Genomic DNA, 144,179 nt, shown 5'->3' with positions numbered 1-144,179 from the left:
GATTAGTTGAGAAATACCTAAACTTATTATTCTTTTGTTGTTGTTCAATGGGAAGACTTCCCTACAACTTTGGTGTCCTCACCCACATCATCCTTTCCTCGTCTCCCACCTTGCCCACAGTCCTGAACAGTACCTCCTCTACTTTCTCATCTGCCTTTTCTCCCCCCACTCCCGCCCCCAGGGGAGACCCGGCCTTCAGTGTAAACTGAAGGTGCGTTCCCTATCACCTGCCCTTTAAACTGTATGCTTCCTTAAGGGATGAAGAAGAGGAATGATATTAGGCAGTACCTCCAACACAATCTTGTTTGAATCTGTACTGCTGGACATATTAAAATTACAGGAACAGAACTGTATGGATTATGTATTTGTCTGACACCAGAAATAGCACTGCTACCCAGTAGACACCTGATAGGTTGAAGTAATCTTTCCACTCACAACAGGAAAGAAATTGGTTACCAGTTCTTGTTAGATGGGGGAATGGGACTGAGAATTAATCTAAGGATACCTGGGGAAATGTACCTGCTGGTTTAGGAGCCCTTGATTTTCACATGTGGATTAAAAAGAAAGACAAATTGTATGAACATCTAGGTACTACTTTATAATTATGTTTTCAGGAATGATGTCACATTATCTTCACTGACAAGTTTTTTGTTTTTTTTTTTTTTTTTTTTTGAGACGGAGTCTCGCTCTGTTGCCCAGGCTGGAGTGCAGTGGCTGGATCTCAGCTCACTGCAAGCTCCGCCTCCCAGGTTCACGCCATTCTCCTGCCTCAGCCTCCCGAGTAGCTGGGACTACAGGCGCCCGCCACCTCGCCCGGCTAGTTTTTTGTATTTTTTAGTAGAGACGGGGTTTCACCGTGTTCGCCAGGATGGTCTCGATCTCCTGACCTCATGATCTGCCCGTCTCGGCCTCCCAAAGTGCTGGGATTACAGGCTTGAGCCACTGTGCTCGGCCCTCACTGACAAGTTTTAGAATATATGATTATACTTTTGCCAGGAAACAGAAATGCATGCCCTAAACAAATTGAGAAATGGGATAAAGGATGAAGAAGAAATTTAAATATTACTGCAGATTTCAAGGGGAAGGCACAACCAATATCCAAAAAATATCCTTTAGATACTTCTGTTCTGCCTCCAGTATATTTTGAGTTGTCAGCCACTGTGGCCCATATAAATCTATTGTCTTGAGAATTCAATTCTGTATACTGAACTCAGCAGAACAAAAGCTCTACAGGTAGACAGGAGTTCACCAGCCTTACAACTATTTCACTGTGTCCTTCAGAGGGTCTCAGTTCCTGTCCCATGGAGTTTGTTTATGGTGTTTCCACCAGAAAATGGGGATCTGCTAGGAAAATATAACTTGTTTTCAGCCAGTATCACTGGCTACTCTTACGATTATACCTTCTAGAACTTATAAAAGGTTTTTGCATTTACTATCTCAATTCTTCTCTACCCTCACCCCATGAGTTATTAATGTATTTAAAGCAGAAAAAACTGGGTCTCAGGATTGTTGTGACTGACTTACTCCCGGGTTCTGCTAATTCTTAAGTTCATATTTGGATCTGAACTATATTTTTATACTGTGTGCATGTGTGTGTGTAACAGTATCAGAAAAGAAAAACATTCCATTTTGTTATACAGATTGTGCTATATCTTGGAAGGTCGTATGTGCTTTAGTGAACCAAGGGCTGGGATTAACCCTGGAGAGGCAGCACCCCTCACGTGTACACCCTGCCACTGTGTGAAGATTCCTGAAATGCCCAGTTTCTCTCACCTCTAGATATTTTCAAGGCCTGTCATAATGCAAAAGAGTTTTCATAATCTCAAGTCTCTTTTGAACACCAAAAGACAGACTATGGAAAATAAAATGTGATTATGTAAAAATAATCCTGAGATTTGCCACCTCCTGTTGCTAGGGAAGGTACTGAATTGATGTGATGATGGAAATTGAGTGCTTACTTGCGCATGGCAGAGCAGTGATGGCACATCTCAGAGGGTTGTGTAAGGATTCAGAGAGAGCATGTGTTTTCTTTTAGAAACTGCCAGAAAGGAGCAGGGCACTTTAGGGATCAGGGTTGTAGTTAAGGTGTCATTGTGAGGTTTCAGTGAGTGTTTTTTAAGTAAAGTTGAACTACTTTCAGCCAGAGCCAAGTGAAAGTCTCCAGCCCTAGTTTAATCCTTTAAAATATTTTTCAGATGAATTTGTAGTCATGTCTTAAAATGGAAAACTTAGCTCCCTTAATAATCAGAGTCCATTTGGGATAGATATTTGTGAAATCCTCTTGAGCTGACCTCCCTCAAGTAATTGATGTAATCCAGGCTCCCAAAAGGTCAGTTCCTTGGGTCTTCTACTTGGTAAAGAATAACTCGCAGTGACCATTTCCAGCCCATCAAATTTAAAAACCATTTTTATTTTGGATATTTTCTTCAAACAAGATGTAGTTGAATTTGAGTATTTTGAATTTTAAGTTTACATTTTAAATCAAAATGCATGTTTTTAAAGAGAGCTAAATATTGTAAATATGACATTTGAAATTTTGAAATGTTTAGCTCAAACATTGTAGAAATAGGAAAATTCTCTCACAATCCCACCACATAAAGGTGCCTCTATTATGGATGAGGCACAGTCCTGAACATTCTGTGCATATTCTCTGCCAGAGTGGGATCACGCAACACAACTATTTTGCTGAGTTTTTTTTGTTTTGTTTTTTTGGGTTTTTTTGGTCATTTAACATACCTAAACATCTTTTCATGCCAGTACACAATATTATTCCTTTTACAGCTGTAAATTTTTATCTTTTTAAAACCCAAAGTTAGAATCATTCAGTCACTTCATGAAAAAAAAGATTATATATGACTATCCCTTTTATTTTTCTGTTTATTTACTATTTTACAAACAAAAATGAACTTTTCTATTTTTGTTTCTAAAGGATGCCTCAGTTTAGAGTAAGTTGAATGAGGGAACTGTAGTATACATTTGCTCTGTGTGCAGAAGAAACGAGTGTAGTTAGGACTGCCTTATCCTGGTTTCGTAATCCCTCAGTCTCTTCTATAGAACTGTATTCTATAGTTGAGTTTAATGCATGGTAAGATTAAGTGCAGAATCACTCATTGCAGTGAAGAAGCGGAAAGCTGGCATATGTGTGTGCTAAGCATCTGTACCCACTGCTTTCACATTTATCTTACTCCTTTACCAAGGAGTATGTAAGCATTATTCCCATTTTACAAATGAAGAAACTAAACAACACTTTGTTTCTATTTTATTTTATTTTATTTTTTGAGACACGGGTTCTAACTCTGCCACCCAGGCCAAAGTATAGTGTAGGATCATAGCTCACTGCAGCCTCTAATTCATGGCTCAAAGGATCCTCCTACCTCAGCCTCCAGAGAAGTTAGGTCTACAGCCATGTACCACCATACCCAGCTATTTTTTAATATATATGTATTTTTTTTATATAGAGATGGAGTCTTACTATGTTGCCAGGCTGGTCTTGAACTCCTTGACTCACATAATCTTCCTGCCTCACACTCCTAAAGTGTTGAGATTACAGGTGTGAGCCACCACACCTGGCCTGTTTCTAATTTCCGTAAATGATTTTTAACCGTTATTCCTGACAGTGGAATATATTTATGCTATGCTTTCTCATATCCTAAATATTCTAACATAAGGTTAAAAAATCGTGATAAGGACCCGGTTTTTAAATCTTATTTGCCTATGAAAATCATACTCTTGTATGATTAAAGAATAAAAGCATACTCATATCTTTGCCTATAAAAATATTTTAATGTCTTTTGTGGCAATATACTATCATTTAGTCTTTCTCCCATTGAACACTAGTTTCCATTTCCTTGCAGTTAGGCCTGATTTTGTCATTGGTGCCTTCAAACATGAATCTTTCATCATCTCTGTTATTTTCTTAGGATAGATTCTTTGAAATGCAATAACCGAACCAAAGGGTTGGATATTTTCTTTTAGGCCCTCAATTGCTTATTTGAAATCTATTTTTTGCCTTTCTTAAAATACATTAGTAGTGTTTCTGAGACTTTTCATTGCCATAACCTTAGTAAGTAAATGTGTAACCCTGGGATGAGGGAAAGGACTGGACAGACAGGTAGAGGGGTGAGAGTTACTTTATGAAAGGTGCTGTGCTTGGCACATAGTAAGTGCTCAGTAAATTGTGGGCGTTATAGTGAGGCTAGTTATTCCTAGCACAGTATTAATAGTCTGCATCCCTAATAGAGTGCATGCCCTGGTGTTGTTTTTCTGGTAATAAAGGGCAGACTTATGTGAATAGTCTGACCTGTGGTTAGGTCCACTCAGTTGCCCATAATTGTAGTCGGGGTACAGAGTGGAAGTGAGACTCGCATTCATAACCACTACCGCATTAGTAGCATACTCCCATCATTGTTTTCCCACTTGGCATGTTGAAATGCTTTGGTGCGTTTACATAGAATTTTCTCTGCCTCCATACCCTTCCTTCCCTTAACAGGATCAACTCTGGCTCACCCTCAGGTCTCAGCTTGGACAGGCAGTGCTCCCGGGTGGCTCCCTCTGAAGCCCCAGCTGTGTTGTGTGCTTTCTGTGGTGCCACTGGGGCTGTGTATGAGCAGCCTTCTCCTTGTTCCCATCAGTCTGTATCACAGAGGGATTGCTGGAAAGTCAGTTTAAGGGAGTACCTTTTTTTAACAGAAAAAAATAATAAGTCATAAAAGTATGGAAGAATTTATGAAACAACAAAGTTTATTTGAGAGAATACTTTTTTAGGGGGGAACAACCCAAGTCATTTAAGTGTGGAATAATTTAGTAAATAACATAGAAGACTTTTTTAACTGGGAGAGAAAATACAGGAAATAGTGTTGTAAGAGCCAGGCATGGAACAGATTCACCGGCAGATTTCTTTCAGAAAACAGCACAAAAACTAGTGCCATTAAACAACAGAAAAATGATGTGTGCCTACATAAAAGTTCAGAAAATTCTGTAGAGCAAAAACATAAGTAACAAGAGAATAGAAAAAATATTTTGTGTGAAAGAAAAATGGCCAATTTCCCTGCTAAATAATCCTCCAAGGAAAAAAAAAAAAACCTATTAAAAAATTGGGTGAAGGACATCGGGAAATAACAAGAAAAATCAGTAGCCAATAAAATATGAAAAGTTGTTCAAACTTTCTAATAATGAAATAAATGCAAATAAACGAATTACGAACCATCTCTCAGAGGGAGGGATGGGAAGCCAATCAGATTAGCAAAGAATAAAAAGAAATGTCCAATGTCTGGGGAGAGTGTGAGAAAACAGGTTCTGTTGGTGGGGTTGTAAATTGTATGAAGTGTTTTGGAGGAAATTTTGAGGATTACCCACAATTTTGCTTGTAAATATCTTTGACTAAGCAGTTTATTTTATTTTATTTATTTATTTATTTAGGGACAGTTTCACTCTGTCACACAGGTTGGAGTGCAATGGTGTGATCTCGGCTCACTGCAACCTCCGCCTCCCGGGTTCAAGCAATTCTCCTGGCGCAGCCTCCCAAGCAGCTGGGATTACAGGCACCTGCCACCACACCCGGCTCATGTTTTGTATTTTTAGTAGAGACAGAGTTTCACCATGTTGGCCAGGCCGGTCTCAAACTCCTGACCTCAGGTGATCCACTCACCTCGGCCTCCCAAAGTGCTGGGATTACAGGCATGAGCCACTGTGCCCAGCCCAGTTTATTTTATTTATAGGAATTTTTCAGAGAGAAACTTAAAAGCCTGTAAAGGTGCACTAGGCTATTCATTTGTATCGTTACTGATCATAGTGAAAATTTGGAAGGAAGACTAGTGTTCACCTGTAGAGGTTTATATAAATAAATTACATGGCATCCATCCAGCGAAATGCTGTGCACCTGTTAGTGAATTAGATCAATATGTTCTGGCATGGTAAAAGAGACCAAGATATTTTATGTGACAGCTGCAATTTGGAAAACAATATGTGAAATATGGATCCCCCTACACACACTTTAAAAAACTATATATATAATATATATCATTAAATTTGGTTTGACTATAGTGATACTCTTATTTTTCACCTCTTGGAAGCTGTATTGAGAAAGCACAGACTTGTGGAATGAATTTTTTCTCCTTCTGTGAGTGGTGGGATGGAGACTGCAGAGCCTGGATGAGTGACCGAGTGAGCAGTTGCAGCCCTGACCCACCCATGTGGCCTGGTAGCATATGCTCTTTAGCTTTGCTGATACCACCTATTTTTGATTTCTTTCATGAAGGAGGACGTGACTCATGAAGTATTAGGTTGGTGCAAAAGTAATTGCTGTCTTTGCTGTTCCTTTCAATATGTGATGCACTAGTACTTATCTTTTGTTCGTTATTCCTGCTGCCATCTGTATATTTGTTTGTTAAGAGTTTGTTTCTTTTGTGTTTTTAACAAAGTCTGAGAAAATCAACCAGCTCATATTAAGCTGGACACAGTTGTCTGTCTTCCCAATTTGTTTTACAGCAAAGTGGCATTTTTACAACAGACCTCAAAGGAGAACTTTTATGGCCTCTAAAGTCAAGATTTTATTTTCCCGTGTCAGTCCTTTGCATGGTTTGAGATTGCTAACTTGTGAGTTTGTTATTTTCTACATTATCAGAACATAAATCACCATGTTGTCTCAGTGATGTAAAAGTAAATACCATATTAGTCTCTCATTTTTGATACAAGGAAATGGAAGCATATAACAAGTGATAGGTCCAAGAATTCAAGTCAACTGCAGGAGAATTTATAATTAGACTTCTTAGTATTGTGGAGGATGCCTTGTTCTGTGTTGCAGGTACATAGTAAATGCCTGATAGACTGATTGATGAATCTGTGGGTTCATCCACATTCCACATTGGTTTCTGAGTTTTCTAATACTGTTTCACGCCGTTGCCACCTTACTGGACACTGCAGTGCTATCCAGTAGAACTTTCTGCAATGATGGGAATGTTCTTGTTATGCACGCCATCCAGTAAATCATATGTAGCTGTTGAAACGTGGATGGTAGTACAACTGAGAAACTGAACTTTTAATATAATTGTAATTAATTTAAATGTAAATAGTCATATTATAAGTATATAGTTCTGTCACATATAATATTGCCTATTTGCTTTTTCTGTTTAATGAATATTGTGCATTTTCAGTGATTATTAAATTTGTTAGAGTCATGATTAGACCATTATATTTCTTCCTCTTAGATATCTTGGGGTAGGTTTCAAACATGGGGTTACGGAAGTAGTATTTTAGAAAGACATCTTTGTCCAGATTATTTTTAGGTCTGTTATGGCCTATTGAATTGTTTTCCTTTATGCTGGGAGATAGCCAAAAGCCTATTCTTGAACACCACATCATGTTACTGCAGCATGAGTCATTATCCCTGTTCCCTTAAAAATGGTCAGTGGGTCACGTTCACTCCATAGTCAGTTGTATGATGTTAGTCATACAATTTTTTTTTTTTTTTTTTGTCCATGCCCTTATTAAGCAGCAAGCCACATTTTAGGCACTCAGTAGCCATATGTGGCTGGTGGCTACCACATTGAACAGCACAGATCTAGCAGACATTTATAGAACACTGCCCAACAGCTGTAGAATACACATTATTTCAAGTACACATTGGAACTTTCTCCACGGCATACCATATGTAAAGCCATAAGATGGTCTCAAGTCACAAGATTGAAATCACACAATGTATTTTGTAGCTATATCAAAATGAATTAAATTAGAAACAGTAACAGTAAGCTACCTAGAAAAGCCTGTATATCTGAAAATTAAACAATATACTTCTAAATAACGGATGGGTCAAAAGGATTCTTATGGAAGATTAAAAGTTTCAAACTAAATGATAATGAAAATACACAATATCAAAATCTTAGGATATAGCTAGAACAGTGCATAGAAGGAAATTTAAAACTTCATGTGATTATATTTAAAAGGAATAGAAGTTTAAAATTGACCTGAGTTATCACCTTAAACTGCAAAATTAAAAAAAAAAAAAAAAAAAAAAAGACCCCCAAGTAAGTTAGCAAGAAGAAAATAAGGATAGAAAACTGGCAAATAGAAAATAGCAACTGCGGCCGGGCACAGTGGCTCTCGCCTATAAGCCCAGCACTTTGGGAGGCCGAGGCAGGCAAATCACCAGGTCAGGAGATTGAAACCATCCTGGCTAACACAGTGAAATCCCATCTCTATTAAAAATACAAAAACAAAATTAGCCAGACTTGGTGGCGGGCGCCTGTAGTCCCAGCTGCTTGGGAGGCTGAGGCGGGAGAATGGCGTGAACCCAGGAGGCGGAGCTTGCAGTGAGCCGAGATTGCACCACTGCACCCCAGCCTGGGCGACAGAGTGAGAAAAAAAAGAAAAAAGAAAATAATAACTGCAATGTGATACCCCTTCTTTTTGATAACTTTTACTAAGTAATTTGTTAGCCTGTAGTAACTAGCAATAAAATTAGTGGAAAAAGTGTACGTACAATTTTTTAAAATTTATTGTAAGGAATCAATTTATAGGAGAGAGCAGGATTGAGTGTAGATTAGTAATTAAAATTTGTTTTCTAGTGAAAGCATTCTATTTCCTTGAATTCAAATTCACTTTAGTGTTCTGATGTTCCTGTTTTGACAAATAATTTAACCTGAGGGGAAGATATCTATAGACATTTTATAAACACAGGAAAGAATTTTAAAGTTGAGGATTTGAGCTTAGTTTTAAAAGAACCAAATGGTTAGCAGTGGTGTGCACCCCATTGAAAAGATGTGTATTTACTGTCAGGACAATGACATTTTCACATGACTCTGCAGAATGATTGGTTCTTGGGAATTTGCATAGTCTCATTGAAATGAAAAAAATGAACATTTAAATAAGACATTGAATTTTTTCTTACAGGTTTATTGACAAGAAGGAAAGGTTAAGCCGACTTAAGAGCAAGCAAGAAGAATTTCAAAAAGAGTGAGTGTTTTGTTTTGCCTTTTAATTTGTGGAGGTGATCTAGTCACCATTTGGTTTAATTCATTGCTGTGGTATGCAGATATATGGATTGCTGACTTACTGAATCTAGGATACAACCTCTTTTTTTTTTTTTTTTTTTGAGACGGAGTCTTGCTCTGTCACCCAGGCTGGAGTGCAGTGGCTGGATCTCGGCTCACTGCAAGCTCCGCCTCCTGGGTTCATGCCATTCTCCTGCCTCAGCCTCCCGAGTAGCTGAGACTACAGGCGCCCGCCACCTCGCCCGGCTAGTTTTTTTGTATTTTTTTAGTAGAGACGGAGTTTCACCGTGTTAGCCAGGATGGTCTCGATCTCCTGACCTCGTGATCCGCCCGTCTCGGCCTCCCAAAGTGCTGGGATTACAGGCTTGAGCCACCGCGCCCGGCCACAACCTCTTAAAGTGTAGGAAAGGAGTACATCTGGGAGAGGTAAAGTGGGAGAAGCTACCAAGTTTCTAGAAAATACTGGCCTCAGACCCCGTACGTGGTACAAAGTAGATACTCAATGAATCAAATCCCTGGCACTGGTAATTGATGTGTGAGTCCAGGACAGTTGGCATGATTAGTAGACTTAAATTAGTGCTGGTGGCTCCCATGGGGCATTACTGCTTCCATTTACCTTTCTTCTTTTGTCCATATCAGTATATTACAGCATATGGTCTGCACATTATCTATATCAGAATTCATTAGCTGAGATAATGGTTAAAAATTCAGATTCTTGGAATCCTATCCTCAGAGATTCTGATTCAGTAGATATGGGGTGAGGCCTAGGAATCTGACGTTTGTTTTTTTTTGGGGGGGGGGGGCTGGGGAATCTGAGTTATTAACAGGTACACCTGATGAATATCTCACCCCCTAGGATTGAGAATTGTCCTATAGAACCTTCTGGTATAGAACCTGCTCCCTAGATGCACCCCAGATGTTTGCATCTCTGTGCCTTCATTCAGTTTCTCTCTACCTCAGTGTTTTTCCTCTTCTCTGAGCGCGCCCTGCCCAACTCAAGGTTCTTAAAGGGTCGTCTCTTTTGTGGCACCTCCCCAAACCATGCCAACATGGATGTCTCACACCCCCGATGAAAACAGTTAATGCTCAGGCCAGTGATTCCCAAAGTGTGACCCGAGCTTCTCTAGAGTCTGCAGTGGTCTGATAAACACATTCATGAGCAGTTTAAATCTAACAGGATATTCTGTATTAGAGAAACCTGCTTGAATTTATTTAACTCTGTAATTTCCCTAACTTCCTCAAACACAAAAAGTTTATTTTTCCCATAGAACATTTTATTCCATAGAACCAATATTTGGAGATACTGGCATGTATCATTTCGTTGGGAACTATTAGATCATTAATTCTCTTGTAACTATTACTGTGAATTATGATGGATGGCAGTTACTGATGATGACTGAGGACAAAGGCTAAGACTGTTAGGCAGATTTATTGTGGACGTTTGTAGAAAGGCTCTTAGCAGTGTTCAGAACTACGAAAGGAAGGAGATGAAAAAAAGTGCAGAGAACAGGGAATTTGGAAAACACTTTAAATGCTAAGTCCCATTTTAACATTTCTAGCCATTTCTGAGAACTTAATTTTAAAAGTGTTTGATTTTACATTTTTGAACTTAGAATTTTATTATTTTCAGGAACTTATTTTCTGTCTCTTTTCCTTACAGAGTGTTAAAAGCTATGGAAGGAAAATGGATAACAGATCAGTTGGTAAGTTGTAATACATGTTCTTTTTCTTGGGGCTACATGTTTTTAAATTGGTAGAGCTTATAAAATCATTTTTTTTTTTTTTTTTGAGTCGGAGTCTCGCTCTGTCGCCCAGGCTGGAGTGCAGTGGCCGGATCTCAGCTCACTGCAAGCTCCGCCTCCCGGGTTTACGCCATTCTCCTGCCTCAGCCTCCCGAGTAGCTGGGACTACAGGCGCCCGCCACCTCGCCCGGCTAGTTTTTTTGTATTTTTAGTAGAGACGGGGTTTCACCATGTTAGCCAGGATGGTCTCGATCTCCTGACCTTGTGATCCGCCCGTCTCGGCCTCCCAAAGTGCTGGGATTACAGGCTTGAGCCAATAAAATCATTTTTAATTAAAATTTTTTAAAAATCAAATTTGGCAGTCCTCTACTTAATCCACTTGTAGCGTGGCCTTCTCAAATATTTTGTCTAGTTACCAAAAATGGGGTATCGGCAATTAATTATGGAGCCATCATAAAGGATAATTTTGAAATCTGGGGTGTCGACATAGAAAAACAAAAACAGCGGGCTATTATCCTTTTTGCAAAAATTATTTATCATACACACTCCAAATGGATTAATGATTAAATGTGTCAAAGAAAATATGGGTGGGTATTTACATAATCTTAGAGTGGGGAGAACCTTTATAAACCATAGAGGAAAGCATTTTGACAGATTACATAACAGTTTAAAACTTCTGGCCAGGTGCAAGGGCTCATGCCTGTAATCCCAGCTACTTGGGAGGCTGAGGCAGGAGAATCACTTGAACCTGGGAGGCAGAGGCTGCAGTGAGCCAAGATTGCCTCACAGCACTCCGGACTGGGCAACAAAGTGAGACTTCCTCAAAAAAAAAAAAAAAAAATTTAACAATTAAAGAGTTTGGGGAAGGCGTGGCAGCAGCCAGGCAGCCCAGCTTTGCTAAGGCTCTAGAGGCGCTGTGCCTCGCAGGCACTCGGCACCTGCCTTCCCTGCAGCCAGCATGCCCAAGAGGAAGGTCAATTCCGCTGAAGGGGCCACAAAGGAAGAGCCCAAGAGGAGATCTGCACGGTTATCAGCTGAACTTGCTCCTGCAGAAGTGGAAATGAAGCTGAGAAAGCCGCAGGAAAGGATAAATCTTCAGACAAAAAAGTGCAAACAAAAGGGAAAAGGGGAGCAAAGGGGGAAAAGTCAGAAGTGGCTAACCAAGAAACTGAAGATTTACCTGCAGAAAACGAGAAACTAAAACTGAGGAGAGCCCCTTTTAAGTGTCGGTGCTTTTTTTAAAAAGGTGGACTCATTCTCTGATTGTTTACTTTTTGGTACAACCAGAAGATAGTGTGGGATATTGAGTTATGGGAGGCTTTGACTGTCTTGGGGGTCAGCTTAACATTCCATAGTTGGGGGGTTAGTTTTTATATCCTGTAATGCCAAGCATACTAAATGGCACTATGGAGTCACAGTCCTGCATTTAATGTATTGAACATCTGTTCCCATGTTGTTTTTTAGTAGAACTGTTTCCTAAAGAAAACCGCTCCTTGATGATGGCTCTCCCTGTCAGAATGTCGTGCACTCTGTGAGCTCTTTGGTCGTGGTAGTCCTGTTTTCCTAATAACTTTGATACTGTGCTATGAAAGATTAAAAATATGAATATGTAGTGTACATGCTATTCGGTTGTGAATTGGTGGGACATACGTAACAGCTTATCAACGTGTGAAGATACTGGTACTTGATGACCTCATAAGGAAAATTTGCTTCCAGATTTTAAGCTGGAAAGTCACTGGAATAACTTTATTTTTATTTTTATTTTTATTTTTATTTTTTTTTGAGACTGAGTCTGGCTCTGTCGCCCAGGCTGGAGTGCAGTGGCCGGATCTCAGCTCACTGCAAGCTCTGCCTCCCGGGTTTACGCCATTCTCCTGCCTCAGCCTCCCGAGTAGCTGGGACCACAGGCGCCCGCCACCTCGCCCGGCTAGTTTTTTGTAATTTTTAGTAGAGATGGGGTTTCACCGTGTTAGCCAGGATGGTCTCGATCTCCTGACCTCGTGATCCGCCCGTCTCAGCCTCCCAAAGTGCTGGGATTACAGGCTTGAGCCACCTCGCCCGGCCTGGAATAACTTTAAAAAAGAATTAAAATACATGGCTTTTAGATTTTTGGTACGTATATTAAGAATTGGGTACAAATTGCAATGTCTGTGTACTGATCTTCGGCACAACCAATGAAATCTCAATTACAAAAGAAAAAAAGGGCCAGGCGCGGTGGCTCACTCCTGTAACCCCAGCACTTTGGGAGGCGGAGGCAGGCAGATCACGAGGTCAGGAGTTCGAGACCAGCCTGACCAATATAGTGAAACCCCGTCTCTACTAAAAATACAAAAATTAGCCGGGCATGGTAGCAGGCGCCTGTAAGCCCAGCTGCTCGGGAGGCTGAGGCAGGAGAATCGCTTGAACCTGAGAGGCAGGTTGTAGTGAGGCGAGATGGTGCCACAGCACTCCGGCCTGGGTGACAGAGTGAGACTCTCAAAAAAAAGAGGAAATACTCATGAATAGAGATTTATGGGTAAAAAAAGCTGATTATAGCATAATGGTGAAGCTAAATATATAAATAAATGTTCATCAATCTGGATGAGATAAAAAATTATACTGAGCTGGGCGTGGTGGCTCACGCCTATAATCCCAGCACTTTGGGAGGCTGAGGCAGGCGGATCACGAGGCCAGGAGTTCGAGACCAGCCTGACCAACATGGTGAAACGCTGTTTCTACTAAAAATACAAAAATTAGCCGGGCATGGTGGCGCACGCCTGTAATCCCAGCTACTCAGGAGGCCGTGGCAGGAGGATCACTTGGACCTGGGAGGCGGAGGTCACAGTGAGCCGACATTGTGCCACTGTACTCCAGCCTGGGCGACAGAGCAAGACATTTCAAAAAAAAAATGATACTATGTAGTTGGTAAAAAGAATGTGGTCAGTCTACATGCTGTGGAATGATGTCCAAGTTGTAAGTTGTATTTATTAATGAAAAAAAAAGTAAACTAGGATGAAGTATGAGTCCATTTATGTGAGTATGTATTTTAAATATAAATAGACTCATAAAATCTGGGCTGGGTGTTGTGGCGCATGCCTGTAATCCCAACACTTTGGGAGGCCGAGATGGACTGCTCGAGCCCAGGAATTCAAAACCACCCTTGGAAACATGGCAAAACCCCACATCTACAAAAACAAACAAACAAACAAAAACCAAAAATTAGCCAGGCATGGAGTCCCAGCTACTCAGGAAGTTGAGGTGGGAGAATCACTTGAGCCAGGGAGGTCAAGACTGAAGTGAGCTGTAATCATGCCACTGTACTCTATCCTGGGCAACAGAGTGAGACCCCGACTCAAAAAAAAAAAAAAAAAAACCCTGAAAAGATACACATTAAACTTTAATTTTAAAGATTACCCCTGAGAAATGGGAAGGAGTCAGGCTAACAGTCACATTTTCTGTTTTTCTTCTGTAATGTGTAATTTTTTTTCACAACAGTAAACATTATTCATACATTTCATTATACTTAAAATTTGTGATAGAAGTGAATTTTGCTTATTTTAACTCTGAATGTTTTAGTAAACAAAATATGTTCTGTGGAAGATTTTTCTGAGTTCTGTCATGTTTCTAGTTTTTCTATCTAAGACCTCAATATTCATTTCTAAAGACTCTTACTACCTTTTAAAATTGAGCATTGGTCATATCTGATATATTTCTGAACCCCTCAGTCCCTGTGGATCTGTTTTTGAATGTCTGACTCTATTCTAGAGGTTAGAGTTTCGTTCACCACAACATCTCTGTAATCTGTTCTGTATCTCTTACCATCAGACTACTTAGATAAGTGTAACACCATAAACATTTGAGCATTGTTTTAAGCTTTTAATTTTCCACGTTTACAGAGGCATTAGAGAATATTCATTCTTTTTAACTAACTAGTAGATCCCCTCTTAACTAACTAGTAGATCCCCTCTTTTTTTTTTTTTTTTGAGATAGAGTCTTGCTCTGTCACCCAGGCTGGAGTGCCGTGGCACAATCTCGGCTCACTGCAACCTCTGCCTCCTGGGCTCAAGCGATTCTCCCACCTCAGCCTCCCTAGTAGCTGGTACTATAGGTGCATGTCACCACACCTGGCTAATTTTTTTTATTTTTGGTAGAGATAGGGTTTCTTTTTTTTTTTTTTTTTTTTTTGAGACGGAGTCTCGCTCTGTAGCCCAGGCTGGAGTGCAGTGGCCGGATCTCAGCTCACTGCAAGCTCCGCCTCCCGGGTTCACGCCATTCTCCGGCCTCAGCCTCCCGAGTAGCTGGGACTACAGGCGCCCGCCACCTCGCCCGGCTAGTTTTTTGTATTTCTTAGTAGAGACGGGGTTTCACCGTGTTATCCAGGATGGTCTCGATCTCCTGACCTCGTGATCCACCCGTCTCGGCCTCCCAAAGTGCTGGGATTACAGGCTTGAGCCACCGCGCCCGGCCGAGATAGGGTTTCACCATGTTGCTCAGGCTGGCCTCAAACTCCTGAGCTCAAGTGATGTGCCTGCCTCAGCTTCCCAAAGTCTAGGATGACAGGTGTGAGTCACTGCACCGGGCCATAGATCCTATTTTTATTGATCCTTTGTTCACTTTAAGGCGGGGTCCCCAACCCCCAGGCAACAAGCTACTGGTTTGTGGCCTGTTAGGAACCAGGCCACAGAGCAGGAGGTGAGTAGGGCGAGTGAGCATTACCGCCTGAGCTCCACCTCCTGTCGGATCAGTGGTGGCATTAGTTTCCCATAGGAATGCAAACTCCATTATGAACTGCATATGGGAGGGATCTAGCTTGTGCACTCCTTATGAGAATCTAAAGCCTGATGATCTGAGGTGGGACAGTTTCATCCCTGTAAACCATCCCCCACCCTGTCTGTGGAAAAATTGTCTTCCACAATTGTCCCTGGTGCCAGAAAGGTTGGGGACTGCTGCTTTAGGGGATGCTGAAGCTAACTTCTGGTAATATAAAGAGGCAATTTCATGTTTCATGTAATTTTCTGAGGCTTTTTAAGGAAATCTTACTTGAGTTATGCACTGAAAAAATAATGTTTTTTGCCATTTTTATTAACTTGCAAGTACTGTTTGCTTATTGGGTGAGATGACTCGGTTATGTTAACCGTCTCCTCAGTTACTAGAACTAGAGGTTTGGAGCCGTGTGTCAGTAGGACCCTATGTGATGATGCTTGACTTCTGTATCTGCACTGTTTGGTCCAGTAGCCACTAGCCATGTGTGATGTCAGACATTTGACATGAGGGCAGTGTGAGTAAGGAACTGAATTTTTGATTTTTGATTTAAATTGAGTTTTAAGTAACCACATGTGGCTAGTAGCTGTATAGTAGAGCGGGTTTAGACAATGTCCTTCAACTTTTTTCTCTTTGCTTACTGATACATACAAAAGAGCTATGTGAATTTTTTTCGTGTAATTTCCCTTTCCTTTTTTTTTTTTTTTTTTTTTTGACGGAGTCTCACTCTTGCCAGGCTGGAGTACAATGGCGCGATCTTGGCTCACTGCAACCTCCGCCTCCCTGGTTCAAGCGATTGTCCTGCCTCAGCCTCCCGAGTAGCTGGGATTACAGGCATGTGCCACCATGCCCAGCTAATTTTTGTATTTTTTTTAGTAGAGACAGGGTTTCACCATGTTGGCCAGGATGATCTTCATCTCCTGACCTCGTGATCTGCCCGCCTCGGCCTCCCAAAGTGTTGGGATTACAGGCATGAGCCACCACACCCGGCCTAATTTCTCTTTTCTCTTCATTGAACTAGAAAAACATTGTTCTGTTTTTCGTAATGTTCCATAGTTACAAAAGCTATAACAAACATAATTATATTTGTCTTTTTCTTCATTATGTTTTCTGACATATCTGAAAACAAGCAGTGATCCCAGGTAGATAATCATATTAATCATAGGAGACCAACGTTTGTGATATTTATTACATGCTTTTTTCAGAGATGGAAAATAATGTCCTGCAAGATGAGGATTGAACAGTTAAAACAAACAATATGTAAAGGAAACGAAGAAATGGAGAAAAGTAAGTATATCGCGTCCTTCCTTCCAGCCCTAGAAAAAAGTGCCCATGTGGAATTTCATGGGATTAATAAACTAGAGGGACACAGAAAGAGAGGGAGGGGTGGGGCAGTGGCAACTTGGAGAATTTTGCTACTCGCCTTCATCTGTCCTTGTAAAACATTTGTATAAGGAATTTTTAAAAATTAAATACACAATTATAGAGGCCTTAAATAACCAGATTCTTTTCTCAATTAAAAAAGTTAGCCAGGCATGGTAGCTTATGCCTGTAATCCCAGCACTTTGGGAGGCTGAAGTGGGTGGATCACCTGAGGTCAGGAGTTTGAGACCAGCCTGGCCAACATGGCAAAACCCTATCTCTACCAAAAATACAAAACTTAGCCAGGCGTGGTGGCAGGCGCCTGTAATCCCAGTCACTTGGGAGGCTCAGGCAGGAGAATCGCTTGAACCCGGGAGGCAGAGGTTGTGGTAAGCCGAGATCGTGCCATTGCACTCCAGCCTGGGCAACAAGAGCGAAACTCAGTCTCAAAAAAAAAAAAAAGTTAAGGAATATATGTTCCTATTTGCCTTGGCTACCAGGAAGCTCAGAGTCTAACTTGGTACTCACTTGTAATAATTATTGGCTCATGCCAGAAGCACAGAATGTTGTTTTTGTTTTTTTTCCCTTAGTGAGTCTCCACATTGTAATCTGTATTAATTTTACCTCATATTTGTACACTTTATACTTTATCATAGGTCGCTGTCAAAATGAATTCTCTTAGAAATCCTACATCCTTAACCCATTTCCCACTTGCCCCAGGAATACTCTTGTTTCTAATCCTAATGTAACATCATATGCATTTCTGTTACATTAGGGTTAGAGACAAGTTCTGTTTAGAAGTAACTCCAAGAACAGGTTTTTTTTGTTTTTTTTTTTTCGCTCTGTTACCCAGGCCGGAGTGCAGTGGCTCAATCTCAGCTCACTGCAAGCTCTGCCTCCCGGGCAAAAACAGTTTTTATATTTTATTTTCACATTGAAAATCAGATTTACTTCAGACTCAAAGAGCGTGTTTATGTAACATTAAATGAGCGCCAGCAGCAAGCTGCAGTCCATGAATTTCTGAAGATCACTGTTTAAAGTTTAGAATGAGTCACCATCAGACCTCGTGAATTCTGTTTCTTGTCTACTCATTGCTTCCAGAAGCAAGTCTTTTATAGTGACATGTAATGGTGTAAAGCCTCCGCTGAAAACATTTGTCCTAATAAAGTGCTCACGTGGAGTTTCACGGGATTACTAAACTAGACAATTAGGGCAGCTCAGTGAACAGTGCACAGAACTACATAGAACCTACTTTCCACCCAGTCTTGTATGCATTCTCCAAAGGCTCTGGTTCAGTAGCAACATAAAAACCCATTCCTTAACATTAGTTCACCCTCTCCTCATCTTCCCGTGATATTCAGGGCTTTGTCACCGGGCATCTGTGAACCTCCTGAAATTGCTGAATTTACTGAGCATGTGTGTTTCTCTGATGAGCAAGTTAAAAGCCCTGATCAGCTCTTTGTAACACATTCCTAACTCCCAAAAACAAAAACAACCACCACAAAGAATTAGACATAGATCTAAAGGAGTGGACCCTATAACAGTGGTTTCCATCCCTAGCAAATCATCAGTTACCTGGTGACCCTTTTAAAATCTAGAGAGAGAACCCTAGGATCTATCCTGGACTTAGGAAAATGATCACATGCTTGAATGTTATGGCAATGTCAGATCGCCATGTTGAAGAAAATAGCTTCCATGTGCTTACTCTGTATTTCTGTCCTCCTCTCCTCATGACCGGTAACAGTTTACAGATGGGCCCAGGTCTAGAAGCCACTCTTTGAGTAGTACTACTCCACGTGGTTCTGATGACCTGCCAGGGTTGGGAACTGTTGCTCTTTTAGAATGTACATGTAGTCTCCTTCCCACCCTCTAGACCAGACTTACAAAATTTGCAAACAATTTTAAAGGTGTTAATGGATTCCAGAAACTATGCTTGGACTCATGCTTAAGAGCTTGTTGTTGAATTACGCCATGTATTCACGAAAGGGCACACATTATAAATTGTAGAGACTGATGAATTATTTCTCTAGAATCTTTTGACTTAAGATTTCGTGATATATGGTATAATACAGATAGGGCATAGATAGGGAAGTTAGGTTATATGCAATTGCAGTGTTGAGTTGATCTGTGCTGTAGTCAGAGTTACTTATCTAAAGAAGCAAGAGTAGATTATACAGCACCAAACATTTTGATGTTTATGGGGAGATGGTGGGGAGAGAGGATGACTGGGTGCTGAGTCTGCACTGAGTGCAGATGGGGTGACTGATGATTTCCTGCCACCTGTGAGTGGTCATGATAATAAATTTGAAATGGATCCTCCCCAAAAATTCTGACCACTGTATGACTCAGGATCATGGCTGGATAGATTCATTTCAGCAATTGTAAAGAGCTCGGTAAAGATAATGAAAATGAGTTAGCACGTGATGGAACCAAGAGACTGAACCTTTAGGACATTCACATTGAGCAGGATGGCAAAGAGATGTTGTTGTTGTTGTTGTTTTGAGATGGAGTCTTGCTCTGTCGCCCAGGCTGGAGTGCAGTGGCACGATCTCGGCTCACTGCAATCTTCACCTCTCAGGTTCAAGCAATTCTCTTGCCTCAGCCTCCCAAGTAGCTGGGATTACAAGCACCCATCACCACACCTGGCTGATAGTTGTTTCAAAACTGTAAGAAATCGGCCAGGTGCAGTGGCTCACGCCTATAATCCCAGCACTTTGGGAGGCCAACGCGGGCAGATCACATTGAGGTCAGGAGTTCGAGATCAGCCATGGTCAAACTCCATCTCTACTAAAAATACAGAAATCAGCTGGGTGTGGTGGCCTGTGCCTGTAATCCTAGCTACTCGGGATGCTGGGTCAGGAGAATCACTTGAACCCGGGAGGTGGAGGTTGCAGGAAGCCGAGATTGTGCCACTGCACTCTAGCCTGGGCAACAAGAGCGAAACTCCATCTCAAATAAAAAACTGTCAGAAATCTCATACATGCAACCAAATACCTAAGTTCAGTGGTGCTCAGTGAAAGAGGGTGGGAGGGTGATTGGGACCCACAGACATTTATCAGGTGCCTTTTATACCCTAGTTAGGAGACAGCAAGGCTTCGGTGGGACCTCATGTGAGGAACCAAGAGCTATGTGCCATCAGAAGAGTCCTAACACATTACCGTAGGGTGCCAAGGAGCAAAAGGTCTAGGGAATGTTTATGGAGGGGGGCCTCCCTGAATGAGTAAAATTCGAACATTTAGAAAACAGGAGCAAATAGATAGCCTGAGAGTTAGGGAGTGATGACTGGTTCAGCATTCATCCATCCATGCATTCAGGTGGTTCCATCTTACAGAAAGGATTTGAAATATGTTGCAGTTGAGTACAGCTAGAGTGAAGGGTATGCAGAGGGGAACTGTGGGATATGTAACAATTTGGAGGAGGCCTTGAGGCTGAGGGGTTTGCTCTGTGTTAGACAGGCAGTGGAGAAACACTGAGCATTGACTATAATTTGTAAAGATTGAGCAAGTGAAAGAGGGCATGAAGGCTTGGAGTTGAGCCATGCTGGAGATAGGCAGAGTGTTGGTGAGCATTAACTAGGATTGTGATAGTAGGAATGAAAAGAAAGGCCTCGATAGAAAGACTTGGACTGGGAATGGAATTGACCATCAAGGGGTTGATTAGGCAGTGGACAAGTCAAACATAATCTTGAAGTAGGGAAACTGGAAAAGATGTTCCTGGAAAAATAATGAACTTGATTTTGAACTTGGGTTTAAGTTGCCTAAGCAGCTCCTAGGTATCTGTCTGAAAGTTGACAGCTTGTTTTTGTCATTCAAGTGAAGTTTAGCTACAGCCCAGCAGCCCTAGCAGGTGTAAGATCCAGAACCCGAAGGAACTCCACAGAAAGAACCTACGTCTGACAGGACGAGTGTATGTCTCCTCATGGTTGTGTGACCAGCGCTTAAAATGCTGGGCATGTGTGTTCTGGATACCTCACCAGATATGTTCCCACCCACCCTGCTGGTGGCTGCCACACTCCACTGTGACTTTGCAGAGCTCTTGGGCTGTTTCTGTTGCCCTTCTCCTCTACTGGATGACCACCTGCTGTGAGATTATACCTGGGTTCTCTGATGATAGCCCAAGGCACACCTAAGAAGTTTGTAAGGAAATCAGATAGCCAGTAAGTTTTTCAAACTTGAATTAGATCTCTTTTCTGCCCAACACGACTATTCTTTGGTGCGCACTGTAGGAAAATTAGGTCCTTCCTGTGCTAAACTTAAACTCAATAGTAGTTGAGTGACTCCTTTTACTAATGGTGATTACAAATAGAGATCCAGAGTCATTTTAATCATGATTCTCTTTGCTTTATGTGTAATATCTACTTGAACTAAACTCTCCGAATTTCCACTTAGTGAACATTAGTTGATTTTATGGAGGTTTTTCTTTCAGTTTAGATTGCAAGGGAAAACACGTGTGCTTGCAGGGCGGAGCTCTGCAGTACACAGGAGCTGTTTGCAAAGATAATTGTTGGGTGTGATTTATTTGTTTTAGATTCTGAAGGCCTTCTCAAAACCAAGGAAAAGAATCAGAAGCTTTACAGTCGAGCACAACGGCACCAAGAGAAAAAGGAGAAGATTCAGAGGCATAATCGCAAACTTGGTGACCTGGTAGAAAAAAAGACCATTGACTTAAGAAGTCATTATGAGCGTCTGGCAAATCTTCGACGATCCCGTATATTAGAGCTCACCTCTGTCATTTTTCCAATCGAGGAAGTAAAGACTGGTGTGAGGTACATTAAGCAAGTCTTTTGACTCCAGGAATAGATCAAGTTCCAAATACTTTTTAAAGTATGTCATTACCTCATTTATTGGGCCTTATTCTAGGGTCATTGGTTTTCCTGGTGATGGAACATAAGTCTTATCTGCTTCAACAAACAGTACACACTGCACAGAGCTGGGGAGGCAGCCAGGCGAGGGGTGGGGCCCAGGCTTGTGTACTCTCCTGGAGCTTCTAGATGAGGTGCTGACTCACTCTTGATTAAGAACCATCTAATGGCTGGTAGTGGTGGCTCATGCCTATAATCCCAGCACTTTGGGAGGCCGAGGCAGGCTGATCACCTCAAGTCAGGAGTTTGAGACCAACCTGGCCAACATGGTGAAACCCTGCCTCTACTAAAAATACAAAAATTAGCCAGGCGTGGTGGCGCATGCCTGTAGTCCCAACCAGTTGGGAGGCTGAGGCAGGAGAATCACCTGAACCCGGAGGCCGAGGTCGCAGTGAGCTAAGATTGTGCCACTGCACTCCAGCCTGGGTGACAGAGCGAGACTCTGTCTCAAATAAACAAACAAAGAACCATCTGATGGGCGATATTGGGCCATTTATTCGTTGTGTGTTGTGGGGCATGTTCTTGGACCTCAAAATCTTGATTACCTTGTCTGATAAATGGAGATTTAAAAATGCCTTTTTCACAGAGAAATCATGACCAAATATATAAGAAAACATCTGGAGCTTGGGGTCTCCGATATGGTGGGCACTACATGTTGACTTAGACTTTTCCTGGTGACTGCTGCTTATTGTGTTAACTGTTATCGAGCACTGAATACTGTGACTTTAGTCTTAGGCGGTAGTGCATGGATAACCTCTGGTGGGATGGACAGGACAGTGATTCCCCCATCTGGCTGTTCATCTGAGAAATAGAGGTTCCAGAGGGCACCCCTCCACCCTCCCAGTCCATCTTGTAATACTTCTGTATCTTTACACTTCCCTGATGCTGCTGCTGGTCAGCAGATTTGGAAACTACCACCGAAGGCTTCCATTTTATTCAACCACAAGCCACCAGACTGCTCTGTTGAGGATTTTCCTGTCTCTTCTGACTGCTCTCACTCTCCAGCACCTTTTCCTGGAAACTGACACTCACTGGACTGTTGCTAGTTTCATAATTATTCTCTCCAGTCCGTCCTTTAGTCTGTTACCAGAGTTGGCTTCCTAAAAACCAAAAAGACTGACGGCTGCTTCCAGCTTGAGAAGCGGCTCTCTGGCTCTAAATATTTTGTCATTAGTAAGAGTTGGCAAATAGAAAAATAAAAAGGTAGATTCAAAATAGAGCAGAATAGAAAGTTTTTAGGAGACTAACAGCTGAGTGCAATGTGTGATCTTGGATCCTGAACCCCAAAAGAGATATTAGCAGGACAGTTGGAGAGAATTGAATAAGGTCTATAAATTAGTTAATAGTGTTGTAGCAGTGCTAATTATCTGGTTGTGATTATTGTGTAATATTTTCCTGAATTGATACTTTGGGGAAGTTGAGCAAAGTGTATACAGGGAAACTTTAAAATTCTTGCAACTTTTCTGTAAGGCTGACATTTTTTCAAAAAGAAAATACACGAAGAGAAAACGTGAAAAAAAAACTATTTCTGTGCTGTTTTAATATTTTATTTAGTGTATATTATTATATGCCATTAATTTTTTTTTTTAAAGAAATTGGTGGTTTTAAAGTTATCCTTCTAATAAGGTTTCTTGTTTTCATTTCTCTCAACTTCTTGTGGGAGAAGGGAGACATAGCAGTACAGCTCATAACTGGCCACAGTCTAATCTGCGACAGGCGGTAGCAGTTATCTTACACGTATGTTGTGGCAGAAGGAAAGATATGAAGAACCCCTGGCCGAGAGGACAGAATCTAAATTTGGTGCAGCACAGAAGGCCCTTCCCAGTCTGCCTGCTTCCTACCTGCTTTCCCACTACCGTCTCCTGGCACTTCCCTTGTGCATCCCACACACCAGCCACACTGAACATCTCTGTTCCCCAAGCACACTATGTTCTTCCCCCTCAGTGCGTTTGTACCTGCTGTGACTTCTTATGGTGGGTTTGGTTTTTTTGCTTTTTTATTTGAGAGGGAGTTTTGAGAGGGAGTCTCATTCTGTTGCCCAGGCTGGAGCACAGTGGTGTGATCATAGCTCATTATAACCTTGAATTCCTGGGCTCAGGCAGTCCACCTGCCTTGACCTTCGAAAGTGCTGGAATTACAGGCATGAGCCATCATAGTGGCTTGTTGTTATTTTTTGTTGTTCTTGGTTTTTTTTTTTTTTTTATTTTTTTTATTTTGAGATGGAGTCTCGCTCTGTCACCCAGGCTGGAGTGTAGTGGCATGATCTTGGCTCACTGCAACCTCTGCCTCCCAGGTTCAAGCAATTCTCCCACCTTAGCCTCCCGAGTAGCTGGGATTACAGGCGCCCACCACCACACCTAGCTGATTTTTGTATTTTTAGTAGCAATGGCGTTTCACTCTGTTGGCCAGGCTGGTCTCGAATTCCTGACCTCAAGTGATCTGCCCACCTCAGCCTCCCAAAGTGCTGGGATTACAGATGTGAGTCTCACCGCACCTAGCCCTATTGTTTATTTTCTTTTTTCCCCCCCGAATATTTTCGGCCCTCGGTTAGTTTGAGACATGGAACCTGTGAATACGGGGCTGGCTGTGGCATGGGAAGCATGCGTAAGGCCCTTGTGCTGCACACTGAAGTACCATTGCTGGCTCGAGGAAAAGCACTTGAGAGACTGAGCTGCATGCTGAACTAGCTGCTGTTTTTGTGGGATGCTATTTTTACTTGAAAGAACAACAGAAAGACTTGAGTATTAAAGGGAGTTTTAAAAATGTAGAACAGTTTCACTCTTTACTAATTTTTTGTTTTGAAAAAGATTTTTTTCATAAAAATGTATAATAGGTTTATTGGTATTTTTGAATGAATTATTTATGTTTTTCTCAGTATTTCTACTTCAGTAAGTATCAGTAATCTAACCCATATAAACAAAAGTTCTTTGGGATTCCAAAGTGTTTTAAGCATGTAGAGAGGTGTTGAGACCAAGTAGTTTGAGAACCTAATATGTTCAGCCCTACCTCATGGTTCCGTCTTCCTCACATACAGCTGGTTTGATCTTCCTCTCTGATGGCAAGCTCTTTTCTACATATATTCCAGTTAAATTCCTGGCCAGGCATGGTGGCTCACAACTGAAATATTTGCACTTTGGCTGGTCACGGTAGCTCATGATTATAATCTCAGCACTTTCAGAGGATTGCTTGAGGCCAGGAGTTCACGACCAGCCTGGGCAACAAAGTGAGACCCCATTTTCTCTACAAAAAAAATTTTTTTAAGTTAGCCAGATGTGGTAGGTACCTGTAGTCCCAGCTCCTTAGGAGGCTGAGGCAGGAGGATCTCTGGAGTCCAGGAGTCAAGGCTGCAGTGAGCTATGATTGCCTCTGTCACTGCGCTCCCTGTTGGGTAACAGAGTGACACCCATCTCTAAACATAAAAAATAAAAATGTAATGTAAAATTCCCGTGCTCATAGGCAGCTTTTCGATGTTCTAGCATGTCTCGCAGGTCTGTTGCATGCCCTTAAAACCCTCTCTCGAAATCCGTATGTGTCTTCCTACTTGTAGAGACCCCGCAGATGTGTCTTCAGAGAGTGACAGTGCCATGACCTCCAGCACTGTGAGCAAGCTCGCCGAAGCCCGGAGGACAACTTACCTCTCAGGACGATGGGTCTGTGACGACCACAACGGAGACACCAGCATCAGCATTACAGGGCCTTGGATTAGCCTCCCTAACAATGGGGACTACTCTGCCTACTACAGCTGGGTGGAGGAGAAGAAAACAACCCAGGGGCCTGGTGAGAAGCAGCATATCCTTTGAAATGTATAGAGAGAGATAGTTATAGGTAAAATTGACATAACAAAATGAATAACTTTCAAGTGAACAATTCAGGGGCATTTAGTACATTCACAGCACTGTGCTCCCATCACCTCTGTGTTGTTTCAAAACATTTTGATCATCCCAGACAGAAACCCCATGGCATGAAAGTGTCACATTCCCCCACTCTCCCTTCCCCTCAGCTCCTGGCAGCCACACATCGCTTTCTGTGTCTGTAGATTTGCCTGTTCTGGGCAACTTATATAAATGGAATCACAGAATATATAGCTTTTTGTGTCAGACTTCTTTCGCTTAGCATAATGTTTTCAAGGTTCATCCGCATGATATGTATAGTGTTTCATTCCTTTTCATGGTTGAATAATATTCCATTGTGTGGATAAGCCACATGTTGTTTATTCATCACTTGATGGACTGAAAACATTTTTTAGATGTCTCATCTTTTGGGGGTTAATATTGCCTTGTTTATGCAAGAAGACATTATTTAAAGAAGTATATTTCACCTGTTGAGACCCGTATTTTTAGAGTATAACTTTGTAACGTGTTTTAGTAGTCCTAAATGGAGATTGAAAGGCCCCGATGGAAAAACCCTTTAAGACCCCTGCAGTTTCTCTTTGGTGGAGAAAGATTGTTCATTTAGTCACTCAGTAAATATTTAGTGAGCTCATGCTTTGTGTTACGCACATTGCCGGGTGCTGGAGATAAAAAGGTGACCGAGACAGATGTGGCCCTTTGCCCTTCTCAGGGGAGAAAGGCAGGAAGCAAGTAAATGATCAAGGTGCTGTCCACTGAGTGGGTGCCGTGGAAGGAACTAGGGGAGCATCCTTGGGTGGGGTGGGGTACAGAGGAAGGGATGACTCTTCCGTAGGGTTGTCAGGAGAGGCCTTTCTGGGGAGGTGCCATTCAAGTTGGGCCTTTATTGTTTTGACATTACATTATCAGGTTCACGCAGGTCAGACTTTAATTTCATTTATGCTGGGTCTATTTAGGCCCATTTGCCCTGTTACATTGCTCTCAGCAAAAAAAAAAAAAAAAATACAAATAAGGGACTATTTATGTCTGGTCATGGAGCATCTATTGAGTAAGCACTAAAACGTAACAGTGCTATCGTGATAAAATCATAAATGATAAACTCTTGGCTCATTAGTAGTTTTGCTGGAATTAAGGTTTTGTACGTGGTGGTTGTTTTCCTACTGCAGACATGGAGCAGAGTAACCCTGCCTACACCATCAGTGCTGCGCTGTGCTATGCAACTCAGCTGGTCAACATTCTGTCTCATATACTTGATGTAAATCTTCCCAAAAAGCTGTGCAACAGGCAAGTAATTGAAGGTGGTAATGTCATCTTTATCATGGCTCTTTTGGGTTTCTATCTTGTCCATATTTATTCCAGTAAACCAAAAATAAGAATGTAAGTATTATCAAGACAAAGAAGGTCAGATTGAAATATTGAGATTAATTTCAAAAGCCTTATGTGCAGATTAGTTTCATTATCTTACAATTGTACATGAAGCCTTCGAGAAGATCACAGAGAATATAAAGGGGAGTACCAGGATGTTCAGAGGGTTTGCTGCAGATCCTCATGTGTTAAATTGTAGCTGTTGAATTCTTTGGTTTGTTGTTGTTGTTGTTGTTGTTGTTGTTGTTGTTGTTTTGAGACAGTCTCACTCTGTCGCCCAGGCCAGAGTGCAGTGGCACAATCTCTGCTCACTGCAACCTCCCCCTCACAGTTTCAGGCAATCCTCCCACCTCAGCCTGTTGCGTAGCTGGGTTACAGGCACCCACCACCACGCCTGGCTAATGTTTGTATTTTTAGGAGTGAGGGGTGTTTTGCCATGTTGGCCAGGCTGCTCTTGAACTCCTGACCTCAAGTGATCCGCCTGCCTTGGTCTCCCAAAGTGCTGGGATTACAGGTGAGCCACTGTGCCCTGCCCTGAATTCTTTTTGTTTGTTGTTGTTTTTTTCTTAATGAAAAACTCCCATGGTTTAAAATTCAAAACATTTATACAAAAACTAGCTGGGCGTGGTGGCCTGTGCCTGTAATCTCAGCAATTTGGAGGCTGAGGCAGGAGAATCCCTTGAACCTGGGAGCTGGAGGTTGCAGTGAGCCGAGATCACACCACTGCACTCCAGCCTGGGTGTCAGAGTGAGACTCTGTCTCAAAAGTAAATAAATAAAATTCAAAAAATTTAAAGATATACAGTCTACCCAGTTTGCACTACAACCTTCCTACTACCCTCCAGCTATCATTGCATTTCAAGCATATATAAACATATTATTACTGTCTTCTCCCACTTAAAAAAAATTCTTTTTAATTTTTTTTAAAAACTAAAAGTTTGCTTTCTTCTTTTTTCTTGAGACAGGGTCTCACTCTGTCGCCCAGGCTGGAGTGCAGTGGCGCTCTCTCAGCTCACTGCAACTTCCATCCCGCCCCAGGCCCAAGCGATCCTCGCACCTCAGCCTCCCGAGTAGCTGGGACTACAGCGCACGCTACCACACCTGGCTAATTTGTTTTGTATTTTTTTGTATGAGACAGGGTCTCCCTATGTTACCCAGGCTGGTCTTGAACTCCTGGGCTCAAGTGATCCGCCCTCCTCTGCCTCCCACAGTGCTGGGATTACAGGCATGAGCCACTGCACCCAGCCATCATCTTTCCCCTTTAAATAAACACAGATGGTAGTATGCTATACTGTGGTGTTATACACTGTGCTTTAAAAATTTTTAGTTATGTAACATTTATGAAGTACCTACTGTGTGCCAGCACTGGAGGATACATTGGTGACAAAAAAAATAATCCCTGCCCTCTTGGAGCTCACATTTTCATGGAGGGCCCAGCATAAATAGTAAACAAATCAACAGCACGTCACATGGCAGTAAGTGCTGTGGAGAACATTAAAACAGGATGAGAGGGCCAGGTATGGTGGCTCATGCCTGCCTGTAATCCCAGCACTTTGGGAAGCTGAGGCAGGAGGATCACTTAAGCTCAGGAGTTCGAGACCAGCCTGGGAAACATAGTGAGACCTTGTTGCTACTAAAAATAAAAAAAAAATTAGCTGGGTGTGGTGACACACACCTGTAGTCCCAGCTACTCGGGAGGCTGAGGTGGGAGGATCACTTGAGCCCAGGAGATTGAGGCTACAGGCTGTAGTGAGCTGTGATCACGCCAGTGCACCCCAGCCTGGGTGACAGAGTGAGACCCTGCCTAAAAAACAAAAAAGGTAAGAGAAAGAGAATGTGGTGAGAGAGGGGCTTGCTGCGTTTGAGTGGGCAGGTGTGTGGTCATAGGGGAACTGAGGGAGGGAGGGAGTAAGCAGGCTGTGTGGACCCCTAAGGAAAGAGGCTGTGGGCAAAAAGAATGGCAGCTGCAAAGTCCTGGATAGAATAATGAGGGCAGAGAAGAAGATGGGGTGCAAATCTTGTGGGCCTCATAGGGCTGTTGTAAGCCTCTGACTGCCATTCTGCATAAAGCAGATGACAGTTGTATAGTTTCCCTTTCTGTACAGGTGTCAAGATCTTACCAGTCTGCTGTTGATGCTTCAAGAAATAATCTTGTACATTTTTCATTTCATTAGTGTGCAGATATTTGTGTAGAATAAATGTCCTGAAGTGGAATTGCTTGGTCAAAGGGTATGTGCCTTCGTAATGTGTATAGGTGCAGTGTAATTGTTCTCTGAGGGGAATGGTGTTTTCTTAAAAAGTCCTTAAGTGCAATTTACTAAGGAGTCAAAGGGCACAGAGTATGTGCTATACCTAATTGTACTGTAAATGGAAATCTTAACATACAATTTTCTCAAAAAAATACAACTTTATAAATTGTATATTTGTTTTACAGTGAATTTTGTGGCGAAAATCTAAGCAAGCAGAAATTTACTCGAGCAGTGAAGAAACTGAATGCAAATATTCTTTACCTTTGTTTTTCTCAGGTATGAAAAATAGGTTGTGAACTAATTTTTACTTCGTTAAATAATTGAAAATATTAACCAATTCTTTTTTTTTTTTTAGCATGTAAATTTAGATCAGTTACAACCACTGCATACCCTCAGGAATCTAATGTACCTGGTCAGCCCGAGCTCTGAACACCTAGGCAGGTAAGAAGGTATTTGTTGCTTTTCTCTAAGTGTTTTTGTGACTCCTGTTAGAGGAGTGGTATATTGGCATAGTAGAGTCGTGTTCCCTAATCCCAAACTCCTCAAACTGGACAAAAATTGCGGAGTCCCATACAGAAAGAAACAAAGGTAATTATATTTGAACTTTTATGAGTTTTTTTCTGTAAACATGTCTTAGAAAAAATTAATATCAATCATTTTTAATACCTGAAGCACAGTCGAAGAACCCAAGTGTTGCTGGAGTGGTGCCTTTTTGTGCTCTCCCTGAAGTCCAAAGGCCATGTCTTTGGATCTGCATCTATTTTTTTTTTTTTTTTTTTTTTTTGAGACGGAGTCTCGCTCTGTCGCCCAGGCTGGAGTGCAGTGGCCGGATCTCAGCTCACTGCAAGCTCCGCCTCCTGGGTTCACGCCATTCTCCTGCCTCAGCCTCCGGAGTAGCTGGGACTACAGGCGCCCGCCACCTCACCCGGCTAGTTTTTTGTATTTTTTAGTAGAGACGGGGTTTCACCGGGTTAGCCAGGATGGTCTTGATCTCCTGACCTCGTGATCCGCCCGTCTCGGCCTCCCAAAGTGCTGGGATTACAGGCTTGAGCCACCGCGCCCGGCCGGATCTGCATCTATTTCTTCTCCAGCCCTTCCTGGGCATAGACCCCTTTATAAAAAAGCTGGGAACTCCCTAGCCCTACCTAGTGTCTGCCCTGTTTCCCGCACATTTTCTTTTGCTCCTGCTCACTCCTTGTCCATCGTAACAATTCACAGTTTTCTTTTTTTTTGAGACGGGGTTTCATCCTGTCACCCAGGCTAGAGTGCAGTGGTGCAATCTCAGCTCACTGCAACCTCCACCTCCCAGGTTCAAGCGATTCTTCTGCCTCAGCCTCCCGAGTAGCTGGGATTACAAGTGCGCACCACCATGCCTGATTAATTTTTGTATTTTTAGTAGAGACAGGGTTTCACCATGTTGGCCAGGCTGGTCTCAAACTCCTGACCTTGGGTGATCCACCCGCTTCGGCCTCCCAAAGTGCTGGGATTACAGGCTTGAGCCGCCGTGCCCAGCTGCACAGTTTTCTTCTTATCACTGAGTCAATCTGATCACCATTTGTTGGCGACAAAAGGTACTAGAGGTGTAGGGGATGAACTGGTTTGAAATCAATTAGCTTAAAAACAGTTAAACAAAAAATACCAGCCAGGGCTGGTCTGTGACATCTTTTTATTCTCTCAGCCCACGAAAGCACGAGCCATACGAGGCTTAGCTTTCGTTCCATCCAGACACCCTCGTGCTGGGTGTTTGCCCTTTTTTCCTTGCTCTTAGCAGTCTGTCCGTACATTTCTGCAGAGATGGGATATGGTTATATATTTACACTTTTGAAAGAGAACTCAAGACAAATGGCGGGAAAGTTCTTTTGGGATTCCCTTCTGCATCATCCATCTACTGAAACCCAAGGCATTAGGGGAGGCCTTGTCCTCTGACGCGTGTGCCTGGCTTCCCCCACGCAGCAGTTAACTTTCGGTGATAATCTGCCTTTAACCATTGTCTTATGCTTCCTTCCCCTCTCCACTTCAGACAGTTAACATTTCTGGGACATAGACTCCTTTGTAAAAAGCTGTGAACTCGCCAGGAAACTGCACATATACTTAGAATGTTGTGCCATTTTACAGGGAGTTCACACCTCTCACCCCTGATCCCGCATTGGTTCATGAGCCATGGAAATGTGAACATTAGAAATCCATCCCAGTTTTGATGGTTGGTTTCTGTGAGTTTACTCACCATCCTCTCTGTACCTTACCTGTAACGGGCTCAAATTAGGAAATTTATCCTTATTAATAAGAGCTAATATTTATTGGTCCACTCTTTATTGACACAGGGCCAACCTCTTTACTTGCCTTGGATATTATTCCTACTTTATAGACAGGAGAAACTGAAGCTTAGTATGGTCAAGTAACTCATGGCCATGGTCACAGAGCCAGTGCAAGTGGTGGAGCCGGGGTCTCAGCACACACCTGGCTGCCTCCACAGTCACAGATACTCATGCAGTTAACCAGTGTTTATTATTTCATCACATTGACAGATTAAAGAAGAAAAACCATAAAATCGAGCTGATAGATGCTGAAGAGAATTAAATAAAATGCAGCTCCCATTAATAATTAGGGGGAAAAATTACTAGCCAAGTTAAAAGTAGATTATTACTAGTGGATATCTATCACAAACCTACAAGGAAAGTTATACTTAATGGCACGTTACTTACATAGATATTGATGTAATTTATGTAATAGATTACATAGGAAAAAATCAAGGATGCCTACTGTCAGTGCTGTATTAACAGCTCTGGAGGCCTTGCCAAGGCAAAGCATTTTTAAAAAGAAGTGAGGTGTATTTATATTGGAAAGAAAGAAACTAAGTTGGGATTATTGTAGATGGTATAATTATTGAACTGGATTCCCAAGAGAACTAAGAAACTATTTGAAGTGATAGTTCAAACCAGGCGGGGTGGCTCACACCTATAATCCTAGCTACTTGGGAGGCTGAAGTGGGAGGATCACTTGAGCCCAGGAGTTCAAGACCAGCCTGGGCAACATAGTGAGACTCCATCTCTACAAAAAGTAAAAAAAAAAAAATTTAGCCAGGCACAGTAATGCATGCCTGTAGTCCCAGCTACTCTGGAGGCTGAGGTGGGAGGATCACCTGAGTTGAGGAGTTCCAGGCTTGTACCACTGCACTCCAACCTGGATGACAGAATGAAACCCTGTCTCTTCAAAAAGAAAAAGATAAACATACAAAAAAACAGTTGCTTTCTTGTGTGCCAACAGCAACCAGTTTGGAAATTTAATGGAAAAAGTATTCCTTTTATTGTAGCAGCAAAAACTGTAAATTCTATAGCAGTGATCTTAATAAAATATATGTAAAATGATTATAAAAATTATGAAGCTTATTTTTATTCCACATGTATTTTTTGAGTGGCTGCTACACACTATATGAGGAGTGGAGCTGAAAGAAAGCCACAGGCAGGGAAAATCCTTACGATTTTCCAGGATGAGAAGGCTCAGTGTTGCAAAAGGGCTACTTCTCAAAAGGAAGACTGATCGTATTTCATGGAGCTTTGACAAGCTGATTCTAAAGTTCAACTAGAAGCATAGTCTGCAAGGAAGTTTTGAAAACTAATGAGGGATGGAGTTGGTCCATTTAAAACGTAGCGTAAAGGTAATTAAAACAGAATGCTGTTAGCATGCAAATAGGTGGAGTGATTAGAGGAAGAGAATAGTCCCGAAACAGACTCTTATATATGTGGAAATATAATCTTATGATAGAGGAGGCGTTGAATCAGATAATGTTTCAATAGTGTTGGGCCAGTTGGGTATTCATATGGGGGGAAAGTTGAGTTCATACCACATTCTATATATAAAAATAAAATCCAGATGATATAAACAACCTTATTTTTAAAAAAATCTATAAAATAAGCCAAAGGACCGTGTTTTATAATGATAGGATGGTGAGAGAATTCCCAAGTAAGCCACAAAACCCAAAAACCATAAAGGAAAGGAGTTAGACATCTTCCTGTGTCAAAACTGAGTGTGTCTAGTGAAAGCTGCCATAAACAAAGTTAAAAGACGTCATAGATAGGTTTCGCAACCTCTATAACAGACAACAGATTAAAATCTAAACAACTTAAGTCTTTCAAATCAGCACAGGAAAGACCAACAACCTATTAGAGAAATAGACAAAAGATTAAAACATGCAGCTCACACAAAAGATGAAGGTAGTCAGTATTCAAAGGAAAAAAATCTTTAGGCTCAATCAAGAAGAACAAAAAAAAAAAAATGCAGCCAGGCACAGTGATACGTGCCTATAGTCCCAGCTACTTGGGAGGCTAAGGCAGGAGGATCACTTGAGCTCAGGAGTTGGAGGCTACAGTGAACTGTGATCACTTTTGTGAACAGCCACTGTACTTCAGCCTGGGCAACACAGTGAGACCCCCATCTCTTAAAAAAAAATTAATAAAAAAATTTTAAATGCAGTTCAAAACAAGTTTCCATTTGCAACCATCAGTTTGACAAAAATAGGAAGGAGCAGTGAATCCAGTGTTGCTGGTCGTTGGGGGGGAAAAGGCACGCATACTGGAGGTGAATTTTTGAAGCGGATCTGAGGTTTTCTGTAGGCCTACTCTTGAGTCAGGTTTTCCATTTAGAATTGCACACACAATTAGGCTGTGAGTCACATCTAAGTTTATGGCCAGAGGACAGGAAGTAGAACTTCAAAAGTCCCCTTTTCCCACCTGCTTCATCAGAATCAAAGTGTAAAGAAGATTGTTCATGGAACCTGGGTGGGATTTCCTGTTTCTACTCAGACTGGCAGAACCGAGGATTCTATTCTGAAAAGATAAATTTTTTTTTTTTTTTTGGAAACAAATTTAAACTTACAGAAAAATTACAAAAAAATAAAAATAGGGCCAGGCATGGTGGCTCATGCCTGTAATCCCAGCACTTTGGGAGGCTGAGGTGGGTGGATCACTTGAGGTCAGGAGTTTGAGACCAGCCTGGCCAACATGGGAAACTGCATCTCTACTAAAAGTACTAAAATTATCCGGGCGTGGTGGCGGGTGCCTGTCATTCCAGTTCCTTGGGAGGCTGAGGCAGGAAAATCGCTTGAACCCAGGAGGCGGAGGTTGCAGTGAGCTGAGATCATGCCACTACACTCTGGCCTGGGAAACAGAGTGAGACTCCATCTCAAAATTTAAAAAAAAATTAATAAAAATAAAAATAGTACAGACACATATACCCTTACCCAGATTCTATTAATATTTTGCCCATTGCTTATCCTTTGTGCAGTCTCTGTATCCATAAATGCACATACTCCCACATATTTGAAATAGGATATATTGTAAAAGTGACTTTTACAAAGCCAGAAAGATCCTTTTGTTGCCTTAATTGGTAGAATACCTCCCTGCAGCACCATGAGAAAATGAGTATTCCTGGTTCAGGGCCTTGAAAAAAAGATATCCATTATTCAGCTAAACTAAAAATTAGGAAACTATTTTATAATCTTTATTCCTTAAAGACATTAAGCAAAATAGGACGAATTATTTTGCTCACTGGTTATGTGGGCTGTGTCTCTAGCTTGGGGTCTGGCGGGCAGGTGATGTGTCTCTAATCTAGAAGTGGTGGGAGAGAGGCATTGGGTGGAGAAACATCGCAGGGGCCTCTGCCACGACCCTCCTCCTGCTCTGGGGGCAGAGATGTAGGTTGATCGTTGGAACCAAAATTGTTCCATACGGGCTCCTTGAGGAGTCTTCCGTTCAGTCGCTTTTCATTGTACTAAGCTGAGCACCTGCTCCATGCCAGGTGAGTTTCTCCACGCAGAGAACTGGAGTCCACCAGGAACTCTGCCTGAAGGAAATGCCATTTCCTCCTCTCTGTCCCTTCCGCCTGCCTCCTGGGAAAACTAAGACCCCAGGATTAGAGAAGGCAGCATCAAAGAAGAAAACAGGCTGAGCCTTGGAGGGAAGAGGGAAGGAAGGAGCTGTGGTAAAAAGGAAGGAAGGAAGGGAGGGAGGGAGGAAGGAGCGAGCTATGGATAAAGCTGACTGGGGAAGAAAGGGAGGGAGAGAGGAAGAAAGGAGGGGAATGAGGAAGGGAGGGAGGGAGAAAGGAGGGAAAGAAGGGAGGGAGAAAGGGAAAGAAGGAAGGGAGGGAGGAAGGGAGGAGCAAGCTGTGGTAAAAAGCTGACTGGGGCCTTTGGGGGATCCTGGGGAAACCAAGAGACTTAGCCTGGCAGTCAGTTTGGAGGCCCCCTGGACTGCACAGCTGAACAGAACAGAATCAGAGCATCTTGGGTTTAGTACAGGAGGGAGCCCAGGCAAAGAATTTAAATGGTGAACATTTTTAGTGGGTGCGTGCCAGAAGGAGAGAGAGGCAGCTCTCCAGCAAGAGGAGGCAGGTGGGAAGTGGTGGTGATAAGGTGAGGACCTGGGCCAGAGTGACAAATTGAGAATGGAAAGGGGGCTTATTTAATAACAGGTAGCCCTGGTGACCTCAGACACAGAGCAGGATGGGGGAGAGGAGGAATCTCAGCCAGCTAAAATTTTGAGACTGGTTCAGATATCTGGGATGAACCTGAGGGTTTAGTAACCAGACGATATTTGGGAGTGGCGCTAGGAGAGGAATCTGAAAAGATGGCTTTAGAGTAGAACTGTTTGCCAAGGAAAAGAAAAAGGGGAGAAAAGAAATGAAGTGCAAGGAGAAATGTGAGGATACAGAAAAGAGTGCTCGGAGCTAAAAACTGTGCAGTGGCCATTAGTTTGCTGGCAGAGAAATTCAAGGGGCAGTAGGAGGTTCTAGTCCCTTCACCCTTGCAAAATACTGACTTCTGGGCAGGGTGGGGCCTAGTAAACTTGGAAGCCCCCTAGTCTGAGGGGCTTTTTGTTTTGTTTGTTTGTTTGTTTGTTTGAGACAGAGTCCCGCTGTGTCGCCCAGGCTGGAGTGCAGTGGCGCAACCTCAGCTCACTGCAAGCTCCGCCTCTGGGGTTCACGCTGTTCTCCTGCCTCAGCCTCCCGAGTAGCTGGGACTACAGGCGCCTGCCACCACGCCCGGCTAACTTTTTGTATTTTTAGTAGAGACGGGGTTTCACCATGTTAGCCAGGATGATCTCGACCTCCTGACCCTGTGATCCACCGGCCTCAGCCTCCCAAAGTGCTGGGATTACAGGCGTGAGCCACCACACCCATGAGCCACCGCGCCTGGCCTGATGGACTCTTTGAACATGTAAATCGCTCACTGGATACCAAGTGGGAAACCCCATGGCATATCTTCCAATGTAATCACTAAAGCCCTAAAAACAGTCCCTGGAGCATAAATGATAGCTATTATTACTACTTTACCCAGCTGGGAAGCACAGGTGTCTGGGAGGAATGAGGGCTGCTTGCTTCTGTAAAAAGTGAGTCAAAGGTGCAGACCTGGTGAGGTGTGTTGGAGGCCAGTACTAGCCGTTCATCATTGTGAAGGCTGTGAAGAATTTGGGACCATAGGCTGAAATGTCAGGCTGTACAACTCTAGACTCTCATTTCTGCCTGCTATTTATTTTGACCTCTCCTTTTGTTCCCCAAAGTTGTTATCAGTGAAACCCTTAAATGAACCAAGGCTTATCTTGGGGGCAGCAGCAGGGAGATAGTGGCACCTTGGTCCCACCCTGTAGCTGGTTGCAGGGCAGTTCCCTGGAAGGCAGTGGGTGGGGGTGGCTGCCTACAGGGAGGACATGCAGCCTGGTTGCCCTGGAGCCGGAGCTGAGGGGCATTTGAAAGGGAGGGAAAAAGAAGCAGAAAGGTGGCCGGGCACGGTGGCTCACGCCTGTTTTAATCCCGGCACTTTGGGAGGTGGAGGTGGGTGGATCACTTGAGATCAGGAGTTCAAGACCAGCCTGGCCAACATGGTGAAACCCCGTCTCTACTAAAACTACAAAAATTAGATGGGCGTGGTGGCTTACACCTGTAATCCCAGCTACTCAGGAGGTTGAGGCAGGAGAATCGCTTAAACCTGGGAGGTGGAGGCTGCAGTGAGTCGAGACTGTGCCACTACACTCCAGCCTGGGCAACAGAACAAGACTCTGTCTCAGTAAAAAAAGAAATGCAGAAAGACTTCTGAGGTTTGCTGACTCAGTTCCCTGTGCTGAGGTGCCAGCAAAGAGGATGAGGCCTAAGAAAGGGTAATAGGACTTGGCAGTGAGGGTGTCATTAGGGACCTTTGAGAAATAGAAATTGTTTTCTCCTGAAATATGGTGCAGAAATATACAACATTGCCTCTGAATGTATTCTAAACAGTTGTGCCTCATTCTGTGCTACAAATGTGTCCTAGAAAATTGTGGTGATATTTTTAAACATGTACAGGAGGCCACTGAGTCGTCTTTGTATACCATTTATTACTTACTACACTAAATAATATCCAGAGTATACATCAAGTGGCTTTTTGTTAGAATTGTCTCATTGGAGTGCCCTGTATTTACTTCATAGACAGTGCAGTTCTTTACAACAGGAAGTCAGACTTAGGACCAACATGGGCCATCTCAGTGAAGAGGTTTTTTTCCTATGCAGGGTCATCACCAATTAAGTAGGTAGACTTGTGGGAAATTGTGGTATCATGATTTTATTTAAAACATGGATGGAGATTATTTGGGTAAAGGAAAACGCAATCATATGTCCACACGGAGCGCTGCACAGACTTGAGGAATGAATGCAGCATGCGGCACGCCTCATCCCCTCAGGTGGGCCTTCGGGAAGACGGCATGTTTTCTGGTGTTGAGAATGGCGGTTATCCTAAAGAGACCCTCATTGTCTGCACACAGGTCAGGGCCCTTTGAAGTACGAGCAGACCTTGAGGAGTCCATGGAATTTGTGGATCCCGGAGTTGCTGGAGAATCAGATGAGAGCGGAGACGAGCGCGTCAGCGATGAAGAAACCGACCTGGGCACAGACTGGGAGAACCTGCCTAGTCCCCGGTTTTGTGATATCCCGTCCCAGTCCGTGGAAGTCTCCCAGAGTCAGAGCACCCAGGCATCCCCACCCATCGCGAGCAGCAGTGCAGGTGGGATGATCTCCTCTGCAGCAGCCTCGGTGACCTCCTGGTTTAAAGCTTACACTGGACACCGTTAATGAGCATGGACCAAAACATGCCAAATCTGCATCAAGAAAGTTCTTCTCCCACTACACTCTAGTAAACATTATCTGTTTAAGTTAAGATAGTGCCTGGAACAAAGGTTAAAGTGTTTCTTTTTTTTTAAGCAGGGAGACAAACATTTCTATTTGTCAAGTAGCCTGTGATGGTGACCAATATGCTTATGATACTTAATAGAACAGGGGTTGAAGGTCTTTCTGCCCAGACCAGTGTTGGTGGAAGGAGGACCTGTGCGTGTGGCCAGTTCTGCCAAGGAAGCAATTGATTTGGGTTTCCTCTGGGCCCAGGCCACCAGGCCCACAGACCTGGGTCAGTGCGCTGGTCCTTGCGGTGCTGAGACTGTTCCTGACACTAAGTTTTAGGGGTTGGTTGAATCACAAGAGGTGATTCTTGATTATTAGGACATGAAAGATAAAAGCTCTTTAATAAAGAGTTTTTCTGCCATTGATTTTTTTGTACGGAGAAGCAGCAGGCAATGTGAAATGATTTCTTTATAATTTGGTCCTTTAATTTTGTTTGGGAGGGGTGAGTTACACGTATTGCATTCATGCTGCTCTGTCGTAGTTTGTCAGACATTTCTGTTTTTCTTTGCCCCACACACCAAAGAAAATTAAAGTCTTTTTCTTTAGGACCCACATCCATAAATGGAAGAAATCCTGGCTGCAATAATGTCCTAGAGAGTTTTTAACTATTTTCTTGTATTCTGAGGGGAATTAAGCCTATTCTTACCTAGTTGATTGAAGTCCTGCCATCTACACTATGAGCATTTTGAAATTGAACTTATCCTCTCTGGGTGAAAATAAGTCATTAAGGTCATTCCCTTATGTAAGCTCAGTGCCTGCCTGGGCACAGGGGAAAAGCCACTTAGTTCAGTGGCCTCTGGTCATTTTTGTGGTGTCCAGTTTCTTTCTGTGGGATTGAGTAGGTGGCAGGTGTTTTCAGGGGAAACCATCCTGCTTGTTTCCCTGAACTCTTTGTTGCTCTGAGAACACAGCTTTGCTCAGAAATGTAGTGCAGATCCTTACGGCTTGATGCTGCTCTGCTCTGTTCTGGGGAAAGCACAATATAAAGAATTTCTCAGCTGGGCACGGTGGCTCACGCCTGTAATCCCAGCACTTTGAGAGGCCGAGGTGGGCAGATCACCTGAGGTCAGGAGTTTGAGACCAGCCTGGCCAACATGGTGAAACCCCGTTTCTACTAAAAATACAAAAAATTACCAGGCGTGGTGGCGCACGCCTGTAATCTCAGCTACTTGGGAGGCTGCGGCAGAATCGCTTGAACCGGAAGGCAGAGGTTGCAGTGAGCCAAGATGGTGCCACTGCACTCCAGCTTGGGCAACGAGAGCGAAACTCCGTCTCAACAGGATTTCCCTCACCAGGAGATCATTTTCAGGTCATGTGTCTTGTCATTCTTTTAGTGACAATCTTATAGGAAAACTATAATGAGAGAGGCATTATGTACAAATACGTAAGTAGTTTTTTATTTTTAATAACTGCAAAAAAAAAATCCTGTGTAACAACTACCCAAAGAAATCCTATGGAAGATTCCTAACAGGCATTAGTACCATGTTGTATGTGATTGGCATGATAGCACCTCATAAATCATTCAGAGGCTTGCCATGCCCCAGCTTCTTTTCTCATCATCACAATTATAGTTGATACTTTGCCTCCAAGTCCGAGGTGCTATGTAGCTTTTGCTAATGGTATATTTGGTGTTTGGTATAGTTTTGGGTAGAGTTGCAAAAGGGAGTTTATTTCTATCTGGTAGTCACAAATTCCTTGGCGCTATGAATTTTCCGTGAAAGGAAGAAGTAGGCTTTTCTTGTTGTGGGTGTTTTTGTTTGTTTGTTTGTTTTGGAGACAGAGTCTCGCTGAGCTGCCCAGGCTGGAGTGAGTGGTGCCATCTCGGCTCACTACAACCACCATTTCCTGGGTTCAAGCAATTCTCCCATCTCAACCTCCCGAGTCACTGGGATTATAGGCACCCGCCATTATGCCCGGCTAATTTTTGTATTTTAGTAGAGACGGGGTTTCACCATGTTGGCCAGGCTGGTCTTGAACTCCTGACTTCAGGTGATCCGCTTGCCTCGGCCTCCCAAAGTGCTAGGATTACAGACGTGAGCCACCATGCCCGGGCCCTTGTGGGTTCTTCGACACTGCTGGGATCTCTGTTTTAAGTGCTCAGCTTCATGATTGCTGGGCTTCCATTTTCCCATCCAGTTCTGGAGTTCATAGAGAGTGAAGATGGTGGATTTGAACAGATACCAAATAAACACGATCTTGTAAGAGTTGTCTAGCTACCTAAAACCCTCAGAAGAGCTTAGTCTCACCAGTTGTAAGAGTGGGATTTGGAGCTTGGTGGTGATTGACTTCAGTTGAGAGACGCAATCGTAGTGGTTTTCTTAAGCCTCTTATGAAACCATGAATGTGAGATGAAGCTAAAGAATAGAATCCAGAGATCACAAACTCATCTAGAGTACTTCAACAAAATTTACAAATGTGGGAACTTTAGGGATAGGATATATTTTGTTGTTGTTAATATCAACTAGAGGCACTTTATGTAGGGTTAAGTGATCAAACCCTTTTGTGGTTTTGAACACCAACATACTGGCTTACACCTGCTGAAATATTTTGGGTTTCATTATTTTGCACTGGATCCACCCTGTAAATACTCTTAAGTATACATTTCAACCACTGTTTTTTTCTACTCTTTTTGCTGCTCATTAAAATCTTTCATGTAGGTGCCAGAACCATATGTAAACAGCTTTTTTAAAAATTGAAGCTGGTATTTTTTTTAAACAAAAAGCCATAGAACTGGGTCATGTTTTCCATTTTAAAATGATTTATTGAAACAAGGTAATACTAATAAAAACCCACAGGCACCAAACAGGCTGCTTAAAATGGTCTGTTAAAGACATTTTTTGATAATGGAATATAACTAAGAAAAGTTTTGCACATCTGTAAGGGGGGAAAACAGTGTATCACCATTGGGTAGAGTGGATGGGACTCATGTAAGGACTCACATCATTTGGGGAAGAGCATTCAGTGGCCTGCTGTTAGAGGACTGGTGTCCGAGGATCTCACAGTATCATACTGCAGGAATTCCCCATTGCTCTGCAACTTCTAAACCAGTTTGAGTCATACAAATGTTTTCTAAACTTTTATTGTATTACTGCAATAAATCTTTTAACTGTACTTTGCTAATGTGTATGTCTTTTTCAAACTCTTTTCATTTCCACTGCTACATTAAGGGTAGCAAGAATGAGATTGAACCCTTTACAAATTATAGAAGAAGTTTGTAGAATTTTTTTGCCAGGTAAGAAAAAACGTTAATATGTTTTTTAAAATTATGGATCATGGTGGTATTAATAATGATCTCTCCCAAGCTGAGAAGCTGGTTGCATACTTTCCCTAAAGACGTGTTTTTCTTTGGTCGCCATCATTTGTTGCATGTGACCTACAATGACCTGGTTTTGTGCAACAGACCCCCGGGAGAGGGGAGAGGGGGCCTCTAGGATGCCCACATGGAACCTGCCCAGACTTTCTTCAGGACAAGAGGAAAAGGGAAATGTTAGAGGGAACCACTCAGAGGCCTGAGTAGCTTTGGAGGATCCCTCCCCGACCCAACACCCCTTCTCTTTTATAACTAATTTCTCCCAGGTGGGTAGTCAGTGGTGCCCTTCAGCTTAGATGATTGGAGAGAAGGACCACCTGCAGGTGGTGGAGAGACACCAAGAGTGACTGCTGTGGAAGAGCCAGGCCAGCCGGGATACCCCCAGGAGCTATTGCCATGGTCACACTGCCCCTTTATCTGGAACAGAAGGCTGGCAGGCAACAGGAGGAAACAGGCAAGGAAACGGAAGGGTTCTCGAACAGCGTGTGTGCTTCGGTGGCACTGTCCTTCAGTCTTTCCAGGCAGCGGTTTAAAGCATGCTCCCATCTGGTGTTTAAAAGGAGATCTCTCCATCCCGAGTTACATCATGATTGATGCAGGAATCAGATTGAAACAGATTGGGAGGAATTAAGGATAACTTTGTCATTGGTAGTGGGGAGATTATTTAAAAGTTGCATCAATAAAATGTACCAGAAAACTTGAAACTGGACTCTTGGGCAAGCCATCCGCACCTCAGCCTTGAAACTCTCAATGAGGAAAACCACCACCAGCCGACCTGGTGAGAAAATACACTGGAACGAGTTCACAGTCTGCTTAGATAGTTGAAGTGAATTTTTTTTAGGGCTGGGCACAGTGGTTCATGCCTGTAATCCCAGGACTTTAGGAGGCCAAAGGCAGGATTGGTTGAGCTCAGGAGTTCAAGGCCAACCTGCGCACCATAGTGGGACCCCCATTTCTTTTTTTTTTTTTTTTCTTTTTGAGATGGAGTCTTGCTCTGTCGCTCACTGCAAGCTCTGCCTCCTGGGTTCATGCCATTCTGTCTCAGCCTTCCAAGTAGCTGGGACTGCAGGCGTCCGCCACCACGCCTGGCTTTTTTTTTTTTTTTTTAGTAGAGGTGGGGGTTTCACCGTGTTAGCCAGGATGGTCTCGATCTCCCGACCTCCTGATCTGCCTGCCTGGGCCTCCCGAAGTGCTGGGATTACAGGCATGAGCCACCGCGCCCAGCTGGTGAGACCCCATTTCTACAAAAATTTAAAAATTAGCCAGGCGTGGTGATGTGCATCAGTGGTCCCAGCTACTCAGGAGGTTGAGCTGGGATGAGTCTGGGATGTTGAGGCTGCAGTGAGCTGTGATTGTACACTCACTGGGTGACAGAGTGAGACCTTGTCTCAAAAAAAAAAAAAAAAAAAAAAACCAGGTGCAGTGGTTCACACCTGTAATCCCAGCACTTTGGGAAGCGGAGACGGGCAGATCACCTGAGGTCAGGAGTTCGAAACCAGCCTGGCCAACGTGGCAAAACCCCATCTCTACTAAAAATACAAAAGAAAATTAGCCAGGTGTGGTGGTGCATGCCTGTAATCTCAACTACTCAAGAGGCTGAGGTGGCAGAATCGCATGAAACTAGGAGGCGGAGGTTGCAGTGAGCTGAGATCGTGCCACTGCATGCCAGCCTGGGCAACAGAGCAAGACTCCATCTCAAAACAACAACAACAACAAAAACCCCCAGAAACCACCAGTGGGAGAATCTTTCCTCCAAGAAAGAGGATAGTAAACTAACAAGAGTTACATCAATGACTTCTTTGTTGTGCCTTTTGTAGGGAGGAGTGAGAGATACTCTGGTGATGGGAGGGATCTAAAAGAGCCTTTGAATGAATGCTCCCCTTTAAAAAGTGAGAAAATTAGCTGGGTGTGGTGGCTCACACCTGTAATCCCAGCACTTTGGGAGGCTGAGGCAGGCAGATCACCTGAGGTCAGGAGTTCGAGACCAGTCTGACCAACATGGAGAAACCTGGTCTCTACTAAAAATACAAAATTAGCCGGGAGTGATGGCGCATGCCTGTAATCCCAGCTACTCAGGAGGCTACGGCAGGAGAATCGCTTGAACCCGGGAGGCAGAGGTTGCAGTGTGCCGAGATCAAGATCACATCATTGCACTCCAGCCTGTGCAACAAGAGTGAAACTCTGTCTCAAAAAAAAAAAAAAATTGCAGAAGGTATTTGATGACACTAGTTAAGTGTTGAAAATGGGCTAGAGCCAGTTGAGTAAAAAAAAAAAAAAACTCAGAGGCATTAAGGAGTGTCCAATCTTTTGGCTTCTGTGGGCCACATTGGAAGAATTGTCTTGGGTCACACATAAAATACACTAATAATAGCTGATGAGCTATTTTAAAAAACTGCAAAAAAATCTCATGATGTTCTAAGGAAGTTTACAAATTTGTGTTGGGCCATATTCAAAGCCATCGTGGGCCGCATGCAGCTCATGGGCCACGAGTTGGACAAGCTTGCATTAAAGAGTCTTGTGGGCTGGGGAGATGAAGGTGGGTGGATCACCTGAGGTCAGGAGTTTGAGACCAGCCTGACCAACATGGTGAAACCGCATCTTTACTAAAAATACAAAAATTAGCTGGGTGTGGTGGTGGGCACCTGTAATCCCAGCTACTCAGGAAGCTGAGATGCGAAGATCATGTAAACCCGCGAGGCTGAGGTTGGAGTGAGCCAAGATCATGCCACTGCACTCTAGCCTGGATGAAAGAGCAGACTCTATCTCAAAAAAAGAAAAGGCCAGGCTTGGTGGCTCATGCCTGTAATCCCAGCACTTTGGGAGGCCAAGGTGGGTGGATCACCTGAGCTCAGGAGTTCAAGACCAGTCTGGCCAACATCATGAAACCCCGTCTCAACTAGAAATACAAAAAAAAAAAAAAAAAATTAGCCAGGAGTGGTGGTGTGTTCCTGTAATCCCAGCTACTCAGGAGTCTGAGGCAGGAGAATCACTTGAAACAAGGAGGCGGAGGTTGCAGTGAGCTGAGATTGTGCCATTACACTCCAGCCTGGGCAACAAGAGCGAAACTGTCTCAAAATAAATAAATAAATAAATAAATAAATAAATAAATAAATAAATAAATAAATAAGTAAGTAAAAAGAGAAAAGAAAGGGTCCTGTGGCTTTGATACCTCCAGATCCATATCAGATTGTTCCTGACCTCGCCCTCCCTTTGGGTGTGACATTTTAGCATTTACTATATGGCTTCAGAAGGCACCTGGATTTTGAGGAAAGAACTTTCCTACGCTTTCCAGCAGCTTACTTCCCTAATTTAAAAAAAAAAAAAAATTGTCAAGACAGCATTTCTGGAGCGTAAGTATGTTGCTCTCAATTTGGAATGAAAGTGCCAAGTGGTTTGATGGTAGATGGAATAGAGAGACCTCCCAACCCAAGGCTGATGAAAGAATGATAGGAGCAGAGAGTAACTTTTGTGGTCAGCAGTTTCACAGTTGCATTCAAAATAAAGAGGACTAAGTCTAGTATCCACAGGAGGAAATAGCTGTTTTCTGGTTCAGGGGCCATTGGTACTGGCTTAAAGGAGTTCTGCTACTCCTTTGAGACATTTTACATTCTTTTTGCCTTAATCCAGGCATACCTTGTTTTATTGCGGTTTGCTTTGTCGCACCTCTCAGTGGGTTTTTCACAAATTGTGGTAACTCTGCGTTGAGCAAGTCATCAGCACCATTTTTCCAACGGCATGTGCCCACTTCATCATGTCTGACATTTCAGTAATTCTCACAATATTTCAAATCTCTTCATTGTATCTGTTACGGTGATCAGTGATCTTTGATGCTACTGTTGTAATTATTTTGGGGGTCCATGGTCTGTCTGTATAAGAGAGCAAACTCAAAAAACGTGTGTATTCTGACTGCTTCACCAACCTCCTGTTCCCTCATTTCCCTTTTTTCAGGCCTCCTTATTCCCTGAGACACAACAATATTGAAATTGGGCCTAATTAATAGCCCTACAGAGGCCTCTAAGTGTTCAAATGAAAGAGTCCCATGTCTCTCACTTTAAATCAGAAGCTAGAAATGATTAAGCTTAGTAAGGAAGGCATGTCAAAAGCCAAGACAGGCTGAAAGCTAGATCTCTTGTGCCAAACAGCTACGTTGTGAATGCAAAGGAAAAGTTCTTGAAAATAATGAAAAATGCTACTCCAGTGAACACATAAATGATTTAAAAAGCACAACAGCCTTATTGCTGATATGGAGAAAGCTTTAGTAGTCTAGATAGATGAAACCAGCCACATTACCTTAAGTCAAAGCCTTACCCAGAACAAGACTCTTATCTCTTTAATTCTATGATGGTTGAGAGAAGTGAGGAAGCTGCAGAAGGAAAGTTGAAAGCTAGCAGAGGTTGGCTCATGAGGTGTAAAAAGCTGTCTCTGTAACATAAAAGTGTAGAGAAAGCAACAAGTTATCCAGAAGATCTAGCTAAGGTAATCTGTGAAGATGGCTACACTAAACAGATTTCCAATAGAGATGAAACAGAATCCTGTTGGAAGAAGATGCCATCTAGGATTTTCACAACTAGAGAGAAGCCAGTGCCTGGCTTCAAAGCTTGGGAAGGACAGGCTGACTCTCTCATTAGGGGCTAATGCAGCTGGGGACTTTCAGTTGAAGCCAGTGTTAATTTACCATTCCAAAAATCCTAGGCCTCTTTAGAATTATGCTAAATCTACTCTTCCTGTGCTCTGTAAATGAACAACAAAGCCTGCACAGCACCACATCTGTTTACAGCATGGTTTACAGATTGTTTTAAGCCCACTATTGAGACCTACTGCGCAGAAAAACAGATTGCTTTCAAATTATTACTGCCCATTGACATTGTACCTGGTCATCCAAGAGCTCTGATGGAGATATACAAGGAGATTAACGTTTTCATGCACAGTAACACAACATCCATTCTGCAGCCAATAGCTCAAGGAGTAATTTTGACTTTCAAGTCTTATTTAAGAAATACATTTTGGGCCGGGCGCGGTGGCTCAAGCCTGTAATCCCAGCACTTTGGGAGGCCGAGATGGGCGGATCACGAGGTCAGGAGATCGAGAGACGATCCCGGCTAACACGGTGAAACCCCGTCTCTACTAAAAAAATACAAAAAAATAGCCGGGTGAGGTGGCGGGCGCCTGTAGTCCCAGCTACTCGGGAGGCTGAGGCAGGAGAATGGCGTAAACCCGGGAGGCGGAGCTTGCAGTGAGCTGAGATCTGGCCACTGCACTCCAGCCTGGGCGACCGAGCTAGACTCCGTCTCAAAAAAAAAAAAAAAAAAAAAAAAAAAGAAATACATTTTGTAAGGCTGCTATGGATAGTGATTCCTCTGATGGATTTGGGCCAAGTCAACTGAAAACTGGGATGGATTCACTATTCTAGATGCCATTAAAAACACTTGTGATTCATGGGAAGAAGAAAAATATCAATATTTTTTTTTTTCTTTTTGAGACGGGATCTCATTCTGTCACCCAGGCTGGAGTACAGTGGCATGATCTCGGCTCACTGCAACCTCCACCTCACGGGTTCAAGCAATTCTCCTGCCTCAGCCTCCCAAATAGCTGGGATTACAGGCACACACCACCATGCCCAACTAAATTTTGTATTTTTATTAGAAACAGAATTTCACCATGTTGGCCAGGCTGGTCTCAAACTCCTGACCTCAGGTGATCCACCCACCTAGGCCTCCCAAAGTGCTGGGATTACAGATGTGAGCCGCCACGCCCAGCCAAAATATCAACATTAACAGGAGTTTGGCTTAGAATCCTTTCTACTTTCACCTTTAAGTCTAATTTCTACTTTCACCTTCAAGTCTAGCCTCTGGTTGTTTAAAATAAACATCTTGTGTGAAATAGGCCAGGCGCGGTGGCTCAGGCCTGTAATCCCAGCACTTTGGGAGGCCAAGGCAGGCGGATCATGAGGTCAGGAGATTGAGACCATCCTGGCTAACACAGTGAAACCTCGTCTCTACTAAAAATACAAAAAAATTAGCCGGGCGTGGTGGCGGGCACCTGTAGTCCCAGCTACTCGGGAGGCTGAGGTAGGAGAATGGCGTGAGCCTGGGAGGTGGAGCTTACAGTGAGCTGAGATTGCACCACTGCACTCCAGCCTGGGTGACAGAGCAAGATTCTGTCTCCAAAAAAAAAAAAAAAAAAAAAAAAAGAAAAGACAAAAAATAGAGTGAAAAAAAAAAAAAAAAACCCAGGGTTTTTAAGTTGATTCCAATCCTCATGGATGACTTTGAGGGGTTCGAGACCCATGGAGGAAGTAGCTGGAGATGTCGTGAAAACTAGCAAAAGAACTAAAAAGTGGAGCCTGAAGATGTGACTGAAATGCTGCAATCTCATAATAAAACTTGAATGGATAAGGAGTTGCTTCTTATGGATGAGCAAAAGAAAGTATTTCTTTTGGCCAGGCGTGGTGGCTCACGCCTGTAATCCCAGCACTTTGGGAGGCCAAGGCAGGTGGATCACCTGAGGTCAGGAGTTTGAGACTACCCTGGCCAACATGGTGAAACCCCATCTCTACTAAAAATACAAACATTAGTCAGGTGTGGTGGTGTGCACCTGTAGTCCCAGCTACTTGGGAGGCTGAGGTAAGAGAATCTCTTGAACCTGGAGGTAGAGGTTACAGTGAGCCGAGATCGCACCACTGCATTCCAGCCTGGGTGACAGAGCAAGACTCCGTCTCAAAAAAAAAAAAAAAAATTGTTTTCCTCACTCTCATCCAGGCTGGATCACAGCAGCTGGATCACAGCAGCTGTGATCACGGCTCACTGCAGCCTCGACTTCCTGGGCTCAAGTGATCCTCTCACCTCAGCACCTCAAGTAGCTGGGACTATTGGCATACACTACCATGCTTTTTTTTTTTTTTTTTTTTTTTTTTTGTAGGGACAAGGTCTCCCTATGTTGCCCAGCCTGGTCTTGGACTCCTGGGCTCAAGCAGCCCTCCAGCCTTGGCCTCCCAAAGTGCTGGGATTACTGGCAGAAACAGATGAAATCTACTCCAGATAAAGATGCTACAAACATTGTTGAAATAACAGAGAGGTTTGAGATTTTGAAGTAAGTTATACTGCGGATAAAATACTGTCAAACAGCATCACATGCTACAGAGAACTCTTTCGTGAAAGGAAGAGTCAATCGATACAGCAACTTCATTGTTGTCTTAAGAAATTGCCATAGCTACCCCAACCTTCTGCAGCCACCAACCCTGATCAGTTGTCAGCTATCGATGTTGAAGCAAACCATCCACTAGCAAAAAGATTATGACTCAGAGCTGATAGTTGGCATGCTTTAAGCAATAAAGCATTCCTTAAAGCATGTACATTGTGTTTTAGACATAATGCTATTGCACACTTAGTACAGTATCACATAAACACAACTTGTATATGCACAAAAAATTCATGACTTGCTTTATTGCAGTGGTCTGGAACTGTTGGATGGAAGGAATTTTATCTAGAGCCTGGTGAACAGCTTCCCAGGTGTGCATCTAGGGCCTCCTAGGGATCATCAAGTTTTAGGAAATAGATTTCCTTCTTCCACAGGCACGGAGAAGGAAATTTTGCACTGGCCTTTGGGGAGCTGAAGAAGAGCTGCGGGGAGGCTTGTTCTGACATAAAATAGTGACTCTCTCCCTGCTTGAGATGTTCCACAGAAGGCTGTTTCTGGTTCACTTGCCCCTCCAGGTCCATTCCCTCCCCTTCATTCTGCTCACTGCCAGACAGACTGTGCTGGGAGTGCTGCATCGGCAGGCTCCAGGCCCTCTGAGGCTCAAGGTGTTCATTCCCTGGCTCCTTCCCTGCCATGTCTGTTTTCCTTCTTCCCTCCTTCCCATCCCAGCAACCACCCTCCTCCTTCCACCAGACCTGGGAACCATCATCCCAACCACACTCACCCTGTGGTTCTATTACACGTATCAGTAGTTCTCAACCCCACCTGCACCTGGAATCACCCGGAAGCTCCCACCCCCATTGGTTGATTTAATAGGTCTAGGGTGTGCCCTAAGCATTGAGAATTTTAAAAGCCCCACAGTTGATTCTAATGTGCAGCCACTACCCTGCCCAATACGATCCCCAACCAGGCAGCTGGGGCCTCTGCACTGGCTCCTGCACATTAGAAGGGCCAATCCTTTGGCATTCCTGCCCTGCGCCTCTTCATGGGGAAGGAGTTTGAAGGATCAAGGGGGCAGACACTGTCCCAGAACCTTTGTTCCCCTTATAAACCATTACCTAGGCTCCCAGAACCTCAGGACCTCCAGCCCTTCCACAGCTTTGTCCTCCAGACAGATCCCTTCAGCCTGAGAAGTGACTGAGGCGTGGCTCAGTAAGAGGGTGAGAGGATGCTGGAGGGGATGTGCTGCAGGAGGGCTCTCTGTGTTCTTGCCATGGGCCCTGCAAATACTGGGGAGGGCTTGTCCCTGTATCTACACCCTTATAATAAATCCTTGAATTTACTCATTTCAAGTGTGCAGCAGTTTCCTTTCAAGACCCTGCACAGAGCAGACTTAGAAATCTGAGGGGCCTAAAGCCAAGACTACTGGCCATGGAAAAGCAAAAGTTCACATGAGAGGTCCCAGCTTAGGCACTGGGGCAGCCAAGTCATCTCTGCTTAGGAGAGAAAATAAGGGCTGGTATAGAAAGGGAATTGCTCAAGACAGGCCACACACCCTGCAGCAGAATCATGCTGGGTTGTCTGTATAGGGGAGGATTGGTGAGGAAGGGCAGAGTGAAGGCCAACAGTTTGGTCCCAGAACAGGGAAGGCTGGGTGGGCCAGGCCTGGCTCCAACCCTACCCTTGAACCAGACTGCAAACACTCAAGTTATGCAAACAGATTAACCTCACAATGGAGAGGGAACAGATACAATTAAATACAACCTTGCTTTCCATTTTACTCATGTTTAGCAATTAATTTATTTTTTATTTAACTAATTGATTTTTAGTTTTTTAAGAACTTTATCAACATCTTCATATTTTTTGAGACAGGGTCACCCAAGCTGCAATGCACTGATGCAATCATGGCTCACTGCAGCCTCGACTTCCTAGGCTCAAGCTGTCCTCCTGTGTCAGCCTCCTGAATAGCAAGGGCTACAGGTGTGTGCCACCCACCACGCCCTGCTAATTTATTTTTTGTACAACGACAGGGTCTCACTTTGCTACCCAGCCTGGTCTGAGCTTAATTATTTTTCCACCTCAGCCTCCCAAAGTGCTGGGATTACAGGCATGAGCCACCATGCCGAGCCCTTCATACTTCTTAATAAACAGACCTGTGACTTCAGTACCAGTATGTGAAGGAAAAGTCCACCTTAATTCAAAAAGAACGAGAGGGGGGTCCCAAAAGGAGTTTGTTCTGAGGCCTGTTCTCTGCTCACTGAAGGACACTTGGATGACGGGGCCTCTGGGAGAAAGGGTGAAATGTTTTGTTCTGCCTTTCAGATAGAGGAACATCACCTCTTACATGGGCTGCTGCCGCATAGGGACTGCCATCTCTGCTTCCATTGCAGTTCTTCCCCGACACTGGCTCTGCTCCCCTAAAACTGTAAGGTCAAAGCAACCACCTAGAATGGTGAAGCTACTTACTGTGCTTTTCCTTACATCAGTTTGGTATAAATGCACTGGATGTTACCCAAGGGTTTATAACCACCAAAGTTTGCTCTTCCCATGAGGTTGTGCAAACATCAGCTATGGCCACAAATGATAGGCAGGAATGACATGTATGTCAGTTGAGACTGCACATCTCCCACACAGGTACCTTGATCAGCTCACAAAGATTAAAATACTAGCTTATTTGAGGAAAAATGAGAAAAAAAAAAGCCATCTGATTCCCAGCCTGGGCAACATGGCAAAACTCCGTCTCCACAAAAAAAAAAAAAAAAAAAATTAGCCAGGCATAGTGACATGCAGCTGTAGTTGCAGCTGCTTGGAAGACTGAGGCAGGAAGATCACTTGAGGCCAAGAGGTAGAGGCTGCAATGAGTCGAGATCATGCCACTGCACTCCAGTCTGAGCGAGACAAACCCTGTCTCAAAAAACCAGAAACAGCTGGGCGCAGTGGCTCATGCCTGTAATCCCAGCACTTTGGGAGGCAAAGTGGCCGAGGTGGGTGGATCACAAGGTCAGGAGTTCAAGACCAGCCTGGCCAATATGGTGAAACCCCATCTCTACTAAAAATACAAAAAAAATTTAGCTGCGCGTGGTGGCGCATGCCTGTAGTCCCAGCTACTCAGGAGGCTGAGGCAGAAGAATCGCTTGAACCCGGGAGGCTGAAGTTGCAGCAAGCTGAGATCATGCCACCACACTCCAGTCTGTGAGACAGAGCAAGACTCCATCTCAAAACAAACCAACCCCACAATCAGATTCCCCAAGTGCCAGACACTGCACAGTAGAGAATGCATTTAAACGAAGCATACCCGACATACAGCTAGATAACATCAGCTCTCATTGGTTTAGTCGGTGGTGTACAGAAAAGAAGAGCTCGCAGTGCAGGCTAATGTCATGTTTTTGAATCAGGCTGTAGACAGAGGAGGACAAACAGCCAGTCTGCTGAGTGAAGAAAGAATGGAGCTATGGAAAACACCTGGGAACACTCACATAAAAATAGTGTCCCAAGCTGGTCCAAAAAGGTCGGCACGGAGGTACTGACGAGTCCAAGATAGAAGCGGTGACTGGACAAAGCCCAGGAAGGGAACCTCTAGGTCATAACATAACCACTGGCTCAGAGCCTGCTGCTACGGGAGCTACTGGTGCTAAGAGCTGAGGTTACACCAGATGCACAATGAGAAGTACTGAGCAAACCCCACATAGCTGCAGTGGGAGTTTCCGCCAAGGAAGCTCCCATGAGACCAGCTGTGGCCAGAGGACAAGGTCCTCCAAGACTCCTTTTACCTACCTGTCAGGTTTCTCATACTAAACAGAAAATTATGGTATGGCCCAGAGCAGTCAGGTCCTGGAAGCACCCCTCATATTAAAATGGTCACTTGAGAGGAATGCATGCATTTTACAGGGTGTGTTGTGTGAGGCACTGTGGGCAAGGCCCTCTGAGTGCAGTGGGTGGGCAAGCTCCACAGTGGTCCCTCGGTATATCTGCAGATGCTAGTCCCTCATGGAAAATCGCTTAGTATTTGCATATAACCCACGCATAGCTTCCCATTTACTTTAAATCACCTCTAGATTGCTTATAATACCTAATGCAAACAGTTGTTATGCTTGTATTGTTTAGGGAATAATGACAAGAAAAAGTGTATGTTCACTACAGACACAATATTTTTTTCTGAGCATTTTAAATCTGAGGTTGGTTGAACCTGCGATGCAGAACCTACAGATGGGGAGGGCCAAAGATACAGTGACAGAAAAGAAGGGCATATGGCGGCAGATGTGCAGAGGGCGCTGAAAGGCACCCAGCCAAGCAGGGGCATAGGGTTGGGTTCCAAAAGAGGTATCTCCCAAGCACAGAGCCACCAATGTGCTTTAGGGTTTGAACAGTCCTCTCGTATGGCTGTTTTAACCTGGAGTCATTTGAGAGAGCCTAAAAAAGCAAATGTTAATCTTACTTTGGCCCTTCCTTAGCTTTCAATTTACTCCTTCTTTGGGTCTGGACCATCCACTGGGCAGGGGAGAGGTGAACCACTCCAGGGACAAGAGGGAGCAACTCCCTGACTCCTCTAGTTTCCATGGTTCTGGTTTTTGCTTCAAATGATCAAGTGAGGGCTTCAAGTATGAAGTAGGAGAGAAAAAAACTAAGCCAGGTGTATTGAGTCCCTGAAGAAAAGCTGAGGGGGGAGGTTTTCCCTTTTTTGGTGGGGTCAGGGTGCAGTGGGGACAGGCTAAGGTGCTGGTGCCCACACTGACACGTCTTTTCCTTTCTTGAATTCTGTGATCCTACAGCAATGCAGGAAAGCAGGTAGTGCGGCACTGCCAGAGACATTTTAAAAGTGGGCTGTTTTCACCAGCTTGGCACTAGAGGGCCCTGAAGAACAGCGTCTTTCACCTAAGGAGAAAGCTACACTTGTCTAGAAATGAAGCCCTGGGAGGGGGTATCCTCTGATGCCACCTGCTAATCCTCCACCTTTCATGCAGACAGCACTGGGAACCAGGTCCTGCCACACAGTTCAAAACAGATGATTGGCGATTTCTGAGGGACCCAAGTACTGCATGCCAACTGGGGCTGGGACATACTTACTGTGCCCTCTGCTCTTGATCACTTTAACCCCTCACGCAGTCACAGCTTTGTATCCCACAAGAAAACCAGATCAAGAGTGACCGACTTGTGAAAACCAACCAAGAGAGTTGTTTATCCAGTGTCCACGTTGGGCCAATGTAGAGCCATAGTCAATGTCAGCCATAGCTGACACTTACAGGCAAGTTGTATTCTAGGTCCTTTATGTTCATCTCCTTTAATCCTAATTACGAATCATAACAAACCAATTAAGAAGGTGCTACTGAGATGGCCAGTTTAGAGCAAATATAAGGGCAGTAGGACAAACACTGGAAACCTCAGTCAAGGCGACAACTAGGATTTAAAAGCATTTTCCAATATGCCTCACCTGGGTGAGTCACGAGGAAAAACACTCTTGAAGGAAAAGCTATTCTCAGCCTCCTCTTGATCCCATGTCACAGACAAATCTGATGAGCCTGAAGGCTGCAGCCTACCATGTCACCAAGCACATCAGCCCAGCACAGAGCCTACCCTACAGCCACATACCATCCTTCTCCACAGCCTGCAGCCGACACCGGTCACAAGGCTTTTTGGCGGGTACTCGATTTCAAGCCAGCCTAGTTTTTAGATCTTCCACCCACAGCAGCTTTCTGGGGCCCAACACCTCCCAACCCCACCAGGCACTACAAAGCTACAGGCCTGAATAGATCCTTAATGACTCCCAAATGACAATGCCTAGATAAGCTGGAAGAATCTCCTAGATAATACGTCACCCGAACAGGAAATACAGTGGTTGTGAACAGACAACAACGGAAGAACTGAAGGGTTGCAAAAATTTAAACTTCAATGTTAAGTGAAGATGGCCTCTTCTCTGACAGAAAAAAACACCTTATCTCCAACAATTCAAAATAATTAAAAAGAATTCTTATGATTCAATTTACAAGAACCTTCTTCAACATTGCATCAAAACAGAAAAAATCTTCGCAAAGCTTGGGTTCCATTTAAGATGCATGTTTTTATTGAAGTTTTAAAAAATTTTGTAACCAGACAGGATAAAGTAGACAAGAATGTTATGAGCTAACTATATAATATTCTCTCAATGTTGTGGATCACTAAAATATAATGAAGGATTGTTTTCTATGCTAATTTTCAGGTTGTCCAGTTAAACCATTATTTGGTATCCTTTGAGCAGGTTAGCCTTTCAACTATTTAGAGTTTCTTCTCAGAAACATTCATATATTATACAGGAAACATTCATAGTTTATTTGGGAAACATTCATATTTTATACAGGATGTACAAATTTAAGACTAGACAATTAAAAAAAACACACACAATTATAGCCGCAACACTATCCTAGCTGCATTGTGATTATGTTGTTCAGTTAGCTGTCCATTATATACAACTGGATTTTAATCGTGCTATTTACAGAGGGGCCAAAGCACTCATCTAAAGGTAAAGGCGCTCAGGTTTAATGTGCACTTTCATAGCCCTATGAAAACACAACCATTATATACACTGTAAACACCACAGGGCATGAAATCCATCTCCAGCCACAAACATCAATCTCACAGGATCAAGCATACGAGGTCTAAGGTGGGGTGCCTGACTTTTCTTTTTAAGAATACTTTTCATCTAAAAGTCCTGCTATTCTTTTCACAGGACACTATTCACTTATTTCAAAGATGGTGCCAGTGCTCAAAACATTTCTCAAACCCCTTTTTGAAGACTACCTGAGAGTGTCTGCAGTGAACTCTTCTGAATGTCCTGGATGGTGGTGAGTCTTCATCCTTGGAGGATGGGTTTGATTTAGGAAAACAGGCAGAGTTATTCACAGGCAACTGAAACAAACTGTGGGATACCACCAGGTTCAAATGTGAGATGCCACTATAAACAACAAGACCAATTTTTTTGTACGGCTCGTAAATTTAGAGTTTATGCCTGAGCAATGCAGTCCTGATGAAGTACAGATTCTTCTAAAGTGATGACTCAGGGGGCTACGCTCATTTGAATGGTGTATCTAGGTGTTTTGCAGTTTTAAAAATCGGTCCTTTCGTTGCCTCTCACATGGACTTTAGTATTCCTCTTCAGCTTCAGTCCCTTTTGCCTTCTTATGGATTGCCCGATTAAAGCTGTGGCAGGCAGGAACCCAGTGATTGTCATGAAGCCCCAGCTTACAGCCAGGGAATCCTTTCTGAGACCGGTGGCAGCACATCCAATACCCTGGCCCATAGGGCAATGCCTGGCAATAGGGCTTGGGGTGCCATCGGCACAGGGACACATCCCCTTTCACATACTTTTTCTTGCACTGTTTGCAAGGATCTTCTCTGTAGCGTGGATCTCGAACCCAGCGAGAATCTGCTGGCCTGATATTGTAGTACTCAATGATAAACTTGAAATAGCAGCAGGTACATTTAAGGGCCACTAAACTCTTGGTGGGAAGTAACCTGAAGATTTTTACCATAATGTGGTGGGGCAGAAAAGCCATGTACTGCTGAGGCTCCAAAAGCTGCTGGATTTTAAACCTGGTCTCCAGGAAGTCATGCGACACCTGCTTCTTCCAACTGGATGCCTCAAGCACTGGTAATGTACTTTCCACAGAAGAGACTGGCGGCACAAATGGCTCAGCAGACCCACTTTTTTCCTCAGATGCACTGTCACCCCCAGCAGCATCTTCAAGCTGGCTGGCCTCTGAAGCCTCTCTTGTTGTGCTTTCATTCAACTGGGAACAGTCTGACAAGTGCTGACCAGGTGGCAAAAAAAACAACATCCCTGGAAGTGGGTCTTCACAGGAGTTTAAACTGGAAGGCTGGTCTTTCTCTACCTTGGACACAGTGATACTAATGCACAAAGATTCTTTTCTTCTTTGATCAGGATTGTGGCTAGTAAGCGACACAAGCTCTCTGCTCATACAATCAACAGCATCTGTGGGCAATTCAGAGGCTTGGGAATAGGTATGAGAAGAAAAAGGTAACCCAACGAGTTCATCTGTCATTTCCACATCATACCTGTTGCTGTTTTTTATGGCAGTTTGTGAACCCGGCTCTAACTCTGCACTGTCTATGTGGAAACTCACTCCTGCTGGCAATGGGGGGCAGTCCTGAGAAGCACTGTCCCAGGCCTGGTCCTCTTTAGGAGAACAATGATCAGCTCTTGAGGGGCCACAATCCACAGATACAGACCCCACAGGATTCACCTGAGTGTCGGGTGCCTCCAAGGCGCCTTTCTTTGTTTTGCCTTCATCAGCCTGAGTGCTATTTGCAAGCAAAACTCTGCCCACATTTCGACGAAAGCTGTTATTCCTTGAGAGGCTCCCAGGCTCACGCTGGCCCTGCCGCTTCAGGCACTCAGACTCCAACTTGGCTACCATGTCGAGGACACGGACTGGTTCGCTCTGTGGTTCACCAACCTCAAGATTTCCCCTTTCTTCACAAGCTCCTGGGGCAGAACAGGACTCGGTGGCTGCGGGCACACCTCTGGATTGGCCAGAAAACCTCACAATGGCAGGTGAGTTTGTACAGTTTTTTGAACAGCTAGCTAGCAGAGCACTGGCTCTTTGCTCCAAGAAGGCAACCATCTGTATAACTGACAGAGGCCTCCCGGCATAGACTCCATCCCCACTGTCACTCACATAATGCACAGAACAGTGCTCAATGCCACATGCAAAAGGCTCAGGTTGGTAGCACCTGCTGTTAACTTCCTTCATCCTTTCAACCTGTACCTTGGCTTTTCTAAGATCCCCTGATTTTTTCCTTCTCTTAGTAGCTCTCCCATCAATATCCCAGGAACTTTTTATTTTCATAGATCCTATCCTGTTACTACACTGGTGGGCTGCAAAGAATGCAATTTTTTCCTTGGTATTTCCAGGTTTCACAACAGCCCAGATATCAAGTGGTCCTTCTTCTTCGCCCTGGTGGATCGTTGCAGATGGTGCATTCTTTTTGGTTTTAACATTCAAGCTGCTCTCTACAGGACTCTTCCCACTCATACTGCACAGAACATTTGGAGAAAGGATCCCAAACGGCTTTCGAGATGATGCTTTACCAAGAGAGGCTGAAGGAAAGACACTTGGTGTTACGTGGCTAGCTTTGCATGTTTCATCATTTACAGCCTTTTGGTGGTTCATAGGAGTTCTCTGCGTTTCCCTGCTGACTTCCGGGGGGTGCTCTTTCTTCTGGAGCTTCCAATATGGCTTTAGGTGCATAACAAAGCCCCTATAGGAAAGAAATACACATTTGATTCAGAAACCAATTTTGTTTTTAGAAAAAATGTTTTTAAATTTAAGCTCAGATGGTTCTAGCAACTAAGAAGAACATTTTCTACCAGTTCACTAAATCTTTACCAACTCTCTCATGATAGCTAGTTTTTACTGCACGTATCAAGAATAACAAAAAGCAAAATATAACCAGTTTATATGGTGTGTAGTACTTTTTTTTTTTTTACCGAAAATAAATCGGTTTTGACTGAAGAACTTCAGAAACTGACATCAGTTAACATTTGGTAAACTTAACCTTTTAAATTAAAAAAAAAATCTGAACTTCCTGAAGACACCTAAGTTTTAGGCATAGAAGAAAGGAAAGTATAAAAAGAACTCCTCCATGATCCCTGTTAGGTTTTTAAACACTCTTTCTAGATCATCACAATTAGCATTTTATTAGTTGCAAATAGCCCATCAAAATTATTGCTTCCTGGCCAGGCATGGTGGCTCACGCCTGTAATCCCAGCACTCTGGGAGGACAAGCAGGCGTATCACCTGGGTCCAGGAGTTCAAGACCAGCCTGGCCAACATGGTAAAACCCTGTCTTTACTAGAAGTACAAAAATTAGCCGGGCGTGGTGGGGCGCCTGTAATCCCAAATACTCGAGAAGCTGAGGCACAAGAACTGCTTTAACCCGGGGGCGGGGGCTGCAGCCAAGATCACACGCACCACTGCACTCCAACCTGGGCAACAGAGTGAGACTTTGTCTCAAAAAAAAAAAGAAAAAAAAAAAGAAAATTATTGCTTCCTAAACTATTCCCATACCACTGAATACTGAATATTTAGATGTTTATAATTTTTCACTTGTTTCCTTGTGTACTTTGCCCATCTATTAGTCTTGATTTTCTAAATAATTTATGTGTAGAAACATTTAACTGTCAAATTTCCTGTAACCATCTTAAATATAGACCCTACAGTACTTATTAATTCTAAAACCATTTTGAACTAGTTCAGAAAGATGGTGCCTTATTTTGGTCCTTGGCCAGGGCTAGAGATGGGAGCTATTTCAGAAATAAGACAAAAAGATGATTACTGCAGAGACTAGTGTTCTAGTCCCTGCCACATCACTGATTATCTAGACAGGGTGATTTTACCTTGGGCAAGTCACTTCCTCTCTCGGCCTCAGTTGAAACGTTAACTGAGGGGTTGAAATACTAGATAACCTAATGAACTGGTCAAATGTACGATTTACATAAAATAGCACACAGATACACAAAACACCCTGGACGGAAGAAAGAGTATTTTCTAGGGATGCCTGGACTCCTGCAAAATAAACTTAGAAACTAAAATAAAGATCTGCAGTCCCAGTTTGGTGGGAGTGAGGCAACAGCACCTACAGGTCTAAGCACGTGAAGTTTCACCTGCTCTTGCTCACTGGGACAGCAGCTGAACACATACATCTCAGAGAGCTCAGTTTATTCATCCTCTGCTCCACATTTACCGGGTGCCAGCCATATGGCAGCCTCTGTGGTAACTGATTTCAGGTTATCAGTTTTAATCACCAAGAATGAAAGTGATCGTCTAGAACAAGTTTACCTTTCACTTCAACTTTTAAATCCTACGTTCTAGTCTCAGATAAAAGAATAATTATGGATACTGTTATCTTCTAGCCAGATAAAGAGAAATTTTGCATTTAAAGCATACAAAAGTGTTTTTTAAAAGATACTCCTGAAACAGGAGCCAGGCATGGTGGCTCACACCTATAGTCCCAGTGCTTTGGGAGGCATAGGTAGGAGGACCCTTTGAGGCCAGGAGTTTGGGACCAAGTTTATTCCTGGTGATTAAAACTGATATGTGAAAACAGTTACCATAGAGGCAGCCATATGGCAGGCACTCAGTAAATGCGGAGCAAACAAGGATGAATATACTGAGCTGTCCAAGATGTACGCTTCAACTAGGAAAGCCTGGACAACATGGCAAGACCTCATATCTAAAGAAAAAAATGTTTTTAATTAGCCAGGTGTGATGGCACGTGCCTGTAGTCTTAGCGAATAGGGTGGCTGAGGCAGAAGGATCGCTTGAGCCCAGGAGTTTAAGGTTACAGTAAGCTATGATCACGCCACTATACTCTAGCCTGGGCAATACAGCAAGACCCTGTCTCCAAAAACAACAAAAAAACAAACCCAACTAAACAACCAAACAAAACCTTTGAAATAGATATTATCAAGGTCTTTCTGATCTTTGGCAATTTATAGTCTAATCATCTGTAGAGATCTTCCCCCTTTCTGCACTGTGACAGTTTTAATAGCTTTCTATTATTATACTGTATAGTCTTACAAATACAGCCACCCAGAATTCAAGAACAGATGACATATAAATGAATAAAAGAGGCACACCTAGTGCTATCTCTCTGTGCCAACTATTTTCTGGGTTTTCATATCCGTTCAACCCCATTCCTAAATGAAATGAAATGGAAGTGTCAAAAAACCCAATAAATTCTCACATAATGATCTCATTACACAGTATCTATGAACAAATTTAATTTAAACTTTAGCAGTATGTGTGCCATTTTGGATTGCACAATATGTTCTCTTCGACTTCTTCCCCCATGTATTATTTTAGGTGCTATTATTGACAGACAGGGACATTAAAAAGAAACTAATGTAATTACAGAAGGCTTTTATTTGCATTCGAGCTTTAAAGTCAGCTCAACTAACACTATGTGTACAAGATTTCAGCGAGATTAAAATAGGAGATGATCCCAGGGAACAGATGTGAGGGAAGGAAAATAGCCAATAAGGACACACAAGGTGACTGCTGGGAAGTGCGGTGATCCTGTGAGACCCCTGAAAGAAGCAGGACATTTAGGCACCAGCTCCAATCCCTCACTGGTTGAAGGTTGCCTGAGGTTAGCCTTTCCCCCTTATGTGCTGGGTTTGAAAGCCCTGAGGCAGAAAATAGAAAGCTGTTGGCAAGATGTAGAGAAACTACAAAAATCTAAGTTTTGTTTGAAACCAGTGATGGCCTGAGAGGATATAATGCAGGAAGCAAAGGGCATCTGCTGCAAAAATCCATAAAGCAAAAACTTTAAATCTCTAACACATTACAACAGATGGTGGCACTTTCCCACCCCCAAGTCACCCCCACACACAAAGACAGGCATGGGTGGGGTAAAGCTCCAGCTACGTTTCCATGGTTGCCTACCTCTTCATCACAATTGTATTTTAAACTATTGCTATAATAAAGTCCTGCTCTCTTGCAATAAAATAAAATGCAGGTTTATAGCACCTACACATCAATGTTCCCTAGATTCTCAGAAAGGCCCTTAAAAGAAATTAAGATCCCCTAGGCCCATTAAATCACAATTTCTCAGACTGGGCCCAGAATCTGTTTTTAATGTTAGGTTGAAATTGAAAGGGACTTTAGAGGTCACGTGTTAGATCTAATGTAAAAGTGGGATTCTAGATGTGAACTTAGGTGCTGGGCTACTAACAGGGGTTAAGGTGGAACTGCCCAACAAAAAATCAAGCAGACAGTCCATACTGAAGCATCTTATCGAAGGGCTGGGTAAAAACAAGGGGAGGGAGAGCATTAGGACAAATACCTAATGCATGCGGGGCTTAAAACCTAAATGACAGGTTGACAGATGCAGCAAACCACCACGGCACATGTATACCTATGTAACAAACCTGCACATTCTGCACAGGTAACCCAGAACTTTAAGTTAAAAAAAAAAAAAAGAAAGAAAAAAAAAAACCACAAGAAGTCAAAAGTTCATGGTGGAGGGGTGACTAGAAGCTGAGAGGGTGAGCACCAACGACAGCGACTCTCTCACTAAGCTTGGTTATGAAGGACAGTCTCAACATACCTGTCACCTTAAATCCTTTCCAGGTCTACAGGGAGATATAACAGTGAACCAGGTATAATTTGAGCAACTTTATTCCAGTAAAGGCCCAAATCCTGTATTCAATAATTCCACTATTCCTTTTAGACTCTAAGTTCAGCTTAAAAAAGAAAACTCTCACCTAAATAGAGTATACACTCCCCAAAATGAAGCCATAAAAGACAACTAAACTTTCCTTTTAAAAAAATGTAGTTGGATAAATCCCAACACTTCAAGAGTCATACTAACTCTTGTCCACAGAGGGGTAAACCTGATGACAAATCGAATGACAATATGTGGTCAGAATAGGGGAAAGGACGAGATTTCTCTTACTGCTAATAGGAAGCCATAATATCAAAGGCAGATGCCGGTTTTCTAACTTGTTAGTCTTCAGCCTTGCTTATCAAAACAAGTTAGAAGATAAGGCAGTTCATGTGTCTTTCTGGTTCAGTAAAGGCACAGGAATGCTAATTCCAAAAAGGAGTCACTTATTAGCATAACAGCCACTCTTTATTTATAAAAATCGGAGGAATAATGGCTGGGGGCAGTGGCTCATGCTAGTAATACCAGCACTTTGGGAGGTGGAGGCGGGCGGATCACGAGGTCAGGAGTTCGAGACCAGCCTGGCCAACATGATGAAACCCCATCTCTACTAAAAATACAAAAATTAGCCGGGTGTGGTGGTGGGCGCCTGTAATTCCAGCTACTCAGGAGGCTAAGGCAGGAGAATTGCCTGAATGCGGGAGGCGGAGGTTGCAGTGAGCTGAGACCACATCACTGTACACTGGCTCTGGGTGACAGAGCAAGATTCCGTCTCGTGGGACCAAAAAAAAAAAAAATTGGAGGAATAAAAATAGAGTAGTATACAAAGGCCCCTTCTCATTATCTAATACCTTTAGAGAGGAAAAAAGTATACAGTAAGGAAATTCATCATTTGTTTCTTAAAAACTGTAGAAGCTTCCAGAGACCATCTTATGACAGCCTTCTTCACTGGACCATTGTACAAATAATTAGCAACTCGGCAAAGTGCTGCAGATATATATAATGAAATCCTTGTTTTCAAAAATGAGGAAGCACAAATAAAGTGACTTCTGAAGTCCCACAGCTAGGCAGTGGTAAAATTAAGATTAGAATTAGATAGGAAATACAGTCTCCTGGATCTATATTTTCCCCACTATGAAGGACGATACATCAAAAACCTATGATAAATTATGACACAAATAAAATTAAATAATTCTGACAGCATCTATTCCAAGAACTTTTATCTTTCAAATTAGGTCAGTTTTTCATAAGTGCCACATAAAACTACTACACAGAGCTGTGATGCATTAAGGCAGACAGATCACATAAACCATACTAATATAAAAGCATACAAAGGCTGTTTTGATGGCTATTAAATTGGAAAAAATGCCAAGAGCAGGAGGGTGTGAATATAGGCAGAGGCACAAGAAAAGACGTCCCCCTCCATATGTCTCTAAGCACTGACAGAAAGAATGCATCCAACTCCCACAGCATGCCTGTTTTAAAAAAGAAAAAAAGGGGGAAAAAAACCCTGTAAGTCAGAAAATGCAGTATTTCTCAAATTAACTTTCAAAATATTGGGGGATGGCTTTTTTGGGGAGGCAATCCACTCCTTTTCTTTTTAGGGAATATTCTCTAAAACCAACTCAAGGAACTTCTAAATTTGCCTTACGAGGATTGGGTGGTTAGGGTTAGTGGTGCACGACAGAAAAATCCTTTATTGTCTGTTAATGGATACTAAGTAATAAAGAGAATGGCCTTTGGAAACACATGTATGGTTTTCAAAAGCTCATCGCTCACGGTTTCCATCTTAGAATTCACAATGGTATTTAAATACAGCACCTACCTGCTTCAAAGTTATCTATAATATTGACCAAATGAAGCTAACTTCCAGAAAGTAGAGTAGATAAGCTTAATGGGACAACCAAGTATCCAAAACATATTAAAAAGGAATATTGACAAGTTGGGAACAACAGCCACTATCCTTTGCTTTTCTATTGTGTTCACAATCAACGCAACACCTAATACTGTTGGACAGTATTACAAAATAGTGAATTAGTAATATTATGCAAATTAACACAGGTCCCCAGCCTGCTTTTGTTGGAGCAGGGAGGGAAGAGAAGGGCCTGGAGGAAAAGAACTTCTGCTTAGGCTGTTGTGAATTATTAAATAACAGTTCAGGATAGAGACAAAATGAAGTATTCATTTTGTTAAACTTAACCATGTCTAAGTTAATCTGTAGTCATTTCCTATTGCTCCTGTGACATAATGCCAAACACCCACAAAACTCCAGCATATCACATTTACTGCTACACAGGCAAATGAAAAGCCTACCACTGGTAAATGCCACTAGAATGAACACCAAAATGCAGATGAAACCTAGTAAAAAGTTAAAGTCCAAAAAATTAATACATTTTGAAAAGTACATTGAGCATTACCAGGAAAATTTAATTTCCAAGGATTTTTCAGATATTCAGAGTTCCTGTTAACAACTCTCTTGCATATTTTACCTATTCTAATTTTTTTTTTACAGAAAATGAAGGAAAATAAAACTCCTATCCCTTTGCATAGCAAACCACTACTTCCTTGAGTGGGCTGACGCTTGCTTTTACTTTGAAACCAATCATTCTTCCATATGACAAAGATACTTTGCTTGGCCAACTTTAGTAAGGATTCCGAACTTTCTTCTAGGCCCATCTGTGCAGTTCCTTACAAAATCCAGTTTTAGCAAAAGACCCCCTCCCATCTTCAATATCTGATCAAGTTCTTCATTTTCTACCATCTCCCAGGTGATGTCTGATCACCCTGGCTTGTCTTCAGCAAGAATCCTGTTAGATGGGTTTAGCCAGAATCCCCCTTACTCCAAATGCTTCCTCTTAGTAGTTTACCTTCGACTGACCCCTACCCTGTTCATTGCCCATGATGTATTTGGAGTTGAGCCCAAACTCTTTCCTTTGCTGCAAGATCCCGTTGCAGTGGTCCCTATATACTTATCGCCACGGTCCTGAATAGTCTTCTTTGCCCACCTTTAACAAGTATCATTAGTTTTTTTCTTTAACATACATTTTTATGTAAACATAAATTTTTAAAAAATATTTTTAAGGCAATAGCAATTTCTGACATCACTTGCATACGCAGTACTTTCAAAGAGTTGATGAGAGCTTTAACATATGCCCTATTTGACCAAAATGTAACTCAAACAAAAGGCTCTCTCTCTTAAGGGATAATATTCAAGATTCCAAGGCTAACCTGGAATCCAGTTCAAAAATCCATTATGTGTCAAATAACATTTGATATGAAAAATAAGAGTACAGCTACTAATTCTAGAGTATAAATGCAACCTGACACTGCACATGTCTGCCACCATACACACAAATCCCTGGCTGGACAATGATCTTAGGCCAAGTACCTAACACATGCCACCTGGGCACAGGCTGGCCCATTAACACAGTTATATGTAACTGAATTTTAAAATGGCTTAACCCCGGGGAAAGAAAAAAAATAGGCTAAAATAAAAGTTCAGAGCCAGCCAGGCATGGTAGCTCACATGTGTAATCCCAGCACTTTGGGATACCAAGGCAGGAGGATCACTTGAGCACAAAAGTTCAAGACCAGACTGAGCAATATAGGGAAGTTCCCTATTTATCACCTCCCCCACCCCGACCCTGCCAAAAAAAAAAAAAAAAAAAAAAAAGCTGAGCATGGTGGAATGTATTTGTAGTCATATTTGGGAGGTGACCATGGGATTGCTTGAGCCCAGGAGTTAAGAGTTTGCAGTGAGCTACGATCATGCCACTACATTCCAGCTAGGGCTAAATAGAGGGACTTGGTCTCAAAAACAAGCAAACGTTGGTAAAAATTCAGGGTAATAAGTATTAGTGCACCAAGCAAAAGGGTTTGCTTGCAAGCCAGGCACAGTGGCACACCCCTGTACTCCCAGCAACCCGGGAGGCTGAGGTGGAAGGATAACTACAGCCCAGTTGTTTGTGTCCAGCCTGAGTAACACAGCAAGACCCGGTCTCTAAAAATAATAGTTTATAGCATCAATGTAGACAAAAGAGTTGGCAAGTTAAGACTTCTGTCAGCAATACTGAGTGGGAGTGAAGGGGGTGGGGAATTACTTCAGAAATAGGCCCCATGCTGTTTACCAAAGAAAGCCAAAGTCACTGTCCTGCCTGCCCACCTGCTGAGTAACTGTTCTTCCTTCTACCACATGCCTCTAGGATCTGCTGAACCAAGACTGAAGTAGCAATTTGTGCACTGGCTGGTTAAGGCATACTCTGTTTAGAATTACTACTTGTAAAGAAATGAGATTTATGTTCAACAGAAAACTAAAAAAAATGAGCTTTGGTGCCTGTTTTTGTAGCTTACCAAGGCAAATTTAACTATTGGGGTTAAAAATCAGCATTCCAAGGGGTACTGTGAGAAATAAATCTATACTATAGATCATTGGGCAACAAGAGCCCAAATTGTAATGTTATCTGGTGTATTTGTCTTATCCTTCAAACAAAACTATTCCTTAAGTACACAGAGGGAATCTTCATCTTTTTATATTATTCTGCAGAATCCGACAATACTTGGAATTCCTAAAGCCTTACATCGAGGATAATGGCTTATACAAAGGATACAGAGCACCTAGTTTCAAGGTAAAATTTGGGCCTTTGGAACCAGGTTAGCATAGATCCAGGACTGGGGGAGAGGGGACAGGTGATTAAAGGAGCAGTTACAAGTCCTACAAATTCCTGAATATCAGTATATATTACTTAATATGGTTATGATCATATTGTACATACAATGTACTTTTTTATCACAAGGAGATATTTTCCATGTTATTACATGGTCTTCAAAACCAATATTGTAAATGTGTAAGTACCAGAGTATATTTAACCATTCTCTCTAAACCTGGACATTATAACATTTTCATGAGTACAGTCTCTTATGCATTTAAGGGTATGTCCTTAGGAAATATTTCCAAAAGTGAAATTCTTGAGTCAGAGTGTATTTTCACAACTGGCTATATCTTGCCCAACCACTCTCCAAAGGGATAATGCTAATTTTCACTGCTACCAGCAAGACAAGCGTGCAAGTTTTATGGCAAGGGTTTTGTATCTTAGAGAATTGTTTTTAGGCCTAAGAAAAGAAATCAAGGTAGAGCTAGAGATAAAAAGTACAAATGAGACGAGAATAACTTGTTTTTATTCTAGAATAGTAATAGCTCTAATACCTCTACAATGTTTACTATGTGCCAGGTACTGTTTTAAGCTCAAAATATCCATAAAATCCCAAGAAGTACATACTCTTATCTACAACTGTAGATGAAGAAACTGAATCAGAGATGGGTTAAGGAACTTACAAAGATCAAGGTCACAATACCCATAAAAGAAGTACATACTCACTGGCCGCAGTGGCTCACGCCTGTAATCTTAACACTTTGGAAGGCCGATCATGAGGTGAGGAGATGGAGATCATCCTGGCTAACACAGTGAAACCTCATCTCTACTGAAAATACAAAAAATTAGCCAGGTGTGGTGGCACATGCCTGTAGTCCCAGCTATCTGGGAAACTGAGGCAGAAGAATCGCTTGAATCCAGGAGGTGGAGGTTGCAGTGAGCCCAGACTGTGCCACTGCACTCCAGCCTGGACGACAGAGAGAGACTCCATCTCAAAAAAAAAGTACATACTCTTATCTTCAATTGTAGATGAACAAACTGAATCAGAGGCAAGTTAAGAAACTTGCTAAGATCACACAGCAAGCATATCATGGAGTTGGATATGTGTGCAGTCAGGAGCCAAAACCTATGCTCTTACTACTACACTATGCAATGAGGAAAGGAAATTCTGAAGGGCCCATGGCGGGGTACTCCTCAGCAAGCTTATTCTCAAGTGGCAAGTGGAGTATAAGATGTGTGACTGTGAAAGGAAGCAGAACTGGGGCTTCAGGTTCAATTCTGGATGCCTCAAGTTTGATACCTTACTTAAAATTAATTCATTTGTTTATCAAATATTTAACTTCCCTCTAAGCGTCAGACATTGTGCTAGCCTGTGGCTTCAGCATGAACAAAACTGAGCAATTTCTGCCCTCAAGGCACATTTGAGACAGATGCATTAATTCCTTAGCCTTTCATTCATTTCCAAATCTGTAATTTTCTAATGTATTGAAATCAACTTAGGAATAAAAGCAACCATCATTAGAAACATTCAAGTTTTATTTTTGGCAAAAAGAGACCTCAAAAATTGAATATGATAGTCTTGAACAGAGGCCTGAGGACAGATGACATCATCAAAGAGTAAGGCTGGTACAACTATACAGAACACCTGGAAGAGAATCTGCACAGATATACTGTTGTGGTGTCAATTTATAATGGATTTACTTACAAAACATTGTTCCATAGAATGAGAAATGCTAGAGAACAGAAGAAAATGACATTAAAATATAACCATAGGCATGAGCCGGGTACAGTGGCTCATGCCTGCAATCCCAGCACTTTGGGAGGCTAAGGTGAGTGAATCCATTGAGTTCAGGAGTTAAGAGACCAGCCTGGGCAACATGGTGAGACCCCATCTCTACTAAAAACACAAAAATTAGCCAGGCATGGTGGTAGACATCTGTGGTCCCAGCTACTCAGGAGGCTAAGGCAAGAGGATCTCGAGTCCAGGAGGTAGAGGTTGCAGTGAGCCAAGATCGTGTCATTGCACTCTAGCCTGGGCGACAGAGTGAGACTGTCTCAAAAAAAGACTGAAGAGACCTATCAACCAAACACACCATATAGGATTCTGAGTCAGACCATAAAATAGTATGTGTGTGTGTGCGCACGTGTGCGTGTACGTATTCTGTATGTGTGGATGCATTTTTTTTTTACACATTTCTGGAAAGTTCTCAAAATGTGTGTATGCATTTTTAAGTCCTCATCTCTTACAGATAACATCCTGAAATATTTTTGGATTAAATGATACAGTATCTGGGATTTCCTGCAAAATAATATGGGAGAAAAGAAATGGATGGGAGTCCTGAGCAAACAAGACTGGCTATGAGATGATCAACTGCTGAAGCTGCATGATGGCTAAGTGGGGGGGTTTCTCACTACTATTTCTGTACATAGCTAAATTTTTCCATAATTGTTGTTTTTAAAAAGGAGAACTAAACAAATGGGAGCATTTGGAAAACACTGTATGAATGAGCCTTAAAATGTTCATTATGCACATACAGTGTAGAGCCACAAACTGTCCGATTTGGAGTTAGGAAACTGGAATTCAGTGGTTCCCTAAGCCAGGCAGCTCTGCCGGGACTGATCTGAAGTCCCTCCCAACTGAGCTCCAGGCTGTCTGATGCAGTCGCTCCTTCCTGGTTCAAACAACGAGCACCAACACAAGTTCTTGCCCTACTCCACACCCATTACTGAAAACCGAACAGGAAATAAATCAGAAAGCAATTTTTAAAAGATAAAAAGAAAAGGAGACAAACACATGGGAAGTCTAACAATAAAAAAGAACTGAAAGACAAGAGCAGTCAAGACCAATCAATCCAATTCCTAATTAAATACATATAATTTTCAGTTCCTCATTCTGTAATCTAAATGAGCAGTTTAATTAGTACCTGAATCTGCCTTGTATAAGTGCACTTAACTTTCACACGTTAAAGACATACATATATGAACATTTAAATAAACGCATAGGAAATTTTACCATTCCAAGGTATCTCATTCTAAATCCTTTCGTAACAAAAATAGTCACCTCCCACATTCAGTCATGTAGGAAGGGAAAATGACAGTACTAATTTTAAAATATTAATGATGTAGCCATTAATATTTTTTGAACAGTTGGCATGTAGTTATACATTACTCTAAAGAGCTTCAAATTTCATCTTCGAGACAACTCTATGAGCTAGATATAACTATTATTCCCATTTCATAAACACAGAAACTGATTGATTAAAAGTGTAATAAGAATTTTAGGCCAGGCGCGGTGGCTCACGCCTGTAATCCCAGCACTTTGGGAGGCCGAGGTGGGCGGATCACAAGGTTAGGAGATCCATTCATCCACGGTGAAACCCCGTTTCTACTAAAAATACAAAAAAATTAGCTGGGCGTGGTGGTGGGCACCTGTAGTCCCAGCTACTCAGGAGGCTGAGGCAGGAGAATGGCATGAATCCGGGAGGCAGAGCTTGCAGTAAGCTGCGATCACACCACTGCACTCTAGCCTGGGCGACAGAGCGAGACTCTGTCTCCAAAAAAAAAAAAAAAAAAAAAAAGTGTAATAAGCATTTTCAAATGATCAATTATACAAATGGCAGTTCATCGTAGAATACTAAGTACTGGGTCATTTTTTAAAACATGCTTTATAGTATTTTAAACAAAGCTATATGCACACACATCTAACAGTCAAATAGTCAAATTAGTTGCCTAAAAGTCACCAAATTGGTTGTACAGAAGTTCCTACATACAGTATATTTATTATTGTATTTTATACACCCTCTAATCCCAGTTCTTCATTATCTAAAAGGAAATATAAGTCACAGATCAAAGTCAGAAGTTTGTTTTAACAGAAATGTTTCCCATTGCCCAGGAAATGGCTGAAGATAACTGAACATACACAGACCCAAGATGAACAAAAAGCCAAAGGAAAGTGTTATCTACCATCAACTCCTCAAGGGCAGGATCCCAAGTGTGACATTTTTATAACCCCCTACACCCCTAGGATCAAGCACAGAACACTTTTCACATACGAGGCACTTTTCCATAAAAAGTAAACACCAGAAACTACAACTGCATTCTAATCCCCTACGTCTTCAATCTGATCTCCAAATAAAGGAGGAAATAATGCTAAGGAACTCCTTTGACTAAAAGCACCTGCCCTTCACCTGCACTCCTTTGACTTGAAAACACAAGCCCTTCACCTGCCCTCCACTCAATCCACTGCAATGGGTCAACCTAACTTGCCGGGTGGGGAAACCCCGTTTGAAAAGGCAAGCCATCCCCCTCTGGGGACCATTTCATAAACCCTATTCCCCAAATCCCACTATACCTCCCACAAGGAAGAGTGTGTTCTACCACAAAACTACCTTATTTCCCCACAAGTCTCACCATCTTGTCACCAATGGATGAAAACTCAGTGCAGCAGTGTCAATCTTTTTTGGATGCTGGACCCTTCCTAACATCTGAGAAAAGGTCTAAGTTCTCTGCTGCCCAAAAACATCAAAGCACACACATAAGTGATTTTGGTAGGATTTGGGGAAAAGCTCAGGGCTCCTGATTAAGAGCTCCTGCCTGAGTTCCTCTAACTTTGCCCTCCATGTTCACAGTGGCCTGATCCTGTCAATTTTACCTTTCCTCTCTGCTTTGTGAGCATCTTTATCACATTTTACCCATGGCAACTACTGAAACCACTTCTCCAACTAGCCACTCGTTGCCCAGATCACATCTACTGCCCCACCCCAACCCCATCAATATTACACAATGGCTACTAACTATATGCCTTGTTGAATTCCCAGAACTGTGCCTTCCCTGGGACACTTCCCAGGTTCCACCCTGTCTTCAAGATAGAAGTAATCTTATTCTTTTCTGTGTCCATCATAGGGCACACAGCACAGTCCCCTGTACATGGTAAGTACTAATTAGAGTGAATATGCATCAAACTTAAGGACTTAAACCAGCCAGTCAGCAAGAATCTCGTTAAGTGGAAGTTTGTGAGAGTCTGACTAATCAATCCTTGAGCAGCCCACGAACTTAATGCAATTAAGCAACTCCACCTGATCAGTGCCCTGCTTTCTCTAAGATGAGCGGCGGAGAAGGTGGAGAAAAAGAGGACACTTCATCTTGGTTACTGTTCTGCAAAGCACAACAGACTTTGGCTAGTGTAGCAGCTTTTTTCCAGCGCTCTAGTTACTAAAACATTCCTATGTAATCAGATTTTAAGGAAAATTCTACTCAGCAGCCATGTGTAAACAAACACTTCCACAATAAAGTTATTTAACTTAATACTATCAGTTTAACTAGAATAAAAACAACTTTCATGTTGTTAATAACCTCCAGGATGGAACAATCTAGACATGCAGGCATTTAGCTATGAGTCAGGTGACCTCCCTCTCATTTTCAAAGCACCAAACCACATCCTTTAAATACTAAAATATACAGACACTAAGTCCCAACAAGAAACACTGTAAAGTCTCCCCATGATTCTTCACTACATTAAACACAGCTGTCTAACAGGGTCATGTTTACGTAGATTTAAAAAAAAAAAAAAAAAACAGCCACCCCAGCATTAGCACTAACAAAAATTCCTGATAAACAGACTCCTACACACCCAAACCAGAAAGGAACAGGACACCAACAAGCTTAAAAATACTTCTATCTTTAAGGTTTATGTTATAAAAACATAATTAATTAAACTATATCCTGTTACATTTTGGTTATTTCTGTATAACAGTTTTTATATATTTTTAAGAGCCACAAGGTTTTATTATTACTTCAATAGGAATCTCACTTCCCTGGTTCTAGATTAATTGTAAAGTATGCACAGTTCACACCCAGAACCATTAGGTATTTCAATTATTAACAAACCAAACCACAAAGGAGAATCTGATACCCAAGATCAGATTTTTTTTTGGAGACGGAGTCTCGCTCTGTCGCCCAGGCTGGAGTGCAGTGGCCGGATCTCAACTCACTGCAAGCTCCGCCTCTCGGGTTTACGCCATTCTCCTGCCTCAGCCTCCCGAGTAGCTCCACCGCCTCGCCCGGCTAGTTTTTTGTATTTTTTAGTAGAGACGGGGTTTCACCGTGTTAGCCAGGATGGTCTCGATCTCCTGACCTCGTGATCCGCCCGTCTCGGCCTCCCAAAGTGCTGGGATTACAGGCTTGAGCCACCGCGCCCGGCCCCAAGATCAGATTTTAATGCTGGGTTATTAGATGGTAAAACTAGAGCACAGCAAACAGCAAAACCAAGAGGGATGAAGTCAAGGGCAATGTGGTAAGAGTCAGAAATTATACAAAACTCCCTCAACAACGATTTCTTTTTTTTTTTTTTTTTTTTTTTTTTTTTTTTTTTTTTTTTGAGGCGGAGTCTCGCTCTGTCGCCCAGGCTGGAGTGCAGTGGCGCGATCTTGGCTCACTGCAAGCTCCGCCTCCCGGGTTCCCGCCATTCTCCTGCCTCAGCCTCCCGAGTAGCTGGGACTACAGGCGCCGCCACCACGCCCGGCTAATTTTTTTGTATTTTTAGTGGAGACGGGGTTTCATTGTGTTAGCCAGGATGGTCTCGATCTCCTGACCTCGTGATCCGCCCATCTCGGCCTCCCAAAGTGCTGGGATTACAGGCTTGAGCCACCGCGCCCGGCCAATTTCTGAGAGTAAACTTATTTTCACTCTCCTGTTACCAATCTTAAAGACAACGACTATTAGTACAAATAAAAACAGTAATCATTCCAGCAGTAACCACAAACTGCTGGGATTTGTGTCTTATGGATCCAACTTTTTCCTTTTCCCTCAAAGCAGGATCCTACGCCCTAGGCAAGGTCACCTTGTAGCTAACAGCACACTAGAAAAGAGAAAACACGCACATCTGCCTTAAACACAACAGCACCTGAGCTGGAAGGAATGTTTTAAATCTACAAACTATTTTCACAAACATCTCATCTGGCCCTCTTTCTGTTCCCAAACTCATATGCATCTTGCAGCTAATGCGCCAGCTGATCAATCCTTCTCCCCAGTCTCTGTCCACTAGTGGCTCTCATGTCACCACAAACAGTGCCTCATACCCCTCAGTATCTCCATACCTCACAACCTGCAACCACTGCACAGAAAAGATAAAAAGTTCAGAAAGTGAAACTTGCTGAAGATCACAGTAGCTACAGAAGTAGCCATTACATCAAAAGTCAACATTTTCTGATACACTAAAAGCTCAAAACATACCACATTTAAAGTTATATTTTAAAAATCTAGATAATGAGGTACACCAAGTTCTCCCTATGAAAACATTTGACAGTATGTCCATACTAACACTCAGTTCCATCATGTATTATACTTCCCTCCTAGTTTTAGAAGCAAAGTAAAACACAATCTGAGAAAGAGCTTTTTATCCAAAAAGACTTCTACAATAATCAACAAATAACTAAACATTACCCAGATGGAAAACAGAAGTTAATCTGCATTACCTGGGATCTTATGAAGAGGTGATAGCACGAGACCTCGGTTCACACTTAGGCAGACCTTTTAAAAATCAGTTGATTTTTACATAACAACACTTTTAAGGAGAGTAACATTTGCCATAATTATTGCTACTACGTATGGAATGTATAGGTGGGAAAAATGACCAAGGATAATCAAAAAAGATGTACTTTAGAGCTTGTGAATTTACTAACAATTTAACACCTACAGATATGCTCCAATGTGCTAGAAACCCTGATTTAATGAATGAAAATGAAAACCAATGTGTGATCAAAGGTTCCAGCAGCAGTTCAAGTGGAGAAAAGTAGTGAGAATGAGTTACTACAGTATCTTTAAAAAATGACAAACACAAAAGAATCAGCAAAGTGGGTGTTGGGGGGTGTGTGTGTGTGTGTCTGTGTGTGTCTGTGTGTGTGTGTGTGTGTATATATATATATATATATATATACACACAATGCATCAATTTAGTTTTCCAAACTCTAACCAAATTAATATCAAAATAATATTGAGGTGTTATGTATTTATCTGCTCTTTATAGCTGCATATATATTTGTAACACAGAAATTAGAAAATTACATCTACATTTAAGAACCTCAATACATGTCTTCTTTTGTATAGAATTCATACTCAAATTTACAAACTACTACTCTAGAACAGAAACTATTCAGTGCAGGAGAGAATGAGAGCAGCATAGGAAAAGCCATTAATATATTTTTACCAGAAAAATTTAATGAAAACCACAAAGAGGGAGAAATTTCTAGCCAGTCTCCTCCAGATACACAACACTGGAATTGTGCTCAAATTGAAACTACCTAGTGGGGCCTAAAGAGATCAGGGTTATTATAATAGAAGCCCAAACTGTAACCTTGGTGAATTTTCTTCTGTTTCACGTAACAAGTCTAAAAAAATTTCCTGTCTCTAATTTCAGTGTTCAAATCATTTCTCCTATTCAAATCCCACAGTTTGGGAGCTAAATTATCAAAAAGATCTTTTATTCACTCAATATATACTGAGCATCTGCTATGTACCAAGCACTCTTTCAGAGACTGGGGATACAGAAGTGAATAAAGCACAAAATCTCCATCCTCAACAAAGTTATGTTCTAGCTGAGAGACAGATTAATAAGGTACACAGTATATAAAAGGCTATGGAGAAAAAAGGCAGCAAGGTATGTGTGTGCCATACACAAATTATTGACTGATTGAACCAGGGTCTCTCTCACTCTGTTGTCCAGGCCAGAGTGCAGTGGCGTGATCACTGCTCACTGCAGCCTCAAACTCCCAGCCTCAAGCCATCCTCCCACCGCAGCCTCCCAAGTAGCTGGGACCACAAGCATACACCACCACTCCCAACTAATTTTTTTTTAACTTTAATTTTTTGTAGAGACAAGGTCTCGCTACGTTACCCAGGCTGGTCTTGAACTCCTGGTCTCAATCCTCCCACCTTGGCCTCCCAGAGTGCTGGGATTACAGGTGTGAGCCACCACAAATAACTTATTTAGTCACAAGATTTTGGAAAGCTGTTTCACAGTCATGCAGATCACAGAACAAAAAGTTTTGAAAAATAAAACCCACAAAAAGAATATAGTATGAGTGCCCATTTATATGACAAATCCAGAATGGGATGAGAACATCAGGGTAACCGAAACAAAATGGCACTAAAAGCAAGGTCTTTTTGAAACTGAATCTGATCCTGGTGTGTGCTCAAACCATTCCTAAAACAGATTTGAAACAAATTTTAGAAGAACATTTATGGAGGCAAAAAAACTTAAAAGGGAAAGAATGTGTGGAAAGAACACCCACCAATCAGGTTAAAATGTCAGATTTTAAAGTCACTCTTTGTTAGCAAGTAAGTGTAGTATTTCCCAAGTTTACAATACTAAAACTAAATTTGGATGGAAGAGAAAAGTGACATCATGGCTATCTGATGCCACTGAACTCTAAATTCCTTGCACAATTACAGAAACGCACAAATCTAAAACTACAGATAAATGCCCTCCACAGGTCCTCATGTGGGAAGACAGAAAAGGAGGAACAGGAACACCAGTAGCAGAGAAACAAAAAACAGGCCAGTCAAGCAGTTAAAAAAAAAAAAAAAAAATCGGCCGGGCGCGGTGGCTCAAGCCTGTAATCCCAGCACTTTGGTAGGCCGAGGTGGGTGGATCACGAGGTCAGGAGATCGAGACCATCCTGGCTAACACGTGAAACCCCGTCTCTACTAAAAAAATACAAAAATTAGCCGGGAGCGGTGGCGGGCGCCTGTAGTCCCAGCTACTCGGGAGGCTGAGGCAGGAGAATGGCGTGAACCCGGGAGGTGGAGCTTGCAGTGAGCTGAGATCCGGCCACTGCACTCCAGCCTGGGGGACAGAGCGAGACTCCGTCTCAAAAAAAAAAAAAAAAATCTATCTTATTGTAAAAATGCTAGCCAGCAGGTAAAGAAAACACCACTGAAAGCTGATAGTTTTCTTGGCATGGAATTAGGAAAAGAGGAATAGTAAGGCTTAAAGAGGCTAAGAGAAAATACTCAATATGCTAGTCAAATTTAATCAGATAAATCAAATTACTGTGAAATTTTCTTTCTGGTCTTAAAAAAAGGACTTCAAGCCAAAATGACATTTTTAAAAAACAGGTCCACAGATATTTTAATCCTATTCCACCATTTCTACCCAATTCCTGCAAATCTCAGAAACAAAGAAAACTCAAGTGACTCCTCAAAAATACTATTGAATAGAAAGTTAAACCTTTAGAAAAGGAGTGATTCAAGTGTCAAGAAACATAAAACCTGGTGAAACATCCTTTAAGATCACCAAATCGGTTTATTATACACTTTCTTCAGGTGAAACAATTGAATGGATTTTTAACTTCATAAGTGTTCATATTCTAAGTCTGAACTAGTTTCCTTGACTGTTCTAAAGCTTTCTAGATGCTGATTTACTGCATTATGTTCCTTCTAAAGATATCTGATCTCATCCTTTACCACCTAATTCTCCCTACTTTTCTAAGAGTCATCTCAAAGTTAACTAGTACATGTCTTAAGAAGAGGAGTCTACCGACACGTTCATTCCTGCAACAAACATTCTATAAAATTAAATTGAAACAATTTTAAGATTGGGACAATACAGGAGAAAAGAACTCAGCTGCATCAATTTTAGAAATAAACCACATTTAAAAGACATTTTTCACAAATCTCCCTCAGCCCTTTCCTGGGCCTCTAGGCTACTCCATTCTCTACAATCAGTTCTGCTATAACAGGATTGATACATTGGGGGAACAATTTGAGTAAAATGGGAACTATTTGCTAATGTACTATACCTTCAGTGAAGAAGAATACTAGGTGTACACACACAAAGGCATACAACTGGACCCAGCCCCATGGGAATACAAAATGCACACATGCTTACATCCTAAACATCATTTTGAAAACACAGGCATCAAATACACATCCTATCATACTGTTTTCCTGGAAATTTTAAAATATCCTGTGAGTTCACTGCAATGCTCCAGGGCACCTCAAACAGTTTGGGAATGAATACACCAACTGAATCTCACAGCTCTAAGTGTTACCTACGTGTTTCTCCAAGTGGCTAACCCAAACTTCTCTCCAGGGGTACAAGTTTGTATACAGTAGTCTCTCCTTATCCGTGGTTTTGGTTACCCAAGGTCAACCGTGGTCCAAAAATAGTAAATGGAAAATTCCAGAAACAATTACGTTCTAAATTACACCCCATTTGTAGAAGTGTGATGAAATCTCTGCTCCATCCCATGCAGGATGAGAATCATCCCTTTGTCCAGGGCATCCACCTGTCTAGGCTTCCCAATGTATTAGTCACTCAGTAGCCATCTCTACGGACCAGCTCTATTGTTTCCGTGCTTGTGTTCAGGTAACCTTGTGTTCAGGTAACCCTTGTTTTACTTAATAATGGCCCTAAAGTGCAAGAGTAGCGATGCTGGCCAATTCACACATGCCAAAGAGAAGCCTTAATAGTGTTTCCTTCAAGTGAAAAGATGAAAGTTCTCGACTTAATAAACAAAATAACATCGGCAAGGTTTGGTGGCGCATGCCTTAATCCCAGCACTCTGGAAGGCCAAGGCAGGTGGATCACTTGAGGTCAGGAGTTCGAGACCAGCCTGGCCAACATGGCAAAACCCCGTCTCTACTAAAAATACAAAAAAATTAGCCAAGCATGGTGGGACATACCTATAATCCCAGCTACTCTACTCAGGAGGCTGAGGCAGGATGTGAAACTCAGGAGGCAGAGGCAGGAGAATTGCTTGAACCCGGGAAGTGGAGGCTCCAGTAAGCTGAGACCACCACCACACTCCAGCCTGGGTGATGGAGTGGGACTCTGTCTCAAAAAAAAAAACCAACAACAAAGAAAATCATATGATGAGGTCGCTAAGATTTGTGGTAAGGATGAATCTTCTGTCCATAAAATTGTGAATAAAAAAAGAATTCGTGCATAATATATATAGGGTTTGGTACTATCCATGGGAGGCCATGGAACATATCCTCCAAGGATAAGAGGGACTGTTGTCTATTCAAAATCTCCACTTGGATGTCAAGCACCTTAAACTCAACACGTCCAAAGTAAAAACCCTGGGATTCCCTGTGCACTTTCCGCCACTACTCTCCAAAATCTTCCCTATTTTAGTAAACAGCAACATTTTTTTCCCAATAGCTAATGCTATTGGCAAATGACTCCATTTTTCTCTCACAAACCACATATGCAAATCCTGTTGGCTCTACCTTCAAAATATATTCAGAATACAACTACTACTCACCACCTCCACTACTACTACCCTGTTCTAAGCCACTACCATTTCTCACCTGCATTTTGCTTCTACTGTCAAACTCAGCAGCCAGAGTGATCTTATAAAAGGGGAAGTTCCATCATCTCATTTTCTGTACCACACCCTTCAATGGTTTCTAAGATGCCCCCTCTCTTTTTCATGTTCAACTCAAATCTCTCTCCCCTTTGCTTACTCTGCTCCAATGAGATATCTTGCTGCTTCTGGAACACACAAAGCACAATCCCACCTCAGAGCCTTTACGTGTTGTCGTTCCCTCTGCTCCTTCCCCCAGATATTTACCCATGTCACTCTTTTGCATCCTGCAGGTTTTTGCTCAATGTCATCTTAGAGAGGCACTCCCTACTCTGTCCTCATATAGTACTATTCCCCACACTCCCTATTCCCCTTTTCTCTTGCTATACATTGTCTGCAGCACTTTTTTTCCCCTTTCCAACATGTGTCCATGGTACATCTCTCTCCACTAGATCATCTGTTCTAAGAGGACAGACTTAGTTTTGTTCACTGCCATATTTAACGGGCCCAAAATAATAACGTTATAGACACTCAAATGCAGAATAAAAATTATGCCAGCTGTTTTAGGAGGTAAAATTATACTAACTGTTTTGTCTGCATTAACATCAAAACATCCCTAAAAGGTCATATTATTGGGAGTTTTCTATCCTGCATTTGAAATTCTCTCCTTCTCCTAAAAATAAAATAAAATGCTCTTTTTCATCATCATATCCATAAACAAGAGATCTGACTAATCCAAAACGAATTATACTTTGCTTTTCCTGGACTCTTAAATTCTATTCATAAGCTAAGAAACTAGATTGTCCTCTATTACGAGCTACTGGGAAATTTACTTTTATTTCTTACACTCTCTAAAAATCATTTTTGGACAGAAAGTCTCACATCTTGATCTATTATTTTTTTTCTCCTCACCAAACCTGCTCCTCCAGATTTTAGCTTCAAACACAACTGCTAAGGAAAATCTCTAAGATGTAGGCCCAAACAACGTTGTCCCACAGCAAGACCTAAGAAAAGGCACTTGAAAATCTAACACAACATATTTAGACTAAAGATTACCTGTAGCCCTCACCTAGGCAACCTGGCCCAAGTCTAAAAAAATCACATTTTACTTCTGCCTCATTTAATTATCTAGTCCCCCAGATCTTCCCTACTAGTTGTCTTCAATGTGAATGTGGAGAAGGGGGAGGAGACAGAGGGAGAGGAATGGACCTTAACAGGAAGCTGTGTGATTATCTTCAGAAATAAAGACTGGATTTGTTTTAGAGCTTTGTAATATGACCGAGAACCTCAACTTGGGGGACTTTACTTCCTCTACAAACTGTCTCAGCTGTGCTTTGTGTATGCTAAGAATGTTTAGAAACACCTTGAATAGGCCATGCTGTCAAGTGTACAAAAAAAGGTATTTGGATTGTTTCAGATCCTGAAACCAATGGACCAGAATCCTGCCCCACTTCAAGAATGAGTTGACTCCTTGTTACCATGGTAATAAGTGCCCCATGAATGGGGATAATTTGCCACTTTGCTGAAAATTCAAGCATTCTATAGTTTTGGTTTTGTAACATCAGAAATGATGTGGGAGGAGCAGCAGAACCAATTATAGAGTATATTTAAGTAACATGTAAAGGAGTGTGTTTCTTGATTCTGAATAACAAGATTTTAAATTGTTTAGTTTACGGCTGGGCATGGGGGCTCATGCCTGTAATCCCAGCACTCTAGGAGGCCGAGGTGGGTGGATCACCTTAGGCTGGGAGTTCGAGACCAGCCTGACCAACATGGAGAAAACCCATCTCTACTAAAACTGTAAAATTAGCTGGGCGTGGTGGCGCATGCCTGTAATCCCAGCTACTCAGGAGGCTGAGGCAAGAGAAACGCTTGAAGCCGGGAGGCGGAGGTTGCAATGAACTGAGATCACGCCATTGCACTCCAGCCTGGGCAACAAGAGTGAAACTCCATCTCAAAAAAATAATAATTTAGTTTACGAGAAAAAAGAAGGAAGAAGACCAAAGAAAATAAACATGTTAGACTGTATTCTAACATGTACAGCTCTACACTATCACAACTCAGCACTGCAGATCTTTCAGAACAAACAGAGGTTTTCAGATTGCCCATAAATACACGAAACACATTAAAATATTCATAAGTCTAGAACGTTCCTACGCAACAGTCTGGTTGGGAAGAAAAACCCACTAAAGTAAGAACCAACTAAGGCAAATAGTACTGTACAAGCCCAATGCTGCTAAAATGTAACAGATTAAAGAAGCCATATCTCAACAAATTCTTATAGGGAAATAATAATATTCAGCACTATTAATAGACTGAATGTTCATTCCCCGACACCCTGGCCAAAATTCACATGTTAAAACTTAATTCGCAATGTGAAGGTATTTGGAGGTAGGGCCTGTGGGAGACGACTGGGTCATAAGGATGGAGGCTTTGTGAATAGCATTAGTGCCCTTATGAGACCCAAAGAGTTCACCTGTCCTTTCTGAGATGATCATCTAAGTGCCAGGATACAGGCCCTCACCAGACTCCGAATCTGCTGCTGCCTTGATCTGAGACTTCTCAGCCTCCAGAACTGTTCTAATAAATTTCTGTTGTATATAAGCCACCCAGTGTATGGTGTTCTATAATAGCAGCCTAAACAGACTAAGACAAGCACTTATTCCTGATAAAAATTCTTAGCAAACTAGGGATAGAGGAAAACTTCTTTTTCTTTAATAAAAGGCACTCATCAGAAACTTACAGAAAATAGCATATACACAATGGCAAAATATTTAAAAAAACAGTCCCATATAGAGCCAGAAATAATATTACTGAGAAAAAATATTATGCCAGCTATCATATTACTGAGAAAAAAAACTATCATTACTTGCAAACTACATGTTATGTAGGGCTTTCAAGTTAAACCAACAAATTAAAAATTATTTAGACTAGTCTAATAGTAACCTCAATAAACTTAACAAATAAAAGATCAACATTAAAAAAAAAAACTTAAAGAATTACCACATGACCCGGCAATTCCACTGCTAGGTATATACCCCAAAGATCTCAAACCAATAATTATACACAAATATTTATAGCAGCACTACTCAGAATAGCTAAAAGGTGGTAATAACCCTTCTGTCTACCAAGAGATAAATGGGTAAACAAACTGTGGTACAAGCATACAATGGAATATTAATTTAGCCATCAAAAGGAATTAAGTACTGATATCCACTACAACATGGATAAACCTTGAAGAAATCATGCTAAGTGAAAGAAGCCAGACACAAAAGGCATATACTATACGATTCTATTTATATGAAATGTCCCGAAGAAGCAATTCTATAGACAGAAAGACCAGGGGTAGTCTAGGGCAACCACTGGGGAGAGGAGAGAATGGAGGGTAACTGCTAATGGGTATGGAGTTTTTCTGGGGGTGACAAAAATGTTCTATGATTGAACAGTGGTGATAACTGCACAACTTTGTGAATACACCAAACACCAGTGAACTGTACACTTTCAAAGGGTGAATTTTGTGGTATGCGATTAATACCTAAATTTTTAAATAAGTCAATAAGATCAGCAGTGGGAAAAATGTAACAACTCCCAAAATGGCTATAGTAATCAAGACAGTATGGCAGCAGTACAGAAATAAGTGGTTCAATAAACTGCACCCCAAATGATTAAGAAGACATCAAGTAAATGGGAAATGCAAGACGTCTGAATAAATTGAGAAAACTGGATCTCTGAGTGAAAAGATACAGGCCTACAACATAAACAAAAATTTTTGGCCAGGCACAGTGGCTCACGCATTTAATCCCAGCACTTTGGGAGGCTGAGGCAGGTGGATCATGAGGTCAAGAGATCGAGACCATCCTGGCCAACATGGTGAAACTGCGTCTCTACTAAAAATGCAAAAATTAGCTGGGCGTGGTGGCACATGCCTGTAATCCCAGCTACTCGGGAGACTGAAGCAGGAGAATCACTTGAACCAGAGAGTCGAAGACTGCAGCGAGCCAAGATCACGCTATAGCACTCAAGCCTGGCGAAAGAGCGAGATTCCATCTCAAAAAAATAAAAAATAAAAAATAAAAAATTTTAAAATGGCCCAGGTTGAGGGGTGGCTTATGCCTGTAATCCCAGTACTTTGGGAGGCCAAAAAGGGAAGATCAATTGAGGCCAGGAGCTTGAGACTAGCTTGTGCAACGTAAGTGAGACCCTGTATCTAAAACAAAATAATTTTTTTTTTTAAGATGGAGTCTCGCTCTGTCACCCAGGCTGGCATGCAGTGGCGCAATCTCGGCTCACTGCAAGCTCTGCCTCCTGGGTTCACGCCATTCTCCTGCCTCAGCCTCCCGAGTAGCTGGGACTACAGGCGCCCACCACTATGCCTGGTTAATTTTTTTGGTTTTTTTTTTTTTTTTTTTTGTATTTTTAGCTGGGATGGTCTTGATCTCCTGACCTCGTGATCCGCCCGCCTCGGCCTCCCAAAGTGCTGGCATTACAGGCGTGAGCTATCGTGCTCAGCCAAAAAAATAATTTTAATAAGAAAAATTTTAATGGAAGATTGAGTAAAATGTAAAATCCAATACTGTCATATATGGGAGAATGCTTTATAATCTTAGTTGGGTAACTTCCTCCTTCTAAAGACATAAATTACTGACATATCTAAATATAAACGTTAAACTTTTATTTGGAAAAAAGACACCATAAAGTTAAAACACAAGCAAAAGAATGGGACAATAATATTTGCAATATGCACAAAAGATTAATTTCCATGACACTGGCCAGGCATGGTGGCTCATGCCTATAGTCCCAGCACTATGGGAGGCCCAGGTGAGAGGATCACTTGAGCCCAGGAATTCCAGACTAGCCTAGGGAACAGAGCGAGACCCCAACTCATTAAAAATATATAAATTGTTTCTTAAATTGTCCACCACATTAAATCATTTACTGAAGCCAATGGTGGGGGAGGACAGAGACAATATTTTAGCATAATACTATCGGTGTAAAAACTGAAAAGACTGTATATAGTTTGTAAATAACACAGAGAGATGTCTTATATAATAACTGGCAAACTGAATATTTGGGGAGGCAAGTTAGAGATTTTTTTGCATCTATTTCAACGTGGTTTGAATTTCTGATCACAAATACATGTTAAATTACATAATTTCAAAAACAATTTTGGATGCAAAAAGTCTGAAAGGCAAAACTGTAGGCATCTGACGGCCACTAAAGATGAGTATTTTTGACAGATCCCTCCAGCAGCTTTACAGATAATGGACATAAGAGGCATATAGGTATTGATTCGCTTTCTCCATTCAACAGATGATGAAAACCTACTGTGCCCTGGTACTGAGCTAAGCACTGGGACCAGTCAGAGACACTGCAAGCTGGCTGGGTGCAGTGGCTCACGCCTGTAATCCCAACACTTCGGGAGGCTGAGGCGGGCAGATCATTTCATGTCAGCAGTTTGAAACCAGTCTGGCCAACATGGTGAAATCCCCTCTATACAAAAAATACAAAACTTAGCCGGGGTGGTGGCATTCACCTGTAATCCCAACTACTCAGGAGGCTGAGGTGGGAGGATCACTGGAACCCAGGAGGTAGAGGTTGCAGGGAGCTGAAATCACTCCAGCCTGAGCAACAGAGTGAGACCCTGCCTCAAAAAAACAAACAAACAAACGAACAAACAAACAAAAAAACACACACTGCAAGTTGTCTCAGTAAAAGGTCATATGTAACTACTTTGGGCAACCATGCAAGGAAGCCAGGGAATAGAAGGCATGTGTTCTTTGCAGGTAGCGGGTGTGGAATGTGTAAAGCACTTGCCATTTTAAGGCATTTGTGGACAATATCCTTCTGATATTCCTTATATTACAAGATGGCCAAGTATTCCTGATAACATAATCTATTTTTTGATAACTCATTGAATACAAAAAAGAGCCCATATCAGCCTTGCTTTTACAAGTAACTCTCTTATTTTTAAGATTCTTTGACTTTGGAAAGTCCATGTCCTAAAAAATCTCCAAATGAAGGAATTTCAAAGCTACCCTTGGTCATTTTCTTTGTGTCCACTGTTTATTTTTTGGTTTTCTCAAAAGATGAATAAAAAGAAAACTATAACAACATTAATATTTAACCCAAAGGAAAAATATTTTAGTGAATCAGAGATATTTTAAATTATGATTTAATCCACACTGGTTTCCTTTTACAGCTGACATGTTCCCATTTTATAACAGCCATCTGCTATCTCAACAGTATCCCAGATTTAACAAAAGTTTTAACAAAGACTGACTATACATTAAAAGTATTCAACTTTCTCACCTTAAAACTTATTTTTTTAAAAGCACCCAGTATTAGCAAAGAGACAAGAAAAAAGAATCTGCTGATAAGTTTGGCAAAAAATTCACCCCACCATTTAGCTTTGGGCAGTGGATAACCACTATCCCATCTAGGCTGAGAAAAGGAGCTTGTCTGAGGCTGCTGGTCAAGCACACAATCATCACCACCTTGACAAAGACAACTGCCTGAGCAAGTTTATCGTAAACCTGTCATAACTCTCCCCAAACCACGCCAACGAGGTCCCTCCTTGGTAGATTTCCTCTTTCAAATGCATGCTTCAGGCAACGCCAAGGTAGGTGCAGGTCTGTTTTGAGCAAAGATTGTGGCAAGCATGGCAGTTAAAGGACCTAGATAACTGGAGACGGTCCAATTGCATACATTTTTTTTTCACTTAAAGTGATTTGTTAAATATGCCTTTCAAGGTGATATAACAGTTGTACTCTTAAAATAGTTTCCTATGAAAGTTCAGGAAAAACTGGCCAGGCACAGTGGCTCACACACACTTTGGGAGGCTGAGGTGGGTGGATCACAAGTCAGGAGATAGAGACCATCCTGGCTAACATGGTGAAACCCTGTCTCTACTAAAAATACAAAAAATTAGCTGGGGGTGGTGGTGGGCGCCTGTAGTCCCAGCTACTTGGGAGGCTGCAGCAGGAGAATGGCATAAACCCGGGAGGCGGAGCTTGCAGTGAGCCAAGATTGCGCTACTGCACTCCAGCCTGGCAACAGAGCCAGACTCCATCTAAAAAAAGAAAGTTCAGGAAAAATAAATCCTTTCACACACTAAAATGAATGTTGGTCCTGTGCATATAATCACATGAAAAAACCTGGACGAATTCTCCTGCCACCCATCCAGGAAAAGAAAAGCATTTCTTCCCAGGGTTATCACCAAAAATTACAAAGGATTAAAAACAAAACAGCCATTAACCCATACAGAGTAATCGTATAAACTGAAAAAAACTCGAACACAAATCATAGTGAGAGAAGAAGAAAAGAATGGAAAGAACAACAACAAAAAGTTGTTGCTAGAAGTCCTTTCTATATAAATGCTTAATAAAATTTGGCAACTGGATATTTCTGTACACTGGATTTTTAAAAATAATTACCACCTTCACAACTTTGAAAGAGAAGGTTCACCTAAAAATCGATCACATGTACACTGTATCACAGGTACAGTGTCAAAAGAAACTTGACCAGGTATTTATTTCTTTTAGATATAGCTGTCATTGTCCTGAACCACAAAAATCTTTTTTTAAAAGAAGTGTAAGTATGTGCATCCCTCAATAAAGGAATCCAGGAGTTTCTTAAGTGCCTAACAGACCTACATTCCCCCTTCTTAATCCCTAGGAATAATAGGGAAATTTTTCTACTTAAATTGCCACTTTCATATCCTACGACCCTTCTACACTGGCCATCAACAACAAAATCATCAACAAATAGACAAAGGAGAACTTAGTGGACTATGAGATGACCTAGTGTGAAAGTAAGCACAATGAGAGTCTAACCAACTCAATAACATCAAATCCCACGGAGACAGTCACAAGACTGGAAGACTCAATCTTCCAGTCTTGGATAACAGAGCAATAAATGCCTACTTAAGAGCAAGTGAGATGACCAGGTCACCATATCCAGCTACTGATGGGTAACTGGAATTGCTGAAGAATTAGAGACAATAGAATACCAATTGTTCCAATTCTCAAGACCAAACAATATGACCTGAAACTATTTTGTGTGTTTTCTTATCTCCTCATACATCCATATAAAAAACTGATAAAGCCCAGTACAGTAGTTCACCCTTATAATCCCAAAACTTTGTGAGGACAAGGCAAGAGGATCACTTGAGGCCAGGAGTTTGAGACCAGCCCTGGGTAACATAGCAAGACCCTGTCTCTAAAAATAAAAACAAAAAAACAAATACAAGTCATGTGGTTGAACAACTACATATAGATGGTTACTTCTTTAAGGAAATGAAAAATACCCCGGAATCAGTAAAAAAAAAAAAAAAAAAAAAAAAACTTACTGACTGCATATATATATATATATATGACTAGCAAACCAATGGGGGATTGGCTATGCCTATTTAGAACTTAAACTGTTTAAGTTATTTACCTATTTTCATAAAGAATTATGTCCCAGACTTATGGTTAAGGATGGTAGACTAAACACACAGCTCTTTGTTGATTCTTCCCCAAAGACATAGGGAAATTTAAAGACATAAACTCACAGGTCAAAGGGAACTGGAGACTATAGCCACAAACTTTAAAAGCTAAAAAATAAATGAGTAAGAGTTAAAGGACTCAGATAACCTCCAATAAAACCAAACCCTAAGGTAAGCATCAGGGAACATTCTCCTACAAAAGGTTCCGAAATTAGAAGTAGAAGATAAAACAGGAAGGATTAACAGAAAATTTTTCTGAAATGCAAACCAATTCCCATATCCCCTTTCTTACTCTTAGGCAGGAGGGCAAATGCCCACCCCTGCAAAAGGCTGAAGATGATCTTTGCAGAGGGTTAAAACAAAGGATTATCTGGACTAGGGATCACCATGTAAGATGGGGCAGCTTAAGTGAATATGTGCAAGCCAGATCCCACTCTATGGTGGGTGGGTAAATGTTTATCAGCTGGCTAAAGGAAGGGGGAATGGGGAGAATGAGGGCAGTTGTTTGTAGTATTTGCTGATTCTGGGGTATAAATATCTTACCATGGCAGCTTCAAGCTACTAAATGATGTCACTGAACCCAGTTCAGAAGAGATGCACAGTATATATTACTATACGGTATTTCACCATATAAACAGAATAGGAGAGCATCCATAATAACAAAATGTAATAAAAACAATTAGAAAGTGATGAGTTTTTAGTATTTATTACCTTGCTTTTTTGAGACAGGGTCTCACTCTGTCACCCAGGCTGGAGTGCGGTGGCACAATCTCGGGTCACTGCAACCTCTGCCTTCCCAGGCTCAAGGGCTTCTCCCACCTCAGCCTCTCAAGTAGCTGGGACTACAGGCATGCACGACCTCACCCAGCTAATTTTTTATATTTGCCTTGGTTTTTTATATAACTTACTTAACTACAAATTTGTATAATTTTAAATAATTGTTATATTTAGCAACTGGCTTGCAAAATTTCTGAAAATTTAACAATTGGCTCTGATAAGCTAGTATGAACCAGCTCTAACACACCACTGACCAGAGCCCCCTCTGCCCCTTTCCAAAAGGCTGACACAGTAAGGCCTTGATTTCCAGGGAGGGGAAACTGGAAGAGACTTCTGTGGGAAATCTGATCAGCCATTATTCTAAAAGGAGAAACACACAGATACTGAAAAATTCCACAGTCTAAATTTGCCAGCCAGATCATCCCCCAGTGAAGCTTCGTTGATAAGCCGTACTTGCATATTCAGAGCTTCTAATCAATTTTTTAAGAATCTCACTATTGAATATGAGCAAACAGCTAGACATCTCTAGCATAAAAGAGATAAAAACAAGAAAAACAAGTTGGAAAAAAGAGAGAGCAGGATCAACTTTATAGGCGTGTGACTTGGGCAGTCGTGCAGAGCCATGGACTTTGAGTCTGATCATTGGTTTAATGCTCTGCTGTTGCCGTCTTGAAATTCTTCTACGATTTTTTTTTTTTTTTGGAGATGGTCCTGCTCTGTTGCCCAGGCTGTAGGGCAGTGGCATGATCTCAGCTCAATGCGCCTCAACCACCCAGCTTCAAGTGATCCTCCCACCTCAGCCACCTGAGTAGCTAGGACTATAGGCATGTGCCACTGTGCTCGGCTTTTTTGTTTTGTTTTGTTTTGTAGAAACAGGGTTTTGCCATGTTGCCCAGGCTGGTCTCGAACTCCTGAGCTCAAGGGATTCACCCACCTCTACCTCCCAAAGTGCTGGGATTACAGGTGTGAATCACTGCCCTAGCTAACATTTTTTTTTTATTTTTGTAGAGACGGGGTTTCACCATTTTGCCCAGTCTGGTTTCGAACTCCTAAGCTCAAGCAATCGACCCGCCTTGGCCTCCCAAAGTGCTGGGATTACAGGCGTGAGCCATTGTACCCAGCCTGTAGTGGAATTGTTTGATAAATGCTGAACAAGGGACTCCACATTTTCATCCTGTACTCAGCCCTGCAAATTATGTAGTCAATTCCTGATAGAGACCATGCAGCCAGAAGAAACTTCTGGAGAAAAACAAATCATTATTTTCAGAAATATAAGAGAAAATATTCAAATAAGAAGAGCAGTATGCTACCAAAAAAAAAAAAAAAAAAAAAAAAAAAGAAGACTAAAAGAAGATACAGGGCAAGCACAAGCATGCTTTCTCAGTAGAAATGAAAAACTCAATAGAAAAGGAGGAAAACATTGGAAAACCAGTCCAAAATGTTCAATATCTGAGTAACAAGGTTCAAGAGAAAACTAAGGAAGAAAAAGGAGGAGAGAAAGTCATCAACAAAATAATGCAAAAGTAGTTCCCAGACTGCAAGGGTTCATAATTACTCACAATGATGGAAAGGATTCATTAAGTACTCAGCATCAAGTACAGCATTAAGTACAAGCATTAAGGCACATTATTGTGAAATTTCTAATGCTGACGGACAAAGAAAAGAACTGATAACATGAAAAATCAGGAATCAGAATGGCTTAGGTCTTCAGGAGCAATGCAGAAAGCATAGAAGAAACTAGAAAACAATGGAGCTTCCCTTTAATATTCCAAAGGAAAAATTTCAAGCTAAAATTCTATGCCCAGCCATACAATTGATTAAGAGTAAGAACAGAGTAAGACATTTTCAGCCTATTAGGATCTCAAAGTTTAACTTACATAAACCCTTTCACAGGCAGCTACTTGGAGAACCTGTTCTACCAAGATGAAAGACTAAACCAAGAAAGAAGACATGAAATCTAAAAAACAGGTAATGCAATGCAAAGAGGTAATGAGTATCTCTAAGGTGCTGGTAAAAGGAAGTCCCAGGATAACAGGTATGCATAAACCCAGTAGGCAACCAGTCCAGATGGGAACACATCTTCAGGAATATGAAGCTAATAGAATACCTGAAGTGTCTGACCTTCCTGAAAGTAAATAAGGCCAAGTTACAATTTAAAATAAATTAGTGAGAAGTTAACAGAAAAGTAAACAATAAAGAAAAATACAAATTTCATGGAAAACCAAAAGTAATAAAGTAAAAGTAGTCATGATTACTATATGGCCTACCTGTGAATAGCACTTTCAGTCTTAATGTGTCAACACTGAATACTAGTCTAAGCAATGTTATAAATACCTATATATCAGGGAAATGGGTGGACAAAAATATTCCTGGGGCTGAGAAAAAAGAACTAAATCCTCATGTGCCACAATGGAAAATCAAAAGACAATATCTGAAGCTGAGAAATCAAGAAATCAGAATACAAGAATGCTGTTAAGAACATGGAGGTAAATGCAAAAATAGTAAGCTAAAAGAAAGCCTCCAGGAGGGAGAAGTGCGGGGGATGAAGTGGGAGAAAGACTGATGCTTTTCAAAACAAGTCTTAAACAGCTATCAACCAAACTATTTACATTTAATATTTCAATCAAAAACACAATGTAAAAGCATAAGAATAGTGATAAAGTTCAAAACGTTTTAGTTCTTTTTTTTTTTTCAGATTAAATTTTTCCAACAAGGTTTTCTTTCATTTGTTGTATTCTCCAATTTTTCTACAACAAAAATTTAACGCTTATATAATCAAAACTTATTATCATCTTACTATCATTTTATACATACCTGTTACTACTGTCTGATATTCGCAATCATCTGTAACTCCATTTTCAGCTGTTCCTATGTCATATGATACCCAATCCATTCCCAGCGAATAGACTCAAGGGAAGACAAACATTTATGTGATACCCAATCTGGCACACCTCAGGAAGACAGCAGCTTCCCTTCCAGGAGGTAGCTTGGTAGTTTATACCAAGGTGTGTACTTAGGTAACTCTTTATTTCACATTAGGTTTCCCTCCACAAGGCTACAGTCTGTCAAAGCACTGTAAGATCATCTGTTTCCACTTAAGTTGTGAGAAACTGATAAACACGATAAACTCTAGAATGTGCCCTAAGGTGGCAACAAAATCCTTTTTTTTTTTTTTTTTTCATATCTTTATTATTCCCAACACTAAATTACAGGTTTTCAGGGCTGGGCATGGTGGCTCATGACTGTAATCCCAACACTTTGGGAGGCCTAACTGGAAGGATCACTTGAGCCTAGAAGTTCCAGACCAGCCTGAGCAAAAAAGGGAGACCTCAGCTCTCAAAAAAAATTAAAATAAAAAAAATTGCCAGGGATGGTGGCATGCCTGTGGTCTTAGCTGCCTGTGAGGCTGAGTTGGGAGGATCACTTTGAGCCTGGAAGGTCAAGCCTGCAGTAAGTTGTGATCATGCCATTGCACTCCAGCCTGCGTGGCAGAGCAAGACCCTGTCTCATACACACACAGTTTCCAGTATATGTGATATGGTTAGGCTTTGTGTCCCCACCCAAATCTCATCTTGAATTATAACCCCCATAATCCCTGCATGTCAAGGGAGAGAGCAGATGGAGGTAAATGAATCATGATGGGGGTGGTTTCCCCCATGCTGTTCTCAAGACAGTGAGGTCAGTTCTCACGAGATCTGATGGTTTTACAAGTGTTTGGTAGTTCCTCCTGCATTCATTCTCCCTCCTGCCACATTGTGAAGAAGGTGTCTGCTTCTTCACCTTGTGCCATGACTGTAAGTTTCCTGTGGTCTCCCAGCCAAGTGGAACTGTGAGTCAACTAAACCTCTTTCCTTTATAAATTACCCAGTCTCAGGGAGTTTTTTTATAGCAGTGTGAGAACAGACTAATATAGCACATTGATATCAAGAGTGGGGCACCGCTACAAAAATACCTGACAATGTGGAAGCAACTTTGGAACTGGGTAATAGGCAAAGGTTGGAACAGTTTGGAGGACTCAGAAGAAGACAGGAAGATGTGGGAAAGTTTGGAACTTCCTAGAAACTTGCTCTGACCAAAATGCTGATAGTGATATGGACAATGAAGTCCAGGATGAGGTGGTCTCAGATGAAGAGGAGGACTTATTAGGAACTGGAATAAAGGTGACTCTTGCTATATTTTAGCAAAGAAATTGGTAACATTTTGCCCCTACCTTAGAGATCTGTGGAACTCTGAACTTGAGACAGATGATTTAGGGTATCTCGTGGAAAAAATGTTTAAGCAGCAAAGCTTAAGAGGTGACTTGGATGCTCTTAAAAGCATTCAGTTCTATGCATTCACAAAGAGATGGTTTGGAATTGAAACTTATGGTTAAAAAGGAAGTAGAGCATAAAAGTTTGGAAAATTTGCAGCCTGGTGATGTGACAGAAAAGAAAAATCCATTTTCTGAGGAGAAATTCAAGCCAGCTACAAAAATTTGCATAAGTAACAAGAAGCCAAATGTTAATTGTCAAGATGATGGGGAAAATGTTTCCAGGGCATGCCAGAGGTCTTCACAGCAGCCCCATCCCATCACAGGCCTGGAGGCCCAGGAGAAAAAATGGTTTCCTGGGCCAGGCCCACAGCCTTGTTGCTTTGTGCAGTCTCAAGACTTGGTGCCCTGCATCCCCACTGGGGTGAAAATGGGGCAACGTACAGCTCAGGCCATTGCTTCAGAGGGTGCAAGCCCCAAGCCTTGGCAGCTTACACATGGTATTGGGCCTGTGGGTGCATAAAAGTCAAAAACTGAGGTTTGAGAACCTCTGTCTAGATTTCAGAGGATGTATGGAAACATCTGGAAGATCATGCAGAAGTCTGCTGCAGGGTAGAGCCCTCATGGAGAACCTCTGCTAGGGCAGTGTGGAAGGGAAATGTGGGGTCAAAGCCCCCACACAGAGTCCCCACTGGAGTACTGCCTAGTGGAGTTGTGAGAAGAGGGCCACCATCCTCCAGACCCCAGAATGGTAGGGCCACTGACAGCTTGCAGCGTGCTTCTAGAAAAGCCACAGATACTCAACGCCAGCCCGTGAAAGCCTCTGGGAAGGGGGCTGTACCCAGCAGAGCCACAGGGGTGGAGCTGCCCAAGGCCATGGGAGCCTAAATCTTGCAACAGTGTGACATAGAGGTGAGACATGGAGATCATTTTGGAACTTTAAGTTTTTGGGTTTTTTTTTCTTTTTTTGAGACAAAAGTCAAGAGTCTCACTCTATCTCCCAGGCTGGAGTGCAGAGATGTGATCTCAGCTCACTGCAACCTCCGCCTCCCAGGTTCAAGTGATTCTCCTGACTCAGTCTCCCGAGTAGCTGGGATTACAAGCACATGCCACCACGCCCAGCTAATTTTTGTATTTTTAGTAGAGACGGAGTTTCACCATGTTGGTCAGGCTGGTCTCGAACTCCTGACCTCGTGATCTGCCTGCCTCAGCCTCCCAAAGTGCTGGGATTACAGGCGTTAGCCACCATACCTGGCCAAAACTTTAAGATTTAATGAACAATTAGCTGGGTGTGGTGGTGGGCACCTGTAATCTCAGCTACTTGGGAGGCTAAGGCAGGAGAATCACTTGAACTCAGGAGGCGGAGGTTGCAGTGAGCTGAGATTACGCCACTGCACTCCAGCCTGGACAATAAGACCAAAAATCCCTCTAAAAAAAAACAAACAACAAAATAAAAAAAAGATCTAATGACTGCCCAGCCAAATTTTGGACTTACATGGGACCTGCAGGCCCTTTGTTTTGGCTAATTTCTCTCATTTGGAACAGGAACATTTACCCAATGCCTGTATCTGATCCACTGTATCTTGGAAGTAACTAACTTGCTTTTGATTTTACAGGCTGCTAGGCAGAAGGGACTTGCTTCGTCTCACATGACACTTTGGAGTTGGACTTCAGAGTTAATGCTGGAATGAATTAAGATTTTGGGGGGGCTGCTGGGAAGGCATGATTGGCTTTGAAATGTGAAAGGGACATGAGATTAGGAGGGGCCAGAACACAATGATATGGCTGGGCTTTGTGTTCCCACCCAACTCTCATCTTGAATTATAATCCACATAATCCCCACATGTCAAGGGAGAGAGCAGGTGCAGGTAACAAACATGGGGCAGTTTCCCCCATGCTGTTCTCGTGATAGTGAATGAATTCTCACAAGATCTGATGGTTTTGCAAGTGTCTGCTAGTTCCTCCTGTGTTCCCTCTCCCTCCTGCCACATTGTGAAGAAGGTACTGCTTCACCCTCCATCATTAAGTTTTCTGAGTCCTTCCAAGTCATGTGGAACTGTGAGTCAATTAAACCTCTTTCCTTTATAAATTACAGTCTCGGGCAGTTTTTTACAGCAGTGTGAGAATGGACTAATACAATATGTAAATTGCAACATGCAGTATATTGTTTTAATGCAATCAAACTGCATTTGTTCTTATTTTGTCTTTATATATGTCAGGTTGGATTTTTTTTTTTTCTTGCAGTGATAGGTTGACTCTTATCTAGCTAGAAAAGTTAGTGTAGTCAGAGTTTATAAAACAGTTCAGATAAGAAAACACTAACACCTCTTGTATTTACCTCCAAACTTGATGATGGTTATCACAGGATGTTTAAGAAATTTGCTTAGCAAAGAGAATAGAAGCAATCTGCAGATAGATATAGTCCAGCCAAGGCAGATAAACATGTTTTCACTTATTCCCTTAAGAGTGATTTGGTTTGTATGGATTTGGTATAAAATCATTTCTGGATTTAAAGAAAACTAAACAAGGTTTTACAGCTTGTTATGTTGGCAGGCAGGCAGCCATGAAGAAACCCTAATCTAAAAGATTCCTTTTACACTTTTTTTTTTTTTTTTTTTTTTTTTTTTGAGACGGAGTCTCGCTCTGTCGCCCAGGCTGGAGTGCAGTGGCCTGATCTCAGCTCACTGCAAGCTCCGCCTCCCGGGTTCACGCCATTCTCCTGCCTCAGCCTCCCGAGTAGCTGGGACTACAGGCGCCCGCCACCTCGCCCGGCTAGTTTTTTGTAGTTTTAGTAGAGATGGGGTTTCACTGTGTTCACCAGGATGGTCTCGATCTCCTGACCTCGTGATCCACCCGTCTCGGCCTCCCAAAGTGCTGGGATTACAGGCTTGAGCCACCGCGCCCGGCCAAGATTCCTTTTACACTTAAAATTGAGGTAGGATAGACATACCTGAAGGCATAGTCTATATTTCTTATCTTCATTCTTCCTAATGAGGCCAAAAATTATCCTGTCTCCATTATTAATCGTAAACCCTGGTTTGGTGGTGTGACCTGCAGGTCCATGAGCACTCCCCACTTCCACTCTAACAACAGTAAAATACTCTATTGGCATGAAATGCTACTTGAATTTTTCTCTCAACTGGCAACAAAAGTAACCTATTACTAGCATTTCTCTTTTTCTCAAAGCCAAATTAGATTTTGCCAATTTATACAGAGAACAAACATACTTCCACATTAATAGCTATTACCAACTTGGTCTTATTCAAACCTTTATGTTCACACTCCAGTACTTTAGGTAAACAGTACTAATCTCTTGTCCATTCCAGATAGCTCACAGGCTTCAAGGAAGTTCATCTGGTTTCTTGCTACCTCCATCCATCCCCATCTCAACCTTCCCAAAAAAGCAACTCAAGTTTTTTGTTCTGTTTTTGAAACAGCTTACTTTTTCCATCCTGAGTTTTCCCAAACTATTTGAGGGTTCTGACAATTCTACCAGTGACTAAGTCTTCTCCCGGGAATAGCTGCCTCATTATCACTATTAAAAACAGTCACTCCTAATACTGACTGATAAGGATCAGAAAACTCATTGCAACTCAATGCAAATCTCACCCTACCCAATCTAAAGATAAATGCATTACGAATGGAATAACAGGCTCAACAAAGGACAGAACTCCAGCAGTCTTTGTGTCACAATGAAGCTACTGAGTTTTGTATGGATTTCTAATTATTACAAATATGAAGAATTTGTTACCATTTCCTCCCTCATAACCAGTTAGTATGTAAATTACTAACAGCCAAGCAAGCAAAAAAATAAAAAACAGAAACACAAAAACTCAGCAGTGAATGTGCTAATATTTTTAAAGTAATGCAGCCTTCCAACTGATTTGCTGTTTCAGAAATAATTTTATGCGGTACATGTGTTGTGTGGGTAACTTTTGTTCTTGGCAAGCTAGTCCTCCTGCTTAAAAAATCAGATCTAAGTTTAAATAAGAGGTCTTCTCCTAACCCCTCAAATGGAACAACTGTTTAGAAGCTTAATTCTTGCAAAAAGGATATCCAAATAATCATAAATTTATTTTTATCATCATTTTGCTCTATCTAGCTTGCTCTGTACTAGAGGAATGTGACACAATCATAGTCCATCGTTCTGGAAACCATGATACTGCTGTAGAGGCATCTCCCCCACCCACACACCGCCACACTCCTGCAAAAAAAACAGCAGTGTCCAGAAAGTTTTTTTCACATCAACCTTGGCCATTTTGTATTCACAGGAATATTTAACTTTGTTCCATAAACTCCTCTGGAAGTGTGTAAAGACTATAAACTCTCATAATACTTTTTTGAAGCAAAAAGTGTGTATACCCACACACACACACACACAGAACACCAATTATATTAAAATACAGTTAAAATAGTTTCAAAAACTAATGATATTAAGTAAATACATGTTTGTTTTTTTAACATATTAAATAACAAGCTCTAATAACAGGTCTACTAGTTACCATAATTTCCAAATGGTAATCAACACAAATGGTATTTTCATGATGTCTGCAAGAACTACAATGTAGTAAGAAAATAGCTGTGATTTCTGTTGATGACAAAATCACAGGTATGGTAGTACTGCAGTGGTTAGAAATGCTACATTTCAGTCAGAGACTAGCAAAAATAAGTAACTTTTTTCTCAAATTCACAGACCTCTGAAGCTTTTAAACCATAATCATTCTCAAGCATTTAAAGAGGTACTGAGATCTCTTGGTTCAAACTCTTCATTTTAAAGATGAGGGAATTAAGGAGGAATTTGATGATATTGCTTGCCTAGAGTATCTTGATTCCAAATCAGGAATCACTGGGTATTGTTTACAGTAAACCAGTGTTTTCTTCTGAAAACCTGAACCTCAAATCTAGCAATACTTGGCAGTTACAATAGAGAGTAAAGAACAATATACTTCAAGGTAAGAAAATCTATTATAGTTTCTATGTGCAACTCAGTTTCATCATCTGTAAAATAAAGATAACTGACTATGGAAGAACCTTAACATGAAAACCAAATTTTAAAATCCATGTTAAGTACTACAGCGAGGCAATGAATTACATGAGAAATTGGATAAGTTATTCTTTTTCCTTAGTGTACTTTAAGTATCATCAAATACTATTTCATACATTAAATATCTTTAAAACTATCCAGTAGATCTCCTGAAAAACAAACTGACTTTAGTAATAAGCTTCTTCAAATGAAAAATATGTTTAGAACAAAAAACTAGCTTTGGAGTCAGATATGTGCCTGTAATAAGATATATGCCTGCTATTCTAAGCAAAATGCTTGTTTTCTCTGACCCTCTATATTAGCCTGTTCTCGCACTACTAATCACAATCATAGCAGAAGGTGAATGAGGTGCAAAGTCACATCTTACATGGCAGCAGGCAAGAGAGCTTGTGCAGGGGAATCCCATTTATAAAACCATGAGATCTCGTGAGACTTACTCACTACCACGAGGAGAACAGTATGGGAGAAACCTGCCCTCATGATTCAATTATCTCCACCTGGCCCTACCCTTGACACATGGGGATTATTACAATTCAAGGTGAGATTTGGGTGGGGGCACAGCCAAACCATCTCATCCTCCATTTCTGAATCAGTAAAATGGGAATAAATGCTAACAGTCATATGAGATTGCCATGAAGGTCATTAAATGCCAGTCCCCTTCTCTTAAAGGTATCCATGAGAAATAATATAATTTAGAGGTAACCTCCTAAAGCAACAAGGAAACTTTTCTAATTTCTGCATTATATTTACTTTTTCCTCCATCACTTGATAAAGTTATTTTAAATCAGAATAAAGTAGGACACAAAAAAACCTTTGCTCATGTCAGTACGTTATCTCTCAGCAACTTAAACACTCAAACCGCCGGTCATTCTTTCTACCTGGTTTATAAAGAAATTACACAGTAAAGATGTGCAGTGAAGGAAAGGGATAATAACCAAATTTCTAAACCACACAGAAGTAAATAAACATTTGGAGGACAAGAGTCACACAAAATAATTTAACAGCTTATGTGTTTAATCACAGAAGTGGGGGGAAAAAATGCCAACAGCAGCAAGGCCACTCACCTTCTTCCCACACATCGTTTTGCCTGCCTCCAAGAAAAGAATTCAAAGAGGTCCACTCTAGGCAAGTTACAGTGACAAATATGCAAACACATTTTAGTTGACCAGAAAAAACATACAGAAAATATAGTAGGTAGTCCAGATAACACAAAAGGCTAGTAGTACAAAGCAGATCTGCTAAACAGAGGGACGGAAAAAAGAACCATTATCTGTCATGCCCTCCTGTCACACCCTTTTATTTGTAGCCATAACTGCAAGCTGTTTTAAAGACAATGGCAATGGATGAAGGGTACCTTCATGCTGTGCCAAAGTACACATACACAGCAATTCAGAACAATCAGTCTTGCTTTCATGAGAGCAAAGGGTGCAGCCAAATGAAATGGGTGGATACCATATTAAACAATCTCAGAATTAACTAATAGGATATAGGAAAAAATTATTCCAATGCAGATGCTAAGTTCTCTTCCTCCTTTACACAATAAAATTTTTTACTATTTGAAAAGCACTACTTGAGAAAGGTTTCCATTTACTAAGACCTAAATATGGCCTGTTTTTGTTTTTGTTTTTGAGATGGAGTCTCACTTTGTCACCCAGGCTGAACTGCAGTGGTGCAATCTCAGCTCACTGCAACCTCCACCTCCCAGGTTCAACTAATTCTCCTGCCTCAGCCTCCCAAGCAGCTGGGATTACAGACATGTGCCACCATATCTGGCTAATTTTTGTATTTTTAGTAGAGATGGGGTTTCACCATGTTGGCCAGGCTGGTCTCATCTCCTGACCTCAAGTGATCTGCCCCCTCAGCCTCCCAAAGTGTTGGGATTACACGAGTGAGCCACCACACCCAGCCAGCCTGTTTTTAAACAAAGGTTTGAAAGACCACGTACCATTTCCTTGTATAATCTGTTAAAATATATGCACTGGATGCTGGATTTGACATCATGTAATTTCAAAATGATGCTGTGTAGAAATGACTTTAGTGGAAACCTTTAAAAACATGTAATCATTGTGACTCTAAAGAAAACCACTTGTTTCACAAAGTGCAAACTGAATGAAGCCAACAAGTAACAACATAAAGTCTAATGTGTGGTTTGTTGTGGGTTTCTACTGCTTTTATTCCTTAGGAAACAAATTATTCTCCCATATGGTTTCCCTGACTCCATTTTCCCTAATCATAATGAAGTCCAAAACATTAAGCAATTAAGCAACTTTTTGGAAGTTTAGTGTTCACATAACTCAACTCCATGGCTTACTACGAGCTGAGCATAAACTCAAATTGTTTTTTTTTTTTTAATGATTGGGAAAAGAGGAGGACTATGTATTACATACATGCACACATACTTAAGTAGGCCTTTAAGCTAGAATGTAAAGTTCAGTTGATCAAACATTGAACTAACTACTTTACTACTAGACCACACAGGTTTAAAATGTGATACTTTGTCATTGTGGCTCTGCTGACAGGCTTCAGGGCAAAAATCAGAAAGGAGATGAAAAACCAGCCTCAAAATTGATAAATTACGACTTTACAGCCAAATCAATGTAGCCTTATACATAGATACAGTACTTGCAGTAATGGGGATAAATATAGGAGATAAAATTCAGATCAGGAAAAATCCTGCTATTGAAGCTGATTCAGTAAAAATTTTTGTAATGTAATTTTATTGCTGACTTTCCCCCTCCCCTGTACGACTCCTATTGTAGAGGCTTCTTTTAAGGCTTTTTTTTTTTTTTTTTTTTTAAGGAATGCAGTGGCACTATCTTGGCTCACAACCTCTGCCTCCTGGGTTCAAGCTATTCTGCCTCAGCCTCCCAAGTAGCTGGGGACTACAGACATGCACTATCACACCTGGCTAATTGGTGTGTTTTTTGGTGGAAATGGAGTTTCACTATATAGCCCAGGCTGGTCTCTAACTCCTGACCTCAAGTGATCCACTCACCTCAGCCACACCACTCACCGTGCCCGAACTAAGACTCCTTCTTTTTTTTTTTTTTTTTTTTTTTTGAGATGGAGTCATGCTCTGTCATCAGGCTGGAGTGTAGTGGGGCGATCTCGGCTCACTGCAACCTCCACCTCCTGGGTTCAAGCCATTACTTCCCCCTGCCTCAGCCTCCTGAGTAGCTGGGACTACAGGCGCGCACCACCATGCCAGGTTAATTTTTTGTATTTTAGTAGAGACAGGGTTTCACCATGTTGGCCAGGATGGTCTCGATCTCCTGACCTCGTGATCCACCCCCCTTGACCTCCCAAAGCGTTGGGATTATAGGCATGAGCCACAAGGCCCAGCCAACACTCGTTTTTGAAATAGTCTTTTTCAGTTGCAATTCTAATGCACTAATTAGGATGTTTATTTGAGGTTAAATGCTGGTGTGAGAGAAATCTATTGCTCAAACTAAACTGAAAGGGAAGTTGATTGAAAGCGGAGTTCGGCAACTCCTGCCCTAATGTACTCAAGAATAGGAACAGACTATGATAATTTTCACCAAAAAGTACAAAAACAAAATAGGTTAAAAACACATTTTAAATAAATCTTTTTTAAAAAGATTTTGAAAAACCAAACCTGTCTTATAGAGCTCCAAACCTAGAAAGATTATTACAATAAAAATGGGCTAGGTTGGGTTGGGCACAATGGCTCAAGCCTATAATCAACACTTTGGGAGACAGGCGGGAGGATCACTTGAGGCCAGGAGTTCAAAACCAGCCTGGAAAACACAGCAAGACCTCGTCTCTACTAAAAATGTAAAAATTAGCAGGACACGGTGGTATGCACTTGCGGTCCCAGTTACTCCAGAGGCTGAGGCAGAGGATCACCTAAGCCCCGGAGTTTGACCTTGCAATGAGCCAAGATCATGCCACTGCACTCCATCCAGCCTGAGTGACAGAGCAAGACCTTGTCTCAAAAAAGGAAAAGCGGGGTGGGGGACTGGCTGGGTGCTACAGCTAGCTCATGCCTATAATCCCAGCATTCTGAGGCTGAAGAGGACTGTTTGAGGCCAGGAGTTTGATACCAGCCTGAGCCACACAGTGAGATCCTGTCTCTACAAAAAATTTTAAAAATTAAAAAAGAAGTAAAAGAGAAAGATTTTCAAGGATGAGAATAACCATGATGATGTTAATGAGTTGAAGAGCTGATGTTTCAAGTACTGAAAATAATCTACTATTCCTAACATAAAAAGTACAGCACTCAATACATGGTAGAGTTTTTACTGTTTTTAATGATAGAAATCAGGTTACCATAGTAAAAGCTAAAATCACAAGCATAAACATAGACTTAGAGCTAGTTTCACTAGAATTAAGATATATGCTAACTCACACTAAACAATTTCATCACTTTAACAGCATACATGTCACTGTAACTAAGCAATAAATCCAAACGCTATTCTTTCCCCGTATCAGATGGCTTATTTCTGATTTAAAATCACTATCACAAGGGACACAAAACAGAGGGCTTCCCAGTAAGTCTGGTGAAACAACTCTTCTTTACATCAGTCCCAGAAGATCCATATAAATCACAGTAACCAACGGGAACTGAAACTGACTCTCTATTCACCTCCCTTGCATCTGAACTCTCTCATTTCTTCTTAGGCAGTAACATGGTCCTGGTACACATGGCTTCCTGGCCTCCACACTCACAACACTTGTCTGAACCCGCTGAATTCACAACATCATTCTCCCTTTCACAAAAGTTATTCTTTTTATTAAGAGGGAGTGGGAAGCAAAATGAGGACGAAAATTAAGGGTTTTTTTAAAGAAAGAATATAAAGAAAGAAAAGCATGTTCCCATAAATTCCCAGAAACTTTACAACTATTTAAAAAAAAAAAAAAAAAAGATAAGAATGGGAGGGGGGAGTTGTCCTAGCTACCAAATTCTACTTTGTGATACCTGATAAAAGCTGGTCTACTTAGTAAATTATGATATCATGACCTTAGATATACCCATTTACACATATAAGACTCTCTCCCCTCCCCAAATTTTTAAGGCAAAATAGCATCTTAATTCCTCCTATAAAGCCTGGATTCTGCCCTAAGAGAAGCTACATCTTAGTTCTATGGCCTTGGGCATGTCACTATTTCTGAGTCTGACATTTCATAGAGCTGTGATGAGGGTTAGATTACTTAGCACAGTATCCAGCTGATACTATAATTACGCAGGTTCACCCTGTGTACTTTGTTCAAAGCAAATCAAAATTAATGCTCACTCTTGCATCATCTTTTTTCACAGCTGACAGTTCTTATAATGGTGCTAACACAGTGAAGTACTCAAAATTTAAATAGCCCATGCTTAAAAACAAAGCCTGTAAAGAGAAATTAATGCACATTAAAACATACTATTCTGTTTTCAGAATTTATTCCAGAAGAGAAACTATCTTTGCCTAAATTAAAGATCTTTAGGGCGCAAAACACTGGTGGCAAGAGTTGCTCACCTTAGCAGTATTCAATCCCGTATCGGCTGACAAGCCCTGACAACTATTAGCCTCTTTACTACTTCCACTATTCACCAAAAAAAGGAAACACATCTAGTGCAAACCAAAAGCAAGTCCCTAATTCTTTCCTGCATTTGCCCCAAAACTACTTACATTAGATTTTAAAAGATTTTCCAAAGAAAACAAAATTTCTTAGTCTTTAACCAATTCTTCTCTAAACCCAGGAAACATCATAAAACCTGTTTCTGTATCTAGTAAAGAAGCACTTAGCACTACTTTCTAATTATAAAGCCTACTCTAGCCACAGAGTCTATGAGTAAAATAGCTACTAAAGGAGTTTAAAAGACTTGAAAAGACTCCTATATCTCCATACTTCCCTGCCCCCAAACAAGATAATACAGGCCAAGTTTAGTGGCTCACACCAGTAATCCTAGCACTTTGGGAGACCAAGGCAGGAGGACTGCTTGAGGCCAGGCATTCCAGACCAACCTGGGCAACATGGTGAGACCTTGCCTCAATTTAAAAAAAAAAAAAAAAAAGACTACACAGTCACTTGATGAGAGCAAAGCTATTTAAAAATTTCTATCCTGTTAACTGCCTAACATCATACAAACTTTCTACACAACCAGGCGAGGCAAACTAACAGATGACAATTATCCCAGGTCCAAATCTACCTATCTGCTTATCTCTATACAGCTGAAGAGAAATATATTCCAAAAAATTACCTCCATGTAATGTCCTGCTATTCAAACCTAGAAGTTTAGTTGGAATACTCCTATCAGTAAACTGTCTTGAGGTCTCATGAAAGAAACTATCACTTAAGGAGCCAGGACTGCTGCTTTATTTTTGTTCTCAATCGACTTTACACATGTAATTTTGCAACCAGTTTGTGTTTCCTTGCTGCTAGGGCTGTATCTGCATCTTTTGGAGAGTCTCCTTATTTGGTCCGTTCCCTATGGCCTCTGATCTGCTGCTCTGCCTTGCTGGTAATCCAATTATCATTCTTCCTATATGCTTAAAACTGATCTAATGCCTATCTTCTGAACTGTACTATTTGCCAGACAGGGACCAGAGTAGGCATGGGGAGGGGAGCCAAGGAAAAGCAGACTGTGGTATGGTACACGTGACATGACTCACCTGTTCTAACTGTTCCATAACCTGTCCTGACCAAGTGACTCAGATAATACTGCCTGGCTCACTTTGAAAGACTTGTTCTTGATCCCAACCTAACCCATTACACTGGGCATGACATTCCTGGCCATGTGCCTTGTCCCTAAAACTTCCTACTGAAAATAGCAGAGTTTCACAATTAATTATGGCCATACTTACAGAAAAGGAAATTAACATTCAAGTCTCCTCCCTAGATACTTTCTCACTCAAGACCTACCAAAGGCCACCGATGTAAACACAGCAATGCCCTTATTTTACAGACGAGAAAACTATGGTACTTCACTATCTTCACATTTAAGAAAGTAAAACTAGGCCGGGCGCGGTGGCTCAAGCCTGTAATCCCAGCACTTTGGGAGGCCGAGGCGGGCGGATCACAAGGTCAGGAGATCGAGACCACAGTGAAACCCCGTCTCTACTAAAAATACAAAAAATTAGCCGGGCGCGGTGGCGGGCGCCTGTAGTCTCAGCTACTCAGGAGGCTGAGGCAGGAGAATGGCGTGAACCCAGGAGGCGGAGCTTGCAGTGAGCCGAGATCGCGCCACTGCACTCCAGCCTGGGCAACAGCGTGAGACTCCGTCTCAAAAAAAAAAAAAAAAAAAAAAAAAAAAGAAAGTAAAACTAACAATACTAGATACTGTATAATGTTAACAAAGAAGTTTCTCTTGTTTTTTTTTTTTTTTTTTTTTTTTGAGACAGTGTCTCACTCTGTCACCTAGGCTAGAGTGCAGTGGCACAATCACAGTTCATGGGAGCCTGCACCTCCTGGGCTCATGTGATCCTCCCACCTCAGCCTCCCGAGTAGCTAGGACTACGGGCACATGCCACCACATCTGGCTAATTTCTGAATTTCTGTTGAGATGGGGGTCTCACTATACTGCCCAGGCTGGTCTCAAACTTCTGGAGACAACCAATCCTCTCATCTCGGCCTCCCAAAGTACAGGCATGAGCCACCATGCCCAGCCAAGACGACTCTTTTTAACATTGCCCTACAGAGCTGATTTTCCTTGTTCATTATATGAAAAGCAGTCCAGCGTAGTAACAAGGAATCTGGTTTACAACTTCTAATTCACTATCATTTCACCTTATAAATTCTCCTTTACCAAAAATAAAAAGGCTACACCTTAGTGACTGGCACCATGTGCTTTTGTAGCATTTAAATCAAATCCTAAAATTTACAAAATAACTTTAGTATATTCAAAATTACAAGAATATTTAGTGTGCTCAATGGGATATAAAGCTTAATAAAAACACATCATTCATCCTAGACAAAATAATTCCTTCTGGAGAAGATACCTAAAATACTGCGTGGGAAAATGACCGACATTTCATTACAAAGACTTTTGAACTGTTTTAAATTTTACTATGTGCATATATTATATATTCTAAAACTAAGTATACCTGTAGATTCAATTACCAATTTACAGGAAATACAGGACATACGAAAAAAAGTGTTGAACTGAGCCACAGATGTAATCATTAAAATCCAGACTCTGAGAAACACTAGAACAACATAGTTTCTTCTTTTTTGAGATGGAGTCTTGCTCTGTCACCCAGGCTGGAGTGCAGTGGCACAATCTCAGCTCACTGCAACCTCCGCCTCCCAGATTCAAGTGATTCTTCCACCTCAGCCTCCTGAGCAGCTGGGACTACAGACACGTGCCACCATGGTCCCGCTAATTTTTGTATTTTTTTTTTCAGTAGAGATGGGGTTTCACCATATTGGCCAGGCTAGTCTCAAATTCCTGACCTCGTGATCCACCCACCTCGGCCTCCCAAAGTGCTGGGATTACAGGCATGAGCCACTGCGCCCGGCCACAACATGGTTTCTTGAACAAAAAAAAAAAATTACCAAAGAGAGGTAGTAAAATGGACTATAGACTAAAAGGTTAGACTTAAAGGTCATTATCAACCAACTGCAAGGTAGAGACTTTATATGGATCCTGATTCAAACCATTACCAAAATAACTATGACATCTGAGACAAATGGATATTTGAATACTAGATACTTGAAGATATTAAAGAATGTAGGGGTGATAATGGTATTGTGGATATATACATATGCAGATATAGTCTGTATCTTTAAAAGACAAGGATTCTTTAACATCAGTTATATATGTTATATATGTATATGTAACTCATGTTAAAGAATCCTTATCCATATATAAATATACACACACACTCATTTTAAATAATCCTTTCCCTCTTTCAAAGATACAGACTAGACTGCCAATAAAATAATATCCACTCTGGAATTTGCCTGAGAATAATTCAGGAGGAGGAAGTTGGAGGGAAATAGATCAAACAAACTTGGGCATTTGATAATTTCCCCTCCTACATGAGTAGAGTGGTTGATAACTGTTGAAGCTGAGTGATAAGTACATGAGGGTTTCTTATATGGATTCCACCTACTTTTGTTTGAAAATTTCCCTAGCAAGTTAGAAAGTCAAACATTTACAAAATATACGTAAATGAAAAATGGGTCATTTAAAAGTGATAACCACAAACTTGAATATATTTTAATATTTTCAATATTTAATATATCCATTTTAATATTTTCAATATCTAATATATTTTAATATTTTAGATAACAAAAAGGAATCTGAGGACACTAAGACTCAGATCAATCTAAGGCAACAGATCGGTTTTGTTAGGTGGGGATAATGGCACTGTGGTTATGGGGGGAAAATATCTTTTTAAAAGACACATACCAACGTAATTAGAGCCAACATGACATCTCTAGAATTTGCTTTTTTTGGATTTGCAAACAGTTTATTTTACAGAAATTCAACATTATAAACAGCAGGCACTTCCCCCCACTGCCCCTCTCCTCCATCCGCCCCCGCCCGTCCCACCAGGTGCAGATCATGCTATGCAGAGAGTGAGCAGCAATGCAGTCCCACTGCTTTGGAGTGAGAGTCGAGAGCGATGGAACCTGCCTGCACCACATCCATCCTGCCTGCCGCGCACATGCACACGCCAGCTCGCTGCGCAGGCCACCAGAAACCTGGCCCAGCCCGCGCTGGACCCAGCCCACTTCTCCAAATCCTTCATGTCGTTGTCTTCCTCTTCTTTCTTCTTGGCGGGTTTTGATGGTAGGGCTATAGAGGGAACACTTGGTAGAGGGACTGTTTTGGGTCCACTGATTTCCAGCAAATTTTTGTCTAGTTCCTCCTGTTCTAGTTCTTAATTCCACCATGAGCTCATCCTCGTCAAACTTCTCTCCAAACCCTACAGGTTTCCAAATTGCTGTTGAAATCTCCTCCGCAAGTTCTTGCTGGTCAGCAATGTCCTGCGTTAACTCATCAACTTTATCGATGTCCATGTCGTCATGTGCCGCCTTCATGGCCTTGGCGGCACAGCCCACGTTCTTGAGCACCTCGTTGTTGGTGTTGGCATTCTCCAGGGCCTGCCGCTGGAACTCGATGGTTGATAATGTGCCGTCGATCTGCGCCAGCCGCTTCTCATACCTCTTCTTACGCTTCAGTGCCTGGAGGGCCGCGCGCTTGTTTTTGGTGCCCTGCTTCTTGGCGGCAGTCAGATCCTGCTCGATTTTCTTCTCCAGGAACTCCTGTTTCTTGCTTAACATCTCCTCCGTGTCCTGCAGCCGCTGGATGGCCTCCTGGGGGATCGGGCCGCCCTTGCCGGCCTTACCCGCCTCCAGTCCCGAACAGTGTCCGAAACACCTACACGGTTGCTGCTCGCCGCGCCAGCCTTCGCCACCCCCTCCAGCTCAGCTCGCTCCCAGTCCCGTCGCTCCCTGCTGCCGCAGGCCTCTCCTCCGCCTCTGCCCTTCCCAATTTGCTTTTTTTAAAAGCTGAGGACAAGAACAAGTAGGTCAAATGTAGGGGTGGGATAAAACTAACTGCTACAAACATAAGGGCTCACTGACTCTACTTCTGTGTATGTTTCCATTTTTAAAAGTAGTAATAACAGTAGCAGTAAAATAGATTTCAAGGACTTCCTCCACTCATCCAGGAGGGTAAAAAAAGAGAAATAATCCTAGTTCAAATAAGGGTCAAGTATGGGAGAAGGGGGAGGAACCACTACACCAGGGGTGTCCAATCTTTTGGCTTCCCTGGGCCACAATGGCAGAACTGTGTTGGGCCACACGGAAAATACACTAACGATATTTGGTGAGCTTAAAAAAAAATCTCAAAAAAAAAAAAAAACTCATAGTGTTTTAAGAAAGTTTACAAATTTGTGTTGGGCCGCATTCAAAGCCACCACAAGCTGCGGGTTGGACAAGCTTGCACTACACATTTAACTCACCTGAGTTTCACAAATAATCAGCAGAGGGTGTGGTGAGGGAAGTTTCAACAATGTTCCTTCACTTACTGGAAGCAAAAAAAATGTTTTGGGAAAAGAATTATTTCCTCCTGCCAGTCCTGCCCTAGACATCTATTTACAAAGAAACTTTCAACATTTCTCAAGTCCAAGAAGTGGACGGCCAGTGTTTGTTTTCTATGGAACAAAGAAAGCTTCCCTAACATCCTAAGACGTACAATTCTGATTATACATACACAGTTTCTGGGCGTGAAAACAGTTATTTTTTCATTCCCGGTTTTTTGGCTGTGCTCCAAGGTGTTGTTGTTTTTTTTTTTTTTTTTTTTAATCAAGTAATCTTCAGTGAGATCCTTTCTTGGGAAGAAGTAGAGGGTTTTTCAAAGACTTTTATGAAAATATTTGCACATATACATTTTAGCATTTCATGTAATGATACCAAGTGTTCTTTGAGGTTCTAAAAAGAAAAACAATCTAAAATTACCTAATCCTGTCAAAATTTCCAACAGAGGCTATCACTACCATATGTAAATCACATAATCGTTTTTGCTAGTAAAGAGAAAGGAAAATTAACATGCTCTCAGCACTTACTATATGTTAGGCATTTAATATGTATTTTAAACCAAATCTTCCTAACAACCCTAATAGGTGGGTACTATTATTGTCCAAATATTACAGATGAGAAAACTGGGGCACCAAGAGGCTAGTAAGGTGTTAAGTAACTTAGGGCACCAAACAGTAAATAGCAGAACCAGGACTGAACCCTAGCAGTCTGACTGCAACATTTGAACTACTCTATGTTAATATTGACATAGGAGTTAAAAAGAAATTACTGGCCGGGCACGGTGGCTCATGCCTGTAATCCCAGCACTTTGGGAGGCCGAGGCAGGCAGATCACGAGGTCAAGAGATGAGACCATCCTGGCTAACACGGTGAAACCCCGTCTCTACTAAAAATACAAAAAATTAGCCGGGCGTGGTGGTGGGTGCCTGTAGGCCCAGCTACTCAGGGGGCTGAGGCAGGAGAATGGCGTGAACCTGAGAGGCGGAGCTTACAGTGAGCCGAGATCGCGCCACTGCACTCCAGCCTGGGCGACAGAGCGAGACTCCATCTCAAAAACAAAAACAAAACAAAAGAAAAAAAAAACAGGGCCGGGCGCGGTGGCTCAAGCCTGTAATCCCAGCACTTTGGGAGGCCGAGACGGGTGGATCACGAGGTCAAGAGATCGAGACCATCCTGGCTAACACGGTGAAACCCCATCTCTCTTTTTTTTTTTTTTTTTTTTTTTGAGACGGAGTCTCGCTGTGTCGCCCAGGCTGGAGTGCAGTGGCCGGATCTCAGCTCACTGGAAGCTCCACCTCCCGGGTTCACGCCATTCTCCTGCCTCAGCCTCCCGAGTAGCTGGGACTACAGGCGCCCGCCACCTCGCCCGGCTAGTTTTTTGTATTTTTTTGGTAGAGACGGGGTTTCACCGTGTTAGCCAGGCTGGTCTCGATCTCCTGACCTCGTGATCCGCCCGTCTCGGCCTCCCAAAGTGCTGGGATTACAGGCGTGAGCCACCGCGCCTGGCCAAAACCCCATCTCTACTAAAAAATACAAAAAACTAGCCGGGCGAGGTGGCGGGCGCCTGTAGTCCCAGCTACTTGGGAGGCTGAGGCAGGAGAATGGCGTAAACCCGGGAGGTGGCGCTTGCAGTGAGCTGAGATCCGGCCACTGCACCCCAGCCTGGGCGACAGAGCAAGACTCCGTGTCAAAAAAAAAAAAAAAAGAAAAAGAAAAAAGAAAAAAGAACAGAAATTACTTAGGCAGATAGGGTACGCGAGTCCTCGGTAAGGTTTTCCTTTTAATGAAAAGCAGCCCCAAATCATTTTCCTAACAAAGAGCAGCCTGTAAAATAGAGCTGCAGATATGGAAGCTGGCAGTTGTGCCAATCAGGTTCAAAATGGCGGCTCCATCTTCCCTTCTCTCTGCCAGCCACATGTACTGTAAAGAGCAGCCAAAATGGCACCGGTCAAGGGGAAAGAACATTTGCATAATAAGATTAGGGTGGGTCTCCCTACAACTGTAGATTCTAATTTACTCCCCTAAACTACTGTTTTAAAACAAATTAAAACTGATTTATGTACTGGAGATAACCAGGTATAGTCTGAAGCTCCTTAGAACAGAACAGAAATATATGTATGGTGGGGAATAAAATACATATTTTGTAGAAGACAAATGGCTAATTAAGGTTCAAAAGTAATTCACATTGAAGAATCAGAATATTCTAGTCAAAATTTTAAATTAAAAATTGTTTTCTATGGTAGGCAGAGGAAGACTGTTTCCATTACTATAATTTTGTATAAATTATGGGCATGTTTTTCTTTTAAAAATCAAGAACAGTGGCTGGACACCGTGGCTCATGCCTGTAATCCCAGCACTTTGGGAGCCCCAGGCAGGCAGATCACAAGGTCAGGAAAGGTCAGGAGTTCAAGATCAGCCTGGGCAATATGGTGAAACTCCATCTCCCCTAAAACTACAAAAAAAAAAAAAAAAAATTAGCCAGGTGTGGTAGTGGGCGCCTGTAATTCCAGCTACTCGGGAGGCTAAGGCAGGATAATTGCTTGAACCTGGGAGGCAGAGGTTGCAGTAAACCGAGATCGAGCCACTGTACTCCAGCCTGGGTGACACAGCTAGACTCCGTCTCAAAAAAAAAAAAGAATAGCAAAACCTACCCACTGTCTACCCCTCTACTCCTTCACTAAATTATACTTCCTGTCCAGCTATACAGTTAAAACTTTTGCCTTGCTGAATCTAATTTTAGGGATAAAGGCAGAACATACAAATTCTGCTCCAAAAAGAAGCTAAACTCTTCCTGAACTAAGTCTAAGTAGTAGAAGAGATAATTAGGAGCCAACTATGGCTTTATTTAAAATATACTTACTTTATTAAAATTAGCATTGGTTAACTTTAAAAAAAAAAAAAAAGGAGGGGGGACTTGCTAAGGCTGATCTTAAACTACTGGCATTAAAAGATCCTCCCACCTCAGCCTCACAAGTAGCTGGGATTACAGGTGCAAGCCACTGTGCCTGGCAGCATTAGTTAACTTTAATGTAACATTACTGCTTCAGTCACAGCAGTCTCAATCAACCTAGTAAATCATTGGAAGGTAGAGCAAATAAAAGATAATGGTCTCTTTGTGACATTAGTATTCCACTAAGCTGTTCCTAATTTCTTTTTTACTTCAAAAAAAAAATTTTTTTTTTTTTGAGACGGAGTCTCGCTGTGTCGCCCAGGCTGGAGTGCAGTGGCTGGATCTCAGCTCACTGCAAGCTCCGCCTCCCGGGTTCACGCCATTCTCCTGCCTCAGCAAAATATTCTTTACTATAATAGGAAAGTGTTTTGTGCAGTGAAGTTCCTCTGTAAGACTGGCTGGATTTGAATTCCAGTTTCAACACTTACTAGCTAGACAAGGTGTTTAACGAAGAATCAATTTTCTGCAAGAAAAAATGGCCAAGAATATTTACCTCAGCCGGGCGCAGTGGCACTTTGGGAGGCCGAGGTAGGCAGATCACTCGAGGCCAGGAATTCGAGACCAGCCTGGCCAACATTGCAAAACCCCATCTCTACTAAAACTACAAAAAACTAGCTGGGCATGGTGGCGCATGCCTGTAATCCCAGCTACTCGGGGGGCTGAGGCTGGAGAATCGCTTGAGCCCAGAAGGTAGAAGATGCAGTGAATCAAGATCAGGCCACTACACTCCAGCCTGGGCAACAGAGAAGAGACACTGTCTCAAAAAAAAAAGAATATTTACCTCATAGATCTATTATATAGAATAGATAATATTCATAAAATGCTTAGCATAAGGCCTAGTCCACATTAAGAAATAAGGCTAACTATTAATATTAACATTGTCATACCTCACTGTGCAGAAAGCTACCTCCAGTAGGAAAGGGATGTTCCATCTGGACACTAGGGAACACATTCAAACCTAGAGGTTTTTTCTATTACAGAAGGTTCCCAATTTAGGATGGTTCAACTTATGACTTTTTGACTTTATGATGGTGCAAAAGTGATATACATTCAGTAGAAACTGCACTTCAAATTTTGATCTGTTTTTCACTTTCAGTATTCAATAAAGTAAATGAGATATTCAGCACTTTATTACAAGGTAGGCTCTGTGTTAGATGATTTTATCCAACTGTTGACTAATGTACATATTCTAAGAATGTTTAAGGTAGGCTAGGCTAAGCTATGATATTTGGGAGGTTAAATATATTAAATGCGTTTGTTTTCAACTGATTTATCGGGACATAAGTCAAAGAGCATTAACTAAACCACCACTGAAAGCAACTTTACCACAAAACCACTAGAAGACTGAGGCAGGTGATGTACTGAGCAAACCAATACTCAGTCCTTTTCCACCAACAGAATACACAGGCCTTAAACTTAGCACAGCTGTGTTTGCCCTGGTATAATTATGGAACACAGTAGTCTCCAAAAGCAAAATTTTAAAATTCCTTTTTAAATAATGGAAATAATACTTTTAAATATAAGTATTTAAAATGTAAACTATTTTACAGCTAACTTTCTTACGTTATACCCTTTCCTCTCTTCACACATATAGCAAATGTTTTTTTAAGGCCAGGCATGGTGGCTCATGTCCATAATCCCAACACTCTGGGAGGCCGAGGCAGGTGGCTCACTTGAGCCCAGGAGTTCAAGACCAGCCTGGGCAATGTGGCAAAACCCTGTGGTGTGTGTGTGTACTCCCAGCTACTTGGGAGGTTGAGGTCAGAGGATCACTTGAACCTGGGAGGTCAAGACTGCAGTGTTCACACCACTGCACTCCAGCCTGGGAGACAGAGTCAGATCCTGTCTCAAAAAATAATAATTTTTTTTAGCATCTATTAGGCACCTGGAATACAATGAACTAATAGACAAAGCCCTCAAGGAACTAACATTCTGATAGTAAGAGAGACAACAGTCATAATAAGTAAATTCTACAGAGCTCTGTAGAAATAAGTAAATTCTACAGTTACCTCCTTTCAAGGATAGGTATTCTATCCTAAACAGACTAGGATAAGGAAGCTTAGAAGTGCAATCAAAGAGGGGCAGTTATAATTTTAAGTAGGGTGATCAGTACAGACTTCCTTAAGAAGGTGATAGATGAGAAAACATTTTAAGGAGGTAAGGAATGAAGATTTAGCTCAGGAATAGCATTCTAGACACAGGGAACAGCAAATGCAAATCCTAAGGAAAGCATATGCGTACCTGATTACCACCACCACCAAGACCTAACAAATAAGCAAAAATATCAGTCATTGCTGTTAAGTTTCTATATCCCTCCCTCCATACACACACAAACCTGTGCTAGGAAAAAACAAACAAACAAAAAATATCTCAGGCCGGGCGCGGTGGCTCACGCCTGTAATCCCAGCACTTTGGGACGCGGAGGCGGGCGGATCACAAGGTCAGGAGATCGAGACCACGGTGAAACCCCGTCTCTACTAAAAATACAAAAAATTAGCCGGGCACGGTTGTGGGCGCCTGTAGTCCCAGCTACTCGGGAGGCTGAGGCAGGAGAATGGCGTGAACCCGGGAGGCGGAGCTTGCAGTGAGCCGAGATCGCGCCACTGCACTCCAGCCTGGGCGACAGAGCGAGACTCCGTCTCAAAAAAAAAAAAAAAAAAAAATCTCAATTCATAAAAATTCATTCATTCAACAAATGTTTACTGAATAACACCCACGTGCTAGGTCCCACTTTCCGTGCTAAGGATACAGAAAAGAACATGACAGGCAATACTTTCTATTCGGTCACAGGAACCTTAGCAAAGGGTCATTTACTAAGGAATACTTTTTTCTTACTCCTTATTAAGCCTTCATTGATTTTAAAAAAAAAAAAAAGGCGGAGATTTACAGAAATCTGATCTCCAGATAAGTGAGATGATACTGTACTCAAAGTATCTCAAAGTCTCTATCTTCAGATTATAGATATTGGGCCCTTATAAAGTTTCTTTACCTAGTGCCACGCACAGTGGCTCACGCCTGTAATCCCAGTGCTTTGGAAGTCCAAGGTGGGAAGATCCCTTGAGGTCAAAGTTCAAGACCAGCCTGGCCAACATGGCAAGGGTTAACCCCATCTCTACTAAAAACACAAAAATTAGCTGGGTGTGGTGGCGCACGCCTGTAATCCCAACTACTAGAGTGGCTGAGGCACAACAATCATCTGAACCCAGGAGCAGAGGTTTCAGTAAGCTGAGATCATGCCAATGCACCCCAGCCTGGGTGGCAGAATGAGACCCTGTCTCAAAAAAAAAAAAAAAAAAAAAAAAAAAAAAAAAGGCTGGTGCAGGGTGGCTCACATCTGTAATCCCAGCACTTTGGGAGGTCAAGGGGGGTGGATCACCTGAAGTCAGAAGTTCAATACCAGGCTGGCCAACATGGTGAAACCCCATCTCTACTACCAATACAAAAATCAGCCAGGTGTGGTGGCACACGCCTGTAATCCCAGCTACTTGGGAGGCTGAGGCAGGAGAATTGCTTGAACCTGGGAGACAGAGGCTGCAGTAAGGTAAGATTGTGCCACTGCACTTCAGCCTCGGTGACAGAGTGAGACTCCATTTCAAAAAAAAAAAGAAAAGTTTCTTTACCTAAAGAACTGACATTTTAGCCCGGCGTGGTGGCTCACGCCTGTAATCCCAGCACTTTGGGAGGCCGAGGTGGGTGGATCACGAAGTCAGGAGATCGAGACCATCCTGGCTAACACGGTGAAACCCTGTCTCTACTAAAAATACAAAAAATTAGCTGGGGGTGGTGGCGGGCGCCTGTAGTCCCAGCTACTCGGGAGGCTGAGGCAGGAGAATGGCGTAAACCCGGGAGGTGGAGCTTGCAGTGAGCCGAGATCGCGCCACTGCACTCCAGTCTGGGAGACACAGCAAGACTCCGTCTCAGAAAAAAAAAAAAAAAAAAAGAACTGACATTTTAAAAGTACTAACATCTACCCTCCCTCTCACCCAGAAGAGCAGAAGAGCCAAAACATTGCTATTGGGAGTCCAATCTACTATGCCACAGTACCTATGGTAGCTAACTAAGAGGTCTCTGCTATCTAAGACTTCATCAGGTGGTATGGGGAAAACATGCATATATATCCTTTCTTTTAATGTTCCCATTTCCTACTTTAAAAGTAAGTACAGGCCAAGCACAGTGGCTCACGCCTGTAACACCAACACTTTGGGAGGCAGAAGGGTCTTGAATCCCAACAGTTCAAGACCAGCCTGTGCAAAATGGCAAACCCGTATCTCTACCAAGAAAAATACAAAAATTAGCCAGGCATGGTGGCGTACGCCTGTAGTCCCAGATACTCTGGAGGCTGAGGTGTAAGGATCACTTGAGCCTAGGAGATGGAGGCTGCAGTGAGCCGTGTTGGTACCACCACACTCCAGCCTGAATGACAGAGCGAGACGCTGTCTCAAAAAAAAAAAAAAAAAAAAGGTAAATACAGCTTATAATACTACCCAGTGGCATAGAAAATTACTATGAAGTTTTTCCTTAAGTCCCAACCAAAAGCTCACAGAGTTGAAAATATAATTAAGGACACCTAACATTCTAGTTTTAAAAATTACAGTTTAAGCAGAATACATATTATGCAATGTATCTGAACCCATTTAGCAATCGGAGAATAAAAAGAAAATAAAAAGAATAAAAACAAAAAATATTACATGAAAAGAACCAAAAATATATATTACTTTCTTTTTCCCCATTAGGTTAAAGGGTACTTTAAGATCAGTTAAAAATATGTTTCTGAATGTTAAGAAATGTATGTGATAGAAAACAGGACCAAAGAAAATTAATGCTAAATTAACCTTATACATGAATTGATTTTTTTTTCTTTTTTAAAGAAATGAGGTATTACTTTGTTACGCAGGCTGGAGAGCGGTGGTGCAATGACAGCACACTGTAACCTTCAACTCCTGGGCTCAAGCGATCCTCCCATCTCAGCCACCCCCATACAGCTGGGAATACAGGTGCACACCACTATGCCCAGCTAATATTTTTTCTAAAGATGGGGTCTCCCTATGTTGCCTAGGGTGATCTCAAACTTCTGGGCTCAAGCAATTCTCCTGCCTTGGCCTCCCAAAGCACTGTGATTACAGGTGCATGTCACAACACCTAATTTTTGGGGTTTTTATTAGAGATGGGTTCTTGCTATGTTGTCCAGGCTGATATCCAATTCTTGGCCTCAAGCAATCCTCCCCACCTCACCTCCTGAAGTGAGGAGGCACGAGCCACTATGCTCAGCCCTAATTTACTTTTTAATTAAAAAACTCCTAAAAAATACATTATTCCCGTTTTCCTGTCAGTTTACTGTGACATGTTTATGAGTAGAAGGGTTTCTCATCGACCTTTAACCATCAGTCTTCTGTTACAACTGGCCTACATAAAATGAAAACATGCTGCATATGCTTCACCCAACTAGCATTACATTAACTAGCTGTGCAATCCATGCTTTCTAGGTATCATCAGTATGTAAGGGTAGAAGTATTTTCTCTACCTACATGTCCTATCAGGCAAATTAGAGCTACCCTCTGTCACATTTTTACCTGTGAAATTAGCAAATACAAAAATTGTGTCAGCAAGGATATGAGAAAATAAGTGTATTGTCCAACTGCAAATACTCTTTGATCCAGTAGTTCCCCTTCTAAAAATTTATCCCACAAAACACCATCTGAGGCCAGGTATGGTGGCTCATGCCTATAATCATAGCACTTTGGGAGGCCAAGGGAGGAGGATCACTTAAGGTCAGGAGTTCAAGACCAGCATGGCCAACATGGTGAAACCTCCTGTCTCTACTAAAAATACAAAAAAAACTAGCCGGGCATGGTGGCAGGTACCTGTAATCACAGCTACTCAGGAGGCAGAAGCAGGAGAATCATGAACTCGGGAGGTGGAGGTTGCAGTGAGCTGAGATAGTGCCACTGCACTCCAGCCTGGGCAACAGAGATTCTGTCTCAAAATAAATAAATAAATAAAAATAAATCTGAACAAGGTTATTCACTGCAGCATTGTTTATAATGGGAAAAAAAGATAATAAAGACTGCATTTCTCAACCTCCTTTGCATTCAGATGTGGCTATGACACTACGTTCTAACTAATGAAACATAATTCAAACTGCTATGAAGTGACAACTTCTACAAACCTTCCTTTAAAAGGGTAACATAGAACCTCTGCCCTTTCATGCATCCTGCTGCTCAGAATGGGCTGCAATAGCTGGAGATCTTGCTAAGTCAATGAGGACACAGGCAGCATACACAGAGCAGTATTAGTATAGAAAAAGGCCAATCAGAAAAGTGATAGTAGGGGGTGATGACCTCACTGAACCATGCACTTAGTATCTGTGCATGTTACTGTATCCATTATGCCTCCATTTATTTTATTTATTTATTTATTTTTTGTTTTGTTTTATTTTTTTTGAAAGAAGTCTCACTCTTGTCCCCCAGGCTTGAGTGCAATGGCTCAATCTCGGCTCACTGCAACCTCCGCCTCCCAGGTTCAAACGATTCTCCTGCCTCTGCCTCCCAAGTAGCTGGGATTAAGGTGCCTGCTACCACACCCAGTTAATTTTGTATTTTTTAGTAGACAGGGGGTTTCACCATGTTGGCCAGGCTGGTCTCAAACTCCTGACCTCAGGTGATCTGCCTGCCTCCACCTCCCAAAGTGCTGGGACTACAGGCATGAGCCACCGTGTCTGGCCAAATTATGCCTCAATTTAAAAAAAGCAGAGTAAGAGAAAAACAGCACACCATGAGTGCCAGATGAGCCCTAAATCACCTACCTGAACCTTCAAGAGAAAAACACTTTGTTGTTGTTTGAGTCGCTGTTAAGTTTTCTATCACAAATACACTCTTCATATACCAATATGTAAAGAATTTTAAAACTACTGTTAGTAAAAAAAACCAAGCTAAGAGTATATAGAGTATGCTACCAAACTTGTTTCTTTTAAAAAGGTAGACAGTGGCTGGGCCTGGGGACTCACTCCTGTAATCCCAGCACTTTGGGAGTCCAAGGCAGAATAATCCTTGAGTCCAGGAGTTCGAGACCAACCTGGGAAACAAAGTGAAATTCTGTCTCTACAAAAAAAAAACTAGCTGGACATAGTGGTGTATGCCTGTATTCCCAACTACTTGAGAGGCTGAGGTGGGAGGATTTCTTGAGCCCAGGATGTTGTGGCTACACTGAGCGGTGATCATGCCACTACACTCTAGCCTGGGGCACAGAGTGAGACCTCTTTCTTTCTGTCATATATACATACATACGTACATATGTCGAAAGAAAGAATCTTATACTGGAAGAACAGATAAGAAACTGGTAACATTGGTTGCTTCCAGAGAGGGGTAAAGTGTGCCCAACAGACAGGGGAAGGAAGAAAACTCGTCATTTTTGGCACTTTTTGTGTTTGAATCACGAGAACATATTATTCAAAAAGTAAATGTTCTTCCATCCTACTAAAATATAAACTTTCTTGAAATTTTGATATATGGAGATTTCAACGATTTGAAGGTCTGTATTAGATTTTGGTTTTGAAATACTTCCACACTAAAGTAATTACCCAAGAACTACTAGATACAAAAATAACAAAATTTAAAAATGTTGGAAGGGGGGGAAAAAAGAGAGGGCAAGAACTCTGAATCGTTTGAGAGAAAAGGGCAAGAAAACATTTTAACCAAAAAGAGAAGCTTTGAGGTCATTTTGCTGCTTGAAATATGTATTATATATCCTTTTTCTGTTTTGTTTTTTGAGACAGAGTCTCGCTCTGTCGCCCAGGCTGGAGTGCAGTGGCTCGATCTCAGTTCACTGCAACCTTCACCTCCCAGGTTCAAGCGATTCTCCTGCCTCAGCCTCTCGAGTAGCTGGGATTACAGGCATGCGCCACCATGCCTGGCTAATTTTTGTATTTTTAGTAGAGATGGAGTTTCACCACGTTGGCCAAGCTGGTCTCAAACTCCTGACCTCAAGTGATACACCCACCTCAGCCTCCCAAAGTGCTGGGATTACAGGCGTGAGCCACCATGCCCAGCCCTATATTTTTTTTTTTTTAATTTCTCATCATTTGCTCTTAGGGTAAAACAAACAAAGCAGCTAGCTAAATCAAATCGTCCAACAAGCCTTTTCTCTGATTAACTGAAGAAATCATTACAAAAGGTTCTTTCTTGCTAGAGGAATACAGTTTCTCAACCGTTACAAGTAGGATCATTTGAAAGTCTATGAATCAGATTGAAATAAAATGAGGATTTCTGAAAAATGTATCAAACAGGCCGTACATGGTTTTCTTTTCAACACTATTTTAAAATATGTGAATATAAATTCGTGCCTTTTTCATGGCATAAATAACATAACAAGAGTTATTCAAAATCTAACTACTCTTAATTAAACCATTTAATTTTGCAGTAGCCCAAGTCTTGGACTATTTTTTTTCCCAGCTATGATTAGTGTATGTAATTTTATTTTCCATTTTTTTGTACTTATTTCTATGTAATGATTATAATTTAAATACACAAAATAAAAAAAAAATCCTTTTAGAAATTTCCACAAAAAAAATTTTGATTTTCCTTTTGGAAAACCTTGTTTCTCACACCAATGCCAAAAGATGACTAACCACATCATAAGGTAGAAGTCATGAAGCATAAATTATTGATCCATTCACGAGGTCAGGAGATCGAGACTATCCTGGCTAACATGGTGAAACCCCGTCTCTACTAAAAATACAAAAAAAAAACTAGCCGGGCGTGGTGGCGGGTGCCTGTAGTCTCAGCTACTTGGGAGGCTGAGGCGGGAGAATGGCGTGAACCCGGGAGGCGGAGCTTGCAGTGAGCCGAGATCACGCCACTGCACTCCAGCCTGGGAGACACAGCGAGACTCCGTCTCAAAAAAAAAAAAAAAAAAAAAAAAAATTATTGATCCATACCAATTACAAGTAACTTCTTAAGCAATAAATTATATTTAAACCCACAAAGGAAACATCATTTATACCTCCTGGCTGATAGTACAGGTTGAGAATCCCTAATCCAAAAATCTGAAATCCAAACTGGTTCAAAATCCAAACTTTTTGAGCTCCAACATGATGCCACAAGTGGAAAATTCCACACCCAACCTCATGTGACAGGTCACAGTCAAAACACAGGCACACAACAATGAAGATGACAATGTTAACACAGCAAAAAAAGTGCTTATTGCCGACATGATGCAAAAGCATGATGGGCTTATTAGAGAACTAGAGCAGCATGCATTCATAACAAAACAAATCATGCTGGTTTATAAAATCAAAGAGAGACTTGTAAGACAAAAACTGTTGTTAATGAGACAAGTGACTCCGGAGGAAATATTTTTAAAAGCCATGTAGCAGAATGCCTTGTGTTCCCTAGAGGCCCCATTTCCTGGTCCCTCAATTGATTCTGATGTTTCTTCCGGCCTTAATAAAACAAACAAACAAACAAAAAATGTCCAGAAACCTTTTAATCAAAAAATAACATCATAGGTGGAGACTGAAAGCCTAACCTTATTTGCTGATGCTGTTGCTTAACAGCAGTTACAGATATTCTGGTGATGCTATTGTGCTTAGTTACCCTGAACACATTATTATTCCACTATATTAATGGTATGTCATTCTTTTTACTGTTATTTTTTACTTTTTTCTTATACTTACGTGTGAATAAGTAAAAGAAAATGACCGCTTATCAGTAGCATATAAATTCAGTTGACTGTGATGGTGATGCCAAATAACTACAGACTATGCACGTAAGTGACTAAGATTGTGACACCTTTGCTAACAGTTCAATGTACACAAACTTTGTTTCCTGAACAAAATTATTTAAAATGTTGTATAAAACTACCTTCAGGCTATGTGTATAAGATGTAAATGATGCTGGGTACAGTGGCTCATGCCTGTAATCCCAGGACTTTGGGAAAGAGGTGGATCACCTGAGGTCAGGAGTTCAAGACCAGCCTGGCCAACACGGTGAAACCCCATCTCTACTAAAATACAAAAACTAGCCAGGTGTGATGGCACACCTGTAATCTCAGCTACTTGGGAGGCTGAGACAGGAGAATCGCTTGAACCCTGGAGGCGGAGGTTGCAGTGAGCCAAGATCAAGCCACTGCACTTCAGCCTGGGCGACAGAGCGAGACACTGTCTCGAAAAAAAAAAAAAGGGTAAATGAAACATAAATGAATTGTTTCAACATGGGTCCTATCTCCAAGATATCTCATTGTGTATATGTGAATATTCCAAATTCCAAAAAAAATCCAAAATCCAAACCACTTCTGGTCCCAAGCATGTAAGATAAGAGATATTCAACATGTAGTACAAACATCAAATTGTTTTGAACAGGGTTGGAACAAACAAAATCACTTATCCTTTAAAAATCCTTAGTAACTAGTGTGGAAAATTCGTGAGGGGCTTACAATCATTAACCCTATCAGAGTAAATGCTCCTGACGGCAAAGACTACACTTTCCAATACAGTTATGTGTATTATTCTATAAAGCAGAATTTCAGCAACATAGACTAAAGGAATATTCAAATGTAGAAGACTCAAAGTAGGCACACTATTAGTATTTGGTAAGTAAACTGAACAGGAGTTTAAAAACAAATACAATGCACAAGGAAATAAAATTAAGCATTATTTCAAGATATCTACACTACAGCCGTACAATGCAAATGACAAATGTCTTGAAGAAGGCCAAAAATTACACCGAGGTTCATTAATGAAGGCTTGATATGGTTTTCTTCTAAAGGGAAAAAAACTAAGTTTGTGTCTGCCAAGAACACTAAATTGAATTCACGTTGAATCTTCAAGAATATCACTGCTACTTTAACAAAACAAGAAGTCTAACATCCTTTAAAAGTAGAAACATGGGAAATTACACTCATTTTTTACAAATTGGGAAGGGAAAGAGGTAGAGATTAATTTTCTCTTCTAAGTTATCAATTTGGAAGGGAAAAAAATGAACTAATCAAATTTTCATACAGTATTATCCATGAATACTAAATAAGCAGTATAAATACAAGCACAGGCGTTACTCAAATTCAATTCTAACCAATTTTGACTGAATATCTGACTTATGCAAGACTGAACTTATGCAAGAGTCCAAAATCTTAACACTTTAAACAGGAATTCTCACTGGATTATGACTTCAGTAACACCAACATGTATTTAAATCATAGCCATTAAACATGAGAAACATGAACAAGTGTTCAGTTCAACAAGTGTTCACTTAAAGGAAAACTTGAAACACCTGAAAAGACCTTTAATGAAATAAAACTGGAATGTTTAAGTAGACCAACAAATGAGCTGGCAGGAAGATTTTAATTGCTAAAACTGTTATCTTTTAAAGAGGCATGTTCTCCTTCTTGTTATGTCCCTTAAAAGGGGATGGCAGAAATCCCATGAAATGTTCATAAAGGAATTTTTTTTTTTTTTTTAAGAGATAGGGTCTCACTATGTTGCCAATGCTGGACAGCAGTGGTTATTCACAGGCACAATCCCACTACTGATCAGCATGGGAGTTTTGACCTGCTCCGTTTCCGACCTGGAGACCTCCCTTCACCCATCCTTAGGTAACCTGCTGTTCCTAAACTCCCGGGAGAAGGAACAATTTTTTTTTTCTTTTGAGATGGAGTTTCGCTCTTGTTGCCCAGGGTGGCGTGCAATGGCACAATCTCAGCTCACCGCAACCTCTGCCTCCTGGGTTCAAGCAATTCTCCTGAATCAGCCCAAGTAGCTGGGATTCCAGGCACGCGCCACCATGCCTGGCTAATTTTGTATTTTTATTAGAGTCGGGGTTTCTCCATGTTGGTCAGGCTGGTCTCAAACTCCCAAACTCACATGATCCGCCCACCTTGACCTCCCAAAGTGCTGGGATTACAGGTGTGAGCCACTGCACCCAGCCGGAACAATTCTTAAAAGAAGCTTTACAACCCCTCATCTTTGCAATTTTTTTTCTTTTAACCTCATTTGGCCAGAAAGAATGTTCTCTGCATTTTAAAATAGGACCATTAAAAGCAAGATAAACATGGTAAAGATTCACAAAATAAAACAAGACAACTGCAATAAGAACCAAGGTGAGGCCAGATATGGTGCTCAAGCCTGTAATCTCAGCACTTTGGGAGGCTGAGGCGGGAGGATCACTTGAGCCCAGGAGTTCAAGACCAGCCTGAGCAACGGCGTGAAACCCTATCTCTACAAAAGATACAAAAATTAGCTGGACATGGTGGCACATGCCTGTAGTGCCAGCTACTCAGGAGGATGAGGTGGAAAGACTGCTTAAGCCTGGGTGGTTGAGGTGCAGTGAGCTGAGAATGCACCACTACACTCTAGCCTGGGTGACAGAGAACCTGTCTCAAACAAACAAACAAAAAGTAACATAAACAACATTTTAGGTAACCACAAACACTCGAAATCCAGAGGCTACGTCCCTGAATCAAATAAAAAGAGAAGAAAATAAATCATTTGCTTTTTTTTTTTTTTTTTTGAGATGGAGTTTCACTCTTGTTGCCCAGGCTGGAGTGCAATGGCACAATCTCAGCTCACTGCAACCTCCAACCCCTGAGTTCAAGAGATTCTCCTGCCTTAGCATCCCGAGTAGCTGGGATTACAGGCATGCACCACCACACCCGGCTAATTTTGTATTTTTAGTAGAGACGGGGTTTCACCATGTTGGTCAGGCTGGTCTCAAACTCCTGACCTCAGGTGATCTACCCCTGTCGACCTCCCAAAGTGCTGGGATTGCAAGCGTGAGCCACCACGCCCAACCCATATACTGTAATTTTTAAGTGTAAAAAAATTGTATACCCTACAGTCTTAAAAATATATGCAATTAGCACTAGGCATGGTGGTGCACGCTTGTAAGTCCTAGCTACTCGAGAGGCTAAAGCAAGAGGACTGCTTGAGCCCAGGAGTCTGAGGCTGCAGTAAGCTATGACTGTGCCACTGCACTCCAGTCTGGGCAAAAGAATGAGACCCTATCTCTAAAAAAAAAAACCACACACACTTAGAATGTAAAGTTACATTTTAATTTTAGGAAAAGTTGTAACTTCCTACCAGCTAATAAAACAAAAATGTGAACTCTCCAGTAAAGTTAATTTTTTTGGACTTTAATAACCAATTTTATTATATTTACCTAAAGGGGGGAAAACACAAAGTGTTAAATAAAAAGAATAAATTCTTGGCCGGGCGCAGTGGCTCATGCACCTATAATCCCAGCACTTTGGGAGGCCAAGGCAGGCAGATCACGAGGTTAGGAGTTCAGACCAGCCTAACCAACATGGTGAAACCCCATCTCTACTAAAAATACATTAGTCAGGCGTGGTGGCAGGCGCCTGTAATCCCAGCTACTCAGGAGACCGAGGCAGGAGAATCGCTTGAACCCAGGGGGTGGAGGTTACAGTGAGCCAAGATCGCACCACTGCACTCCAGCCTAGGTGACAGAGCGAGACTCTGTCTCAAAAATAAATGAATGAATGAATAAATAAATAAATAAATAAATAAATTCTTAAAGACTGCTATTTGCCAAAGAATATAAATAATATATCTGTAAAATTATGCTAAAAGAAAAAGTGACAGAAATTAACTAATGCGCTTAATACCTGGCATATAAAATACGCTGTAATAAATCGGCTGTGAAATTCCACAAGTTAAAAATGTTGGTGTATTTTTTTAGCTTTTTATCAATCTAATCATAGCCTATGTTAAGCAAAATACAGCAAAGAAAATGTTAAATGAAAGACGATTCCTTAAAGCATAAAGCTCTACGGCCCTCTCTGGACTTTTTTTCAGGAAATATTTTGATAGTCCTTTGTTCCACAAATGAGCTAAAATATAGTGATGATGGTAGAGTTCTTCATCCAAGAAAGAAGACAGTCTGAACAAGAGAAACCTATTCCCTAGGGTTAAAGTGACTGGAGTTTGTAAAAAGTACTGACAACCTCCAGAGAATAATCCTGATGACTGAACTTGAAATAAAACCTCTTGCCCTACTTTGGAAACAAGTTTGCCTCTCCTGGTTTCTGGACAATAAAGAAAAAGTGTCCTCTGAGACTACCTTATGAAACTCAAATTTCATCTTCAGAAACTCCAGCTAATCAATAATTCCCTATTCTGTAGTTCCAAGAATGATTCTACAGTTTCAAATAAACTATTCTATAAACAAAATCTTTTTAATTGTCATAAAGCAAATGAACACCAACTCCTACAAATGAATCTGCTAAAAAGCGTCTAAGTAAACAAGCAGAGTACAAAACACAGCAACTGCTTTTTTTTCCAGAGACATTGTCTAGAGTCACTCATTGTCTAGAGACATGGTCCAGTGTATGACATACAATCATCAGTTTTCCTACAATACAGCCTTCAACAGAAATAGGGCGACCCAAGGCCCTGGCAATAGAACTGTCTACCCACCAAGAAGGTTGAGAAAGACACAAAATCGGCATGTGGCATGTGCCCAGCCAGACTTCGAAGCGCTTGTGCTCTGAGATTTAAAGTTCTTATAAGGTTGTCTACAAGGAAAAAAACATGTCAGCAGGGCCTATCGTGGTCCGATGTGTGCTAAATGAGTCCATGACAGGATCAAGGGTGTCTTCCTTATCAAGAAGCAGAAAATCATTGTGAAACTGTTGAAAGTACACAGTCAAAAAGCTAAATTTGGCCGGGTGCAGTGGCTCACGCCTGTAATCCCAGCACTTTGGGAGGCCGAGGAGATCAAGACCATCCTGGCCAACATGGAGAAACCCTCTCTCTACTAAAATACAAAAAATTAGCCGGGCATGGTGGCACACGCCTGTAGTCCCAGCTACTCGGGAGGCTGAGCCAGTGGAATCTCTTGAACCCAGGAGGCAGAGATTGCAGTGAGCCGAGATCGAACCACTGCACTCTGGCCTGGTAACAGAATAAGACTCTGTTTCAAAAACCTAAACTAAACTAAACTAAACTAAACTAAACTAAAATAAATAAAATAAAATAAAAATTTAAATTTAAAAAAAGCTAAATTTAAAAATGAAACTTTTTGGAGTAAACAATTAATTTCAAAAAAACATAAAGCTACAAATTTACATAGCCCAGCTATGTCCTTTCTAAAGATAAGGAGAAGCCAAGTCTTCAATATGTGCCTATAATTCAGGGATAATATATGAAGCTTAGAATTTATTAGGGGAGATAAGGCTCATTGTGTGTGAAACAAGGAGCAACAAGCAACAGCATACAATGAAATGCCAACGTGCTGAGTGGCTAAGTACTCAATACACACACCATAGGAATGTGGGAAATGGTAAGGATGTTACAGAGGGATTGGTGAGTCCAACAAGGTTTTATGGGAACAGACTTCCCAAAACAGATGTCATATTTGGAGAAATGAAAGGAGAAAGCAAGGCTGAGGAAACTGCCTGAATACCAGGTTTACGGCAGGGAGTCCCAGAAAAGGGAGAGGAAGGGTGGGCCTATCTTATGACGTCTAAACCTAGGCAGGTTTTCATTTGGAGAGTAATATCATCATCCCACTGGAATTTTTGTCCAACTAACCTGCCAACTGTGTATAAGACTGAAGGGGGCAAATATAGAACTATAAAAAACCATCACAGACACAATTACAGAAATCTAAATTCACAATGATCATTGGTCTAGATCTGTGCTATCCAATACAGCAGCCACTAGCCACATGTTGCATTTGGCAGCTGAAATATTAGTAGTCTGAACTGAGATGTGTGTGTGTGTTTTTTTTTTTAAGGAGGTGGGTCTCGTTCTGTCATCCAGGCTGCAGTTCAGTGGCACAATCATTGCTCACCATAACCTCAAACTCCTGTGTTCAAGAGATTCTCCTGGCTCAGCCTCCCAAGCAGCTAGGACTATAGGCATGGGCTATCATGCCCAGAGGGATATGCTTTAAGTGTAAAATGCACACCAGATTTCAAAGATGTTATATGAAAAAAAAGACTAAACTATTTCAGTAATTTTTATATTGATTACAATGTGAAATCATGTTTTGCATATATTGTGTTAACATATTTTTAAAATATTTTTCATCTGTTTCTTTTTTTCTTTTTTAATGTGGCTAACTAGAAAATGTTAAATTACATACATACAAGGTTCATATTATAGTCATCCCTCAGTATCCATGGGGGATTGGTTCCAGGACCTCCCATGGACACCAAACTCCGTGGATGCTCAAGTTCCTGATATAAAATAGTGTAGTATTTGCATATAACCTATGCACATTCTACCGCATACTTTAAATAAACTCTAGATTACTTAAAATACCTAATACGGCCGGGCGCGGTGGCTCAAGCCTGTAATCCCAGCACTTTGGGAGGCTGAGACGGGCGGATCACGAGGTCAGGAGTTCGAGACCATCCTGGCTAACACGGTGAAACCCCGTCTCTACTAAAAAATACAAAAAACTAGCCGGGCGAGGTGGCGGGCGCCTGTAGTCCCGGCTACTCGGGAGGCTGAGGCAGGAGAATGGCGTAAAAACCCGGGAGGCAGAGCTTGCAGTGAGCTAAGATCCGGCCACTGCACTCCAGCCTGGGCGACACAGCGAGACTCCGTCTCAAAAAAAAAAAAAAAAAAAAAAAAAAAAAAAAAATACCTAATACAATGTAAATGCTATGTAAAGAGTTACGCTGTACTGCCATGACAAGAAAAAATATCTGTACATGTTCAATACAGATGTAATTTCTTTTCCTCAAGTATTTTCCATCTGAGGTTGGTTGTATCCATGGATGCTAAACCCACAGATAGAGGGCTATTTCTACACAACAGCACTGCTCTACATAGTTATCTCAACTTTTCTGATTCTCCCATCTCCATTTTTTAAAACATTTTTAACATGTACCCACAAATATGAAATATGATATACATGTACCACTGTACATGATATATATATATATATACACATGATATATACACATGTACCACTGTGTGTGTGTATATATCTACATACCACTTTTTACATGATATATATACAGTAGTACATGTATATATATCATGTACTAATATATTTTACATACATATAAAATGCACATAAATACTAGTAGAATGAGAAGAACAAACAGAAGTTTCAATATTTTTCTTTCCACAATCCAATGGACTAATCCACACACTACCACACTGGAGGTTTAAGATATTATCAAAGAGACTAAACAAAAAAAGGCAAATGCAAATGAAAGTTTCACTAAAACTTAATGACTGGTTGACCATGGAAGTAAAGGGAGAGGATGGACATAATGCTATTTGCTACTCAGTATCTACTGGCTCTTTTTTTTTTTTTTTGAAGGGGAGGGGCACTTAGCAAATCTTCCAGATCCTGCCATCCGCTGCTTCTCAATTTTCCCTTGGAAATCCACTTCCTCTCCCATGATGCTACTTAGGAGGGAATGACCCCCAGCTCCAGAGGTAGGCCCAGGCTCGCTCAACTAATTAGCAAATCCTATTTCTCTTGCTTTAATCATTGATTCAGAAATGACAACATAACCCAAAGTCAATGAGACACAAGAATACATTTCTTGAGCTTCCAGAAAGAGAAACTCTCTTCTAGCAGTGGTTCTTAAGCTGAGGCTCACAGACACTCCAAGGGTTTATATACAGAATTCAGGGTGTCTTTAAACTCAGATGAGAAAAACAAGTTACATCTTTAACCTCCAACTGAAATTTAGCATTTCCTTTTACTGTGAATTCAGCCAACACACCACAATAGTATCATATTAGCAATATCTGTTCATTTTGTCACCAGTAGAAATCACAGATATTTATTTTCCTATCACATGATCTTTGGTTGCAGATACCTCCAAATAGTGATAATACTCATCACCACTTGGAAATTATTAGACCCCACTAAATATATACATATTATGTATATATGTATATACAAATATACATATATTTATATATATTTTTATATATATACACACACATATATATATATATTTTTTTTTTTTTTTGACGGTCACCCAGGCTGGAGTGCAATGGCACAACCTCGGCTCACTGCAACCTCCATCTCCCGGGTTCAAGCAATTCTCTGCCTCAGCCTCCCAAGTAGCTGGGATCACAGGCACTCACCACCATGCCCAGCTAATTTTTGTATTTTTAGTAGATGAGGTTTCACCACCTTGGCCACGCTGGTCTCCTGACCTCATGATCCACCTGCCTCAGCCTCCTAAAGTGCTGGGATTACAGGCGTGAGCCACCACGCCTGGCCTTCACTGAATCTTTTTATAAAGAAACAGTGTGAACATGGTGGCTCATGCCTATAATCCTGGCATTTTGGGAGGCCAAGGCAGGAGGATGGCTTGAGCCCAAGAACTTGAGACCAGCCTGGGCAACATGGCGAGACCTCATCTCTACAAAAAAACTTAAAAGTTAGCTGGGTGTTGTGGTGTGCACCTGTGGTCCCAGCTACTTAGAAGGCTGAGAAGATTACTTGAGCCTACAAGGTTGAGGCTGCAGTGAGCCGTGTTAGCACCACTGTACTCCAGCTTAGGCAACAGATCAAGAACCTGTCTCAAAAAAAAGAAACAGATATTACCAACAATTTTTAAAAATACTTTTATAACTATATTTTAATGTAACTAGTTTTCTTTGTACAGTAGTCCTATATATTTTCCTCTGGACTTGACAGCATGAGGATGTAGCGCTTGAGCTGCAACAAACGTGAATACAAAGGGACAAAACCACGGAAGCTGAGCTCATTAAATAAAGGAAGAGAAAGATGAAGTCTGATCACATAAGTGTAACCGAATCAAGCTTCACCTTTGGAATTTTTAATATTGTGAGCCAGTGAGTTTGAGTTGGTTTTCTGTTATATCAGCATTAAAAAATCTAAATGATACAGTTTTCAATAGTTTCTACCTCCAAAAACTAGAACAATACCCATGCCTTTGGACTGAAAAAGAAAACTTAGAAAAGCCTTAACTTTGTCACAATGAGGCAATTGGGGAAAATGAGTTCAGTTCCTCACAAACTGAATGTACTTCAGACTCAACACTCCAATCAAGCTCTCACATGCACTTCCTGTTTTATATATAGGCAATGCTAAGGTTTCACATATGACCTAAGTATGGGCAAGCAGACATACCGCATAAGACACAGAGAACAGAAAGTACAGTCCTACCCAAGGAAGTTAAAGTTCTGATGGCAGCTTTCTGATTCAACAACATGGTTCTCAGTCGTGTGGTGGCAGTAGCCCCCTTGGCAGGCAAGCTCTGCAGTGTCATTCAGGGGTTTGTTTCTAGAAGTTCAGACTAATCTGTTCAAGCAGCCCACTCAAAGTTTACAATCTCTTTCTCTCAATAAATCCTGTTTGCTGTAACTGCTTAAAGCAAACGCTCTTGCTACATGATCCTGAATAAGTCAAAGTAAAAAGGGATATACAAAAGAAGCATCTTCTTAGTAGTCAAAAACCCAACAAGAGTTAACAGTTTATGAATAAAAATGTAGGCATGACTTGGATAGAATTATAACTGAGAAGTTATAATTACCCAAAAGGTAAGGGCTGGATTATAAGAAGGAATAAAGGTTCAAGAACAGAGCGTTAGAGAGTCTGGATCTGGAAGAGAAAGAATCGTCAGAAAAGCTGAGAAATTAGAGATAAGCAAAGAACTAAGAGAAGAGAGAACTCAAAACACGAAGTCTTCTATACAACTAAGTACCAAAGATGACAAACAGGATAAAGATTTAACAGAAAGATCTGTGAAAAACATTACTTCCTTCCTCAAAAACTATCACTGGGTACAAAATAATACTCAAACTCCTTCCAAAGCCTGGACCCAACCACCTTGCCTGCTACTGTTCCTTTATGCAAAAGCTTCTAGTCAGTCTTTAAAAAAATAAAAATAAAAAATTCTTCTCTGGATCCTTAAATAAAGGCCTGTCCTTGTTCAGTCAGGCTGCTATAAAATACCTTACGTTGTGTAACTTTTATACAACAGAAATTTACTGCTGACAGTTCTGGAGACTGAGAAGTCCAAGATGAGTGCACTGGCAGATTCAGTGTCTGGTGAGGCCCTGTTACTCAGAGATGGCACCTTACAGGATGGAAGGGACAAAGAGCTCCTCAAGCCTCTTTTACAAGGGCATTAATCCCACTCATGACTTAATCACCTCCTAAAGGCCCCAGCTCTTAACACTATCACACTGGAGATTAAGTTCCAACATTTAAATTTTGGAGGGACACCAACACTCAGACCTTAGCAAGACCCACTCCGAAGAAACTTTCCTCCTCTGAATTCATGTAACATTTACTTACCTCTCTTCAGATACCTAATTAAAACCCAAACTAAGCCCATGGTACATGCCAGTTACTCAGAAGGCTGAGGATCGCTTGAGTCCAAAAGTTCAAGGCTGCAGTACACTATAATCAGGCCTCTGAACAGCCACTGCACTCCAGACTGGGCAATATCTAGTCTCTTTAAAAAAAAAAAAAAAAAAGCAGTCAGGCATGGTGGCACACACCTGTAGACCCAACTACTCAAGAGACTGAGGAAGGAGGATGGCTTGAGCTCAGGAGCTCAATGTTACAGTAAGCTACAACTGCACCACTGTACTTCAGCCTGGGCAACAAAGCGAGACTGTCTCAAAAAAACAAAACAAAACAAAAAATTGAATCACAGAGAGAGCAAGGGCTATATTCTTCATTTCTTTATACTCTGAACACCAATCACAATGCTACCCTAATGTACTTCTAACAAAGCAGATCATTTGAACAAGTAGTTTCAGAAGAAAGTAGTAGAAATAAGACTGCAGGAGATTAAACAGCTAATGAAATTAACCTACAAGGTGCCGGAAGGAACTTTTTGTGGTGATAGAATGTTCTATATTTTGACAGGGATATATGGGTTACACAGATGTATGAACTTGTTCAAACTAACAGAATGGTATAAGATTTGTACATTTTACTATATACAAGTTTTGCCTAAAAACAAGTAAACAAATTTAATAATAGGCATCGGGAAATGTCTAGGTGTAAAGTATACTTTGAAATACAACAAAAACAAAAGGATTGATGAATGGATAGACCGATAGATAGGCAATAAAGCAAATATAGCAAAATATGACTAACGATATAGGGATGGTGAGTATTTAGGTATGCAATGTACAAACAATTCTTTCCACTTTTCTGTAATGAATGAAATGTTTCACTATAAAATCCTCCAGAAAGAAAGCAAACACTGGAAATGAAGGCTGTGAGAGGCTTGCATATTTCCCAAGTTCATCAATTAAAGAAAAGGATTGACTTTAAAGGAAAAGAAGGTAAATGCGAAAGGAGAACAGGTATTCGGGTTGTCTCTGCTTCTAATTTTAGACTGCCTATACAGACTAGTTCTGGCCTTGAGCACTTGTTCTTGCCTCTGAGGAAGCCCGAACTCACTAAGTTCCATTCATTCTAGCACAATCTCAATCTGTGGTATCTAGATCCTTTGTCTTGGGCTATAATAAGCTATTCCCTATTCTTTTTAACTGAGTTTCTAATACCTCCTTAAACTGACCTTTAACTAACACCTCTGGCCAATCTAGCATAACATAAATAGTTTATCCTTTTTTTTTTTTTTTTTTCCTGAGACAGAGTCTCGCTCAGTCACCCAGGCTGGAATGCAGTGGCGCGATCTCGGCTCACTGTAAGCTCCAACTCCCGGGTTCACACCATTCTCCTGCCTCAGCCTCCCAAGTAGCTAGGACTACAGGCACCCGCCACCATGCCTGACTAATTTTTTGTATTTTTTTTTTTTAGTAGAGATGGGGTTTCACCATGTTAGCCAGGATGCTCTCGATCTCCTGACCTCATGATCCGCCCGCCTCGGTCTCCCAAAGTGCTGGGATTACAGGTGTCAGCCACCGCGCCCAGCCAATAGTTTATCCTCTTGACCCAACTCTAGCCTCTCACACCCAAGACCCACCAGGGCAATGTTAATTTGTTTTAAGGGTCCTTGCAGCAAGGACATTTCATCCCCGTGTCACAGATCCTGAGTATGCGGCACAGAAATCCTCAAAAAAATGTTTGCTGGATGAATGAAATCCATACCTAAAAATGCAATAACCACACTTACATAGCACTTAGTTTCATATTTACAACTATACTATATGGAGGGTAGGAAATGTACATGTTAGGTTTCTGAAGCTGAATATTTTTAAAGGGACTAATGAGAGCCTCTTCTGTGGAGCATTAACTAGAAGATGGAGGTTGGAATGAAAGGTTGATAAGTTCTTTTAACCAACACTAAGAAACAACTACACTGTATTAATGCTCTCCTGGAAAATACAGTATGTCATCAGCTTCAAAATACCATAAGCATTAACTAAAGGGGAGAAGATAAATTATGCAAAGATAAGAACTGACAGGAATTCAATTTCCAGATGACCTAAATGCATTTCAAGTTAATCTGCTCTTTTTTGTTTTTGTTGCTTCCAAAGGACTGCAGATTATGCACTTGCTGAATTTTGCCTTTGTCACACATGACCTAACAAGGAAGGCATTCATCATACCATAGTAGCTTCCCTCAAGTATCTGGTTCTAAACAGCTGCAAATTTTGGATGATAAAACTAAATGATGTCTCTAAAGATAAGTACGTTCTCTCCCAAACAAATACTAAAACAAGATTAAAATTTACTAGAATATAAAAACTGTCAAATTAAGCTAAACATAAATTAAGTTTAAAAAATAAAGTAAAAATTTTGTAAGAATTTAAATCCTAAATGTTAATAAAATAATTGATCCAATAAACATATCCTGAGGAATTTCTACAATACAGTACTCTCATTCTTGACACTTGCTTTTATCCATCAGAAAGATGCCACATAACAAATGACTGTTTAATTTAGTGCCTTCAAATTACATAAGTGGATGACTTAAAATAATAAACCAATCTCAAAATTAATTTCCATAAAACCATCTATATGAAGTAAAAGCTGCTTCCCAGACCCAAAACTGGAAAGCACGGGTGAAAAATATCCTGCCAAAAATAGAAACAGACTGTAAAAATGTTTCACACGAGTTATGGCTTGTTAGATAACTGCACAACAACACTCACTAGCTGACTTTTTAAATATCTGTCATTGTTCCTCAGTCACATCAGTATGCCCTACGACATGTATTCTTCACCTATTAACTCATTTTCCATGAGGAAAAAGTAAAACTTCGCAATTGCTAAGCAAAACAGAGGGGAAAAAAGCACTGCCAAAGAGCAGGTGTCTCCTTATCAGCTGTAGGTCTTTCTGGTTTAGTCTGACTTTCATCCTTTCCCATTAATACTAGTACACCTGGCCGGGAACAGTGGCTCACACCTGTAATCCCAGCACTTTGGGAGGCTGAGGTGTGCGGATCATGAGGTCAGGAGTTCACAACCAGCCTGGCCAACACAGTAAAACTAAATACAAAAATTAGCTGGAAATGGTGGCACGCGCCTATAGTCCCAGCTACTCGGGAGGCTGAGCCAGGAGAATCGCCTGAACCCGGGAGGCAGAGGTTGCAGTGAGCCGAGATCGTGCCACTGCACTCCAGCCTGGGCGACAGAGCAAGACTCCGTTTCAAAAAAACAAACAAACAAACGAGTACACCTAACTTACAGAGAGCCATGTAGCCGGCCCCAGAATGGCTACCACTTGGGAAAAACACATGCAAGTTCCATTTTGGACCCCCTTCAGTTGCATTACATAGTATCTTGCCAAGACTCTTTCATCTTCAAGAGAAGGTTGACTAACTCTCAATATCAGCAGTTTCATATTAATTCAGGTGCCTCTCAAGTCTCTGGTTATCCAAAGGCTCAAATTTGTATCTTTTATACAAAATTTTGTATACAAAGTTTGTATATACAAAAAATAATTTGTACACAGAATTGTATCTTTAGGGACTTCACTCAACACTGTCAGCATAAAATTCCTAATTTCTTAAAAGAAGGAAGAAAAAAACAGAACAACTTTCAGTAGTGCACACAATGCTGTCAAATTCCCAAGGTTGTGGTGAGGATCAAAATAAGATGTACAGAAAAGCCTTGTTTTGTGAACTTCCAGTCAAATCCAACAGTACCTAACAGGGGTGAATTTTTGCTTTTATTTCCTGCCTGAAAATGGGCATAACTTCCACCTGCATGTTGATGTAAAACCCAGAGAGACAATATGTTATCAATCACCTTTAAAAGACAAATGGGGAGCAGGAAGTATTGAGAGAGAGAGAGAGAGAAAAAAAAAAAAACCCTACCATTACAAGTCAAGGTCAGTGAGGAAGGACTAAGGACTTCTACTCAAGCTTCCTGCTAAAGACACCAATTGTACCTATGCTTCAATTTTAAGCCATCTACCTTTTGAACTAGATTCCATTTACATTATTCTACAAAGAGGAGGAAATGAAAAGTACTGATATGCTGGAATACCTGAAGAGGGTCAGTTACTACGACAAGTGACTAGCTTCTCTTCCAGTTTAGATCTCTTTTGAAAGCTTTGGAAGAAAAACAGCATTCATTGACAAATCATTTTTTTTAATTCTGTAATTTCATATTTAAAAGCACTAAAGACAAAATGTTAGTTAACTATCCAGACAAGCGGTCCTGGAATATGTTATTATATTAAGTTACAGCCGGGTCTTAGTAAGAAAGCAAGAAAAAGGTTTGTTGCTGACTTCTAAACCATGGTAGCAAGGGGTGGTAGCATGGTAGCACAGGGTAGGATAGGGACAACCTGGATAAATTAATTCCTCAGGTAATTATTATTTAAGACAAATGTTGGATTAATTCAAACTCCTCCCTCCCTTTACAACAGAAAAAAAAGAAAAAAATCATGTAAGATCCACTCTCCCTCCTCCTAGCCATTTGCTAACAAAAAATGCTAACAAGCAGATAGATGTCCAGTTTAAAAAAAAAAAAAACAAAAGTAAAGCAAACTGATTTATCAGCACTAGAAGTGGTTCTCTTTTTTTCAGTAATTCTGATCACAAACCATCAAACTATGAATTTAGCTTCCTAAAAGGCTTTTTACATTACACCCTCCAAAAAATCTCCTACCTTGACTTAAATTTTTCTAAATCAAATGTCTTATACTAAGCTGTACTCGAAACGCTTGCTGGACAAGAAGTTAAAGAAATTGACAACTATTACATTAAAACTGCAAAATGCTGATATCGAACAACTTTCGATTCAAATTCACTGCGATTCCAGGCGTTCGTGGAACACAACTTCCTTTTTCTCCCCTGCGGGTCCCCCCGGCCCTTCCGCGAGCCCAGGTCCCCGCCCGGGCCTGCGGTGACATCCCAGGACCCATCTACTGACGTCACAGACATGCGGACCCACAGCTCTATGACTTCACCGCGGACTGGGGACGAATCGCAGTCGGCTTGCGCCAGCCCAGAGGCTGGGGAGGCGTCCGAGCCTCCGTCCCGCCTCGTCGCCGAGGAAGGTTAAGGACAAGCGCCAGCTCACCTGTGCTGGGGCAGGGAAGGGCAGAGTGGCCGAGCGCGACAGGGGCGAGGCGACCCAAGTCCAAAGGCTGACTTCCTCACCGCCCGGGGTCCCGTAGGTGGGAGCGCCGGTCCGGTACCCGCTCACGGCCTATCTGTGATCTCCTCGGCTTCAGCCGGGACCCGGGACCCCGCTCCCTACCCGCCCGACCCTCCGTGGCCCGCGGGGGCGCTCAGCGCCCGGGCCGTGCGTGCGCGCGGGGAGGGCCGCCCCGGAGGAGGCGCAGGCAGCCGGGTCCCTGCCCCGGACCCGCGGGCGGCGCCCCCGCCCCCACCCGCCCGGCGCCCCGGGAGCGCAGGCAGGCGGCGGGAGGGGGCGGGGAGCGGCCACGGTGGCCGCCGCCGAACCCCAGCCGCGCGGCCCTTGCGCCACGCCCCACCCCGGCCCGGACTCACCTGCGCTCCTGCCCCGGCCACGGCCTGGACCGGGGCTGCACCAGCCCGATGCAGTGGCGGCGGCGGCAGCGGTGGCGGGAGGCCTGGCTCGCTCCCCACCGCTGAGGCGGACCGAGCACCCAGCACGGCGCGGCGGCGCCCAACGCTCGCCCCGAAACCCATTTGTTTGGCTAAAACGGAGTGACGTCACGCGCCGGCCCAATCGACGGTTGGCCGGGGGAGGGGCCACGGAACCAGGGTGTCACGGCGCCCCCTGCCGGCCACTGGGGGCGGGAAGGGGGAAAGTGAAAAGGGAGACCTCCTGGATGACGCGTCTGCGGCCCCCAAGTGGTAGAAAATAAGTTTGAGCACTACTGTGGGGAATCAAACCCCCCAGGCCAGCCAGAAGGGTAGTGATGCCAGGGTTCAGTCAGCAGACATGTCAAGTTTATGAATATTCGTGGGTAGACCTGAAGCTATAAATGGTCTCAGATACTATTAGATAACCTAGTAGACCTGGATCCCCATCTTGGTTCTGCTGCTAGCTTGGAAGGCTGGGGTTCAAGTTTCAATTTGTGAAATGACGAAATTGGAAGGGTCCCTTCTGACTCTCTTTCCCATGCAAATCATGGCAGGGATACCTGTCAGAAAGTAGATAAACGTTGAGGTTGACACCAAACTGTTAAAGTCTGTAGAAGCTTAAGGACTGGTTAATGATGGACATAAATTTTTTTTTTTTTTTTTTTTTTTGAGACGGAGTCTCGCTCTGTCACCCAGGCTGGAGTGCAGTGGCCGGATCTCAGCTTACTGCAAGCTCCGCCTCCCGGGTTTAGCCATTCTCCTGTCTCAGCCTCCCGAGTAGCTGGGACTACAGGCGCCCGCCACTTCGCCTGGCTAGTTTTTTTTTTTTTTTTTTTTTTTTTTTGTATTTTTTAGTAGAGACGGGGTTTCACCGTGTTAGCCAGGATGGTCTCGATCTGCTTTTTAGTAGAGACGGGGTTTCACCGTGTTAGCCAGGATGGTCTCGATCTGCTGACCTCGTGATCCACCCGTCTCGGCCTCCCAAAGTGCTGGGATTACAGGCTTGAGCCACCGCGCCCGGCCAATGATGGACATAAATTTTTAATACTTTACATTCAAATCAGAGGGTCAGTGAGGAACTTTTGATCCCCAACCTTTAAACTTATTATTGTTTTCATTGTGAAAGTAATATTAACCACATTGAAAAACATGAGGACAATGTATTTTCTTTTAGACCTTTTGCCCCATCACATATATTTTACTACACTGTGTAATAGTAGTTGTATGCGATATTGCATCCTCTTTTCACTTTTATAAGCATTTCTCATATTTCTACATAAGCTTCATAACCAGTTTAACAGCTGCATAAAAATACATTAAGTGGACATAAAATTTACTGCATTAATTCTCTAGTTTTGGACATAAATTGTTTCCTTCACTTTTTGCCATTATAAAGAAATCATAGAACATCTTCATGAATGTAGATTTTTAAAGACACCCAAAAGTGAAATTACTAGGTGAAAAAGACTATCAACACTTTCACAGTTACTAATACAAACTGCCAAATTATTTTTTAAAAGTTGTACCAAGTTACACTTAAACCAGCAACTTTGATTTTAGCCAGTCCTTAACAAAAGTGCTTTTGTCCAATTATAAAACTACTCTTGTAAAATATATGTGTAAAATCTTAAATATTAAAACATAAAAGCAAAATAAATATAAATATTTCCCATAATCTCACCACCAAGAAATAACCACTTAATATCTCCATCTAGACCTTTATCTATACACATATTTTTAATAAAAATTGGAGAGGGGAAGGCCAGGCACGGTGGCTCACATCTCAAAAAGAAAAAAAAAATTAAGGAGGGGTGTTATATGGTATACCTTGGCATCAAACTGTATGTCTGATTTAATATATGATCAATATTAGCTCAATATATCATTATCATTTGAAGGTTCCTTATGTCATAGTTAGCTCAAAATTGTAAAACTTCAATCTATCCTTTCAGATTCATCTTAAACACTGTCCTTCTTAAAACCTCTTGATTCCGTCTGGGCATGGTGGCTCACGCCTGTAATCCCAGCACTTTGGGAGGCCGAGGCAGGCAGATCACTTGAGGTGAGGAGATCAAGACCAGCCTTGCCAACATGGTGAAACCTTATCTCTACTAAAAATACAAAAGTTAGCCCAGCGTGGTAGTGCACGCCTGTAGTCCCAGCTACTTGGGAGGCTGAGGCAGAATTGCTTGAACCTGGGAGGCGGAGGTTGCAGTGAGCTGAGACCACACCACTGCACTCCCACCTGGGCGACAAGGGTGAGACTCCATCTAAAAAACAAACAAACAAACTTGATTCCTGTTGATCAGAGGAATCAAAAAGTTGATTCCTCTAATTTTTTCTCTTCCTTTATGGCCCTTATATTACTCCACACACATCTTCCATATGTGTATTTAATAGCCCCTGCTAGATTCTAAATTGCTAGGGGAAAGATTATATCCTAGTATTCACTAAAGAGTATTGCACTTAACATTGCTTAAATGTTTAATGAATAATTACAACCATATTAGTGATGTACACTTTTCTCATGACAGTAGATGAGTATGATGTCTGTTTTATAATGGTATTGGCCAGGCCCAGGGGCTTGAGGCTACAGTTAGCGGAGATCACACCACTGCACTCCACCCTGGGCAACAGAAGGAGACCCTGTCTCAAAATATATATATAATGCACATATATATGCATATATATATATATATGTCTTTACTGCAGTGTGTTAGTATCCAACATTACATTTATGATGTTATTACATTTATGATGCATCATCCGGACATTGTTCTAAGTACTTTGCATACTTTGTTTCATTTAATCAGAAAAACACCTCTGTGAGGTAAGGACTATTGTTATTTCAGAAGAGGAGAGTGGGGCTTAAAGCATTAAGCTGTTTGGCCCAGGGTATGGAGTCAAACTTAGCAAAGATTCCAGAGCCCTGACCATGTCACTATATTGTTATTAGGAGTTTCAAATGGGTCAAAGACATTGAAACTACAAAGCATAATGCAGATATCATTGAACTGAAATGACAGTGGTTTCCATATGAATAGCACATCATTGTCAAAAGTTCCATCAGAGTTCATGTGTTCTAGAGCAGTGCTTCTCAAACAATTTGTAGTTAGATTAGTTTTGCTGTCATTTTGCTTTGTTTCTAAGTATTTAGGACACTGTGAACTGATTGTTTTGTAAAATGTCATAAAACTGAAAACCACTATAAAAATGAAATTAATTTTAAAAAACATAATGAAAGCCCAAACTATTAATTGGTTTTTTTTTATCTTTTTCTTGAGATAGGATCTCACTATGTTGCCCAGGGTGATCTCAAACTCATGGCCTCAAGCAATCCTCCTTTGTCAACCTCCCAAGTAGCTAGGGTTACAGGAGTGGGCCACCATGCCTAGTCTATGAATTATTGATTATTAAAGTCCACAGACATAAAATTATTCCATCAAATTGCTAGTAAAGTTTCTAAAATCTTAATCTCAATTTCGCTTCTTGTCTCAGATTGGCCAGTGGACCACACTTTGAATAGCCCCAGTCTAGGAGAAAGAACTAGGAGAGAGTGTACCCATGTTAGGCAAGACCTTCCCTTGATTCTGTTTCTCCATTTGTATAATAGCAGTGATCCCCTAGAAGCAAAGTCAGAAGAGCCAGTATAGTTTATCAACCCACAGGCCCTGTGGTAGGTCCTCAGGAAGGTGCTCCCCAGGTGAGCATGGGGTGGCACACTGAGGCCATGGGACTGGTAAGAGCCAAAAGAAGGACAAGTCTGAGGTGGCACAGCAGCAGAAAAGTTCTAAATGTATATAGTATATAAATTAGGTTATTCCATTAGTAATTAAAACTTAGTTGTCTCAAGCCAGCAAACATCATATTATATTAAAACTCAGTACAAGGGGCTTGTCTTGTATAGACTTGGTTTCATTTCTGTTCTCTGCTCAGAAAAAAACAAAAAACAAAAACTAGGAACTTACTGTTTATTCCTCAATGAGCTTACTCCAACCTCCAAAGAAAAGCACCCATTGCTATGGTTTGAACGTGTCCCCCAAAGTTTATGTGTTAGAAACTTAATCCTCAATGCAACAGTGTTAAGAGGCGGGGACTTTAAGAAGCAATTAGGTCATGAGGGCTCCGGCCTCATGAATGGATTAATGCTATTATCAAGGGAGTGGATTACTTATCAAGAGAGTGAGTTACTATAAAAGCAAGCTTGGTCGTCTCTATCTCTTGCTCTGTCAGGTGTTCTCTTGCTCTTCCACCTTATACCGTGGGATGACGTAGCAAGAAGCCCCTCAGGAGATATGAACCCCTTGACGTTGGACTTCCCAGCCTCCAGAACTGTAAGAAATAGATCTCTGTTCTTTATACATGACCCAGTCTCAAGTGTTCTGTTATAGCAGCACAAAACCGACTAGGACACCCACCATTTCATCTTCTCCCTCTCACCCCCAGCCCCTCCTTATCAAACTTACTTCCCCCACTGCTGGAGAAAGGAAACCAAGAGGCAGTCTCCATTAGACTTTGCATCTAGACCCATCTTTGCTGCAGAACCTAGGCTACTGGGCGTGATAATGCCTTTCCCTACCTACTTGACGGTGTTATTATAAAGACCTAATAAGAAAAGAGAAGCAAAAGTGCTTTTAAAAGTTTCAACTTTGCAAAGGTAAAGCCTGCACTTAAAAATATGCCTGGAATGTGGCTGTTGGAGCATGCTTCAAGCCCTGAGCTTATGCCCAGGTTTATGCATGTGTGAAGCTCATTGGTGATGATGGGGGGATGGGCAGGAGCTACTCAGGCATGAGAATATAAATATTATCCACAATGAATAGAACAACTCAGGAAAAATTAGAAGACCAAGGCAGCAGACTATCTAACAGATATGGGTATATCTTATAATTAAGATGTGGATGGTGACATAAAGTTGAATAAGTATTAAAACTAGGAAATCATAGTTATAATCCTTCTTTTTGGATCTTGTGCCCCTGTGAAAATCTGATAAGAGCTAAAAACCAAGAGTCTCTTTGGAGACTTTTGGCAGAAGTAAAAAAGCACACTCTGATATACACACACAGTTTCGAAGATAATTTTAATTGTCTCAAAAAGTCCCTTAGATCAACTTGCCTTATAGTGATCTGCACTCCCATGGGGAGTGTAAGAGACATGTAGAGCAAGGACAGCCCTTCTAGTAAAATGGATGGGAAACAAATCAAGGTCCCAGATCCCCCTATCCCCACGGTATTGCCCTGAGAACATTCAGAAGATGGTTTCTACACTATCAATACAGTGAGCCACACAATTTCCATAGGTACCTTTTTTTTTTTTTTTTTTTTTGAGACAGGATTTTGCTCTGTCGCTAAGGCTAGCAGTGGCACCAGCTTGGCTCACTGTAGCCTTGACCTCCCGGGTTCAAGTGATCCTCCCACCTCATCCTTATAAGTAGCTTGGACCACAGATGCCCGTCACTGTGCCTGGCTAATTTTTTGTTGTTGTTGAGATGGGATCTCCCTGTGTTGCCCAGGCTGGTCTCAAACTCCCAGGCTTACATGATCCTCCCAACTCAGTCTCCCAACATGCCAGGATTACAGGTGTGAGTCACTGTGCCCACATCTCACTTCTGATAGCATATAAAAGGAGAAATTCCAGCCGGACGCGGTGGCTCACGCCTGTAATCACAGCACTTTGGGAGGCCGAGGCAGGCAGACCACAAAGTCAGGAGATCGAGACTATCCTGGCTAACATGGTGAAACCCTGTCTCTGCCAAAAACACAAAAAATGAGCCATGGGTGGTTGTGGGTGCCTGTAGTCCCAGCTACTTGGGAGGCTGAGGCAGGAGAATGGCGTGAACCCGGGAGGTGGAGCTTGCAGTGAACCGAGATTGCACCAGTGCATTCTAGCCTGGGCAACAGAGTGAGACTCCATCTCAAAGAAAAAAAAAAAAAAGGACAAATTCTAGCCAGGCTCTGTGGCTCACAACTGTAATCCTAGCAAATTGGGAGGCTGAGGCAGGCGAATCACAAGGTCAAGAGATCAAGACCATCCTGGCTAACATGGTGAGACCCCCCCACCTCTACTAAAAATAAAAAAAAAAAAATTAGCTAGATGTGATGGCACACACCTGTAGTCCCAGCTGCTCGGGAGGCTGAGGCAGGAGAATAGCTTGAACCCGGGAGTCGGAGGTTGCAGTGAGCCAAGATCACGCCACTACATACCCGCCTGGCAACAGAGTGAGAGTCTGTCTCAAAAGAAAAAAAAAGGAGAAAGTCCTTCTCTTGCTAAAGTTATAAGCAAGGCTTAGACTGAAATCTTCACATTCTTTTCATCAAAATTAACACTTGGGCAGATTAGATAACAGGCCACAATGGTCTCCAAGTCCCACCTTAATGTTTGAATTTTTACTAGAATTCTAGGCACAAGAAACAATCTGCATTCCTGATGTCCCTACATTTAAAATCTATATATATATTATATATATATATATATATTTTTAGATGGAGTCTCGCTCTTGTCGCCCAGGCTGGAGTACAGTGGCACAATCTCAGCTCGCTGCAACCTCTGCCTTCCAGGTTCAAGTGATTCTCGTGCCTCAACCTTCCGAGTAGCTGGGATTATAAGGATACACCACCACGCCCAGCAAATTTTTGTGTTTTTAGTACAGATAGTGTTTCACCATGTTGACCAGGCTGGTCTCAAACTCCTGACCTCAGCTGATTCACCGCCATCGGCCTCCCAAAGTTCTGGAATTACAGGCGTGAGCCACCATGCCTGGCCAAGCCTATATTATTTTTTTAAAAAACAACCACATCATAAGGTGTTTGTCTTACTTGTCATAAAAGAAAAACTTTAGACAAGTTAAATTTAACAG

General features: G+C 41.8%; 2 protein-coding genes, 1 long non-coding RNA gene and 1 pseudogene across 6 annotated transcripts in view; 1 reads left to right on the top strand and 3 right to left on the bottom strand.

Annotated features, from left to right (window-relative positions):
* ATG14 (autophagy related 14) overlaps positions 1-38,913 on the top strand; it is a 44,982-nt gene extending 6,069 nt beyond the window's left edge. The window contains exons 2-10 of the mRNA XM_001088634.5: positions 8,887-8,949; positions 10,648-10,690; positions 16,675-16,756; positions 21,359-21,596; positions 25,240-25,469; positions 26,707-26,824; positions 29,339-29,429; positions 29,509-29,594; positions 37,940-38,913. Of these exons, the coding sequence (XP_001088634.1) occupies positions 8,887-8,949; positions 10,648-10,690; positions 16,675-16,756; positions 21,359-21,596; positions 25,240-25,469; positions 26,707-26,824; positions 29,339-29,429; positions 29,509-29,594; positions 37,940-38,246 (1,258 nt within the window). The 3' untranslated portion in view covers positions 38,247-38,913. The remainder of the gene's footprint in view (positions 1-8,886; positions 8,950-10,647; positions 10,691-16,674; positions 16,757-21,358; positions 21,597-25,239; positions 25,470-26,706; positions 26,825-29,338; positions 29,430-29,508; positions 29,595-37,939) is intronic.
* LOC144330260 (uncharacterized) lies at positions 38,201-41,471 on the bottom strand. The gene is made up of 2 exons (XR_013396274.1): positions 40,385-41,471; positions 38,201-39,349 (listed from the first exon to the last, which is right to left on the bottom strand). It is a non-coding gene; the product is annotated as an uncharacterized LOC144330260 (long non-coding RNA).
* A 13,362-nt stretch (positions 41,472-54,833) lies between these two features.
* FBXO34 (F-box protein 34) lies at positions 54,834-137,344 on the bottom strand. Of its 4 annotated transcripts, none has more exons than XM_028850220.2 (2): positions 136,830-137,139; positions 54,834-58,050 (listed from the first exon to the last, which is right to left on the bottom strand). In XM_028850220.2, the coding sequence occupies exon 2, from the start codon at positions 58,038-58,040 to the stop codon at positions 55,911-55,913; it is 2,130 nt and encodes a 709-aa protein (XP_028706053.1). In that variant the 5' UTR covers positions 58,041-58,050; positions 136,830-137,139; the 3' UTR covers positions 54,834-55,910.
* LOC106999433 (putative charged multivesicular body protein 4B-like protein CHMP4BP1 pseudogene) lies at positions 106,869-107,906 on the bottom strand (annotated as a pseudogene).
* Positions 137,345-144,179: the final 6,835 nt, after the last annotated feature.

Source organism: Macaca mulatta, chromosome 7, assembly GCF_049350105.2.
Source record: "Macaca mulatta isolate MMU2019108-1 chromosome 7, T2T-MMU8v2.0, whole genome shotgun sequence".
NCBI classification, from domain to species: Eukaryota; Metazoa; Chordata; class Mammalia; order Primates; family Cercopithecidae; genus Macaca; species Macaca mulatta.
Note: the sequence above shows the minus strand (reverse complement) of the source record. Positions and strands in the feature narration are given on the sequence as shown.

Excerpts from the sequence above, each read along its gene's own strand:
- FBXO34 (XM_028850220.2), bottom strand. The coding sequence starts at position 58,040 with ATGCACCTAAAGCCATATTGGAAGCTCCAGAAGAAAGAGCACCCCCCG.